The sequence below is a fragment of the Anas acuta genome, chromosome 1 (assembly GCF_963932015.1).
Source record: "Anas acuta chromosome 1, bAnaAcu1.1, whole genome shotgun sequence".
NCBI lineage: Eukaryota > Metazoa > Chordata > Aves > Anseriformes > Anatidae > Anas > Anas acuta.
In genome coordinates, this window is record NC_088979.1 from 11,110,024 (window position 1) to 11,248,912 (window position 138,889).

Here is a 138,889-nt window from a genome sequence, read left to right on the forward strand (position 1 = left end):
CTGTGCCCCCAAGGAGAAATATGACTGGTAGTTGAACCACAGGGGAGCTACGATCTCCAGTTTTATCTATGCCTGGCTAGATGTGCCAACATCACTGCATTGCCCATCACCTTTTATAAAAGGAGCACATCGACTTCATAAGAGGAAGGAATTAATGGAGGCCTGTAATACTGTAATGCAAACAGGTGTATTAAAAAGTGGAAAGTGTCACCATATTAAAATGACTGTTTGCTAAATACCAGTTTTTATGTATGTAAATTAGGTGGCAGCAGAAATAACTCTGCAATATGTTGACTAGGAAACACCCTTGAAATAAAGTTCTTATCCAGCACACGTAGGCTTCATAAGCCTTTTTTCCAATACCATCATTCTAGAGCATATATTTGACCTCTTTCACATCTCCTAAGTAGAGGACTCTAAAATCTATAATCTCAATTACTGTCTTAATAGACTGTCTTCAATTGTTTTTTTACCTGTTGACCTGCAGGATAAAGCTATTTAGAAGAGATGTTATTGTGGAGAGCACTGCCATAATGAAAATGCTGAAGGACAAAAAAATCCAATAAGGAGACTGGAAAACACATTCGGAAGCACACTGCTCAAGTTTAATTTATTCACTGTGCATACTGTGAAACATCTGGGTGTCTTTAATGTACAATCAGGTGTTAACTTTGTAGCAGCTATTACAGTCAGCAGTTTGTGGGAAGTTTGATAGAAAGCAAATTGTCTGCCTAACTGATCCCATAGCACAAAGTCTTTGAATCAGAAGACAGTTTAGCACTAAAATGCAGAAGACAGGGAAGAAAGCACATTTAACTGCTGTGTAACCTTCCTATGCCTGTGTCTTTTGTTTTGCAATCCTGTAATTTTCAGAGTATTTCATGTGCAGCCATGCATCCAAATGCACCACAGCATTTAAGTTTTACCAAGTAATCTCAGCTCGCCTGATTTCAGTCCTGTAGGGCACAGGATAATGGTTTACTATGCTGGTTAGCTTATAGTAAAAAATTACTTCTTCCTTTCTCTAGAGGAAACTGCCACAGAATTTGTGTATTGCACTAACATTTAGAGGACTACTGGAAAGATGGGGAAGGACTCTTTTATGAGGGAGTGTAGAAACTGGACAAGGTGTAATGTCTTTAAACTAAAAGAGGGGAGATTTAGGTTAGAGGTTAGGAGGAAATTCTTCCCTCAGAGGGTGGTGAGGCCCTGTCCCAGGCTGCCCAGAGAAGCTGTGGATGCCCCATCCCTGGAGGTGCTCAAGGCCAGGCTGGATGGGGCTTTGGGCAACCTGGGCTGGTGGGAGGTGTCCCTGCCCATGGCAGGGGGTTGGAAATGTGTGGGATTTCAGGTCCCTTCCAACCCAAACCATTCTGTGGTTCTATGATTTCAGCGTAAGACCATTTATTATCTCCTTTGCAATCAGTTACTCCCCTTCTTGCAGCAGCAGCTCAGACCTTAGGAAAATAAAATATTCTATGCAAGGAACTACTCTCGCACAGCCCCTCTTGCTCCATCCCTTTGCGCTGCAGAATTGTTTCTCTCAGTGTGAATAACAAGTTGTTCCTCATAAATCACAGGTATCAGATGACTTTGCTTTCAAATCCCAACTGCTCTAAGTCTCACGCATATAATAAATGGTCACTCTTATAAAGAAAACTAAAACATAAGGATGAAAGCAAAGAAGCAAACAAGTATTGTATCAGACTTGAAATGCGTGGCCATTAGTTAAAAAGTGTCTTATAAAAGAAAGACCAGCACTAGTTAGGAGGTTGAGGTTGCTGTTACAGACCCACTTAGCCAGCTGTAAGCACACCTGGAAGACAGGAAGAGCAGCACTGCCCAACCAGCTGCACTGTCAGAGCCTAAATTTACTCCTTTTAGTCATACAGCACACCCCAAAGCCATGTTGGAATAATCAAGTTAAATGTTGAAGTTAGTGGGTCAAGAGGCAATGCTGAACTTTGGTTCTCCACCATCTGTGTCATCTCCAGGTGAGCCAACACCTAAACCTTCATGGTTGGAATCATGGAATGACTGAATTATGGGATCACAGAACAGTTTGGGAGAGCAGGGACCTTAAAGAACCACACACTCCCACCCCCGCCATGGGCTGGGGGCTGTGAGGGAACATGGAGCCCTCCCTCCTCCTCCTTGCCCCTCAGGGCTGCCCGCGGCCGGGCGCAACCGCGCCTGCGCGGCCATGCTGCGGCGGGAAGCGGCGGGAAGCAGCGCGCAGGCGCGGAGGGCCAGAGCCGCCGGGGCGCTGCGTTTCCCGCTGCGCCCGCGCTGATTGGCTGGCTGGCGGCGAGCGGCGGCGGCCGGCGGGTAGGTGCGGGGGGCTGCGCACTAATGGCGGCGGCGGGCGGGTGGGCGGTTAGGGGGGGTTATTGTCTCCTCCTCCGCCCTGCTTCTTATGCGGCGTGCTCCAGCTGCCCTGGCTCCAGCTCCCAAGGGCTGGAGAGGGTCCCAAGCAGATTTACGGCGAGAGGGGGGAGGTCTCAAGGTCTCCTGGTCTCCCTGGAGGCGTTGCCGAGAAACCTGGCTGGTTTTAATCGCTGGGTGTGCTCTGGGTGCCCTGTGCGGCCGTTGGGCACAGCCTGTGAGAGAGGGGCCTGCCCATGGCAGGGGTTGGACGAGGTGATCTGTAAAGATCCCTTCCTACCCCAACCACTCTGTGATTCCCGATATTAAATCCTCTTCTGATTTGCACTCGAAATCTTCCTTCCTTATTCCAACAACTCAGTAAGGGATGGCTCACAGGAGCCACAGTCCTCTCTTTACCCTGTAGCAAACTTGGGATTCACAGGCTCAAAAACCCGGTGTTAACAATATCTTATAGGTAATTATTGTGTTTTTCCACCTCACCTGATTGCTTCAGTTATTTATGTTACTAAAAAGTGTATTTATTTCTAAGAATTACTTATTTATGTTACTGAAAAGTTTCCAGGTATAACGCTACCTCATGTTGGTGTTAGTGCTACCTGGATTGTGCACTGTGAAAACATCTTTGATTTCTATAACAAAACTATCTTTTAAAAGGTTTTATTGGTTTATTTCAGGACAGTGTTTTCACGGATGAAAATATCTGAAGATCAAACACAAATGTATTTATTTTTTATTTAGTAGAGTGGCTTTGGGGCAGGCTATGTATCAGGCTGAAAAAAAGCTTTGTTTTTTCTTCTGGCTGCATGGAAAAAAATGGAAGTCGTAATTGTGAGGAAAATGGGAAATAATCTGCAAAACCAGCAGATCCAGGTTCCACAGTAAAATCTACTGGCAAATACGATTTGAACTGGCTGCTTAAGAAAACTCACACAAAAAATTGTCAACAAGATTATAGCAATATTTGTTTTTTTTATAGCTGTCTTTGCTTATATCGCTTACGTTCAATTTTCTGTTTTTCATGTTCTTGTAGAAGTTGATTGTTCTGTGTTCCCAAAGATGAAGAGAAAAGTGGCCAAAGTTGGGAAATTGAGGCTTAGTCCTAATGAAGAAACCATGCTTCTGAAAGAAGAATATGAAAGAAGAAGAAAACTGAGGCTACAGCAAGTATGCCTCTATTTTTTCAAGTTGTCTATTTCATTTAAAGATGTAACAAATAATTTTGGAAAATCAATCCAATTTTACTTCATATAAGTTAACTTTTTGCAGTGTAGTAACGTTGGGTTTATATTTAGCTTGTGGAGTAGTTTCTGTTGTTATGTTCATTTGCTAGTAAATAGATCTTCTTATGATACTGTCTCCATTAGATTCACACCAGCCCTGTTCCAGAACCTCTTCATCCCTGCCAACTTCACTGTATCTATCTTTTTAGTTTGTTTTTGTGTATCAACATAGAGATACCTCTTTTTACTGATGTGTTACACAGCAATAATTGAGAAGAAATAAGCCACTTGTGGCAAATACAAACCTAGTTTTCTACTAGATCAACCAAATTGTGACAGTGTCACAGTTCTTAATGGTTTAAATATTGCTCCTTTTAGAATTAACCTGTCTGTTCCTAATCTCATGTTTCTTTTATTTCTGTTATGCTGTGCTGCTGTTAGGACACAAGGCTATTTTTCCATTTCTTTTTACTTTTTACCCCTTAGCCTTCCGCTGTGCTGTTCTCCAAGGCATTAATTTAGCAGTATAATTGCCATTTCTCTTTAGAGTGTGTTGCATCATAATGAGAGTCTAACAAATTAATGTGTTATATTTTTGGCAAGAAGTCTATTTCAAACAGTTATTACACTTAGTTTATCAGCTGTGTGTTGCTCTCTCACTTTAAGTAAAACTTTTAACTTTGAGATTAAATTTAGTATATGATACTGATTTTGAAAGTGTAATGGCAACTTTAAAGTATTTTCTGAACAGATTTTTTTTTAATGTATCCTTCCATCTAATCTTCAGTTACAAGGAGGGAGTGTGTATTGTGGAAGTAATTGTTGCAAAAAACACTGTGCTTTTACTAAGTTACTGACAAAACATAAATGCTATTTCTACAGGTTAGAGAGCAGCAGAAGTACATTGCCTTACAGATAAGACAGAAAGTAAAGCAAAAGAGGGAAGAACAGCTGCATCAGTTGGAGGAGACATTAAGAGCTGAATGGCAGAAAGAACAAGATGAGAAGATAAAGGCCTTAGAAAAACTGTTTTTATCAAGCTTAAGAGCTGTTGGTGAGGGTCATCGACAAGCCAAGGAGAACGTAAGTACACAGCTTAATGTTGCAACAGATATACCCTGGTATTCTTGAAATAACAAGGTTGCATTTTTTTATATTCCTGGTTCTTAGAGTCCTAATATTTGGAAGGTAGAAATGTTTTAAATGTTTACGTGTGTTTTTTTGCAGATGTTTATCCATGAGACCATGCATGATGAGAAGTAATGAAAACTTTTTATTAGGAAAGATTTATAGCCTCATTGTTGCTGGATGGAAACTCTTAGACATCTAAGCATGAATAGCCTATTTAATTATTTTTAGAAGCTTGTTTAAGAGTCTGCATGATTTTTGTCTGTTTTTTTTAAGTAGTTTTGTACAGTCTTAATACTGCATTAAGTGCTCCAGTAGTCCAATCTGTTGAGGCTTTTGCTGTGCAAAACTCCTAAGTTGTGTGTACAATATCACATTTGCTTATGTGATACTTTGTATTAAGATAATAATTTGTCCAAACTGCACATGGTGAGTTGTCCCAAATATGCCAGTAAACATAGTAACTTTGTTTCTCTACCATCTAATAGTTTCTATGCTTAAGATGAACTCTTTTTTTTTTTTCTTCAGTGGCTTAAAAGGTCTCGGTAAGGACGTCAGAGGTTTTTGCACAGGTGGTGAACTGGCATCAGTTAATTCTGCAACTGCAAACTGTCTTCGCCTCAAAACTGTAATTTGTGTAGGCCTGATCTGAGAGGTTGCTGACGTTGTTCCGTGAAAATCTGTAGATTTGCATTGATAGGCAATTGTTGTAATTAATGGCTGAAAGATAGTAAGGTACTGTCGCTATACAGCTTAATCAGCATTTAAAATGTTGAGGTATCTTTATATTACTGTCTTCATTAAGAGATGCAGAGAGAAGCTAAGGTTTCCACATCAATCTTTGGTTCCATTGGCTGAGGAATATGGCAAACTTACTGCTGTTGGTGGTAGACAAGAAGAGAATAAAGGAGATAGAGAAGAAAATGTGATTATCTGGAGGATTTTTACTCTGATATAATAGAAGGGAATTCAGGCTTTTGATTCTTACCAGCAATAATTTAATTTGAAGTATGACACTGATAGTATGAGGAGTAAATCCTGGATTAATCACGTGCAATATTTTATTAAGGAACCTGATTTAGAAGCTCTGGCAAAGCAAGCAGAAGAAAGGAAGCAAAGAGCAGAGAAGAGACATAGGAAAGCCTTGAGAGAGCAGAAGTTCCAAAAAGAGAAGTTACTTCATGAGCAAACCCGGTATGCAGTAGATATTGGGTATCATTAGGCATAGAGTGTGCTTCATGGTGTTACGTGGTGAAAGGCAAAAATCACAATGTTTGTTTGCAGCTTTTTAATTTTGATTTTTTTTTTTTTGTGTGTGTTAAAGGGTACTAGCTTGTGGACAAACCCATGGATTTTGAGAAAACTTTTTAGTTTTAAAGCCAAGATCCCCATGTCAAGTACACAAATTGATCTGGTCAACTCCAATGGCCAGGGAGCCTGTCACCTCTGTATTACTATTTTCAGTCCAGGTTATTGGCAGCTACTTAGTGACAGGTGAAATGAGATGTTCTTAGTCCAGCTCTTGGTGGAAAGTTACTCCTTTGAAAAAAGGACCTATTGCATTTGACACTGTCTTCCTTATCTCTTTAAGGAAAAAAAAAAAAAGGCACAAATTGGTCCAAACTTGGACTGACATGAAAAATAAATAGTGTACTCGTGGGGATAGCTGAGCTTGAGTAGAGTTGACACCTATTGATTAAATACTTAGCTTTGTGCACACTTCAGTGATTAAAATATGTTGAAGTGATGCAGAGCTTTCTGAAAAGCAGGATTTTGCTTTGATCCAGAGAAGCTCACGTGTTATTAATGTTTTTGCATTACTTCAAAAGTTAATTTTTCAGTGCTGCCTTTCAGTATAAGTTTTGTTGACTCTTAGATGTGCTTCCCCATCCCTGTCTCTCAATAATTAAATGGAGTCAATGATTATATTTTTAGGCTTGCCTTTTATTTTACACAGTTCTGTCATTGTTGCTTGAATTATTTTTCATCCTATCTCTCACTCCCCATTTATTTATTAGACGAATAAATGCACGCAAGCATGCTCTGGATGTGGAAAGAGAAAGAGCAGCAAAAGTTGCAAGCCTACCACCTCCTCCGCCCCATCCTCTTGAGGTATGTATCCACAATGATCAAAAAACACTTTTTTTTTTCAGCAAGATTATGGAAAATGCTCTTTTCTCTGATCATCTAATAAACTGGAAATAATATATTTGGAGTTCCATAAGCGAAGTCTGTACTTGAGAAATGTTATTTTGCTGTTATGCATAATTATATTATGGATCTGTGCTTGCCCTGCTTTGAGATGGATGTGTCAGCTGTTGTAAGTGGGTTTTGTATTTGTACATTAAAGCTCAAGTGCTTTTGTGTTGAGGTAATGCTATTGAAACAGGGAGGCAGAGCTCTGTGCTGAATGTCAATTTGTGCAGAGATGTTCGCTGTAGGCAGCGAGATGCTCTCAGTCATTAAGCCCTCTAGGTATTCCTTGGGCTGCTGTGATTAATTATTAATTGTATGCAAATATTGAAATGACATAATGTTTTCAGGAGAGAATTTAGTGTTTGTTTTTAATTCTTAGCTTTCTTCTGTTACTAATTGAAGTATGGAACTCACTTCTCTTTCATTTAGTTGCTTTGTCAGAGACACCTGTGATACAGCTGCACTTATTTCTACTTTTTCTTTCTAGAATTTTGAAGCAAAAAAGATCCCTGCAGTGAAGGCCTATGGTGCTGGCAACTTCTCCATCACGCGTTACCATATTTCAGAACCTTATGTAGATAGAGAAATGGATGGAGAACAGGTGATTAAGTGTTTGTGACATATGCATCCGTGTATCTTTATATTGCACATTGTGTGTGGCTATCAGATATCAGCAGGTCGGCTTCCTAGAACTTGTTTAACAACGGAAACTTGTATAAAGCAGCCTTTATGAGTTAATAATCAAAATCTTAGCTGATGGGAACTTATGAGGACTGTTTTGTGTTCAGTTGTTGCCAGGATCACTCCTCACACTTTTTGTAATGTGAGTAGGCCTCTGAATGGAGGTGAATTCACAAGACTGGCATGTTAGGGCACTGCAGTCTTCTGCTTTGTGGCTTATGCTAAATGAATAGTTGCAGTTGCCCTGCTTTTTTCCTCTTTTAGTTGTGTTCACCCAGTCTTTACCTGATATTCACGTTCGTCTGTTCATGCAGTCAACTGTTCTAGTTTGCCAAAATGGCAAAGGTCTGATTTGAGAAAAAGAACGATGAACAGAGCTTTGCCAGGTGAAAAGGTTTGCTCAGGTTCACAGTGCAAGCAGACAAAGGCTCAAGTCAGATCAGAAGAAGGGGAGGATCTGCACAAGTGAGAGATGGAGTAAGGACTTAGCTTTTAGAGGTGATCCGTTGTTTGGTTTGTCTGTGAGGTGAGATCACGGTCTAAATTCTTGTTTGGGATCAGCCTCTTTTAGACTAGACTCTCTACAGTCAATAAGCTTCTCTTTGTGACTGTTCTCTCTAGTGGCTTTGTTTTCATTCATGAAGTTTAAGGTTTTCTTGACCTTTAAAAGACTAGGTCTAAACAATAAGAGCAGATTCTGTGGTTTGAGCTTTATATCATAAAATTCCTAAATGTCAATCTTCTGCCTAGCTTATGTGCAACTTTTTAACTTGAGTATTTATTGAAGTGTTTGTTTTTAATTAAACATTGCAGATTATTTTTTTTTGTCGTTGTTCCCAAATGAAAATGAAAAAAAAACTTCTGGCCTTCTTGTTTAAAACAAAACCATGACCACAGAAGTAGTGAATCAGTAATATTGATTACATTATTCATTTTAGCTTGTATTGTAGGAAAAACAACTGCTCTGCTATAATGAATAAATCATACAAACGATTGTCCCTAGTGGAGTTAGGAACTCGAATGCTTTGACACCTAACACTTAGCAAATGTGTAAATATGCATTTTTTTTTCTCCAAATGTATAAATACAACTTGGTTTTGTTTGCAGCTGAGTACTATAAAACTTCTGAGAGTGTTTGTATGGTGTTGTATGCCTTTTTAAAGTGGATTTGGTACAGAATTATTTATTGTTACATTTACTTTAAACTACCACAAGAACTTGGTGGACTAAACTATTAATTGACTGCCAGCCAGATGCTCGGTTAGCTGCTGAAGAGGAAGTGAAGCGCTTGGAGGAGCTGCACAGAGATGCAGAGAGGGAGAAAAGAGAGCAGGTTGCAAAGGCCCATCTCAGAGGAAGTCATGCCTTGAAGAAGGTCCATTTGGCTCAGGTAGGCAAAGTAAACGTGCCTGTTTTTCACGTTGAAATGACCAGTGTTACCTAAACTATAGGTTTTCTAAGGGGCTGTGGTTTCAGGAGGTGAATTAAATAGGGTTTTCAGAATGCTTCCAAAAATCATCAAGCTTGTCTTCTTAATTTTGGCTCTCTGTAAGTTTATAAGACAAGAAACCTTTTTGACAAAGATAAACTAGAAATGTTTGGAAGGAGAATAGAGACTGCAGATAATCTGTTCTTTTTTCCTTATTCAATGCCATAGCTCTTACAGGGACTATTTTTACAGTGCCTTTGTTTGAAATAAGTCTTCTTTCATTTGTTTTCATCGGCAGAGGTCAGGGTAGTCCCCTGTGTCAGTTCAATGAGAAGTAGAAATGGAATTTTTGTTTTTTAAATACATGATAGCGTGGAAAAAAATTTCAACTTGACAAAGTTGTGAGTCCTATACTTCAGGAACTTGTGTTGCTTGTTTTTTTTGTTATACTATAAAGGTGTTCTTGAGCTGAAGTAATACCTTGTGAGTTAACTGATGGAAGTATTTAGATAATTAATGGTAGAATTAATGATAGAACTTTTCTGCCTGGAAGATCAACAAATTCAAAGTTTTAATTTCATCAACTGTTCCTACAGCCATTGTTTTTATAAACTTGTTTACTTAACAGCTGTGTGAGATCAAGGAAAAAGCATATAATGGTTTTAAATTATGACCAGAACGATGGGTACCATTTTGCAAAGCACCTGTAAGAGTGTCAGTCACCCTAAATCTGACTAATGTGCTTTTGAGAAAATTGAAATCTATAGACTCAAAATCTATAGACTCATTATCAGTCCTTCTCCCTCTCTTATGTTCAGCTTACTTTACATAAATGTTTTAAATTAGTATTCAGAGCAGTCAGTTGTGGGTTGGTGCTCCTCCCAGGCTATTTCCTCTACCTTTGTATCCTGCTTTTTACAAAAGGCGTAAGGACCTTTTACTACCAAAAGACAGCAAGAGATGCCAGTAAGCCTGAACTTACTCTGCCTCAACTCCAAGGACTTCTGCAGAATCTGTTAATGGAACAGTTTAGAGTCGTCTTCAAATAATACACTGCTTACACTTACCTAAGTGTATATGCAGTGAAAGCATATGCTTAGATATGTACCCTTCTTCCAGTGTCCTTGTTAATTTTTGAGCTGCCTCCATCTTTTTTTTTTTTGTTAGTTATCTGAGGTTCTATAAAGTTGCAAGAACTTCTTTTTCCACAGCTTTTTTTTAACACCTTTGTTTCTAGTGTGTCTGTATATATGCTTCAAATTTCTGGTATTACTACATCTTGTCATTCATGCATGTTTTTTTTTCTGTGTCTGAAAAACTTTAAGACAGAAGTCAGATGAAATAACAGCATGCGGAATGTGTAAGAATGCACCATGTGTATTTATATCTAAGAGGAAAGAAAATTCAGTCACTTGTCTGAAGTGCAGAGATCATGTTTGTCCTGACATGAGCTGGTACAAATGCTGATAGTCTGTCTTCAAATCCATACTTGGATTCAAATTGGGTGTCTTTGCAGTTATGCTCAATCTGTTGTTGGTGTAAAATTTGTTCTATTAAATGTGTGTACAGGAGAGGAAACTGTTCAATACTGTTTTATATTGATTGTGGGCATACCACTTCGTTATCATATTGTACCCAAGGCTTGTGCTGAATAAAATTGAGCTTCATCATGACTTTATCATGGCACGTCTCAAAGTATCTATGAGATTCTCAGAAATTATTAGTATTTCTTATGAAAAGCCAACAGATTTTCTTTTAATTTTTGGGAAAAAAAATCAGCATAATTACTTTAAATTAAGGTTCTGCTAGTGTAGAAATCTGGAAATATTGATGTTATTTTCCTTAAGAAGTAAAAGCAATTGCTGGGAAGGGATTTTCTGCATAGAAGCTTGTGACAGTGACAGACAACACAAATCTCTCAAACACAGCTTCCTGTGTTTAATTGAGATATGATTGGCCCTAAATGAGTAATTTAACTAATTTGGGGAACTGAGAAAGTTATATTACTGATGTTTGTTGTTTAAAAAAAAAAAAAAACACCTTCAAATAAGGCTTTTTAAAAATAGCTTTAATGTATCACTGTGCTGCACCAAGAGTATTAGCTTACTTTAGCAACTCTTATTTTTAAGTACCATATACTAACAAAAATAGTTTATTGAAGGAAGTTCTCCTTTACTTCAGAAAACAGATTTAATTCTGTTTAGGAAAGTTGGCCTACAGTGTACAACTCAGCTCTTCTTTTAACATTAGATCTTTTAGGTAGTGTTTGGCTGTGTTTAAAATGTCTTCCCCTGAGGAAATGAACCTGCTCCCTAGAACAAAATCAGCTAAATGTTTAGAATTAAACTTTGCGGTAACCAAATTGGAAGTATTTTATCAGTCCTGACATACAGCTGTCCGAAGGTTAACACAAAATGTTTCTCACCCCTTTCCTTGAAGGACAGGGAAAGGCTACTGAAAGAACTTGAACAAATGCAGAATGTGGATCGGATGCGCAGGAGGCAGAGGGTGGCGCAGATGCCACCGCAGCTTTTTGTACCCGCATACAAACGGATGGAAATAAAAGACGACTGGCAGAGAGAACTGGAGTTTGCCTTTGAAGATATGTACAGTGAGGACAGGCGTGAGTAATTTGTGGGAGGCTACTGCAGCTACCTGTTCTGGGTGCAGCAAGTAGCGGGGCTCTGTGTTTATTCCTGGTGGATGCACGCTTTCAAACCAGGATTACGTACTGTACACAGCAGTACGTAGAACACAGCACTGGGCATTACACACAAACAGCACGAATTGGCTCATTCTGTTCCCTGCTCTGGCTGAGCAGGCTGAAGGCTGCTTCATGGGAAAATGTCTGCACACACAGCAGAGATCTCTGTAGCGATTGGTCTCAGACACTCACTGAACCCAGCAGCTGGTCCCTGTACCCCAGCTCTCCTCAGACATACACACCCCTGAGGTTTCCAGCCCTACGTGTACATACACCACCTATCTCCCCCCTAATTCTCCAAAAATGGGTCTTAATTACCCAGTCTGTCCAGAACTGATCAAAGACCCTGTAGCCCTCCAGTTACCTTGCATGTGCACATGTGCCCTGTTATCCTCAATCTGTGCTATGGATCCCTCACAAAGATGGTTTTAGAAGCTCATCGTACCCAGCAGCTGGCCCTGGATCCTCAGCCTGCCCACTTGCTGGCTCCTGGGCATGCAAACAGCTGAGGCTTTCTGCTCTGCTCTAATTAGTGATACACAGACCCCCTGTAGGTGCAAATATAGGCACCCACTATGGATGCCTGCAGTAACTGTAAATACCTAGGCTATCCAGTAGATACCCTCAGTTGTCTGTCAAATAAATGTATGTGCGCGTGCCAGCAGGTTTCTAAGTTGAGCTTGAGCTTCCTGCAATCTCCCCTGTAGGTGGCTTGGATCTTCTGATCCTACAATAGCCAAGTTGTAAACCCTCTGTCCTTCCCAGGCTTTCCAAGCCTCTTGCTGTTCTCCCTGGCTAGTCTGGCTTGCTGTTTGCTAGTTATTGCACACTGGTACATATACCCATGTAGTATGCATACGTTCTTGTTTACACTCCACTTTCTGTCTGTTACACACCCATACATGTGCACACATGCAAAGTAGAGAGTTCCTCACATGGGAAAACAGATAAAAATGGAATTTAGCAAGAAGACAGGGCAGGCTGCCAGAAACCAGGCTGTGCAACATCAGACCAGTGTACTCACTGGCCCCTTTTATGCTCTTATTCCTCTGTTTTCTCCTAAGACTTGTTAATCCTTCCCTTTCCCTGTTTTATTTTTTTTTTCCCCTAACTGTCCATAGTAAGTCTAGTACAATATTAAGGTGCTCTTCACATGTGTCCCACACCCCTTGTAGGCAGTAACCCCTCAGTCAATAAGGAGATCCTGAATCCTCTCCCCTGGATTCATCTTCCAGGATTTTGCACCTGGACCATGGGGTTGATGGCTCCCATGTGACAGCCCCGTGAACAGCCAGGTCAGGGTGCTCCTTTTTTCTGATGAGTTTGCTGGGATTCTCCTGCAATGCTTTTTGCACGGAGATGAGCCTTTTATTTTAAAACCTTTTATATTGAAATACTTAAAATATTCTACTGGAAAACACTGTAGAAGTTCTGAATTAAAAAAAACTAATGATCTAAATGGTATTAAATTTAAAAGTCTTCTATTTTGGGGGGTAAAAGTAGTTGAATTAAACATGTTGTGAAACAAATTGATGTTGGAATTTCTCAGTGTCTTGCAGTGTTTGCTTTTTATTCTGATTGGTCGTTTTTTGTGGTTGTGTTCCTTAATTAGAAATGAAAGGAGACCTGATTTTGCAGTTTGAGCCACAACCTTTGCCAACCCCTTCTGATAGATCTCAAGATAATGATCTCGATCTCTCTTTGGAGCAAGAATCTGCTTGTGACAATCGACAAGAATCAGAACAGATGACAGAAGGGGAGGTCCCTGATGAATCAGAAAGTAAGGCTTTCAAATGTTAACTTAGTCTTTTTGATTTTATAGTAGAAGAAAAGAGATTGCGATTTGATATATTAAATGAATTAACTTCAGTATTAGCTAAAATGTATAAGTACTAAAATGCTTTAACAACTATGAAATATTTCAGAATTAAGTGAATTATGATGTTTGTCATGGATGATAATATTCTAACAAACGCTCCGTGCCTGGAAGTGTTCAAGGCCAGGCAGGAGGGGGTTTTGAGCAACCTGGTCTGGTGGGAGGTGTCCCTGCCCATGGCAGGGGGTTGGAGCTGTGTGGGCTTTGAGGTCCCTTCCAACTCAAACCATTCTGTGACTGCATGATTCTATAAATTCTATAAAATACAAATTTAAAATAGAAATGTGAGTTCTTTTTTCTAATATTCTTCGGTTTGTTAATATACTGAGAATAATTTTAACTGATGTCAGAACTACACTTTTAATAGCTGTGATAGTTCCTCTATAATTACCCCAAATGGTGGGATGGCATTGGTATATGAACTTAAATATGTTTTGTGTGCTTTGAGCTATTAGTCCAGTGAATAGCTGTGTTAAAATTTGACTTTGTGTGAAAGTCCACTTACTGTATGTCCTTTATGCTCAGGTTTGTGATCGAGTTGCTTCATCTTGTGAGTAGGCCCCAATAATTGCATGTAGTGTGTGTGTACTCTTTGCTTGTGGTATCACCAGGATAATGCAATGTGAACAAGGTGTGTTAGTGAACATCGCTGTGTGCCCAAGCATTTTTTCCATGTCCCTTTGTTGGCATTATCCATATTTTGGTCTGTGATGCATTATGGTGCCAGTGGTAATGCACAGGAGGGGGTAGAAGCATACAGACGAGGGGAATAATGCTGCTGGCTTCTGCAGCAGTGGAATTTGGGATTAATTTTACTCTGAAGTACTGCAACTGGCTGAGCCCTCCTTTCATAGCATCCTGAGACAAATTGCTGCTTCTTTCTTTCAAGTAAGAGAAAATACTTGTTAAGCCTTGACACCTTGACAGTATAGCTGAGCTATTTGTCCAGTTGTGTGAGCAATTTAAAAAAATAAAGATTTTTTTGCTTTCTATGACATGAGGAGTCCTTACCCCAAACTTAAAGGTGTATGTTCCTTACAGAACACGAAGAGGCAAAAACTCACCAATCTCAATCAAAACTTGCCTTAAAGAAGTTGCTGAACAAGATTAGAAGCCAAAAAGAGGAATGGACATCAAAAAATGAGAAAGAGATTCCAAGTGAAGCTGAGACTATTGAATCGGGCACAATTCCTAGTGAGGAGAGACAGCTCTGTGATGTAGAACTTGACTGTGAGCAACACAAAAATTCAGTATGTGAAGCCGAAGGTATGTAGTATGTACTTAAATCTAAACATGTTGTGTAGGAACAACAAGATCTATGAGGGTGGACTGTAATAAAGTTGTTTAATGAATTTTTCAGTAGTGGTATTTTATCATGTTCCTAGAGAGTAAAGTTCTTTCGTCTCTGCCCTTGTCTTCTAGATTCATTGAAAACACAAAATGGGATAGGTTTTTGCTCATTTATTCACCTTGCCAAAAAAGGTCTTTTGGAAGAAAGATGTCTAAATACCTTTATCTTGTAAATCTTGCCCAAATTTTTGTCACACTTGGTGTTGCCATGTTTTAAAAGGCAACCAAGAGGAGAATTCTCAGTGCAAAATTGTTCGCTGAAATTCCATACCCGTTAAATCGCAAGAACTGAATGCTTCAGAGATTCACAGCTAGAAGTGCTTCAGACAAGCATGAAGCGATGTGTCTGTAGTGATGTATTTTTCCTGGTCTCAAGGCACCACCCCAGAAGGCCCCAGGGTAAAACAGGAATTTACAGCAGTCCAATGTTCTATTTTGTTTGGTAGCCCAAGCAGTTTGGGTTCCTCTTTGTTCTGGGCCTGTGCTCTTTTGTTGGTGAATTTGTATGCTAAGTGTGATTTTTTTTGAAGTCTATTAAAATGATTTTTTCTTTTTCTACTTTGATAAGGTGCTTGCTGTGGTTTTGTTTTAAATAAGCTTAAGTGTTTCAGTTCAGTCATTTACATGGATACACCAGCGTAATTCCAGGGGACTGGAGAGTGTAGCAAGAGTTAAAACGTGCCTTTACTGAAGACATGCTGCTATTTGAAGTACAGAATGAAAATCTGCTTTTTGTGCAGTAGCTAAATATTAGATCACTTTCCCAGAGACTGCCGGTTTTAGATCCTCTTTTTTTTTTTTTTTTCCTCTAAGTTACTGCTTTTTTTCCCTCGGGATGATCTTGCTATTAGGCTACCAAGTTACCTGGTTAGAAACCATCTTCAATCCTGTTGGAGCCGGGCCATTATTTATATTCAACAAAGGCACATGATAAAGGGCCATTAATGGCTTAAATAGTACAAAACCTGATTTTTCCAGCTTATGGAGGTGGGCAGAGTGGGATGAAGATGGTCATCTTGTCAAGACCTGCTTGTGCATTTTTGTTTAGAGAGTTTGGGAAACTGTAAAGCAAGATGTAAACATGATCCAAAACTCTTTCTGACTGCATTTACAGTTAAATAACGTATATATTTTAGACTCTGTGGAAACATTGGAACATACAGCTGCAGCTGAAAGTTCAATTCTGATCCATCCTCAAGAACAAGCAGCTAAAATTCGAATGGAAAATGAGAGAAAGAAGTTGGTAAGTGTATGTATATGTACTTTTCTTGTCTTAGTTATGATGTAAAAAGTGATTTACAGAAGATGTTTCAGCTTATAATGCTGTGATAGGCCCTTTTAACATGCTGTGAACATTTAAATGAACTTTTAATGAGAATTCCAATTGTAGATTAATCCTTTTTGGCGTAGGGAAAATGTAGCCAACAATACACAACTTCGAAACTCTGTGTAATAATACTGGAAAGTCTCTGGGATTGGTTATAGTGACAGGAAAATTTTACAGATTATTTTAATTCCTAGTTAATTAAAAAAAAATCGAATGCAAGAAGTCATTTATATCTGTGAATGCTATATTTAGAAAATAATAGCTTTGTTCATTATATGCAACATATACATAGTGTATATATTGCATTATATTTTCATTGTATCATAGATATTTAGAAACCTGCTAGCTGTTATGTGGTGGTTTATCAATTTAAAACAAAAAGTAGGAATTAAGGTCCCAGTTGAAGTTCAGAGATTCGGGAAACATTTGTCAACATAGTGTTTTGCTAGAGGTGTGTGTGTGGGGGAGTAACCAAACTTTCACCAAGGATCTGCTGCTTTGAAAACATTTGTTTTCTCCCACTTTGGATCTGTGCAGGTGTATTTATTTCCATGTCTGCATTAACTGTTCTCAGGTCTAGCTTTTCCTCAGGTTGCTCTTCCTCACATCCCCATTCAGACCCTGCCACTATAAATTGTTGTCCACCTCATCTTCGTCAGTGCTTTGAAATTTTTCTTCACTTCCATTCTAAAATGATATGTGCTGTTGCTCCCTGTGGATAGAAGTGATTTGTAGATGAAAGATACTCGGAAAGAGAATAAAAATAAACAAAACACTTCAGAGATCTATGGAGTGCTCTTAAACTGGTTATACATTAGCAATTTTAAAAATTTGGTTAGACTCAAATTAACATTTAAATGCACTGAAATCTTGATGAAAAGCTCTATAAAATGCAAAATAGGCTTCTGAATACAGTTTAAAAGAAGGACTTCCTTTGCAACCTCTGGAGAATTATAATTTATCTTGAATGATTACATTTTGATTTTTATCCATTCTGTTAATGGGTAGATGAAAATAGCACAATAACTAACAGTCCCTGAAACTGTTTGAAATACCTAGTCAGGCAACTAAAAGTATTCTAATAAACTGGAATTATTTTTGAAGGCCTCTTACAATTTGGAAAAGCCTGTCATATGTAAGCAATAAAATTTCTGGTACAAGTTGCAAGTTGGAGCAAAGCTTTGTGTGTGGGGGTGTTTTTTTTCCTCAAGTCGTGTACATTTTTTTCAATAGATTGAGCAAATAGAGCAACAGAAACAGGAACAGCTGGCCTTGCTAAAGCAAATCGAAGAAAAGAAAGCACGTTTGGAGGCTGATCTTCTGAAGATCCAAATGCAAACCTGTTTGGAGGAGGCGAAGAACAAAGAGGAGGAGGAAGAGAAAGGTCAGCCAGTACAAAGCTGCAGCATTCCTTCTCCAGATCAACCAAAGGAAGTGGAACAGGAGGTGAAGAATTGTAGAAAGTTGTGTGTGTGTGAATTATTTCATTTTTATTTTACAAGAATCAAGAGCACCAATAGCTAGTTTTAAATTCTGTCGGTCAAGATCTTGTTTTTATTCCTTAGGCCATGAATCAGAAGGAGCTCTTATACATAAAGACCACAACTTTCTTTGTCTAATCTAGAGCTTCTGCTTCCCATGATACCAGATAAACACTTTGAATATTTGCTTATCTTTGCATAGTTCTGGGGACAGCAAGTGTGTATAGAATACGTGCTAGGAAAATCTGATTAGAGTTGTATAATGATGATACATGTACAAATATCCTTCTTTTTGAAGGAAAAAAAAATCTTAAGGAAAAAGTAAAGAAAAAAAGCACCTACACCTTTTCCTCTTTGTCTAAATCCTAAACATCTACTTAAATGAAAGGATATTTATTGTCAATATTGAAGGAAAATAGCTTTTATTTTTATTTTTTTAATTTTATTTTTTAATTTTGAACCATTTGCACAACGTTTGTTCTCCAAAAAATTTGTTTGCCTTGTAAAATCAAACATTAGATTGTTACTCCCTCACTTTGCTACTGGGTACAGTTACTTCCCTGAGCTAAGCACGCTGACTTTGGTATATGCTCCACTTGCCAAGAGAGACTAGCTGTAGGCCACGTGTTCCAAAAACTGCTTTAGCTTCAGTGCATGAGGCTGAAATCTCGCAGACTTCAAGTGGTGGTACAGATAGGTTTCTGTAGACCTGGGAAAACAAAGATTCAGTTTAAGATTGTTGCCTTAACAGTTTTCTGTGAGTTATTTGTATACTTCTACTTAAAATTATTCAATTTCAATTAGTCTGGAAGTACTGCTGTGTCAGAAACTAGAAGCCCTAGAGAAGACAGCCACTTACAGATGATCCGTAATTATCAACAGCGTCTTCTACAGCAAAATAGGTAAATTACTTTATGAAATGAAAGTTCTGACTTGTCTGCTTCAAAATAATTTAAATTGCTTTGATTATTGAAAATGCTGGTCTTTGCAGCAGTCTGGAAATATTCATGTCTTCTGTATGTTTAGGCTGCATGAACGGACAATTGAAGAAGCCAGAAAGCGTCTACAGGAGTATCAGAACAAACTGAAGGAAAGATACTCGGCTGCTTCTGTAACACCTTCAAGCTCTGTGGAAACAAAATCAGTGCTAAAGCCTGTCTTAGAGCCAGTTCTACAGAGGCAAAGAGTGCAACGGACACAGCACCAGTCTCCTGAACAAGTTTGTGCAGAAGACCATGCACGGTCACCACCTGTTTTTTCCAGCCTATCTAATGTTCCTGAAGGCACGTCATCACAAAACCACGAGGAGCAAACGCATCATGTTTGTCCTGGTAGACATACACAGCCTCTAGAAATGTCAAAATTGCGGTATGGAGAGTTTAACTTGCCGTGGAGCTGTCCTTCACAGGAACCAGTGAGCCTGTTGGAAACCTCCCCTGATCAGGCCAGAGAGCCATCTCCATTCCAGTTACCGTCAGCCTCTGTCACACAAGATGTTGCTGCAGTCAGAACACGAACAGAAGCACACGTACAGCACGTTAGGTTTGCTTTGCCTGCAGAGGATTCCTCCGAGCCTTCAGAAGCAGAGCACTTTCAGGAATCATCTCAGGTGATGTCTGACTGCCAAACAGAAACAGAAGCTGTAGAAGAGCCTCCCCTCACAGCAGCCTTTACGCCAGCCACAGGATCTCATGTGGTGCAGGCAGCCACAGCTGAGTTTTTGGAAGGTCAGCACGGGTCTGTAGGGAGCACCACCAGAACAAGCCTCGAGCCCACCACTCGTACTGAACCTGTGACTTCATCTCATGAAGAAGGCGTTGAGGAATTCTTGACATCCAAAAGTGGACAGGCATCTTTGTTAAATTATTCTGGAATACTGAATTTAAGGGATAGGATGTTGGCCTCATCAGAAAGCATCCGGGCTCAGCAACGGTATTTGAAAGAATTGCAGGAGCAGCTAGATGCACAAAGGGAAGCTCTTCTTTCTCGACAGAAAATACAAGAGCAACTACTTCTACAGAAGCACAATAAATTGAAGGAACAGATGCAGATGCAGGAACAAGAGGCTTTGAAAGAATTTCTGAACAAGCAGGTAAGCTTTATAAATGCTTTGCATGGTGAGTCGTCTAGTAGATTATAAAGCTTTAGGGTGAATGGTAGGATCCTGTAATGAAAATTTTAATAAGGACTTGTGATTTGTGAACTGTAGTTCTTTCCCATAACTTCTTATTGCGAGAAGTTTCTTTTTATGTGTACGTATTCAGGAAATGTTTTCATAGTTGCACTCCTGACTTGTAATTCTGCTCATTTCTGGGTAATGGCAGAAAAAAGCAAGTTTATTTTTGAGCTAATGAAGCTCCTTTTGCCCTTTCTTAACCTGAAGCCATCTTAGAAAAATAACTGTTTCCTTGAGCCTTGCTATTGCAGTCTTCATACAGTTAAAATTCCTGAACTCAGGAGTGGAAAAGTACAAACAGACTTATTTAAAAGTACAAACAGAGGAATTATTCCTCTTAAAAATGCTGATTATTCTAATAAAATCTAATGAATGCCTTGAAAATGTACTCAATTGTTTTATCACACTAGGGTTGTAGAGCTAAATATGTTATCTGTGTGCCCAAATGTTTCAGCAAGATATACAAGGCACTTGAATTTCTTTCTCAAAGGAGAAGCTTAGTATTGTAAAATACACACAAAAGAAAATACTGGCTTAATAAATGAGTATAAATATAATCTTAAGTACTGCTGCTTTTTTTTCTATTTAAGGTAAGACGTATCAGCACAAATGAAGAAATGACGGAGGCACTAATGCCTGACTGGATTAACAGGAGTGATATTTTCCAAGATTCAGAAAACTACCAGCAAGAGGACTGTGGCATGAATAAACTCCACAGAAATGAAATGATTTCGCAGTGCATCGATCTAGCTGGGCAAACTGGTAAGGCTGTTACAGCATTTTTTATTACAATATTTTTTTTTCCCTTTTTGCTGCTGAGATGCAGTTCTCTTCCATTTGCTCAAGCTGATCTGATAGATTGGTTGTAACACGCTAGGGGATTTTAATCCACAAAACTTTATCTTGCAGAACAGCCTGAGAAAGTCCTACATAGAGAACAGAAATGGAGATCTTCCAAACCACCCGTGACAAAAGTCAAGTTAGGGCTTGACTTGGAACAGCATGAACTTAGTGTTATTCCAGAGGTAGACACACCGAGGAGTTGCAACATTTCTTTTGCAGGTAAAATATATCTTTGATAAAATATATTGTATTTACACACATACACATGTATATATGACAAATGATTATAAAAAATACAGATTAGAGGAAATGAATCTTTTCTGAAGCCTTTGAGCTGATTGATTGTAAAATACTAGTTGATACTGTTCTAAGGTGTAATTTATACACGGTCCTAGGCAGCTATTGCTGAGAAAAACTTATCCTGTTAGGGTCTGACTAAAAAAAATATATACAAAATAAAAATCCAGTGAGAAAAGAAAATTTACTGTGATTCTGGGACTGAAGTTTCCTGTTGATTTTTCTTTTGGGCATATGATAAAATTTGCAGGGTCTGTGTTAAAAATTCCTTTCATATCAAAGATACAAGATTGAGTGCAGAATAAAGTCTTAGGTATTCATACCTTGTTTCCTCTGAGGGTTTAATCTGATGTGAATATATCAGTTAACTGCAAAAGGAACCATCAGAGCTGATGGAAGGGTGTTTAAAAGTTCAGTTTGGGAGCATAGCCAGAATGAGTGAAATCTTTAAAATAAAGAGCTAGTATCTTGTGTCTACAGAAAATTTTATGAGCTCTTTTGTTTTTTCAATTACACAACACTGTAACAATTCCAGAACAAGCACACAAAGCAGTTACTGGTTTCTGTTACCATTTGTATGCAGTAGTTAGTAATTCTTTGTAAAGAACATTAAGTAACAGGTACAACAAACTGATGTTTTCTTTCCCCCCCACACCTCAATTCACCCAAGTCTCTTTGCAGCTAAAATCTAATGAATATTTTACAAGGCTTTAATATTGTTCTAGTGTTTCTAAAAGAGTGAAGCAGAACAATCCAAGTAATTACAGACCTGTCAGACTGGCACTGATCATGAGCAAAATAATGAAACAGCTGATACGGGACATTTTTTAATTAAAGAAAAGTAATTAATGTTAGCATCAGTTTATGCAGAATAATTCTTGTTGGGCCAACTTGGTGTCTTGATTAGATAACAAGTTCCTGTTGAAGGGTTTGATTGAAGAATATATTTATATTCTTAAAAACACTTGACTTAGTTTTACACATTTTCATTAAAAAAAAAAATCAAAATACATACCTAAAAATACTTTCAAAATATTATCCAGTAAAATATTAGAGTAGGGATTTACACATGCTGTGTAAATCCCCTTCTGATCCACAGGTGATTTATTCCATTATTATTTTACTGTTAGTTGTGTCAGATAATAACAAATTGAATTTGAGTTTTTTAATTGGATTGGGTGGCCAAAAGGGGCTGTTGGTGGGGTGAAAGTGCTGGGGAGAAAGGAGATCTTAATCCAGAGCAGAGAATTTGTGTTGCATAACTATATCTAAACTGATTCAATGCTTTAAATTCAGGTAAAACAGATTCTGTTGGTGGAGAATCTTCTACCATGTCAACGGTCAGGGAGTTTGCCTATGTGAAATGTTACAGTCCTGCTCTTTGGAAGGATGGCAGGTCACCTGGGAGCATAACAAGCTGTGAGGAACAAATCTCTGGTGAAAGTCCAAGGCAAAGGAAACAGTCTGGGTTATTACAAGAGCTGTTGCTGATGAGTGCTGAAAATTCCTGTGATTCAGGTGAGGAAATGCTCTTCCTTTGGGGAACTGTGTGAGTAGCATTCTGCACTGCTAATCTTACTGCTATTTCTCTGCAGCATGTATCCTGACTTGTTAAAGCATATTCAGTGTTATTTAAATACTCTTTAATTTCAACTGTAAAGAATGGAATTTCAATAACTGTCTGTTCTAGAAGGACTGAATTTTGGGGTTTGATTTTTTTTTTTTCCTGGTGATCCACTGCCATTCTAGTAACCTGTGTTCGTGCTATAGTGACCTGCACTGCTAGTCAAGAGTTTTTCATCCAAGGCGTGTACTACAAATCTGTAACCTGTGGAGCTGGCTGTAAAGAAGCCTCTTGTATCACCTGATTGCTCTGCCTTTTCCATCAGAATCTCATGCGTGCATAGGGAGCCAACTGCTAGAGAAAGCTGCAGAAGCAGTGGTTTCTCTCCTGAGAGAGGTACCTTCTGCCCAGATTGCTTGTAGGGTGCCCAGGTGGGCAGCTTCACCAGCTGGGAACCTATTTTGAGCAGCCCAGTGGTGGGCCTGAGTCAGTACCCAGTGATTCCTTTAGAGACACAAAGGAAATTAATGTTTAAAGAGAACTCTGAAGTGTTCAGATACTGATGTAGACATCCACAGAAAGTGCTCTTTCTGTAAGGAATTGCTTCAAAGTTTGGTTGAGACAAACTACAGAAGGCTGAGTGTAACCATTAGCTTAAAGAAGCAACCTTGAAAGAAACAGCTGGTAACAATGATAGAAAAATAATGCAATAATGTAAGGATTGCCTTAATTCTGCTATTTTCTGTTAATCTCTGAAGGACTTTTATTAGAAATTACACTTTTGAGGCTGGTCTGTGTCCATGGATAACAAAGTTACCATGATTCCATAAATAAATAGCAGTTGTTTTGGCTATCACAAATAAAGCAAGCTGTGGATGTTCAAAATAATTTAATTACAGAGTTGTTGAAACCTACTAAGCACGTTATGGGTAGCTTAGCTGAACAAAGGTGAACAAAGTCTTAGGTAAGCAAGTAAAGCAGGTTACTATCATGTTTTTAAAGCACTTGGACTAACAAGTGGATGTCAAGGGGTTTAAATCCTACAGTTTTTCCTTGACCATAAGAAATTCAGCTCGTCTCTTTAGTCTTGGAATAGGTAACTCAAAGGCTCCAGTATTTCCAGCTGCATTGCATTGCTCTTGAGATTTCTGTGGATTGAAATGCAGTTTGTTGTAGTTCCAGTTGAAAAATGGCACGCTTGACTTGCTGTGAACTCTTACTCAAAGTTTGTGAAACACTTGCTTGAGCAATGTGAAGTTTAATACAAGATGACAGCACCTCATTGTCCGTTAATTTTCAGCATCCATCCAAAATAAATACATTACAGCCTCTCATGGGTTGTTTTCAGCGACTTCACTGCCATATGTATGTCTTTATGAGCAACACAGCTATGTGGTATGCACCTCTTTTTGCTAAAATTTTCACTGCTACCCCAAATCTTAAGGAAACTTTTAATTTAGTTTGTGCTGAGACATCCTATTCAACTCCAGATTTAATAGGAATTGAACTTGCTTTAAATCAGTACACCGAAGTACGTTAGCTCTCTTTCTTTCAATTGCTTCCTTTAATTCTCCGAATAGTCCTTTTGAAATGTAGGTGTATTTAAATTATCACCAAAGAATTTTGTTTTTTTTAACAATATTCAGAGAAGATTTTCTGAGTAAGTTTTAGAAGTGCTGCTAGATCACCAGTTTCCAAATGAACATAAAATACCATGCTGTAGTCTCTTTTTACATAGCATTATATATGAACAGTGGATTGGTTTATGTAAGATTAGGATTCAGAACCACCGTATTTATGTAGAAATCAAAGCTGTATGTGATTGGGTATTTAGGAGCATTGTCCTCTTGAGCAGTCCAACAAACAACCCAAACTATCCACAATATCTTCTTTGTAATTTGAAGGATGTAAAGCACTTAACAGCACTTTAAGTAACCAGTACAGTATTTTCAGCAAGAAAATCTAGTTTTTCTTAAAGGTTTTAAAGATGGAAAGTTAGGGTGCTCTTGAAGTTGCAACTTATGATGGTAGCTGCGAATTCATTTTTCTACTTGATTCTAACTAAGTCATGTTTGCAGTTTTCCCATGTTTTCATAGAATCATAGAATATCCCGAGTTGGAAGGGACCCACAAGGATCACTGAGTCCAACTCCTGGCACCACAGAGGTCTACCCAAAAGTTCAGACCATTTTCAAGAGACATAATTGTCTCTCCAAAGATAAGAGCAAGCGAGTGCTTTCTGTGTATGATCTTGACCTTACCCTTTAAAGAGAGATTCGTGGTGGATTCTAGCTTTAATGTATAGCTTTAAAACTTGCAAGTTGTACTGCTTTGTAGTTATAGGACTACCAGATGTGCACAGATCCTATTTATCACTATTGACTTGCTTTTTCAAAGTAAAGCATTAGAGACAGAAAGGTCAAAGTCATACAGGTTCTGAAAAAGATGAACTTTGTAAAATTATTTAGATACTTTATTGATAAAGGTGTTTCATTTGATATGAGGTTTGTCATTGGGTGACAGGCATATTCTTTTTTTTGGGATTTCCCTAACTATCTGTATTTCTTTCCTCCCATTGTTACAAGAAGGGAAAAAATAACCCTCTCCAATTTAGATGCAGACGCATCTGGATGTAAAGGCGGTCTCAAGGACTGCATTTGGTTAAGGAAGGATGAATCCCTAAATCCCTGCCCTCCATGCTGAGTGGTCACAAGTGCTACACAAACTGCTCAGCCTGCTGGGAGGCAGAGGGAACAGGTCTCTGTCACAGCGATGTTGCAGGATTTGCCTCGCTGGTGGCACTGAGTCAGATTGCTCTCTTACCATGCCACTGGTGTCTCCCAAGATGAGTTAGAAACTCAACGTATTTGAGATTTCTTCTTTTAAATCCAGTTTGGTTAAAATGGGCTAATAGAACATAAATTGTTAATAGGGAATTGCAGAGTAATGCTACAGATGAGGCAGTTTGATTGCATAAACCTTATTTCCATAGGGAAATCATCTTGGAAATAGTGCCTAGACTTGATGCACACAGCTTTCTCACAGTTCTCCTTCCCTGCCTATCAACAAACCTTTCTATTTATTCATCTTGGGCTTTGAGTCTGCTTGAGCAGCCTTCCAGATGTGATTACTTTCACGTAATGCCACCCTAAACAGAGATGTTATTCCATGATTATTTCTTCTGTAACCTAAGATTTCAGTTTATTTTTAATAATCCCAATTATTTGTCCGTAATTCAGTATTGCAACAGGCTGTTTTATCCATCAGCAATTCAGCAAACTAGTGTGGAGTACAACTTTTTCCCCCCTATGGTTGGGTTTGGACTGCTCCCTGTTTTTCATTGTCTTCACAAATGATTTGTTGCTCAGTCTGATGCCTTTCAATTGCAGCATGAAATTATTGCTGTTACTGTTCTACTGCAATTTCAGTTGAATAAATTGCATTCTGGGTATTACAGCCTCAATTTTTAAACCTATTTTAACCACTGTGGTGGCCAGGAGATTAAAACGTGAAAGTCCCATGTAGATGTCAGGAAACTGTGAGGAACAAGAACCTTGCACTATTATTTTGGAGGGAGGAGAAAAGAATTAAAAAAAAAAAAAAGCCCCTCTTTGTGAGTCACCAAGTAGAGTTTTTAAGGATATTACTGTAATAAAGACATGAGATATGAGCATGTTGTATTTTTAGCTCTGAAATGAGTAATTAATTTGGTTTATAGCATGGAATTGCTGCTGTGTGTCCCTGGTATTTATATCACAGAACAATGCAGGTTATTGCAGCATAGGAATAAAATGTTTGCAGAATAGCTTTTAATAGAATTTATATACGAGAGTATCAGATACTTGAATCTCCTCTCATATGTATCCTAAATTACTGCCTGTCACTGATAGGCTTTATAAAATAAAGCATTTATTTCAGAGAACTATCAAATCTTGATGTAAATATACCAGGAAAAAGAATTCAGTGCTCTCCACGGCAGCTTGTTTCAGCAGTTAATTATTCTAAAATAAGCTGTCTATTTCCACTTCCCATATGTCTTACAGCCATTTCTTGCCCCTGCTTCTTGTTACAACGTTCTTTGAGGTTTAGATTACAGGAAATTTTTTTTCAAGGCCTTGCTTATTCTCACAGTCATCCGCCTCCTGTGTTATGCTCCCAAGCAGAACAGCAGACTTGTGCAGTTTATTTGGACTGGATTACACTACCGACAGCCAAGGAGCTCGCTGCCACCTCATCCTACTCAAATTTTAATCTATCTTTCCCATGAACCTGAAGACTTTTGTCGTATACTTGACTTACAGTTTTACATGTACTGCAGCAGCATTGTTTAACAGACCCAGATTTGCATAAAGCCAGGGCAATTTTTACAGCTGCATTGCTACTGAGCTTATCGTTCTTCCACTCTCTGTTACTTGAAAATCCTTCTGCCAGTGGCTTTGTTCAATTACTGATCAAAATGCCATAAATGATCAGGATCAAGCTTACTAGAAACTTCGGAGAACTGAGGAGGGAGGTCCTTCTGAGGACTGTTTTCCCCTTTATTTTGAGATCTGTCATCTAGCATTTAAAATAGTAACATAGTAAATGGATAAAGAATAGGTTAACTTCTCTTTTAATCCAAATAAGTATATTTTAGCCGTTATTTCCTTTCATTTCTTGTACTTCCTCCTAGAAGAGTTCTGGGTGATAACAACTAGAGGAAACCTTGGTTTATTATTTTTTCTTTCTTTCCTAAAAGGAGTTTCAAAGTGTTTCGTACTGACTTAGATACTTCAGTATTACACCGTACAGGTGTTCCACTGATGTTGCCTTGCAGAGGAAACTTCTCCCACTTTGTATAGTAGGAAAACCAGAACAGCTGGGCTCCGTCTTCTAGTAAGAAATGGAGTTTCAGGTCATACAAGGGACGCCTTAATGTTAGAAGTCACAGAGTGTTATGAGATCTACCTAAGGATAGAGCATTACAGGTGCTGTAGATTTGAAATGACACTGTCATTAGCAGCCCTAGTAGAGTTGAAAAAAATGTGTGTACTTAACTTCCACAGTTTGACTTAAATTTCTGTTGGATATTTAACACTTTTCCTTGAAAAAGTGAGAGCAGCCCTGAGGAGAAGGAGCTGGGGGTGTTGGTGGATGAGAAGCTCAACACGAGCCAGCAAGGTGTGCTTGCAGCCCAGAAAGCCAACCATGTCCTGGGCTGCACCAAAAGTTAGGTAATTTTTAAAAAGTAATACAAAGGTAGTTAGGTAATTCATAGTTTCTGATTTCTGTGGTCTGCCTTTCTTGGTAATCGTTGTACTGGTAGAGGGCAGAAGGATTCCTCCACCCCAGTGAAATGGTTGTAGGAACACTACCAAAGATGTATTTCATTCTGCAAAGCCAAAGCATGAATTTCTAGCTCTTAATGCATGGTCTACAGAGACCAGTCATGCTAATCATAAATTATGGTACGCTGGAACAGAAAGTATAATGTAACTGAGAAGAAAGAGGCAAAAATCAGTGCCTAACAGTGAGGACAGCAGTAGTAGAGTATTACTGCCATCTGGTGTTTAAAAAAAAACAAAAACAAAACAACACTAACAACTGCTTTCTATTTCTTCTTGCTTCTGTTACACTTTGTTAGCTCAGTCCCAAGATTCTCTCACGGCTCGAGATTCACCATTTCCTGCTGCTGAAGTTGGAGAGGAAACACCACGTTCTGGACCAACCTTCAGAAGCATTCATGCGGTTAGTCATAGCAAAGCAACCGTGGAACATAATTTACTCTTTGTGGTGTGTTTAGCTGGAATGCTAAGATGATGTGCAGAAAGGAAAAATATTAGGACAAAATATTGTCATGTTTTTGTTGCCTTGAATCAGGCGTTTGAGAATTTTATCTTGTATTTCCAGAATGCTCAGGAACAAGTAGGATCTAGTACAATTATATGATCATTAGGATTAGAAGGGATCTTGGAAGGCCCCTGTTTCAGCCTCCTGCTTGCAGCAGGGTAAGCTGTGTCAGTGATACCCACTGGCTTTCTTCATCCAAAGATCCTGCCATTTTGTCAGTGAGTAGAAATAGTATTTAAAAATTACTGTTTGTTTATAGATGTATGGAAACACTTATGCAAACAGTATGTATGTTTGTGTACATATATATATACACACTGCCTTAAAATATACTTAATAAAAGAGAAACCAATGGAGGGAAGAGGTTTCTTAGTTTTCTATTTTTTCTTAATGTGTATTTTAATTCAAAGTTTGAGAGAAATAAAATGTTAACATCTCGTCCTTCAAAATTTGGAAGTGTGAGTACCCTCATTCTCTATTCCTTGCTGTACAGCTTTCTTCAAAATTCAGGAAGAAAATATTTTAGAATACTTTGTATATTTAGCTGTAAAACTAGAATTAAACTGTTAAGTCACTCTCCTGTATTCAGAAGGCACAGACTTGAAGGTACCTGTAAAATTCCAGACTTTTGCATGTATTGTGTTTGCGTTCCTCTGAGACCTACAATTCCCCTGAAGTAGGTCTGTGATGAGAAATAGCCAAATCTGACCACCAGGAGATAAAATAATCTTCCAGGTGTAATGATTTGTACAGTTCTGAGAGGCTTGGTGTGTGTGTGTGTGTCTGTGTGTGTGTTGGGGGGAGGGGGCTGTTGGGGGGCATTTGGGTCTGAGAGGTGGGCTGTGAATGTTCTGTGCTGAGCAATGATGAGTTCCTGTTTGCCTGACCGCCAAAATGAAGGCTTCTACACTTGAACTGAGCTCAGAATAAAAGCTGTGGTTTTAAAGTTTCAATTACAGTGTCTGAATCCAAGGTAACAGATGTTACTTCCTCCTAGGAAGTGCTTTCTAAGGTAGTGTCCCCGGATTTGTGTTCAGAGGCTTTCATGCAAGCAATACCCTGTGATTTATCTTCAACAATTTCCACGGGAAGCTTTTTGACTAGCGAGACGTTGGATGCCAGCCCTATTGACACTGGTAAGTGTTGGGGTTTTGTGATTTTTGTAAATGAAATACTCTGTTCTCAACCTTATTTTTATAGCAGAATGGATCCGGCTGACTGGACATAAATCTGTCTGAAAAAGGTTAATATGGAACTTCACTTAGGAATTGTCAATACATGTTTTAGAGTGTAACTGGAATATCCACGTTCTGTGCTCGTGAGGTTTTTTAGCTTATAATTTAGCCTTACAACATGTCAGGTTTGGCAGAGGTTATTTTAATAAGCAACTGTAACACTAGCAATTTTCAGGTGGCACAATTTTTTAGAAAATATGATCCCCAAACAACACACTGAGGAAAGTTTTCCAATTAGTGTATACCATAAATTTTTAGAGTGCCGATAGTTGTCCTGCTGTTAGGAGAATTGCATCAATATCTTGTTGCACCGAAGTGTCACTGTAGTAATTTCTAGTAACTTGTAAAAATGCCACTTTTAGTGCCACGTTGACTTGGAAGTGTGTTTGTATCCTTTTTCGCTTGCAGGCTGCCTCTTGATCTTAAGTTAGCTTTGTATAAAATTAAAAATGATGTCTTTATAATGTATAGTCGTTCCTCTATATACTGGCTTTATCACCTCTGAGCATGGAAGGTGGGTTTGAAAGTGATTATGTAGTGACCTGTAGATTTATTTACTTTAAGGCTAAATATTGTCTTAATCTGAACTGTATCTGATCTCATTCATACCCATGTATGTTTGAGTTATTTTGTATTCATCAACCAATTCTTGAAGATTATTTCTTGAGCCACAAAAGTCTCAGGCAGGCTCTGTTTTAACTACGATGTTCTGAATGTGTAAGTGGCATTTTGAGTAATGAACTTTGTAACTTGCATCGAATTGTGTTTTACTTAGGTAAAGCTCAAACTCTAAGATCGTTTGCTTGCAGCCTTTCTTTCCTACTGCTCTTAGTTGTTTAAAAAAAAAAAATAAGGTGTCAGTATTGACAGGAAACACCTTATATATAAAAAAAAAAAAGCACAACACTTAAAAAACAAAAAAACAAGAATCAAGATATTAAGGGTATTTTAGGATACTAGGCTGTGTGTTTTCAGGTGAGTTTATGTGAGTGATTTCTATGAAAAACTGAGTGAACATCTAGCTTCTTATTTCAGGATTGTCTTCTGACAGTACAGAAGACCGAATTTTGAAAAAAACAGGAAGCTGCCCTTGGAGCTCCTTACTGCCTTTTACCTCACGGCTGAGGCAAGAGAATCTGTCAAGAGCACCTGAAACCTGGTTGCCAGAAGGAGCAACGTTCCTTTATAAGGGCAGTGAGACTCAGCAGATCTTGGAGAAATGTGGTGGAGATTTGAACTCTTCATCAGAGAACAATGTGCATTTCCAAGGTACCTGCTATCTTGAAGCATTTGTGTGCTACACTGTCATACAGAAAGAGGAATTTAATTGGGATTATGCATTTCTGCATTATTTTCAGCCTATATTTTATTGTCAGTGTGTTCTATATATGAGAACTCCTGCTTTGATGATCATCATCCTTTGCTTTATGGTATATGTCTGCACAGTATAGTGCAACAAAAAGATAATCTGATCAGACATCCGATCATATTCTGTGCAGCTTCCTGCTACTATGGCTAGATTGTTTCTGTTGTTTGTGCTTATTGCTTGTGTCTCTATAACTCTGTATTAAGGGATTCAGAGCAGATAACAATATATAATTCTTATCAACTATCAACCCTATCTGAATGAATCGCCGATTAACAGGCTGCCAGAAGGCCGGTGCTCTCCAGTGTGCACAGTTCTGTGCTCTCTAAATGTGCACATTTAATGATTCATGAAAATAAAAACATCATTATTAGCTGTCGTGCAGATAACTCCAGTGTTTTAATTTGAATTACTTCCTTCCGCAATGTGTTTGGAAACAGAAACACAGAACTTCAGATTCATCTAAAGAAGGACGTTCTCCTTGTGATCCAAATTGTCCTTCCTGCTCAGAGCAGAGCCAGTTTACACCAGGTTGCTGAAGGCCTTGTTGGGCCGAGTTCTGAGTATCTCCAGTGGCAGAGATTCCATACCACCCAGGCAGCTTGCTTAACAACCTTCACTGGGACTTTTTTTTATATATAACCAGAATTTCTTGTGTTCCATCTTCTGTCAATTATCTTTCATTCTGTTACTGGGCATGTTCAAGAAGAGCATGACTGCATCTTCTCTCTGCTTTGTTTTAGGATGTTGCAGGTACCAGAGATTTGTTCTTCACCTTTTCTCCCACGCTCAAGCTTTTTAGCAAAACTGAACAAACCCTGTTTTTAAGCTTCTCTTTGAAAATCATGTGCTTCATCTTTCCACTAATCATTGTTGTCTCCTCATTGGACTTGCTCCATTGTGTCAGTGTGTACTTTTCATACCGGGAAGCCCTAAATAGGACACAGTGCTTCTTATGCAGTCTTGCAAGTACTTAACAGAGAGCTTCTTGACCGTAGCTTTTCATTTAAAAACAAAATAAATTCAGCACTTTCTTGCTGCTGTTTGTTCCTGCATTGTAAGAATTGGATATTGTAATTTTTTTTATTTTTTTACAAACTAGTATTTGTATACCTGCAGAATTCTATGTGCTCTACCTATTCCATCTGAAAAGTAATCTCTTTTCTTGCAGCTCTAGCAGCTGAGCTTGATTTGCCTGAAATGGAGAGGCGTTTTCCTAACTCCCGTCATCAGCTCTTTCAGCCTTTGGAACCAAGTTTTGACTTGGATATCTCATCATCCATTTCTCAATACAAGATTTCCCAAGACAACAGAGAATTTAGGAAGGTACTACAGAAAAACTCATGCTTGAAATTTATGTAAGATTGAAATGTGTAATCCTTCTACTGTGTTGTGTTTATATGAAACACGGTAATAGTTTTTGACATACGTAGAACTGGAGGCATTTTTGCTGTTAGCAAGGAGAAATGTGATACAAAAAGCAAAAATTGCCATTAACCTTTTATCCTTCATATTCCTGAGAAAATGAAATCTTAATCGGGATTTTTTCTGCCACTAGACTTCCACATTTTCAACAGAAAGTCAAGACACATCTGCATTTCTAGATGGGAGAAACTCCAGCCTGAATATACAAAGAGGCAGTCTGCCTTCTGGTCTTGAAACAAACAAGCCCGACACCATTACATCGGAAGAAGAATCTCTTAAAGAAAATGGTATTCTGGGTATGTGCAATGTAGTCTGATCTACGCTTACAAAATCAAACCATCGCTAATATGGAACTACCAACCTTTAAAATGGGTTTGCTGGGTTGAAACTGGAAAGAAGCTATTCCCTTCTAAATCAACAGGGACTACTTTAAAACAAAAAAGCGGACTGTTACATTCAAGCTGCTGTAATGGATATTAGGTTACTTTGGTGTTGTGGTCTAACCCCAGCAGGCAGCTCAGCACCATGCAGCTGTTTGCTTGTTCTCCTCAGGAGGAGTGGGGGAGAGAATCAGAAACATAAAAGTTTGAGAGCTCATGGGTTGAGATAAAGGCAGGTGGGTGTTCAGCCACCTCCAGGCAAGCAGGGCTCATCATGCCTAACAATTTCTTGAGAACACAAGTGCCATCACTCCAAACTTCCCCCCCACCTTTCTCCTTCTTTACCCCAGCTGTTATTGCTGAGCATGACACCACATGGTATGGGACATCCCTTTGGCCAGCCTGGGGCAGCTCCTGGCTGTGTCCCCTCCCAGCTCCTTGTGCATCCCCAGGTACCTTGCTGGCAGGACAGCACCAGGAGCTGAACGGTCCTTGGCTCTGTCTGAGTGCTGCTCTGCAACATCCATCAATGTGTGACCACTGCTATTGTCATCAAAAATCCAAAACAGCACTGTAGTAGCAAAAAAAAATTAACTCTATCCCAGCCAAAACCATGATGTGTGGTAATTATGATGTTAGTGAACAAACTTCAGTGCTGGCTGGGACTAACATTTTAATTAGTATTTTGAAAAAAAAAAAGCATGAATACATCCCTCATTTTGTATATTTGAGGAAATCAATCAATTTATGAAACTTTGTTCTTTGAAGCATGCATTAGAATTTCTGTACTCTTCTTTCTCTATTATGCATTGTGTTCCTCAAGAAACCATCGGACTTTCCTCTTACACTGTCAAGGTGCACCAACAGCCACTGTGTACTGCGTGCTGTGAAATTTCTTCTGATTATAAACTGCCTTATCTACCTTCAGAATAAAGGAAGAGGAAGAGAGAAAGGAATAAACTTTGAGATTACAGAGTAATAAATAGTAGATTAAAAGCTTAGGATTCTACAGCAGCACTAAGCTAACAGCAGCTCATAACTGGAAAAGTTTTTTGTTAATGTTCTGCAGTTAAATTATTAAAATTATAAACTTAATTTATAATGCTAGCAATTTATTATTATAAACTTAATCTGTGGCACATTCTAAAGAAAGAACTGATCTGACATTCCAAATGCAGTGAGCAGTAACCTAAGTATTTGTGAAGCTCTAAGTTACCAAGAACCAGGTGTTTCAGCACAATGGTGCTCCAACCAGTAACAGTAAAAGTAACACAGTATTTACGTAGTGGATGGATTAATAATAGAAATGTTCCTGGTTATTTGCATGCATGTCCACAGTATTTTGGGAAATACATACTGGTCATCTTTGAAGCTGCAAGCAACTGTGCTATGTTTATTATGCAGCTTTCACTTCAGATTGCAGGTACTAGTACTAAAACAAAATGCCAGAAAATGCTTACACTGTGAGACTACCTGGGGTGACAGCAAAGGGGATTTAGGGAACTCCTGCTAGCTGTAACATTCACTTTCTAAATTGCTCACAGAAACAATCCCTGTGCTTTAAACTTCTCTATTATATTTCCCCATCGCTTTTAAGTTTTCTTTTTATGAGCCCAAACCAATTATTTAAAAAAAAAAAAAAAAAAAAAAGATAAGAAATCAAAAGCTAACTCAGGTTGTCAGTTTGAGGTAGGTTGATATTTTTGTTTCATCATCTGGAGAATTTTCTAGCGATGGCTGATCCTGCAGGGTAATTCCTCCCTCCCTGTAGTCTCTTTTGATATTTTAATAACTGCTATTTATCTGGAGATAATATTCCTCATGCATATAATACCAGATATCTTGTTAAACAATACAGAAATTTCTCAAAACAGAAATACTTAAAGGTTTATACGGTATATTGCTATCAATATACAAAATGAACCAAAAAAACACTACCACCAAAAAAAAAACAAACTAATAATGTGATGCTGGAGTCCGTGTAACCAGTTTTATCAATCTTATGTCAGAGACATATTAAACACACACACGCGCACACACATTTAAAGAAACCTTGTTTGGTAGATGCTATAGTACTGAAATGCCTCCCCAGTAATTAAAATATTAACACCCTATTTTTCTCCTTTCTAGCTTCTTCTGGAAAAAAAAAAAAATCTTGATTTGTATGCTTAGAATCAAAGGGAAAGATAATTTAGGGTACAATACTGTAACTTTTAGGACTCATAGAATGGGTTGGGCTGGAAGGGACCTTAAAACCCACCCAGCTCCACCCCCTGCCATGGGCAGGGACACCTCCCACCAGCCCAGGTTGCCCAAAGCCCCATCCAGCCTGGCCTTGAGCACCTCCAGGGATGGGGCATCCACAGCTTCTCTGGGCAGCCTGGGCCAGGGCCTCACCACCCTCTGAGGAGGTTTCTTCCAACTGGCTGACCTAAATGAACAGCTGTCAATGTTCCAGTTTGGAAGTTGTCTTCTACTATGAATTGTTTCTGCCCCAGTAATGATGTTCCTGATTGCTTTCTTCCTGTTTTTGAGGTTTTGCTGGGGGTTCACAAGAAACTCAGAGGACTGCGATTTGCAGTGTATAAATGGATACAAATACAAATCTAGTGATGTACAATGCAGTTATGTTAGCAGCATTATGAAGGTTATCCCTAAACGTATTGTAATAAACAACAACAAAAAAATCTATTTGTGTACAAAATTAATTAAATATTAAAAAAATCGAACTGAATCAAAGTTGGATGAATCAGGTATTGTTAATGGTATTCCATTTGACTAAACTTCAGCAGACTTGCTTATTCCTCACCAGTCCTGTTATGGAGGGATTTTTTAAAGCTGAAATTGTGTTAAGATAGAACTCTGACTCTAACTTTCTGAAACAGGTTCAGATGAATCCTTCCACCCCCTGCGAGCAGAATCTTCTCTGAGTGATCTCAGCCAGAATGCTGATCAGCCAGAGGACCGTAACGTAATGTTAGAGACATCTTCTGGACAAAACCCTGGGATTAGAGTAAGAGACAATGAGAACGGTATTTCATCGGCCAGAGAGTATGAAGAACTGACAAGAAGCATGGAGTGTGTTAGTCTGCAGTGTTCAATGGAAGAGACACGAAACGAAAGTCTGAGCTCACTGGAGGAACAAAAATCATTTTATCAGCTAAATACCACACCTGTTCCATTGGATGAAACTTCCCCTCAACACCTGTTCAATGAGAGTGTAACATTCAGGCAAGAGGCTCTGTCTTCTGAAGAAAAACTACCTGTCAAGGTATTTGATAGGAAGTACGTGAAGCTTCCTGAAAAATTTCTTCATGTACATGAAGCAAACAAAGCTGTGGCAGTAGACTCTCAGTGCAATAGCCATGTAAAGGAGCCAGATCAAGGATTTCCAGAAGTACAGAAATCCTCCTGGATTACCAGGGAAACCAGCTTGGAAGTCCCAGGCATTCGTTTACAGGCTGTACAACAGAATGTTTCTTTCCTGGGAAGACGTGAAAAACATTCCAGTTCTGTGCCTGGAAGCTCATGTCGTATTCCAGTCTGGGTATGTGAAACAGATTTTTCTTTTAATTTGTGCAGGTATTTTGTTTGTTTACCTTTTTTTTTTTTTTAACCAAGCTATTTTATGCCTTCAACATCAGAAAACTTGGCAAATGTTCACTTTATGGCTCCAGTTTGACTTGCCTGTTTCCTGCACTTCTGCTCTCCTGTTTGCTCTTTCATCGAAGCACTGAAGTAATCAGCAGTAGCTAAATTGAGCGCTATCTTACTTAAATGAACAGCCCCTACCCCAGTTAAAAAGGGGGCTAAATAGTTTAACCAAAGCATAAGTAAACTTAAAATAGGTTTGACAAAGTGGTGGGTTTTTATAAATTTATTTATTTATTTTTAAAAGGCGTGGCCTGAATGAAAGTAGATTTCAGACATAACTTAAACTTGAGGGGTGGAAGAGGTGATTTTGTTGTTTGGTTGCTTTGAGTTATTTGTTTTTATTTAGCAGTGTTTAGGGGAAAACAAACAAAAAAACATTGGATTTAGGTTGCAGGGTTTGCATACAGCAATTAACAAACATCTCAGGCAAGGTGCTCTATTTCCTTAGTGCTTGGGGCAGATTTTTTTTTCTACATTTTGAATGAGCCTCATCTTTAGGACAAGCTACTACCTGTTGCTATTTCTGCAAAGAGTGGTGTTTTTTAAAAAATATATTTTAATACTAAGTATATATACATATTTTTAAATGTATACAATATGTATATATATTAATATCTTTTACACTGAGGTCTTGTGTAATCTGTTTGGTAGGAAACTGAGTCGGGGCATGGTATTATGGAGGAACCTGAACTCACTCTGATAAGCTCAAATGACATCAGCGTTGTGGAATCAGATGTTGAGCATATGAACCAAGAAAAAAGTGAAGAGGATAAAATCAGTAACCCAGCAAGTGCGGATAAGTCTGACCTTAATGATTTTACTGAGGTGAGTCTTAATTAGTGTAATTCTGAAGTTGAGATCTAGTGGGTGAAGGGATTTATTTTAAAAAGGAATTTATTTTAAAAGTTTTGGAATGCTTTTAGAAACATGCTTTCTAATTCTTACTGTCAAGATTCATTTCTGATGTGTCTTTTTTGTATCTAAATGCAAAAAAATGTCTTGTTTCTGTCTCATGTGTGTCAATGGTGCAGTACTACTGCTTGACTTAAACTTGTGGTGGATTTTAGGCATTTTTAACTAATGTTTCTTTTTGAGACAGGAAAGAGAATTTTTACCACTGGTTCCAGATGCAGATTATTCCATGTTTGTAAGGCCTGACAGTTCTTCCAGAGCCCAGAGTCCCAATGACAGACAGCATCCATCACATCAGACCGCAGGTAATTAACTAGGAGCTTCTCAGGTCTTCGGTATGTTTTGAGGCTTTAAGATGCTTTTGATGCAGTAATTATTACAGCATTTGTCTTGGCAGTACTGCTTACAGGTACTAGATTTTCTAGCTCTGAATTGCTGCTTATTTTGCAACATTCATTATTTACAATGTCATCTCCTAGGACTATTTCTTAAAGCAGTCAAGGTCAGTATTTTATGAGAAATGGATTGGAATGTTTGAGTTATTAGAGGTGACAATGTTCTTTGCTGAAAGTGAGAAATCTCCTTTTCTTTCTCAGTGATGCGCCTGGAGTTTCCTTCTGCATCAGGGAGTTTGCAAGAATCTTTTTTGAAAAGAAAAAAGAGCTTTATTCAGAAATCTCTGGAAAGAGTAGAAGAAATCAAAAACAGAGAGAGGAAAAATGAAAAGCCAGAAGCCAAACCGTTTCAAAGAAGGAAGTCTGAGAAGTTAAGCAGGCAAAAGGAGTCTTTTCTTCTCCCTGGTATGTTTATCTGATGTAGGAGTAGATATGCTTTTAGTTGCTTTTTAATATCAAAGAACAGCTTTCCCATTTCTTTCATTGTTGCTTTTGCAGGCATCTCAGGAATGTGAGAAATCTCAGGATGTGAGGAATTTTTTTCCCCATTTAGCTACCTCTTCAGTGGTGTAAAGGCCCTTAATAATCTGTTTCATACATGTATGGCCATAAGGTGTCTTATCTCTGTATTTAGAGACCTCATTCATCTCTGATGTCTGTTAATAGAGGGTTTGGAAGTCAGCTGTTGAAAAGCAGTCGCCTAAGGAGTCAGAGACTTAATTTCAACAGAAAACTTCATCTCCATTGTGTCCATTCTTCTTGCTTTTCTTTGTTGTAGTTTCATCTTTCAGTCTTTGAAACCTCTTGTGTTTTTGAGTACTCTTGTGCTGAAATACCCTGTCATTGACATTCCTTGATGTTTTACAACCAGTGCCTTGTGTTAACTCAATTTGAGTCTTTATTGGGGCACAGTGCAGCTTTGTATGAACATATGTGTAGTAGCTAGATTAATTAAAATACATTTTCCGTGTCTTTTGAAGGGAAAAAAGGTGCAGTTGTCAACCAGTTGAAGAAAGTAGGAGAAGTGAAAGTATCTTCTCCAGAAGACAGGAAAGCTGGAAAAGTAGAAATGCATCAGCGTACTTCAAGGTACTGCATTAATACAAAGAAATTTGGATTAAACAGAAGTAGTTTGTGCCTTGTGACAGCACTTTGTGGTCTTCCAGTTGCATCTTAAGGGACACTGACAGCTCCAGAAGGGGGGTTTTGTGAGGGCCAGGAGCAGGAGAGGAATTATAAGTGACCCTTGATTATTTGATAGCAAAGTCAAAATTGTTTTTTTCTTAATTTCTAGTAATTGAGACTCCCTTAATGTTAATGTACTGCTTTGCCATTTTGCTTCCTGACAGTATGTTCCCATTGTTTTGACAGGCTTTATAATCAACTAGAAGAAGTAAAAACCAGAAAGGAGGAAAAGAAAAGGCAAGAAACTTCTGCTAAAAACAGAGAAAAGGCTAAGGAGTTTCAGAAGGTAAAATCATGTTAGGATCTTGTGCTGGTCAGTTCTCATTTCACTGAGCTTCCAATCAGAGATGGTTCTGCAAGGTGTGACTGAACAGACCATGGACTGAATCAGAATGTTTCAGCTTAGCTTCTAGGGAGCTGTTACCTAACGTTTGGTAACTCAGGGGAGCTTTTAAGGATTTCATAGGTGTTGCTATGGGCGTATCACGTGCTTCAGACAGCCCGAGTGGACATGGTCACTGTGTTTGTAAGTTCAGAGCACCTCTTAGGGCTGAAATCTTTCTCTAAAGGAAATTAGTTGGCTTTGGCTGTTCCAAGGAACTTCTGTTTCTACTGAGCTGAGCATACCTGTGCTCAAGGTGGCAAGGATCCTGCTTGGATGTGCCTATGACCAGGAGCTGCTATATATAGAAGCTATACAGTTGCTGTTAAAATGTTCAGGCTATACCCAAGTAGTACCTGTTTTCTGCTTTACTACATTTTTAGTATGACTGTTTTCTCATGATTTTCTTATTTGCAGAAAATGCTAGAAAAATTACGAGCCAAGAAGACAGGGAAAACACCTTGACTGGCAGAAGCCTTTGAGTGCTCTCCATTACTGGACAGGTACACTTCAAAAGAGCAAGTACTTGTAAGATCTTCTTTCAATACAGTGTCTATGTAATACCTCATGTAACAGTTCAGCAGTAATTCTGCAGACCTTAATTACTTTTAACCTGTGGCAAACTGTTTACTAGAATGACAATGCTCAAAGACTTCTGTGATGTGCATTTTTGGTTCTAAGAACTTGTAATACACATTGTGTAAAAATAAAGGTTCTTTTTTAAAAAAACCCTTCATCTATGGGTTCCTTCTGAAAAGCTGCATCTTTGTGCTTTATGTAGTTCATGTTTACTTAGATGCATCTTAGAGCTGAGGGCAGGTATAAGCTGAACTGCTACTGCAAGGCTGAATTTTGTTAATTTGGTAGAGTACCTGTGTAGCTGTATGAAATTTGGGCCTTGTTAAGCTAGGGAAATACCTGGCCCTGGATAAGCAAAGTCTCAAAGGTAGAAGCTGAAGGAGCTTCTCTTTAAACAATTAAAGCTGCTTTTTTTTTGTTCCAGAAAGCACTATCAATGCTGTTGTAGCTGAAGACTTTCAAAGTGCTCCCTCCACCCTAAATAAAGCACATAAGCCAAAGGCAGTTTGTCATTCCTGGCATTAAGTGACATGGAGGGTTGCTGCAATGTGGGGGGAGCAGAGGGAGTAATTATGCAGCTGAAGGGGGGGAAGATCTCCTCTCATCTTCACTCAACCCAGTGGTTTTAAAGGGCTGCTCTATCTTACGCTTGAATATTCTTGTTTCTTTCTCATGAAGGGAAAAAGGAACCAACTTCACCATGTTTTTTAGTATAGGGTTAAGAAATAATCCACAGCTGCAGCTGCTCCTCTCAGACATTACTTTTATTTAAATGTTGTGACATGTACGGAATAAACACCCCCCAAGCCTGAATAAAGTTGAGTTCAAATAACAGAAGTGGGGGAAAAGCAGTTAGTAACACACTTATTTCAGTTTCCAGAGCAGTAAGGAAAGTTAGTGTTAATTGCAGTAATTAATGTCACTCTAGCATCCTTTCTGCATTTAAGAGCTGTTCTGTTCTTCCTTGCAACAAACTTGCAGCAACATCACAGCAGGACCTGAAGGAGAAGAGCACACATTAGCACTGTAATTCCAGAGAAAAGCCCTCTGAACTGTTGTCTTCATCTTTTCCTACTGTTCAAAGCAACTAATTTGGTATTATGGTGCCCATGGAAAAGCAGTAGTGCAGGAACATGTTTATATATCCCTTAATGAAGATGTTTATGGGCAAAAAAAACATTTTCCAATGCCAGTTCTTACTATAATAATTTTATTCCAACCAGTGTCTCTAGCATTTCAGTCCTGCACTTCCATCCCCTCCCCCACCTATTTTGGATCTACTCAAAGACTTCCATGCAGCTCTAGGCACACCACACCCCCAAGGCAGAAAGCAGCAGCATCCTCTCTCCATCAGCACCTCAGAAAGGTGACAGGGCAGTAGATCAACTTTTTTCACTGTGTCAGGTTTTATCTCCTCAGAAATAGACCACAGCACACACAATGTGTCCACAGCATCCTGCAGAGGATTTCAGTGTACGGTCACCGCGTTAAGAGCTGCTGGTGTTTCAGCCACGCAAACCCTCTTTGAAGTGACCCTGAGCATCCTTTTAGTACCAGCAATTCTGGCAAGCATCTCACCTTTGGACGTGTTCTGGCAGCACTCAGGTGTTGTTTTTCACCCCTCTGAAGTTCAGTAACTGACACTACAAGCTAAGAAGTCAGATGGTTAGTGCAGGAAGCTGCAGTTGGATGCAGACTGCATGGAGCAGACATTTGTTTTCCCCAGTCTGTATGCACAACTCTCTCCACAGCAGCTTCTGGAGCCTGAATTAAGAGGTGGAGATTCTAACTAGAACTCTTGAGTCCGTGGTAGCCGAAGTGTCAGAACTGCCCAACACCTCAGCAGGAACCTGCTCGGTTAACTTTACCAGCAAAAGGCAGGGAGCATGTGTCTGACCTACGTTCAAGCTGTATTCCCAGCAGATCTAGTGCCACGCAAGGTGGCAGTTCAAGAGTCTGATGGACTTGCTTTATGGTCATGTCCACAGCCTACCAGAAACATAACATCCTAGCAGCTTTGGTAATGACCAGATTGTCACTGCTACTACCACAAACTTAAATCAGTATTTAAGTCCCACATTTAAGTTTCCCATCCTTTTTCTTAAGGACCAACCAAAATCGTGCCAATGCATTAAGCCAAGCTGCGTATCAACAAGCCTAATACGTTAAATGTTCCAAAAAAGAATTAATCATGACCAGCAACAGCCCTTGCTTCAGGAGCTACAAAATCACTGTCTAACTCTGTGGCATCCACTCAATTTACACAAATGCCCAGGTTTGACTTGAGAATGAAGCAGCTTGCCCAGGTACTGCCAACACCCAGGGTCATCCACTACTGGACAAGGATTTCTGTCTTTCACCAGACAGTTTACTTCAAGCCCTATCAAGTTAACAACCACAGTTCTGTAAAGTTGCCTGAAACCTTCCGTACTAACACGTAACTCAGTGCTTACCAGTCAAAGCGGTCGTTATCCTCTTCCACAGCTAATCCTTTTAAAATACAAAATTCCCTTCGTTCTGTATTCCAAATCACCTGTTAAAAAAAATAAAAACTGAATACACCTGGGAGAACCAGCTCTCCCACTGGAACGTTGTGCATGGAATAAGGAATGCACTCAGATCCTTGAAGAGGACAAGGTTTGTATCAGCAGAAATACCAGGTTTAACACACACAGCAGAATGAAAACCAACGATGCCAAATGCCGAACTGCTGTAGCACTGTTTTTTGAACACCCCATCAGAGGAATGCTGCTGGGTGCAGATACCATACAGTGCAACAGGTGCAATAGCTCAATCCACCACTGCACACGTTAAGGTTCAAGCTCTTTCTATACCCACTTCAAAAAAGCTGTCATGCATTTAAGAGAAAAGAGATTCCATGAATTTCAGCAGCTTCAGAACTTCTAAGTATCTACTTTTTACAAAGCATTTTGCATGTTTTACTTTAAGCTATGCTCTGTAGAACAGAATCCAGGAATTTCAACAGTATAGTAGTAAACTGGCTGAGAAGCTCAGAATTTAACTCAAACATTTGAAGAATTTGAAGCTTACAGATAGAAAAGCAGTATTTATTGCTCAAATTACACAAACCCAGCATGCTATGAAGTTATTTCAAGACCAGGCAGACACTGGACTGCTGGCTTTTTTTCTTTTTAAAAAGCTATAGCAACCAAACCAAGAACTAGTAAATAACTGCTTTAGGATTAAAGCTGGAATAGACTCTCCCAAGACAAGAAAACTTAACCCACAATCAACAATGGAATAATTTTGATACCCACACACAAAAAAATGGCTGAAATTCAAGCCATGTAATTAACCATGTTAGTTACACTTGAAATCTCAGAACACATCTTTTGACTCTTACCAAGCTTCTCCATTTGCACCACTTTTCATTTGTGTGAAATGCAGAAGCCAGTACCTGAAGGAGAACATAATGCATTATATTTATCCCTCTAACAGTAAATGAAGATTTGTCTTGTAGTTTTATCCCACAGAGCTAACAGGTAGTTCAATGGGTAAAACCAAACCACAAGTTTGTTCTGTGAGGCGTTTCCAACGACATGAACCTACAGCAGAGATCCCATCGGGATAGACCTCACCACTGCCGTTATCACCAACTAATACAGCAGATAAAAATCCAACAGACCGGAGAAGCATAGAACAGTAGTTGCTCCTCAAGTACCTTTTTACTTTTTTCAAGAAATTAGGGGAAGAGGGAAGGGAAACAATGCACTAAGACGCAGTGCATCCTTCTTATCAGCAACAGTTTTAATATTAAAAAGCTAGCAGTACCTTAATTGGAATTAACAGAGGAAATTAACTACAGCATTTATTTAAACACTTGCAACACACATAACATATGTACTTCCACAACCTCAGCTGGCATACTAACCTGCTGCAGGTTCATATTCCTGGGAAATGGCTTCTTGTTCTTCTCATTTTCTCTATATGCCTCCTGAAAAAGCAAAATCATTACGAGGTTACGAAGTGACACGTATGTGCACACAAACAAGTAGAGCCTACAGCATTAAGTGATTTCTGATCACCAGAAGCATTTCTTATAACCTCGCTCACTGGAATCACACTTAAAGCTATGACATCCGAATATTAAATGCAACAATGTAATTTGACAGGTTTTTTAATTAATAAAAAGTCAACCTTTATCTTTACTTACTGACAGAACACTGCTTGTTAATTCAGAATGGCCACCCAGAATAAAGTGAGATGAAAAACACAGAACTGGTTTGTTCAGAAAGGCTATTCTCACTCACTCTCTTCAGAGCAGTTGAACATTTTGCCAATCATCACAACAATTATCTTACAATACTCTCACGTTTGGAGGAAGGCGAGTATCTGATGCAGCAACAATGCATCTCCCCAGTAAGAAAAAACTGCAATGTACCAGCTCAGTGGACTGAAGTAAGACAGCTAATTTGCACTCATCAACGGACATTAAGAATTTGGTATCAAACCAACTTACCAAGACTTTCCTTCAGACTGGACTGGTCGGTGGGCTTCCTGAAAAAACAGCAAGTTACAGGATCTGAGAAACAGTTCTACGTTCAGCTCAGGTATTCTTATATTTGATATCAGACATTTCTTTTGAGATCAGAGAGGTGGCCCAGTCTGTCATGAAACTACCAACGAAATCTACCTGCAATTTAAGAAATTTGAATGCCACAGCACATGAGATGCAAGTAAAGGAGTTACCTACATCAACTGGTATTGGGATGTCAAGAAAACACGTATGAGATTCCACTCTAAGACAGCTTACAAGTATGCTTTCGTGAACCAGTTACAGGACTGGAGCACTTCATGCCTTTCTTGTAGCTGCCAACCTTCCTCTGTAGGCAGGAGGCCAAATTTAAAAGGAAAACAAGCCAACCCTTGGGGTTTTGTTTTATTGTAGCTACATTTTAGACCATGCTTGCATAAACATTTCACTAATTAAGCCTGTTACAGGCCTCATTGTCACCACTGCAATGAGCTTTACAGTGAGGAAAGCACAACCTGTTGCTGTTCTAGCCACGTTGTTCAATTCAGACACATGGTGAGTTGTGTCTATTTGCTGAAAAACGAGGCATAACAACGTTTTAAAACTCAGCCAGTTAGCTTTCTGATCCTTTTATTTGTGTTTCAAAAACACAACTACTTCCTCAGATACCTCCCACTGCAAGAAATGTTTTGGAACCAAAAATATTATCACGTAACAGTTCCAAGAAATTTTTCATCTACTTGTTTCAACAGAAACACCAAGTTCAATCAGCATGTCCACATTAAAACCATGATGCCAGCAGCTGAAACACTGTAGTGCTGCTTTTTGAACACATCAGGAAGACACTGCTGGGCACATATGCCATACAGCGTGCAGGCTGATTACTTATTGCAGTATTCAACATACTTCTCTGGAAAAAAATGAATTCTTAGAAACACAAAGCTTACCTCTTTCCCTAACGCGTTCCACAGGAGTGTGCTGAAGTAAAAGATCTGTCATCAGAAGGTCAGCAAACAGCTGTCAAGAATTCAAGCAGTCCAAAAACAAGTTACAACTGCTCAGTGCTGCCAAGCCGGTGAATTCATCCACAAAGTCTGGGAAGGAAAAAATGCAACGAGACTGTACTTCTGCAAAGGCTATATAAAATTCCCACCCCAAATTCAGGATTTAGATTAAATGCTGCTTGAATAAATGCAAAGATTGTTCCTTCATATAAGTAACACAACCAATACATGCATCAGCTGTGGGTTGCGAAGAAGGGTTTTTTTTAAGCACTAGGTTCCAGGTTTTTTGTCTACAGCACCAGACAAAAACTGAACACGTGCTGAAACGAACTGAAGGCATCAGCTTTCACCTTATTTTTCACTATTTTTAGACTATCCTCAACAAGCACACAGAAATGAAGCTCAATTTCTCAGTCTCCTGTATACTTACCCCATTAACAACTGTCACCTTTCATACTATGCCTTCTGCTTTTAGACAGGTGTAATTTGGACTACAGTAACTGGGGCAACAAGTTCAGTATCAGATATGATGTTGTAGAAATCAATTTGGCACAGCACAAGTTCTCTAGTCTAGTACCCTTCCTACAGCAAAGGCCAGAAGATGATGCTGTGCTCCTACCCTCTTTACAGGGAAGAATGCTCTCAGAAGGCTTCACTACTTGCTCAGCTACATCTCTTACCTTCCTATCTTGCAGATTTTTTCCTGTCCATCTACCCTACCTAAAGTGTTCTTCCATGCTATTTCCTGGGCCCTCCAGAAGACACAAGAACTTGACACATGGAAGAAGCTTCTTGAAGGAAGCTTCACAGCTTTAGAGATCTATGTCTGGGACTAGCTCCCTTCTGATGTTCCCAAGACACAGGGCATGCATTAAGATGGGATTTTACCAGAGGGAAGCAATCAGAAGCTGCAGCTGCATGACACCCGCCAGTACAGCAATTGTTGGCGGGGCACCACCAGGACACTAAGTGCACAGTAGCTCTCCAACCTCCTCAGCACAGAAGGCTCCTGGTAATATCCAAAACAAATCACATTTGTCCTTGGTTGAGAGGCCCTGTGGCATTCAACACCAGGTTAAACAGAAGTATTTCCATATATGCCTTCTAAAAAAACTGCCTTTAATATGCAGGTACTCCAGAATTATTTTACCTTCCATTCAAGCAGAAGCTACAGGCTCTAAGTTTGGTTAGATTGATAAAAGGAGTGTTACTCTGAACTTTCTCTCTGGAGGCTTCACACATAGCAGTGAAATGTGATTTATTCACCTGAAACATATTAGATTGTTTTTCAAAAACATTTTGTTTTGGTAGCAAAAGCTACCTGAAGAAAATAGCCACTGCAAACCAAGTTAACAGCTCACCCAGCTCACCTCTTGCATCAGTTGACTGGTATTTCATTATCCAAAAGCAACAGAAACTGGAAAAAAAGGAAAGGGATAAGAACTATTAGATATGATGAAGTAAAGTGAGATTCCTAAAGCCAAAAGCTACATTTCAGCAATCAATTTAACAGCTGTAACAAGCTGGCTTTTCATGTGTACAAATCCAGTTCTAATCAGAATTGAAATTTAGTTCATTTCTGAGTCACTCAGCAGTTGAACAGAAAAATTCATCACGTGAACTGCAGAATGAGCAGCACTCCCTCCACACACCACCTCGCTATGCCTTACCCAGCAAGAACCCCACTCCTAGGTCCTGGATGAGTCTGTGAAGCCACGGAGTACTTCTCAGGTAGATGCCTAGAAGAGTTACATTCAGCCATTAATTTTGGACCATGATTAAGTATCATCTTCAATTACTGAAGAGTAGGTTTCTGTAGTCTTATTCCTCCCTACAGCTACTAAGTTGCAACAGGGAAACCTCAAGGGAAATCTTCAAAGATTTGAAACCTTAATTCAAGCAAATAAGGAATGCAAGTTGACCAATCCTCTTTGTACTGAGCACCCGCAGTGAATCTCCCCAGCCTCTAAGATAAGCAGATGCTTGCTTTTTTTTTTTTGGATCCCCATTCAGCATCAACATCTTTTACCTGCTGAACAGCTGTTAGTTTGTTGCCGACAGCAATTTGGCTATTACAGAATATTTGGGGCTGAACCCATTGCTCATTTACATCTCCTTGATTTACAGGTAAGCTTTTTAAACATAACTTTAAAAAAAATATTTCTACCACTATCAAGACAGCCTTGTGATCTAGGAGTTATCACTTAATGCTCATTAGTCATGTTTCCAACTGTCTCAAACACCCTTCAGGAAGGAAATTTGGATTTGAGGCAGCACTTGTTAAGTACCATCATCCTAGAGAGCTTCCCACTTCTGCTTAGTTACATTCATGAGACCCCATTAAAAGAATGTGCATGCACACACACTATACTAGATTCTGCTACTGCTAAATCACAAGATTTTGAACACTTCTTAATTCTGCAATTCTGTGATCCATTGATTACACAAGTTAAGCTGCAGAAGCTAACATTTTAACAGTATTACCAGCCACTGCATCAACGGTATTAGGTATCTGACAGATAAATGCTTAGCAAAACAATTATACACTCACCTTAAGCCCAATCTGACTAGGTTGCTGAGTTGATAGCTTATCGTCGTCTTCAGACAAACACTTTAACCCACGTAGGCCTTAACAAGGTATCTGCAGTGACCGCTGCCACCTCCCTTAGCAGTTTGCTGTTCACTGGAGTGAACCTCGCTGAAGCCCAGACTTCGCAGCAGCACGGTCTCTCTTTTTTACTTCCACCGCTCTTGTTGATTTTGCACGTTTTGTTTCTGTCTTGGATTTCTTCTTACTGGGAAGTGTGCTGCTTAAAATGAAACAGCTGTTGTCCTGAATCAATGAAAGACAGCATATTCACAAGTCTAATTTTGAGACACTTCACTTTGGTAAGGACATTACCTACAACTTCCTTAACCTCAGAAGGTTATGGAGTTTCTGAAGTTAAGGAATATTTACTCACCACTACTCTGACATCAAAGTCATCTTCATTATCAGCACCCATGCTGCTGTCATCACTGAAATAGACAAAATTTAAATCGAACTCGATACTCTTATAGTAGCTTAACATACTTATGTTGTCTTCCTACCACAATCCCTGGCTTCTCGTAATGAGTATGGAAGCGCTACAGCTTGTGGGTGTAAGACTACTGCTTTTACAGGAGGCTGTTCTCAGGGAAGTTTCTGGTAACAGAATTACATCCCAGCTACCAACACAGGCAGGACAAACTGATTTCCACTATGGTCCATGAGTTTTTACAGCAAGACAACTTCCCAGAAAGCTGGGACAATTTTAGTCCTATTACTGTTACCCACTTTAGTGGCTCACCCGAATACTTCAACACACAAGAGCTACCAGTTTGAGTCGCAAGTGAATAATACCTGAACAGGCTTGTACCTTTACATCATCTTCTAGCTTCCCCATTTTAAGGTGCTAGGTATATTTACAACACCAAGTCGCCTTCCTGACTTTTTGATCCACTTATTGTATGTAAATAAACTGTTTTGATCATGCAGACCTTCCCCAAAATGAAGATTTCAGTCAATCACATTTCAATTGCATGATGTGGATATAGGTTAACAAAAAGGGTAGATTAGAGCTCAATACACCTACAGCTGGGTCACAAAAATCACACACTATTACAGCCAACTGTTCTTCCTCCTAAATTGTTCAGCTCTAGGTGTAGCAGACTGCACTGGATCTGGCTGGGGTAGCTTGCTTTGTAGCAGCCCGTAAGGTGCTCTGCTTTGGATTTGCGATTGCAAGATTTGTGTCTGTTGCTGAACAGTGCCTGGACAGCTTCACAACTTGCCTTTTCCTCGTTCTGTTCCACCCAGCCCACCCCCAAGCAAGCAGGCTACAGGTGAGCAAGAAATAGGAGGTGGAGACAGCAAGAGCGCCCACCTGAACTGACCAAAGGCTGATTTCATACTGTGTAGCATCAGGTTCAGCACCAAATACCAGGGGCTTGCTCTTGCCCCCATTCCCTGCTCCCCTGTGCTGCTCAGGGGGAGGAGGTGGAGGAGGGTGGATAGGGGGAAGGTGTTTTTAACTCATTTCTTCCATTTCTCACTCCTCTAGCTTGTCAGCAATAGGTCATAAATTACATTAATCTCCCATGCTGAGTTTTGCCTGTGACAGTAACTGGTGAGTGATCTCCCTGTCCTTGTTTTAACACAGGAGCTTTCTGTTACCATGCCATAGTGGTGGCTCAGCTGTTCATCAGTGCTAAACCACCACATGTGTTACTGACTTACAGGAGTACATTGTCATTTAACCAATCAAAGTCATGCATCTACCTGTTGATAAAGGCATTGACGCTGTATACTCAAATTTGTGTTTTAGTTTAGAACAAGACAGCAAGCTTTTTACTCCCTAAAAATATTAGAGGAACTTACTTCATCTCCTGGATAGGGGAAATGGGACCTTCATCATCTAAATACTTGTGTTTCCGTACTGCCAGACATTCTCTTTCTAAGTCTTCACTAGCTTGAAGTGCTTTCAAAGCCTTTTTGAGATGTTCTTCGTATTTGAGCATTTCAATGTACTGCAAATATCCCCTTGTAGCTGCTTGCTAAAGAAAAAAAAACATCAGGCAAGATTTTAAAAATACCACTATGATAAAGCAAAGAAATCAAGTCTTTGTACTATCAACCAAATTGCAGTATTAAATTGACACCCTTATTTCAGCTGTGCTTTTCTTTAAGGTATCAAACAGAAAACAGCAAGTGTCCTGCCTAACAAAAATACAGCCAGCTTTGCTTCACTGTATGTAGCACGTCAGGTAGAAGCAGAAAACAGCCAAATTACATTCCCTGTTTTTAAAATAAATTCAAAATTAAAACATTTCTGCAGTAAAACAGGACTCACCTCATAGTTAAGAACCATCTTTAAGGGAATATGTTTTGTCCCATAATGTTTTTCAACAAAAGGAAACTGAACACCCCGATGTAGAAGCCTTTCCCTCTTCTCTTGTGGCGAGGCTGTCAGTGGAGGCCTCCTAGTCGGCATGTATGTGTGCTTATGCCTTGTCCTTGTCTTTGTCTTTGTCTCAGTCTCCGTCTTCGTCTTCCTCCTCCTCCTTTTACTCCGAAAATTGTTGTGTGCAGCAGTTTTAAACTTCCTTCCCCTGAAGTGATAGGCAAAAATGGCTTTCAAATTAAGCTTGGATTTCTTCTCTTTGGAGGGTTCAGGTAGCTTCACTGGACTCAGAGGAGATGGAGAAGAATCTGAACTTTCATCATCATGCACTGTTATAACGTCTTCCACTTGTTGCCTTGAAGGTTGTGATCTCCTTTTTTGCTTTGAAGATTCAGCGGTGTTGTACTCACTGCCACTAGAAGCAAAAAGGTCACCCAAGAAACATTTACTTTCAACAGAATATGTAAATTCATGAGGTATCATGCAGGTTTTGTGCATGAAAAGTTCTCAAACTAGCAATAAAAACTCACATTTCTGAATCACTGCTGTCCAGGATGACCTGAACTGAAGACTCCTCAGGAGTGGCACCCTTCTGCCTTGAGCGCGAGCATTTCCTTTGGTTATTTGTTGTGTGTTCATGTAACATGTACGTGTCTTCCTGTTGAGTGCATATTAGATCTTGGGCATCAGGGTAATCGGAACCAGAAGCCTGGGATTCATCCATATCAGTCATGTTTCAGTCTGTCCTAAAAACAATGAGCATTCAAGAAATTAAAGAAAATCCTATGTTAGCCAGGCATACCTCCCCTGCTCCATTTCAAAGGGTTCACTTAAAACAATTTGTGTGCAAACTTTTACATGAAGTTCTCCTGTATATGGACACATGCATGTAAGCCAGCAGCTTAACTTTAAAGGATGCTGCAGTTCTAAGTCACACTCAAGCCTTCACTTCGCTGTAGTTTATAGTAATTTTGAATTTATCCAGGCCTGTTGGCATGAGAAACAACGCCATTTCCCTGTTCTTTAAGGTTTCCTGCTGTAAAAATCTATTAACATTTTGTTTACTGCTTAGTAACAAAAACTGAGACTAGCCCCAAAAGAGAAAAGTAATTTTCAGCTCAATCTGCAATGCAATCCACCCCTTGAACTACATAAATCTATACAAAACAGACTGGAACACACAGCAGAGGAACCTGCCCTCACTGTGTAATAGCCTAGAGTCATTTAATCCGCATGCCAGTCATTTACTAACCTCTAGTTCTCTATCTTGGGAATTTTAACATGCTTTTTACATATATAAACCAGCTGTAATAGATAAGATTAACATGCCAAAACAAATGGTTACAAGACTGTGACTACTCACAGGACTAAGTTCCATTTCCTACCCAACCCATACAGCTACAAGCTATGATCAGAAAAAAGGTGACAAATACCACAGGACTATATTGCAGCTGCTGTTACCGTAAAAGCAGCAAATAAAACACTCTAAGACCTATTTGAAAATCTTAGCAAGTGGGCATTCTTTACAATCAAAGCTGAAGCACTGGAGACACGCGTGGATTGCTCCGCCAAAGCGCATCTGCCTTCTCAAGGCTGACAAAAAAAATACATTTATATATAGTCACAAGGTTTACATATTCATTATATTTCTTGAAAAATACATACATATTACTATTGATTTACTGAAATTATGTATATATGTTCCTCCCATCCGCACAGATTGAAGCGGTGGCCAAAGCAGTTGTTGCAGTCTCTTTGCCTGCTGATTAACTCTGAACCCCTTTACACTATTTTTTCCTTAAATAGCGTTGTTTTGCTGACGTGCCAGCAAAGTTACACATGCTCTTTAATTTCTTTCTTATGTTGCAACACTTCCTCCACTTTGATTTATTAGTGCTTAACTAAGCGGAACATGTAATACAAAATTCCTCACGAGGCAGGACATATAGTAGAAGGTTCCTTCTATGCTAATATCGGTGAAATTCAGGCCAAGAGACCTATCAGTATCACTGCACATCAGCAGTTAAGTTATGAACAGCCTACATTTGGGAATGAGTTTTTGCATCATATAACTGTTCAAGGTAGAACTTTTTTTTTTTCAAAATTAAAGTAACTTATTTATCAACCTGCACTAAACGCAGATATGGGAGTACAGCAGAACTGAAAATTGACCTAATGGAGTTTCAGAAGCAGCAGAGGGGCCAAACGTGCCCTTCTTTGGTGCCAAATGAAATGCAGAAAGGTACTGTAACTTTCTAAGACTCATTCTGGAGAGTAAGAAAGCAGGTATGCTTTATTAACAGCAATGGATACATGGGGGATAATTCCACCAACACACGCACCCAAGCACAACAATGAGTACTGATTTATAGTTTGGAGATATATATATTCACTCCATTTCCAAGAAAGGTAAGTATTTAATGTTAATGGTTTCTCAGAACTAATCATCATATTGTCCCTCCTACTCTCACATGTGCAGTATCCTCTAGTAGATGCATTTTGGGATCTTTTTGATTAAGGCTCAGTCTTCACTGTGTACTTTTCCATCTTTGTGCATGCTCATTCACTATTTAACTGTTTCAGCAGTTTTACTCTTTACAAGCTCAGCTGTTTTCATTAAGATCTGCTTTAGGGCACTGTGTTCCCTCTTCAGGTAAGTTCTTCCTCACTCTTGTGATCAGAGCCAAGTCTCCCTATCAGCGAGGCTGATACAACTCAGCAACCCCTTTTCGCTTTCAAGTTTTATGTCTTACATTCTGTGTTTCAATTTGGAAATAAGTTTTTGTATCATGTAACCTACTCCCTTCCACGTTTTTTCAAAACTGAAGTTATTTGTTTACAAACCCACGCTAAATGCAGGTGTAGGGGGATGAAGCTCATCCTAACGTGGTTCCAGAAGGGGCAAAGGGGCCTCACTTGTTGCCAGAGCAGCCGCATAGCTGCTCTGCTGTTTGTGGCCATCCACACAAGGCCTGAGCAATGCAAACAAAAGCACCTGCAACAACACCAGCTTTCCCCACTCAACTGCAGATAACACTTACAGTTAGGGGCTAAGCACCAGCTTCTACTTCGTCTCTCTCACCACGCGGCATGCCAAGCAGCTCCCTGAAAAAGAAAGCCAACCCACTCGTTATACACTGACGGATCTTTTCCCTCGGGAGAGCCAGAAGGCTGCCCAAAGGCGCCCAGCCCCAGGGCGGACATTTTGTGCGCGGCCACCCGCCCTTACCACAGGCCGGGAGCGCCCCGGCAGCCGTGAGGGGAAACTGGCCGCCGCCCTGCCCGCTCCCTAAGGCGATCCCCGGCCCATTCCACAGGCTCTTCCATTCCCCTGGCTCGCTCCTCAAGCAGGCTCCCGGCTACAAGCGCTGGGCGAGCGGGAGGGAGCGGCCATCGCCTCAGCATCGCCTCAGCCTCCCCTCAGCCGGGCGCCTCGCCCGCCAAATGGCGGCGGGCACCGCGCTCCCCCCCTGCCCCTCTCACCTCACGCTCCGGCGCCGCAAAGGGCTCGAAATGGCCGCCCCGGGGACTAAATAGCGGCCGGCTCTCGCGAGAGGAGCTGGGGAGGAGGCAGGGAAAGGAGGAGGGATGGCTGCAGGCTGGGAGGGTCGGGCTGGAGGCGTCGTGGAGGGGGTGGCGGTGCCGCCTCCAGGCAGCCCACTCGGGGGAGGGACTCCCCGGGAGGTGGTGGAAGGGGCTCGGTGCCCTCCCTGTCTCAAAGGGAGTCAGCCCGCTCCCGTCTCGTAGCCCAGCCTGACAGGGGCGCAGCTGCCGGGCTTTCCCCGCTCGCTGTGGGACTGTGGAGAGGAGGCGGTCGCGCAGGTTTGGCTCTGCGGCTCCTGGCGGTAACCGGGGGCTCGCTGTGTGCCGGGCGGGCAGGGAGCGAAGCCGTGCTGCTGCTGCTTCCCCGCCTCCCTCCCTCAGCTGCCCGGCCTCAATAACCCCTTCTTTCTCCCTCTGCTGGCTTCAGCGGCAGCTTTGCTGTTTCCTCTCTCTGCCCTGTTTCCTCGCCTCTGCCTGATGGTCCCTCAGGGATCCCGGTCTGGTCCCTCCTGACCCGCTCCTCTCCCGGTCCCGTCCCTCGAGCTGTCCCCGCGGCCCCCTGCATCCCCTCATCTTCAGAGTTTCTCTGAGACTTGAACTTTTCCTTTCACGTTTCTGCCTTCCAAATTAGTTTTACTCCAGGTTTTGATACCAGGCACTCCCCACGCCATGAACGTGCTTCCTATTTATCTGCGTTCTCCTGGCCCTCACCAAATCTCAGATTTTGTCTTCCTGCTTGGAAAAGAAAAACTAAGAAGTCTTTTCGCATGCTTGTCTCAGTTCTTACTGCACCATTCCAGATCTCTTCCTAATAATCTCACTTATTTTGATACTTCTGTCCATGACACACCAACGCTACTTTGAAAGATTGCCCGCTGTCTCCTTCCCTGTTCTCCCTCATCCACACCACACACACTCCCTACAAATGCTGTCCGTAGGCTGGTGACTAACTGATCTACCTCTTTTTTTGCTTGCTTCCAGGTCAACTACTACATAGCAATCGGATGGTGTTTTTTATGGGACACTGAGCTTTACCCAGTTTTTCTGTTTCGTGATTGTGGTGAGCTGACTACTGTCCTTTAACCAGCAGGTGATGGGCTAGGTGTTACATTTGAACCTACTTGTTTGAACTGTGTCCAAGTCTTGCCTCAGTCCTTTGCACAATACCAGGTCTAGCCTCAATCTATTTCATGGTTTTTCCAACTGGTGTCTTGAATTCTGGCACAGCTTCCTTCTGGACGTGACAAAAGGTTCTTGAGGGGATGAGGATGACTTAAAACAATGCTGCCAAAGCCATCTTCACTCTTTGATTGAATAACTCCCTTTCTTGTGTTCAGTGCACACTTAAAGTCCTGGAGTCTGATTTAATCTATCTAAAGGTAGAAGGGTAGGTTTTTACCAGAGGCACCACATCCAGCCTGTTACCTTCTCTTCCACAAGCCAAGGAAGGGAGAGAGTCTCTCATGGAGATGGGTAAGACCAACTAAGATGAAAATTAGCACAGATAGCTTTCTTTCTTCCTTTCTCTACTGTTTGCAACAGCAGTGCAGACTCAAGAGGACGATTGTATAAGGACAGTTGTGTGTTTTTTTGTTTATTTTTTTTCAAAAAAATTTTTTTTTCAATCGTAAAAGCTAGGAATTTATTTTTAATGGAAGCTAACAGTATACATTAGCAGGTAGCTCATGTCATAGTCCTTTCTAACAAAAGCTCTGTGAGATCTGGGAATGCAACTTAATTTTTTGGCTTTTTCCCACAAAGCCTGAGATCTGAATGTGTGGGGCACATTTTCTTTTTTTGTTGTTTGCAGTAGACATGTGTCTAAGGAGTTAATGATTGCTGTGGCTGAATTATAGATAGCATATAATCAGATGTTTGTGCCCAGAGCTGATGGTTTGCCCTAGTAGCTGACTTTGTTGTTGAAAGGCTAACTGAAATAGAGCTCACTTCAAAATGGACTATTACACTTATGTTCCAAACAGAACTTTTTGTTATGGGCTTTGTACCCATACAGGGCCCAATATGGTAGAACTTGCTGCTGTTGTTTCCTCTTTTGAGAAGTGCTGCTAGCCTGTTTCCCTCTGGAAAGGGAAGCACTTGCCCATAAGCAAGTGGAGACCATGTTACAAACAGAGTTGAAAGTCCGCGTTACCTAATGCTTGAAAGAGTAAACATTAACGTAGGGAAGACCTGGGGAGGCAACTAGCATGCTTTAGAAAAGCCCAGTTTTCTTTCAAAACAATTTATGGCTTCTTCCAAAGCACATAAGCAAACCTCAAAGCTGTTAGTCTTTCCCTTGAAGACATAATTGCAATTCTACTGTTGTCTATGTATTCTTGCATGAATTTGAAAAACAAGTTACATATCGAAAACAGACTGTTTTAATCACTGAACCATTACTCTTGCTGACAGATCAGTCACTTCTACAGCGTGTGATAATATATTTCTTACCTGAAGAAATCAGTAACAATTAGGAAATGGCCAAAGTTGAAAGGTTTGCTTTTCATGTTCCAAGCCTGGAGGAGCTTGCTGGAGGTAAGTCATGCAGAGAGTGTAACTTTTTACAAACTTAAAATGTGCCCTTCAAACTTACTTTTAAGCTTTTATCATATCCTCTCTACAGCTAATACATGCAGAATGTTCTTGCTGTTAGCACGCTAGGATGTAAAGAAAAATACTGTTTTTTTATACACTGTTCTTTAAAACAAATGACACCTCCCCTTCCCCCAAAAAAATCTTGCCAGATAATCTTCACGTGAATGGAAACATGACAGGCAATATCCTGTAAGAGCAGACACTTCCAGACGATGTCTGAAGATTATAATCAAGCAATTGCAAACAGTCTAGTTCATGTATTTCAAAAAGTCATTGCCTTGTCAGCTAAAACTTACTTCCTTCTTTGCTCTCATATCATACTTGACCGTGATCATAATTTCCTGCCCTTGTGAAGCAAAAACATTGCTGAATGTAGTTTAAAGTTATCCATGTTACTTCACAGCTACGGTATGTCAATTAAAAGCTTTGTAAAATTCATAATTAATGTGGTAACTAATAATTCTCTGAACAAGCTCTTTATCTTATGCAAAGTTCTGGCTTGAGAAACAATGCATATATAGGCACTAACATTCGAATTAATAGATTTAAGATAGATTTACTTAGAGTAAGTGTATGTTTTTTAAAGTGTATTTTGCTGAAATAAAGTCTAAAAATATTTTGTGCTGTTAGTTAACTTGTCTACCCCTTGATAATGTTTCATTGCCAATAACTTTGCCATTACTTTTTTATTACAGTTTTGCAGAAAGGGCTTAAAGAAAACTTTGCTGATGCTCAAGTCTCTGTTATAGACTGTCCTGATCTGACTAAGGAGCCTTTCAACTTTCCTGTTAAAGGTAACCTAGTGTTCCTGTCTTCCACAGAGACTTCTGCAGTTCTTGCTACCTGACTGTACTTGGTTTTGATCTTCTAGAGATGTTAGGAAAGCTTAGGTCATTTTTTAGGTACAGAATATGTGTGAGAGGGAAGCCACATTTTACTCTTGGATTTGCTTCCTAGTTGATGTACGAACAAGGACAATTCATTCAAGTGCTTGTCGTCATTTTCTTTCTTAACCTATGATTGCAATACACACTTAGGAAATAAGCTTTATTTATTAAACTCTAAAGGTTTTGAAATGAAGTTATCTTCCAGCTGGATAAATGTTTTTGATCCATGCCAATCACTACCTGAACCTAAGGAGCTGTGCTTCCACTTGGTGTAAATTCCTTCCTTCCATGTATGTGAAATGAAAGAAACTGTCTTATTTTGAGTGGGATTCATTGTCTTTGACATTAGCTGTTTAGAAGACAGATGCCTCGTGTCATTTGTGCTACTCATCTGAGTTCACTGTCATCAACGTAGGTAAAGAAGCACCTTGAGAAGGTGATGCATCCCTTCTAAAATTTGAGTCTGACTTTCTAAAGAAATTTTAGGAACCAGTTCTTTGGTGCATTAGACTGCATGCTTACTTGAGAATTTCACAGAAAATATTTTACCAAGCTAACTCTCTGTATTCTTCCAGGAATCTGTGGAAAGCCTAGAATAGCAGATGTGGGAGGTGTTCCTTACCTCATACCCGTTGTGCAGAAAGAAAAAGTGAGTTTTTCTCTGTAGTAGCTGTGGGTTTTAAATACATTTTTAATAGAAAAGGGATATTGTGTTGAAATAAAAACAAAACCAAGGACTAATGGCCACTATAAGATTCCACTTGTGAAAGAGTGTTAGTTTTCAGTGTTCTGTTAGATTGATTCCTATGCACAGACCGCATCAGGAAATCTTACAGATCTTAGCAAAAATTTCATATGCTGTCTGGTATCTGGCAGTCCATCTTCTCCTGCCTTCAAATACCAGATAGTATTGAAAGCAAACAATTTGTGACAGGAGCCATGGAAACAAATACTAAACAAGGGGCTTGTCTGTGTGCTTATATATGGCTTGTTGAAGTTGGTGATTCCAAGTCACAGTCGTGCTTCTTTGTAAAAACTGTCTGTATTTGCATTTTCAAGCCAAGACTAGATTCACATTACTGTTCTTTTCCAAGAATATCATGCTTCCTTTCTGATACCTGGCCCTATCTGTCTCTATATGATATTCTCTTTCATGTGATTTCTTTTTTATCTTATACAAATACAGTTTTGAATAGAAACAATCATTCAGCTTTTGGTAAAATGGCAGGGGAACATACAGGCAGACTCTCTCTTCCACAAAATGGTCAGGGCTGTACCCAACCCATTACTACTAAATGTTCTGTTGTTCAGACTTGAGAACTGTATTCATCCTAATTATACCAAATACCAATGAGCTGTTGTGAATGAAATGCATCCAGAGGTTACAGTGAACAGAATGGTAACTCCAGATCACAGCAGAACACCACAATCAAAAGTTTGTGTCTCTTGCAGGTTTATGATCTCAATACAGTTGCAAAAGACATAGAGCTACCTGGAGCCTTCATTCTTGGAGCTGGAGCTGCTTCATCGAGGATTCTTGGTGTAAATGCTGAGGTCAGTAACAAAAAGCATGACAGTTCTCAATGAATTCATGGAAGTATCAAAACAGTAGAGCACTGTCATGCTCGGTGTTTCCCCATTTACAACAAAATGATCATTTAACATACACCTTTCATGCCAAAAGCACATAAACAACACGAGAAGGAATTAGATGGGAGCCATCTAATGAGGTGCATAGTATCGATATAATGCAAATTGATTTTTACTTGTAATTTTTCAGAAAGCGTGTGATTGATTTGAAGCACACAGGAAACGTGATTTTCTTGAAACTGATTGACAAAAGCCTGACCAGTGGTTTTAATGACAAGATTTAGACATGCCTGTCCAAGTCACCTGTAAATGAAATGCCTTTCATTTGAATCAAAATGAAAAGGCTTTCATCAAATGAAACACCTTTAAAATGTCTCCTGTCTTTTGCCCTCTTGCGTGACTTTGTTTTACCATTCTACATTGTAAAGTTTCTGCATACAAAATGTTTACCTGCAATCGAGGTAGGAGACAAAAACTGCTGCCTGTGGGGGCTTTCAGGTAGTCAGAGTCCTTTCAAGCATAGATCCCTGGCCTTACCACCCTGTTTTGATTAATTGGCAGATGAGATAGTTCATCTCAGCATTAAATTTGGGACACTCTAATAGTGCTTGTTAAGGTACAACTTGAGAAAGTATTATGTAGAATTCCAATACATGCATGGCAGGGCTCAGACCTCAAAGGCTAGTCTTTTTTAACACTAATATTCATCTTCACAGAACATTCCATTTAACTCTTCAGAGAAGTAAAACCGATTTCTGGGGGTTCTATTGCGTTACAATATTACCACATTTTCCTCATCCTGAGAAATGAAGGGCATGTGATGAAGGGGATTATTTCTTGAGATCATGGTTCAACGCTTAAATTTACATTTGACTGACTCTTACATGTTCTTATTAACTTATTTTGACTTATTACATGTTCTTTCTCTCAGTTTATCCCTGTTGTTCAAACTCAAAGCGATAAAAAGCCTGCTGTAAATGGGAGCTACATCGCTCAGATAAATCCTGCAGATAAAGGGTGCCTGCTCGAGAAGTACAGCAGTAAATACACCGACTGTGAGTTTGGGCTGTTGGCCAACCTCTATGCCAGCGAGGGCCAACCTGGTAAGGTGCGTACCTGGAGCAAAGGTGACTTTGCTTGCAGAGCTTTGTGGCTGAAGGGAAATCCACGTTTCAACATTCTTAAATCAGTTTTCTGTAACAGTAAAGAAGCAATTCTATGAAAGAAATATCCAAACAGAAGAAACAGCTGTTGGTGAACAAGGAGAAAAAATGGTGGAGACAGAGAAGTGTTTGAATTTTTGAGGAATAAGTATTAGTTTAGTAAAACTTTTCCCTTACAAATCATCCATTCACATCCAGTCCAAACATGCAGTGACTTAAGGTTATTCTTGTACAATGACTGACTTGCGTAAATCATTTCTGTGCACTTATTTTTTGTAGGTGTATTGCCCCCAGCACAGCTAGCACAAAGCAGTGTTGGCAGAGCAGCCAAAAAAGCTGTTTACTGCATGGAAACTGAGCAGTCTCTCCAATTTCCAAGGGTTTCTAAGAGGTGAAGCCAGCTGGTGGATAGAAGGGGGTTGCTTATTCCATTGTTTCATGTGTGAGTAAATGACTTGTGGCTCAGTACCTTTACAGGCAAAGCTAGTGTTGACCAAAGTTAAGCAGGTACTGAAAGGACATGGAGCAACAGCTGGGGGGAAAGTCATGCTGTGACACAGAAATCTGGGGTTATGAGTGTGGGAGAGTTTCAGAGCAGCTTTCACAGACCGTTGCAGGCTGTTGCTGGAAGACAGCAGTGATGAAATAACTTTATTCTCCAGGTCATAGAAGTGAAAGCCAATGGAAGAACTGGGGAACTTAATTTTGTCTCTTGTCTGAGACAAATTTTAGAGAAGCATTATGGAGAAAAGCCAGTTGGGATGGGTGGTACATTTGTCATTCAGAAGGGGAAAGCAAAGATTCATATTATGGTAAGTTGTTGTCAATTCATATCACTTTCTTCATTCTTCTGAAAACAGAAGTATAAATCAAGGCGTGACCTCTCATTGCCCTGACTTTTCCTTTGTATTATTAAATTTATGTGTAAACTGTTAGGATAAGCAGTGTATTAAACTAAGAAGCTGATATTACAAAACTGACATCCCATAACTAATGATGCTGTATTGCTTGGCCTTAATAGTGTGATCTTTTCTTTTGAAATCCACGGGCAACTAGAGAAGGAACTGTAGAACTGTTGTGAAGTGAAATAAAATGACATACAGGCACTAAGATGATACTTACAGAAAGCAATAAACATTGGAAAACAAAACAAAACAAAAACTAGTTGAGCTTCTAAAATATCCTAGGAGGAGAATCCTCACTTTAGCAGCTTTCCCACTAAGCGTCTACAATGAAAGAAGTAATATTCTGATCACTTCTGTTTCTGGCAGAAATGCAGTAATGGGTGAGCTTCTGCAAGGCAAGAAGTAACTTGAACAGAACAGTGGGGTGGGGAAAGGTGAAGGAAAGTTTCTAGAGGAAAAAGTGTCTTGGTGTAAGTAACTTCATCTCACTTAAATTTTTTGTTTTTGCTGTAGCCTCCAGAATTTTCTGCCTGTCCTCTGAACACTGATGAGGATGTGAATAACTGGCTCAAATTCTTTGAAATGAAGGCTCCGCTGGTTTGTCAGCCAGTAATCGTTTCCAGGGATCCAGTGAGTCTCTTCCTCATTTCTAAGTGTAAACTAAGGCTTGTGATGGATTTTGTCCTGGATATGATTTTCACTTTAAGAACAGGAGTGTGTATGTATTGTGTGAAATGCTTTCAGGGGGTATGTGATGAAATACAAGCTTCTCATTTCTGTCATTGGTTTGAATTTTAGACACAGTCAATCAATTTGGGAATGTAGTGGGCGTTCATAGAGGATTGAGGTTAATGCTTCTGTTCCAATTGCAAGTGTGCAAGTGTTTGCATCCCAAACCTAACAGCAGGGTTTGCACTTACAGCTAGACACAACAGGAGGAATGTCGAGAGCACGGAAGCTTGATCAGCCATGTGTTCTTGTAGCTCACTTATAGAAGTCTCTTGCCAATGCTGTGTCAAAATGTGTACAACGTGTCTCAATTGCTGATGCAAATTAAAGCCTGCAGTTCCTCAAGTTAGAAGGACACCTTGCACAAGCACTAAAATCAGCAACAAAGAATTCAGGATAAAAAGTAACCAGGCTTCAAAAGCCATTAAGATGTTAAGAAGACTGTGTTCAGAAGTAACTAGGAAGCCATAGGTGAAATTGATTTTTTTAAAATAACAATGCACTAATAAATAATGTAAGTAAAAATTTCCAGAGTGAAAGGAGACAAGCTGTAGGCTTGAATACACTCAGTGGTGTGACTTCATTGTGTCTTTATTTAGCAGCTTTTGGCTTAAGACTAAATTGTGTGCATCTTCCCAGAATCTAATGCTAAGTACTTGGAAAACAGCTGCCAACAGCTGCGCTGTTCTGAATCAGTACAACTTGTGTAGTGGATGCAGCTGGAGCATTCTTATCAGTATCCATTGGAAGCATAACAGCACTCAGCTGGGGCAGTGTTTTTGGAAATGCGTGAATGCCATCACAGAGATAACAGAGGAAGACAGCTTTAATCCTGTGTTAATGAACTGTTCTGTTTCTTGCATTCTAATGCCATAGCATTACTCACCAGTGTCCTCTGGATATATAAAACTGATAGGGGTGATGTCACTGGCGAGGATGCTGGTTATTTTATTTGCTGTTCTTCCTGTTTTCATCCAAGCTGGCCCTCAGAATTGGAGAAGAGATTGTCCCTTTATTGCATGTTTCTATGGCATTCAGTGCGGAGTGGTTCTGATTTCCAGTAGGGCTTCCTTGATAAGTCTGATTTAATCCCAAATTAGAAAAAAAAAAAAAAAAAGAAAAGGAAATCTCTGGGATATTAACAGTAAAATCTGGGGGCTCTCAGGGTTTCTAAATTCTTTAAAAAACTAAGCTCCTCTTTGTTTTTCTTACTATTAGTTTCACAAGCACCTTGCAAGTTTTCATTGCTTCGTGGCTGTAGCCTCCTTTTGAGATCTGTGGAAAGACAGAAGCGAGATTATCCAAGTACTTTAAAATACCGATTCCAGGAAAGCGTGCTCACAGGCCTTTCTTTACTCGCAGGGTTTCGACCTACGCACAGAGCACACGCACTGCTTCAGCGCCCACGGGGAAGGAGGGCACTACCACAACGACACCACGCCAGACAGCGTGCAGTACTGCGGGTACTTCTTGCCTGCAGAGTTTCTCTTCCGTATCGACAGGCCCAAGGAGACGCACATGGTTGGCAGAGACTAAGCTGGCCTGTCCTGGCTTTAATGAAGGCGTAGCAATTTAATTTTGTTAAGTAAAAATGCTGATTTTTGTAATGCTTTTAATTACGCACATATTTATCAAAGTCAAGAACAAATACAACAGCAATAAACTGCCACCCTTTTAGATTTGTTAAGGGGAGAAAATCAGAGTTTATTTGTAATTGAAGTGGTTATGGTGGAATTCAAGCTGTAATTTCCCTGGAGTATTATTAATAACATATTTTTTGCTGTTTGGTTCCTCTTCCTGCATGGTTCTTGCTGATGATCGATGATATTTTGTTGTAGACAACACCAAGCTGGGGGGAAGTGTTGATCTGCTGGAGGGACCTGGGCATGTTGGGTCAATGGGCAGAGGCCACTGGGTTGAGGTTCATCATGGCTAAGTGCTGGTCCTGCACTTAATGCACAACAACCCCATGCAGCGCTACAGGTTTGGGGCAGAGTCACTTGAAAGCTCTGTGCAGAGGAAAAGGATGTGGAGATGCTGATTGATGCTCACCTGAACATGAGCTGGCAGTGTGCCCAGGTGGCCAAGAAGGCTGATGGCATCCTGATTTTTATCAGGAACAGTGTAGCCAGCAGGACCAGGGAGGTGATGGTTCCCCTGTACTCTGCTCTGGTGAGGCTGCATCTTGAGGGCTGTGTTCACTGTGCTCAGCTTTGGGCCCCTCAGTACAAGGACGTCGAGGCCCTGGAGTGTGTCCAGAGCAGGGCTACGAAGCTGGTGAAGGGCCTGGAGCACAAGTCCTGTGAGGAGCTGAGGGAACTGGGGGTGTTTGGGCTGGAGAAGAGGAGGCTCAGGGGAGACCTCATTGCTCTCTGCAGGCACCTGAAAGGAGGTGTGGGGAGCTGGGGGTCGGCCTCTTCTCACAGGTAACCAGTGATAGGACCAGAGGGAATGGCCTCAAGTTGTGCCAGGGGAGGTTCAGGTTGGCAATGAGGAGACATTTCTCCTCACGAAGAGCAGTCAGGCACTGGGACGGGTTGCCCAGGGAGGTGGTGGAGTCACCGTCCCTGGGGGTGTTGAAGGAGAGGTTGGACGTGGTGCCTGGGGACACGGTTCAGAGGAGGACGATTGGACCAGAGGATTTTGGAAGCCTTTCCCAACCCCTCCGCCTTTCCGAGGGACACCAGCGCCTCCCTCCCCTCACCAAGGGCCGTCCCTCCCGCTCCTCCCCGCCCTTCCCGAGCGCGTTTTCGGCTCCGCCCGGCGGCGGCGGAGCGGGAGGAGCAGCGGGGGGGGGATCTGCAAGATGGCGGGCGTGCCGGCCGTGCGCATCAGCATCGAGTCGGCGTGCGAGAAGCAGGTGCAGGAGGTGGGGCTGGATGGCAGCGAGACCTACCTGCAGCCCCTCTCCATGTCGCAGAACCTGGCCCGCCTGGCGCAGCGCATCGACTTCAGCCAGGGCTCCGGCTCCGAGGAGGACGAGCCGGGCTCCGCGGGCCGCGCCTGGGCCGAGCCGGGCGAGGCGGAGGATGAGGAAGGTGAGGGGCGGCCGGGCCGGGGGGCCGCCGCCACAGTGAGGTGGGGAGATCCGAAAAAGACGCGGGTCCCGCCTTGTTTTGGTGTAATTCGTGAAATGTGCTTGACGGGGAGGCTCGCGCCTTTGTGTCTTAGGAGCCTGGCTCTCGTTTTTAGGGTTGGTGAAGTTCCAGCCGTCCCTCTGGCCGTGGGACTCGGTGAGGAACAACCTGAGGAGCGCCCTGACAGAGATGTGTGTGCTGTACGACGTGCTCAGCATCGTCAAGGACAAGAAGTTCATGACCCTAGACCCAGTCGTGCAGGATCCCCCTCCTCCCAAACAGGTACAGCACAGCTCCTGTCGCAGCTCGTGTGAGGCCACACCGAAGATTTGGTTTCATTGAGGCTTTTTGCCTCAAAGTGTTCAAATTGTGCTAGATCAAAATGTGCTAGAGCATTCTAGATCGCAAAATGTCCCAGAGCATTCCACATCATCTCCTGGTTCAGTGCTCTGTGAGTGAGTGGGAAGGCTAGGAACAGGAGGCGAGGCTGAGCTCAAAGGCCTCTTTGTCAGGGCTGTAAGTCCCAGTGCTTCTTGTGTACGTTTAATACCGATGTGAAAACGATTCTAAATCAGCTACTGATACAGCAAAACCCGCTGTCAGTTGCTTTTACAATTACTAATAACAATATCACGTGACTTAAAACTCAACTCTTTTTTTTTCCCTTCTAGAATCCTCAGTTCCTGCAGTTGATTTCCAAAAAGAAGTCATTAGCTGGAGCAGCTCAAATCCTGCTGAAAGGAGCAGAAAGATTGTCCAAATCAGTGGCAGAAAACCAGGAAAATAAGCGACAGAGAGACTTCAACTCCGAACTGTTGAGACTGAGACAGCACTGGAAGCTGAGAAAAGTGGGCGACAAAATTCTTGGGGATCTGAGCTACAGAAGTGCAGGTATATGGTAGACTTTTCTATTTTATTACTAGCAAAAATGGAAAATTATACTCTACAAAGAATTTTTAAACTGGAAAAGCACAGGGGATATCTTTAATAATGAATAATACTTAATAACAGGTAATTGCATGACAAAATTTCAAAAGGAGGAAACTTGACTTATTATCAGGGGATAATATCCTGATATTATCGGGGAAAACAGGTAAGTGACCTTAAAGGCTGGCTGTATAGACTTTTAGTAAAGATTGCTATACAGAACAATTCTGTATTGGCAGTAGCGCTGATCAGTTGACAGGTAGATGCTGTAACTCTTTGGCTTTTGTCTACGTTTTGTTTGCAAAGCATTTTAAAACATTGAGGAGTATCTTGTGTTTTGCTCTGAACACTGATTCGTTATTTCTGTTGTAACTTCTGAGAACTGAAGCTGAGAATATGCATTATTACATGACTTAAAGTAAGAGGAGTTAATGAACCGAGAGTCTAGAGCCAAACACGGAATGAAGGAGTGAATGCAGAATACAATTTGTAAATACAAAGCAGGCCTCTAAGCTGGTTATATTGGGCACCTGATGTGTAGTCAGTGAAGGAGAGGAAAGAGAAACTTCAGGCTGATCGTCTTGCGTTAATTAAGAAGCTGTATGTGTGACTCTTCTTGATGATTTATCTTAAAGAAGATGAAACGTGCCCAGGATGTGACAGGGTTGCAGATGTGGGCATCTGCCTCTGTCAGTCTCACCCGAATGGCTGGCTGTATGATTGCTTTTTTATGGACCAAACCCTGTCATAGCTGATAAACTTCAGGACAAACATAAGCAACATTGCTTTGTAGAAGATGTTGCACCTTTACTTGTGACCTTACTGTAGAATATTACATATCACACACTTGAGGACTGAGATGCTGCTGTGCTGAAATGAACTTTCTAAATTAGCTATATTTATAAAGATTTCATTAAGAAATTGGAGTTGAGCATAAACTATGGAGCCCTGGAGTTTTAGATGTATTGTGAAACAGAGGTTTGGGCTTCCTTGTTTGCAGGAGATGCTGTATAGTCTCAGGGCTGTGACACTGTTGGCCTCAGAGAGATGTGGTGGGACAACTTGTGGGCAGTGAGAGATGGTTACAGGCTCTGCAGGAGAGGGAGGCAGGGAAGAAGAAGTGGGTTAGCCCTACACATTAGGGAGTGCCTAGACTGCGTGGAGCTGGGCAATGGAGATCTGTCAGCGTGAAGGGAAAGGCCAGTAAGGCAGATATCATGGTGGGAGTCTGTAGTAGACCACCCAACCAGGATGAAGGGGTAGAGAAAATACTCTACAAGCAACTAGGAGAGGTCTCACAATCACTAGCCCTTGCAGGAGATTTCAACTTCCCAGGAGTTTGCTGCAAATACAGTGCGGCAGGAAAGAAACAGTCTAGGAAATTCCTGGAGCACATGGAGGATAACTTCTTGATGCAGAAGGTGAGGGAGCTGGCTAGGGAAGGTGCCCCACTTGACCTGCTGTTTGCAAACTGGGAAGGACTTGAGGGTGATGTGATGGCTGGAGGCTGTCTTGGGCACAGCAATCAGAAAATGAAGAGTTTTTAATTCTTGGTGAAGGAAAGAAGGTGGTTAGCCCTAGAGCTGTTGTCAGGTTGTGCAGGGAGAAAAACAGGAAGGCCAAAGCCCAACCGGAACTCGAAAGACAATTAAAAATACTTATTTATAAGCACATCAACAGCAAAAGGAGGATTAAGGAGCATCTCCATCCTTTATTGGATATGAGGGGAAATACAGTGGTGAAAGGGTAAAAGGCTGGGAGGCTTAAAGCCTTTTCTGCCTCTGTCTTTGTTGGTAAAGCCAATTGTTGTCAGGGTGCCCAGCTCCCTGAGCTGGGAGATGGTGACAGGGAGCGAGGGGAAGCCTCTGTAACCCAGCGGGAAACTGCAAGGGACCTCCTCCGTGTTGTGATTGTTCACAGGTTGATGGTCCAGCTGGGATTCATCCAAGGAGGAGCTGGCAGAAGTGCTCACCAAGCAGCTTTCAATAACTTTCCAGCAGTCCTGGCTAACCAGGGAGGGCCCAGATTGAATGGAGTTCAGCAAAAATGACTTGATAAGGGCAGGAAGGAGCATCCAGGGAATGACAGGCCTGTCGGTCTGACCTTGGACACAGGGAAGGCTGTGGGGCTGAATCATCTGTGATGATTCACGTCACAGTGAATCTGAATCACATCAAGATCACATTCAAACGAAATTCAAGATCATATCACTGCAATCTTATCTGGAATGTCATTTTGCAGGACATAAGGGACAACTGAGGGATCACAGGCAGCCAGCATGGGTTTATGAAGGGCACATGTGGCCTGACTAACCTGATCTCTTTCTATGCAAGATGACCTGCTTAGTAGATGAGGGAAAGGCTGTGGATGTCCTTTACCTCGTTTTTAGTAAAGTGTTTGACACTTTCCCATGGTATTTCCCTGTCTGCTCATGGTTTGGACAGGTGTATGGTTTGTTGGGGAAAGAACTGAGTCATAATGAATGGAGTTTGGTCCTGTTGGTGGCTGGTCACCAGCAGCATTCCCCAGGGCTCAGTGTTGGAGCCAAGCTTTGTTTAACATTTTAACATAGATCTGCATGAGGGGATCAAATACTCCCTCAGGAAATTTGCAAATGATGCTGATTAAAGTGGGAATGTCGATCTGCTTGAGGATAGGAAGGCTCTGCAGGGGGATTGGGATAGGTGGATCAATGGGCTGAGGCCAGCTGTGTGACATCCAACAAGGGGAAGTGCTGGGTGCTGCTCCTGGGGCACAACCACCCCGTGCAGCTGCATGGGCTTGGGGAAGAGAGGCTGGAAAGCTGCCTGGTAGAAAAGAGCTTGGCAGTGCTGGTCAACAGCCAGCTGAACATGATCCGGTGTTGTGTCAGGTGTGCAAGAAAGCCAACAGCATCCTGGCTTGTATCGCAACTAGTGTGGCCAGCAGGACAGGGAGGTGATCGTCCTCCTGTACATGGCACTGGTGAGGCCACACCTCCAGTACTTTGTTCAGGTTTGGGGCCCTCATTACAAGAAGGATGTTGAGTTGCTCCTGTGTGTGCAGAGAAAAGCAACAAAGCTGGTGAAGGGCCAAGAAAAAAAGGGTTCTGAGGGGCGGCTGAGGGAACTGGGGGTGTTTGGTCTGGGCAAGAGGAGGCTCAGGGGAGACCTCGTTGCTCTCTACAACAATCTGGAAGGAGGTTGCAGTGAGGAGAAATGTCGGTCCCTTCACATTGGAACAGGCTGCCCAGGGAAGTGGAGTTCCTGTCCCTGGAGGTATTTAAAGCACATATGGACGTGGCACTAAGGGACATGGTTTAGCGGTGGCACTCAGAAGGTCAGGTTGATGGTTCGACTTGGTGATCCTGAAGGTCTTTTCCAACCTGGATGATTCTGTGTTTCTAACATGCACATCTTTGTTCCTTCTTGATCAGGTTCCCTTTTTCTTCATCATGGCACATTTGAGGTGATCAAGAACACTGATATTGACCTGGATAAAAAGATACCTGAGGATTACTGTCCTTTGGATGTTCAAATTCCAAGTGACTTAGAGGGATCAGCCTATATAAAGGTTTGTCAGTAATAATATAGCATGGGCTTTATGTTACATGTTATGTACATTTGCAACAAAAAACAAACATCATAAACTTTTTTTTTTTTTTCTCCCACATAGGTTTCAATTCAGAAACAAGCTCCAGACATTGGTGACCTTGGGACAGTCAATCTCTTTAAAAGACCCATGCCAAAATCAAAACCAGGTATGGTTAGATATATGCTGTTTTCTGAACACATGCTCAAAACACAGTAAAATTCTTGCACAGAGCTTGAAAGAAGAGTGATCAAGAATATTCTAACTTAAACTGAAGTTCTGTGTTTGGGCTTTGGAAACAGGACATCTTCAAAGTGTACTCCTTCCAGGTTTTATACGTGTTTACACAGTTTCTGAAATAAAATCCCTAAACTTGCATTTAAGTGTACTGGAATGCCTTGAGCATGTAACTGAAAGTACATCAAGATACCGTGGTTCAGCCAGTTCCAGCGTATTTTTAGCTCAACTGAATCGAAAGACTGTTCACTCTCTTAATTTTGCCCCAAATGCATCATTTGTTGCTGTGGCTCGCATATCTTCTCTGAATCTGAAACGTGTTGGGCAGTGTGTCTTAACTACTGACAGCTAATCTGGCAGTAGTTTGGTTAATTTGATACACGCCAGTATCTGTAGCTGTAAACCTTTGGGATTAAAAATTCATTTTTAACTGCTGAGGATTAAAAAGAACTTGTTGGCAGGGTTTTACTTCACAGCAGACTATGTGCTTCTTTGAACACAGGCTTGATGCTATATTTAGCTGTTTCATAGAGCATTCAGGCTACAGTATAGACCAGAATCTTTTAGGCCTGTAAATCCTGTAGAAGTACATAAAATTATTTTGTTGGCTTGTTGCAGAGTGAATTAAATAAAGCCAGAAGTTTCTTTAGAAGTGAATAGCAACTTAAGAAGCTCAAGCTCATGAGCAGAATTCATGAAAGATCTGGGAATATAATTACAGTTACAGAAGGGAGTAGCAGTTTAGAATATCTGTATATATGTATACATACAATATACGTATAAAGCAAAGTGAAATTCACTAGTGTTATCTAAAAGTGCTTGCTTAACAGGTAAAACTTTGGAAAATATTCTGTTTGAATAGAATATACTGTCTTGCTGCTATAGCAATTGCATTCAGGCCACGTCTCACAACTACTGCAGAATATCTGATACCCAGAGGGGAAAAAATAAGGTAACTTTTCTTTACTCTTCTGAAAATGTTAATTCATATTTTTAAGGTTCTCCCCACTGGCAGACAAAATTGGAGACTGCACAGAATGTTCTGTTATGTAAAGAAATCTTTGCCCAGCTATCACGAGAAGCTGTTCAAATTAAATCACAAATTCCTCACATTGTTGTGAAAAACCAGATCATCTCCCAGCCTTTCCCAGGTAGGATTATTTGCTTAAGTACAAGCTGAAATTCTGTTTGACGTGACTTAAAAAAGAAGAAGCAAATGAACAGTGTGTTAATCTTGTTCCTCAAAGAATTGGAAAACCAGAGTTTCCCAGAATTTTGCTAATTGTAGTAAGATTGAACTAATACATTTTAGTTTCTAATTTACTAGTATTTCATTGTATAGATTTTGATTTGTTTCTGATTTGTTATTTTGTCAGTAGCAGTTAATACTGTCAACTGTGATGATATGTGCACATAGCAGTTTGACACGCACAGCTTCATTGCTCCTGGATTTCACGGAGATGAAACTTAAGACCTTAGCTAATGGGTTTTCAGAAGAACTAAGACTAAAAAGGGGTATACAACTAATTATGTCTTAGGGAGAACGTTTCTGTATGGCTTGAGTCTTTTTTTTTTTTAGAAAAAGATGCTGAATGTTTGTTGGTGAAGAATAAGTTCTTAGCAACAGGCCTGAGAACTTTTAGTATCCTTAATTTTTTAATCTGCTTGCTCAGGTTTGCAGTTGTCTATTTCTCTGTGTCACTCTTCCAATGACAAAAAATCACAGAAGTCAGCTGCTGAAAAACAGAATCCAGAGGATCATCTCTACGTTCTGGAGCATAATTTGCATCAGCTTATCAGAGAGGTAATGTGCAATATATTCTGGCTTTTGTTCAGACTCACACGTAGTACAACAGAAAGCCACTAGAGGCCTGCAAACTCCTTTCCATTTGTGCGAGGCAGCCTGCCGATCAGTTCTGGTATGCGTGGGTGATCAGGGAGTTGACGTTATGCTTTCTTGGAACAGTAGTTCTGGACTTAACCTTAGGCCTTGCTGCTTGCTTCAGAAAAGGCGTGCGAGGTCTTTTCAGTACAGCTCCTCAGCCTCCCTTTTTCCTTTGTGTCTGATGAGTGTTTGTCAAGTGCTTAAACTGAGCATTGGTTCAGACCGTACTCCCACAAGGAAAGAAGAATCAATTACTATAATAACTTTGCTTTGTTTGAGGTCCACTGCTTGCTTCAGTGTTTTAGATTCTCATGTTATCAGGTAGAAGGACCCGGGATAGGAGGTTGAGCTGTGCTCCCCTCCTGAACAAATTAGACAAACTGCAGATATCTAAGTAGTTGTGAAACCGTGTTCCTGAGAGTGTTCATATCCTTAGAGCATGGCTCCACAAGAGATGAAGTCATGTGGAACAGTCCAGTGTTTTTAAACACTCAGCTAAGAGAGGTGTGCCCAGCTTTGTTGTGAATTTTGTTTCATGACTTTGAACTTTCTGTACCTCAGTTTTCATCTTTGAAATGCTTCCTTTAGTTTTAGTCCTTTAGTTTTAGATAGCAGACTTAGTAGTAGGAGCTACTGCTGTACTACCAAACTTTTGTTAGCTGGTAACCTTTCATCAAGGTTTGAAAGACAGGGAGGCAAAGTGTAATTATAAAGCTGTTTTTATATAAACCACTGTCAAGCTTACGAAGTCGAAAAAGATACACTTCCTGAAAGTTTTTACACTTCTAAGACTCAATGTGAAACAGAATGTTGTAATATACGTACTGCTTCTTGCAGGTGCACTTTCTCTTACAACAGCTGTTGTTTGTTTGCAGTGTCACAAGCAAACCCTGAGCTCCACAGTGATGCCACATCCAGCTAGTGCACCTTTCGGCCATAAGAGAATGAGACTAGCAGGACCCCAGGCTTTTGATAAAAACGAAATCAGTGCTTTACAGTCAAACGAAGGACTTTTGGAAAAGATCATAAAGCAGGCAAAACACATCTTTCTGAGACGCAGGTAGGTCACAGGCTAGTCTTGTTACAGTTGCAATAAGGTATATCCATGTAAAACACAATTGATTTTTTTTTAAGTGTTCTTAAAACTAGCTGCTTCTTGACTATTTATTTATTTTGAAGTACTAAAAACAGATAACAAAGTATGAGTAAACACTTTCCTAGTAAAAAAAAAAAAAAAATTTCTGAGATCTGTGGCAGCTGTAATGTAGGCTGCTGATTGTTGTCTCTACTTTCCTTATATTGCATAAATCCTTTTTAGTATTCTTTGCTGTGCATTAGCTGATGCTGAGTAATAGCACTTCAATATTTCTGCAGAATACACATGAAATGGAATAAACAAGTGTGCTTTATTTGCACCTGAATGGTGCTGAAATAGAACTTTGATCTGCATGGTTCTGTAGGACTGGCAAGCTTTTTGCATGGCACAAAGAAAATCAAACTCGTAACGTACTCATTTCCCTTTTAAAAAAAAAAAAAAAAAAGGAAGTAACAGCACAAACTGGTGAGGTTATTTTGGGTGGAATGTGTCTTTCTCTTCTAGAACCGCTCGAACCATTGACAGTCTGGCGAGCCGTATTGAGGATCCTCAGATTCAAGCCCACTGGTCAAACATAAATGATGTTTATGAATCCAGTGTTAAAGTTCTAATAACGTCTCAAGGATATGAACAGATCTGCAAGTAAGTATGAAAATGCCTGAATCTTTCTAGTTGCAAATTGATGCTGCAATGGCAGAGAGTATTCAAGTTTTCTTTACAGGTTTAAGACAGAAAACTAGGAAACTGTTTTTTGTGCACAAGTATTTTATTTTTCTGAGTGGGAAGGAGCAACTACCGTAAGAAAGCTCTTGCCCATTTTACAGTACATTTAATGAAGAAACTTAGTAAGTAGTTAACTTATTAAGCAGAGTTTCCTTCAAGGGAGGAATTGAAACAGAAAGTGGTCATTGAGGAGGAGGATTTAGTTCAGATGGAGATAGCTGAGTATAAAGTTTTTCTTTATGTACTGGATTCTGAACTTCCAATTTGGTCATGGAGAGCTTGTTGCTGCTCAGTCCTAGCTTGGTTATGTAGGAACTGAAATGTGAAGCTCATGCAATTTATGCTATTATTACATTGACGTTGAAATATGAGACATCATGTTCCAGAAATGAACATCTACATGCTGACCAGCAGCAAATTAACTATATGGACAAGTGGATGAACTAGTTACTTTAACACCATTTTCCTATTTTGAGCTGTCCTTTCTGGCTGCTTCCACACTGCGGAGCAGCTTGTGGTCGCTGGTACAATTTGCAGTCTTGGTTCCAGAAACACCTCCTGCTCAAGACTTAGGTAGAACAGTAACCAGCATTTTCCCATGCGCCTCTGGAAAGAAGCTTGGGAGGGAGCTGTGAGGCACGTCGGGAGGTTCCTTGACCTGAACAAGCAGTGGACTGGCTCTGGGAGCATGCCATGTCCTGCAATATGGAGAGAGGTGTTGAGGTGAATGATGAAATCGAGATATTTTGAGTTCCTTTGTATTCTATGGGCTTTGCACCATCCTCATGTTAGAGTTCTTATAAATTAATGGGAGGGATTCTGTGTTCCAGAGCAGGCTTCCTGTTTTCAGAAGTTTTGTAACATTTTGAATAAATGTGCATCTTGTCTTCAAAGATCCATCCAACTACAACTGAACATTGGAGTTGAACAAATCAGAGTAGTGCATAGAGATGGAAGAGTCATTACCTTGTCCCATCAGGAGCAAGAACTGCAGGATTTCCTGTTATCTCAGGTAGACTTGTCTATGTTATTCTTCTGTTTCTAATAGTGTGTTGGGGAAGAGCTGAAGCAAAAATCTCACCTTTCATATTTGTAAAAAAAAAAAAAAAAAAAGTATTAGAAAACTTGAAATAAAGGTATTGCAAATAGGAAGGTGTATGACTTTTTTCTTAGTATATTTGTGTAGTGACTTTAGTAACTGATACTAAATAGGATGCCAGTTTTTACAAAGGTCACTATCAGTAATCAATTTTTACTCTCCCAATGAAGTGCATTTGTTTATGCTACTCATTATCAGAGCGCTAAGATTTTTTGCTGACTTCAGAACAAGCAAGCAAGAGTCATAGCAGACTATAAGGTGTTCAATATATGAAGCTTGCTCAAACCAAATCCAATTTAGAGTAGAGATTTTAATGAGTCCACAATTACTGGCATTTCAGCACTGTCTTGTTAGTGTTTGCTTTGCACCAGGCATTACTAAATCAGCTGATATTTGAACCGTGGTTTCTTAATTGTATGGAGCAAGCTGCTGGTTTTGTTCAGAAGTGACAGTCTCGCTACTATGCATTATAAATAGCCGAAATACAGGCCTTTAATAACAATGGTTGGCCTGTTGCAGTTACATGAAACTCCACGACACAAAGAAAACAAGTTGAAACAGGTTCTGCTGACAGTATCTCTTTTTGATCAAGTGTTTTTAGGCTTTTTCAGAGAACTACTAACAGTGCTAGGCTCTTCCTTGTAACGAGCATTAAATTTAATACAGAAAAACTTAAGTTTCTAATTTTTGAAGTTGTTAAAGCTCAGTGCTTAAAGTACTTGAAGGGTGATGGAGATAATCATGTGCTCAAGAACCTCAGCTTTTATTTATTTATTTGAGTTTGCCATAACACTTACACGCACAGATATTTTAGGTATTCTAGAGCTGAATTCTAATCTCCTGACCAAGAAAAAAGAATTCAATATCCTGTTCGTAACACTTCAGTTTGGTGTTAATTGAAAGCAACACTTTTTATTTTTTATTTTTAAAGAAGCATATAAGCCCATGTATCTATGAAAAATTCATCTAAATTGTGTACTTAATACAGCGGTCTTCTCTGTGTGCAAAGGAGGTGTCTAACTCGAAGAAAGCACTACTGACATACATAGCATATTAAAAAAAGTTCCTGCAAAACTTGAGAACGTAAGATAAAGTTGCTTTTATAAATAACTACTGTCCAGCAGCAGAAGAAAAAGCGTGGTAAAACGCTTCAATTAATTCTGTGGTGTGCAAATATTGATAAGATGAACTTTTTGTTCTCTCTCAGATGTCACAGCACCAGGTACATGCGGTTCAGCAGCTTGCAAAAGTTATGGGATGGCACGTGCTGAGCTTCAGTAACCATGTTGGGCTGGGGCCAGTGGAGAGTATTGGCAATGCATCAGCGATAACTGTAGCATCACCAAATGGAGACTATGCCATTTCAGGTAATAATTTCCTATTCCAAATGTATACAAAATTATTAAAGTTCTTAAATGCATTCTAAGGGATTTTTTAATATATATTCGTTAAGTCTTTTTCTAAAGCCAGTCTCTGGGATTTATGGAATAATGCCCACTTATAGCAAAATATTTTAGAGACAGTCTCTTGTGTATGGAATTGACACCTAAACAGAATTAGTGTATTATTAGTGTATAATAAATTTATTTTTTTTACTGTGAGGGTGGTCAGGCCCTAAAACAAGTTGCCCAGATATGTTGTGGAGTCCTCGTCCATGGAAATCCTCAAAACCTGACTGGAAATTGTCAAAAATCCCTTAACCACACAAAGAGAACACCACTGATGTTGCAGAGTTCTGTGATAAAAGCAACAGAAATCATTACTTTTATAGATGAATTTCAAGAGATTTAGAATATACTTTTTTGAATGGAGTGGCGAGGAATACATCAAAAATAAGAAGGGGGGGGGCGGGGGAACCTGTTCTTGATACTGTTATGGAAAAATAAATGCATGTGTGAGGGGATTTTTTTTGTTGTTTTGTTCTGGTCAGATGTTTTTCTGATTTGGTGTAGCCAAGAGCATGCTGTGCTAACATAACAGAAGTAATAGAAGAGAGGTGGGAAACCAGAGAAAGCAAATCCAAAGAGGAAAAACTCTTTATTAAAAAAAAAAAAAAGTACAGTAGTTTTTTTTACAGTATGTTTGGAATTGTCTAGGTAGTAATGTATAGCATGCGTGAGGAAGGGTATTTAACATGAGGAATTTCAAAAGTGTAAAAACACTCATAAAATCTCTGTCCTTCACAGTCCGTAATGGTCCTGAAAGTGGCAGCAAAGTTATGGTTCAGTTTCCACGGAGTCAGTGCAAGGATCTCCCCAAAGGCGATGTGCTGCAAGATAACAAGTGGAATCATCTTCGAGGGCCCTTCAAGGAAGTTCAGTGGAATAAAATGGAAGGGCGTAACTTTGTGTACAAAATGGAGCTCCTCATGGCAGCCCTAACTCCATGCTAATAACCCATCCGTCTGTCCGGGGGGGCTTGGAATCAGCGCTGTGCTGCCAAAGTTTGCTGCCCACACAGCAAAGGGAAACGGAGCCTGTGGGGCAATACAAGAAAACAAAAATTTATTTCCTGTACAGATCTGTCTAGTGTAGCGTTTATAATAAAGTGTTTTCAATGACATAGAGAATATGACTTTTTGAAGAAGTTCTTTTCAGCTGTACCTTTGCATATTGCTCTACCTAGATTAACATGTCTAATGTTTTTTCTTTTAAAAATATGAAATTGAGTAGTCCTGTGCTGTATGAAAAGTGTCTGCTCAAAGTGATACCCTTTTCTTCCCTGCCTTTATTTCTTCTGAATAGATTTTTGCAAATGTTTCTGAAAGAGTACAATTCAGAATAAACTGTGCAATCAATAAGCCTTTTAGTGACCTAGATCACAAAGAAATTTAAAATTATTTAAAATTTAAGTAGCCATTCTTCACTGTGTGATGTTTTTGGGTTGGGGGCTGATGCTGTACATCAGTGGTACAGTGGTGTGGCCTCTGGGTTGCCTGTTTCATTTCTTCTTGAGAGACGCATCAATGCTTCAGGTTGAGAACACTGCAAAGCCACGGCTCCTGCTGAGTGTATGCAGTGGATGGTACTTTGCAATCAGCAGAAGTTGCAAGCAGACATGTAGAGGAACAAGTCTATCTGCATGCAAAAAGCTCCTGACAGTGAATTTGTGTGTATTGTTTTGGGGAGGGGGTGTAAATTATTTCTGAGAAGAACAGAGCAGGAACAGAGAGGAAGAGCAGGTAACTCACATGCTGTAGACCTTGGATCTCCGCAGTTGTGTTTTTTTTTTTCTTTTTTTTTTTTTTTTCCCTCTCTGCCCTGGCATCAACTGCAATCTAGGAAAACAATATTATTCTTATGGAGATCAGCTCTTTTGAGGTCCTAAAACAAAGGGGTAATATGTTTGTTTTTTTTCTTTTCTTTTTGGCTGTAATTGTAGCCTTCTTGAAGCTCCTACTAAGGTGTTGCACGGAGCTCTTCTGTTGTGTGATGATTAATTGCTAAAGGTCTTTTTGAAAGCTGTCTGTATAAGCTGGTTTAGACTTAAATCCATCTTGTGTTCCGAGGTGTCTGTATATATATGAGAACTGCACATAGACTGTGCTTGAATTAAACCATCTTACTTCTGTAGTGACAGCTGTTATTTTGGTAATGTTCTTGAGCAATATGGAATAGCTGTTTAGAAATGGGTACTAAGCAACTGCTTGTGGCAAGCTGCTCTTCAGTGTGTATCCACAGCAGCCACTGTACTCATTGTACCTGTGCTGGAATTTTACACCATGGAACAGACTGTTACTGCAGCTCATTGAAATATCTGCCTCATTTCAACTGAACTGTGGGAGAGAAAAGGGTTTTCTCACGTTCTTTGATAACTCATGGAAAAAAAATAGTTGAAAATAGCACGTCTTTATCTTCTTGAGATGGGCGAGTCTTAAAGAACCTGAGGTAGCAGTTGCTATATTGCTTGGCGGGCAGAAGCTGTAGGATTACAGACAGAGAGGGGTTTTGTCCCCTTCAGCTCACAGCTGGATGCATTTGTCACACATCTGGTTGCAATGAGGCTGTTTTAGCAATGCAACACATCTCTCAATCAAACTCTCAATCAAAATTAGAAGTTGAGTGTATGAAACTTAAAGACAGTGAAGTATATGGATAAATTTAACTCAAGCTGACAAGTCTGCATGTAGCAGTAGTCTTTTTTTGTCAAATAAGCACTTAATTACCAAATAATCAATGTTGAACTATTAGGTTCGTATGGTTGCAGGATATGCTTCCTTCTGGGAGGGGAAAAAAGACAAAACAACACATGCAAGGCGATCATTTCTATTCCAGGAGTGTAAGCGCTACACATCAGATGAGTATCTTCACCTACAGCCTTTCAGGCTTAGCTGTTATTAAACAACAACCCGCAAGATGATTTGAAACCTTCAAAGAGTCTTTTAAAATTAGGAATCCCTGTGTATTCAACAGCAATGAAAAAACACTGATATGACTTCTAACAACAGAGACAGTCTTGAAATTTTTGGTAGTATGTCTTTAAGCATGAGATGGAGACTTTAATGGATGATTAAGACCTTTACACTTGATTGTCAAAGCAATCTTATGAACTTGGACATCTCTTTAATTAAAAAGTTTAAATATAAAATGGTTTAATCCCTTTGATCACTTGGAATGTTCTAAGTATTAGCTTTTGCTGCAGCTTTGCATGCAGTTTATGAATGGAATAAGAGTTGCTATTTAATTTGTAAACTTCCGTTTTTAAAAGCTTGCAGTAAAACTAAATTCTTCAGCCACCCCACACAGCAAGGGACTGCTCCAAACAGCCTCATGTTTTGTATATAAAATATTATTGACGTGGATAATGAATATTGACAAACACCAGTTTCACAGAATGTGGATTATTTTATGTTGCACTACCTTTAATTATGCTGTATTTTGGATAAAATTTTCCTGCAAGGAATTGTCTAGGAGCAAAGCAGTGTGTAAGCTAACTGCTGTATGGAATCACTGAATATTCTTTGAATCCCTCTTGTCCATCAAGGATATTACTACTTAAAAGTGAGATTGGCAGCAGCATCAATAACCAAGGATGGGTGCCCAAAACTTCTGTATCTTTAGCCAAGCTGAGGTAGAACTACGCTAGTCAGAAACTTCATACTGCAGTTACAGAGCATCTGAACTGTAAGGACTTTGAATAGTCATTTACTACTTTTATCCCAGCTTCAAGTATTGTATTCTGAAAGTGAAAACAATCCCCACAATTACAACGATGAATTCAAAAGGTCATTTATGCCTGCATATGTTTGCTGACTTTGACAATAACATTATTCTAGTAAACGTTAGTAGATAATAATGGTTTGACATGTAAGCTGCACTTAACTGTACTTTCTAAGCAAGTCTGGCAATGCACCTGCTATATGCTCAGCATAGCGAATAACTTCAAGTTCTAAGATTTACAGATTGAAAAACAATAATCTGAAATAGATAAACTGAAAAAAAATGCATATATTCTGTATGCAATACGGATACCTTACTGAGTCCTGCAAGCTTGGTAGTGAAAACAGACACTTTGAAGCTTCTGTGAAATCAAGGCTTCACTCAAAGATACAGAAGGCTGTTATAAATACATAATGTGAAGAATTGGAGCAAATTGTTCCTTTACAAAGCTGTGCTATAGCTGGGATTTTAGTTTAATTTTATTTTTAGTTTCTTTCCTCCTTGATGAAGGAAAGAGCAGCCAGCTGAATCTAGCATGTGAATTTACGAGTGGACGTCAGGCCTCTCGTACTACAAATGGCCTGTTCAATCCAGGCCTGATTCTTTAAAAGAATTATGTTCGGGATGCTTTGGAAAAAGCTTTTTAGCACCTACCTGCTTTATTATGTACTTGGCAAGAAATTCGTTGTTTTTACAGGTCTAACCTCTGCACCTGAGCACAGCAGTCCTTGAGCAGAGGGAGGGGACGCTGTCGGCCTGGCTCGTAAAACTATGAGAATGAGCTGCAGTGTGAGAGGCAGTAGCAGCAGTTAAACTCAAAAAGCCATGTGGCATCTGTAGACAGATTAACCTGCAGTCTCGTACGTTTTCAATGCTTATTGCACGCTGGTTTACAAAAGCAAAATGGGGTAATTTGAAGATTCATTGGTTTAGTGCTTTCTTTCTCAAAAAGCCAATGTTATTCCACCCAGAGGATCTGCAGGTGGAGAATTCAAGTACAGCACATGGATTCATGCAAACACTAGCTAGCTTACTCCTTGTTTTCTACAGAATAGGCAAGCAAAGGTGTCTTCTCTTAACTAGAGTGATTTCAGAACTGTAATTGTAAACACTAAATTTCGAAGTAATGCTGTTTTATTTTTTCTTCCTGGATAGGCTGTTCATCAGTGGGCTCAGTTTGCAAAGGGCTCGACATCTTTCACAAATAAACTGTTCGGTATTTCTGCCGTGCCACAGGTGTGATGTGTATTTTATCTGCCCACTCTAATCGTTACAGACAGCATCAGCTTCGGTGCCTGTGTGCAGTTCCCCATTTAACAACCTTTCCTAGTAATGTAATAAAATGTGTGTTAATATCCCTGAGCAATGTAAACAATTGGAAATGTAAGTGGTGGAACTTTGACCAGCTTGGCGTTATTTCAAAGTCAGTTTTGTCTCCAGAAGAATTACAGTTTGTGTTCAGACCTTCAGGAAATTCCTTATGACTGAAAGTAGCAGCATAGGCACAATAAACAGGATTCAATCCTTGCAGTTAATTTTTTTTAATGTAATACTGTAATTAGACATAATAAATTTACGTTGAATGATCCTAATGGCTGGTTGGTCTGTAGCAGGATACTTGCCGTGGCCAAAATGCAGGCGTCCTTCAAGAGCACGATCATTTCCTTTATGGGTTGATACTAGTTGGGTGGTTGTTCTTAAGAGTGGTGGAGGCTGTAGATTTTATTAGTTAGCCACAAAAATGTGTTTGTGCTCAGCCATGAAAGCGTACTCTTTTACTTTGACAATGACTAGCAGAGCTGAAATTGTAACAGGTCAAAACAGCTCCATCAGACGCAGCTCGTTTCATGTCCTATTACCTTTGCACGCCAAACAGCTTCTACAGTAGTCACAGACTTTACCTTATAAGTTTCTTCTTGCTTTCCGTGCCAATGCTTTCTCCTGAGGTAGAATTGTTATTTTTGTTATGAGACAGTCCTTGGCTAACATTCAATGGTTTCCAGTTCAATCTCTTCAGTTGTACTTGCTGCAAATGAAAGGATATTATTATTGATTGGCAAATGGATGGGAAGGTCCCCTTTCCAAAATTAACAACTCGGTGTTAATAGCTGAGACATTCTGAACTTTTTAATATTAGCTCAAGCTTACTCATCTACAATTGGGTTTTAAATACAAGACATCTTTTCCAAATATTTGCATAAAGAGTCCCTCACCGTGCTGAATGTGACTCTGGTTTTGTTAAGTCCAAGACTAAATGCACAATGAAAAATAAAACAAAGTCTATAAGGCCATTATTCTTTTCTTTACAATTGCCAAAAGGAGGGCTGTCCTAAGGTGGGATCAGGGCAGAAATTATGTCCCTGTTTGGATCCTGTTCTGGATGAGGACAGAGCAGGTGTCCAGTACTGCAGTATTCCTAAAGCCTGCCAAATAAAGTATGGGATTCAGACTTTGTAAGACTCTGGCTCTATAGAAACATTGGCTTTAACTGGAGGAAATGAGAGGTTTTATCCAAGTAAGACTGTGTATTCTGGCATGATATGAAAATATGCAGTAGCTACAGAAGCTCGTGAGCTGTGTGTGTGCTGAAAAAACATTAGCAGCCCGTGGAGTCATAGGTGAGCAGCAGAAAGGACGAGACAGCACAAGACAAATTGACCTCTTTTCACATCAAGTTTTGCAGAGTTGACATGAAGTCTGGGTGCGGAGGATTGGGATTTCTGAGCATCTGAGTTGACCTGGTGAAATATTGACACTTTGGCTGCTTGAAATGTAACAGCTTAAGCAGCACTTCAAGAAGAAACAGACGTTTTGCCTGCAGGGCAAGAGACCACAAATGGATCTGCACTTACAAAAAATGGAGGTGAATGGCTGAAATGTTTTGAAGTGGTAAAAGAAACCACCCATCCAAGGATTTGCCTAGAGCTTGAGCCCGTGCCCGTAGCATGGCCTCTTCTCTTGCTACCTAGGCAGTATATCCCAGGCTGTGGCTGGAAAGTTTCTTCTCTAATATGTGGATGCTCCTGTCAGTGCATCTCCTGTGTTCTCTTGATCTGTCAGCTCTGCTTTCCATGGCTGGTGCCTTCGGCTCATATTAGGAGCCAGATTTTAATATTAGTCAATGTTCACTGAAGTTTGCAACTGGGTCAGCCATGAGAATGGATTAAAGGAGGGTGTTGGGAGGTGAGGAAGTGGTGCAGTCCTCCATGAAGTGAGGAGGAGACCACTCCAGGGGCCATTTGAGTATTTTCCCCTTGGAGACAGCAGATTCTTCTGCAGTAGAACCTGGAGGTGTTGCTGGTGCTCTCTGGCTCATGTCCTGTGGTGGGGGGTGGTTATTGCGGCTCCAGCCTTTTCTCCCAAAGTTTTGTAGTTTTTAATTGCTAAGTTTTTAATGAGGTTGGGAAGTATTTTATGGTTTCTGATGTAAAATGTATAAGATAAATGTCCTTCATATCTCTCTGAACTAATAATCTATTATTCTGTTGCCTGTGTTAGTAGGGAGTTGAACAGGATAACTTAGCTGAGCCCGTCCAATTTTGTTTCTCTGTCACTGCTCAGCACCTTTAGAGCTCAAACTGTGAGTGAATTTTTGGCTCAAAACTCAGATTTGAGAACCCTGTACCTTGACTGCACTCTTAGATACCTGATAGCTTATGTGTCGTCTTCTGGAACAGGTGCAGGGATTTATTACACAGCCACATGAAGCAGATCAAAATGGCAGACACTGCAGCGAGAAACGCAAAGAGAACTGCTACAAAATGTATATCTTCGTAGATAATCTCTGCAGGGAAGACAGAAATATATCATTAGAAAATTGTTTATGAGCAGATCAATGTTTAAACACGGGGTAAAGCTGAGAACTCCCGTCAAGTTCATACCATAAACATTGACTACGATGGCGCCGTAGGTGTTGGTTCCATACTCCTCTGTGACAGTGACCAAATAGTAGCCAGCATCTCTCATGCCCACATTCTGAAGCTGTATAGAGCCATTTTCAAAAACAGTCACTCTGTCCTTGTAGACAGCGGATATGTTGACGTAATTCCCGCTTTTCCACTCCACAATTCTGGTGGTGCCCCAGCTCGACACATGCTTCCACTCAACGGTGGCGATGCCTCTGCAAGAGTATTCAACAGAGAGGAGGAGATTTTGTGCCACCGTTGCGTTGATGTTGGGCTGTGGGACAGTCAGTGATACTCCTCCAGGGGCTGAAAGAGAAAGGAGGCAGTGAGTGTGGAGGTGATGCAGCAGTGAGTGTCCCCGGCAGGATGGGACCTCTTGCAGGGCAAATCTTCCTGTCCCTGTGACCTGTTTTAGAAGAGGAGGGATTATCCTCTGCCGTTTCTCTCTCTGCTGACTGTGGAAGGCACATACATGTCTAACTTAAGCCTAAATACATGTTTTAATTGGTTATAGCCAGGAGAAATTTGTCTATCTTACAGGACAAGTAAGGACAATTGCTTGTGTTTTGATACCCAAGAGGAGACAGTTTGGAAGAGTTTTTCTGGGGAAGAGAGCATAACATTTTCTGAAAAGTCTGGTATTTCAATATACCTCAAATGGAAGAATGGAAATCATATCCTGCTTTCATAAATCTCATCTTTAATACATTTTAACAATCATAACAATCAATGTGAGTAAACGCATGGGAAAAATAGGTGCTGCATTTGCTTGGTAAGTTAAAGATCCCTGCGGTGGGCACCCCCTATCACTGTGCTGCTGTATTTTCTCAAGTCCCTGCAATCTGCCACCTTCCTCAGAGGTAAAATGAACTGTGTTTTTTTTGTGAGCAGTCCTCACCTCCCATCTCCCTTATGTCCCGGCTTCACAGTAATGTAGTTACAACTTAAATGCTGAGTATTTAACCAAAAAAAGAAAAAAAAAAGAAAAAAGATGGCATTTATGATTTCAATCACAATGTTCCAGTTTATGGGGACCTTACACGAGCCAAGCCAGCCTAATGCCCCCCCAAAAATGGCAAGGAACAGTTTGAAGAAATAAGATTGTATAAAATCCGGCTTATTTACCTCATGCCATGGAGCAAGAGTAAAGCTTTTGTATTCATCAGTAACTGGTTTGCCTTTAAAATCCTGCATTTAAATGGAAAGCTTAACTTCCATGGTCAAGGTAACCTATTATATCAGTTAATTATCATCCCCAAAAAGCAAGAACAGACTTAAACATGTGAAGACTCGGCAAGGACTTCATTATGTTTGCAGGATGAGATGGACACAGCAAGCTGCTGGAGAAGTCTAGTAAACTTTAAATCAGAAATAAAGTGTTAGCAATGTTTGAGACAACAGCTCCATCAAGGCAGCCAGCTGTCGGTCGGTGCAGATAAATTGCTTACAGTCAGAGGTACCTTGTTTCAAGGGAAACACTGATTTCTTGGCAAAAATGGATACAAAAGAATATTGAATTCTAACACAATACACACTGATGTGATCGTGGAGCTGTTCAGAACTGCTAAACTGAACTGATTATTCAGTTTAATGCGTAACTGCAATAGCTCTGCTTGCGTGGGGGTTTTCTGCCTGAAGATTTGGATGAACACCAAACATCCCAATTTCAATCAGTGTACATAGTTCTTGAATTAGTGGCCCATTTCAGACACTTGGCTAGAGGCTGAAAGCCTGTTACCCAAAGCAATCAGAGCAGACAGATGGCAGATAAAGCACAGAGTAAGCCCTACCATCAGATGCCTTTTCCTAGTTCAGCTTGGAGGAGCTCATCAGCCTGCTCTCATGATGTGGGCACATCCCGAGTGCTACTGCTGAGCTGAAGAGCAGTGGTGATCTGCAAATGTTGAACGCAGCGGGGCCAGAGGGTGAGTCCCTCAGCCGTGCTGAGGGTGTGAGCAAAGCAGGACCATGGGGAAATGCCTCCTGGAGGCAGTGTGGGGTCTTTGGGAGAAAGAACGCTTAAAAAAGGCAAAGAAGAACATCTCCAAGGGAAATAAAATTTAAAAAATAATAACAACCCTCTGGGACAGTGATACCCCTAAGCAAGCACAAATGGGGAAGAGTGGGGTAAGTGAATTTCAAGCTGACTCCACTCTGTTTAGGATCCCTCTAACAGGATTCAGAAGCTACTGGCTAAAGTGAAAAAGGGGAAAGTGGAAAAGCTGCTTTGATTCCTAGATCTTCATCTGTGGCACCAGCACAGGAGAAAGCCCCAGCCTCTCTGCTTTTTGACCAGACGGGCTGTAGGCTTTTTCCAGGATAAGACCCTTGGGGTTCTCACTCCATGGTACTGTGTCGTGCTCGTGCTGCCGCTGCAGGGACACCGTGCTTTCCTTTCCACCTCCAGCTCAGCTGTGCTCTCAGTTTCACCCTGCCTGCACGAGAGACGACACAGACCTGTGAAAAAGGGATTTGTGACAGCTAAATAAACAGAACAGACGGAACTTCTGGTAATCGCTGCAAATTGTTCCAATTGTTTTCTGTTCCGTGTGTTCAGTTAAAGGCCTTTTCCTCTGTTTCTGTCCACACAGGAGCTGAGTGTCTCCCCACAGCCACTCTTTCATGCTTTGATAAACTCAGGACTTTGTTTTCAGCATAAGACTGCAAGGTAAAGGTAAAAATAAATAAATTTCCTCCACTGAATTATTTGCACGTGCTGTCTCCATCCAGCACGCTGAGCCAAGTATGACAACGCAGTAGCTGAACACCGAAACCCATTTTTAACACGCAGCCTGCCTGGGTCACCTGAACCGGTCTGAGCTAAGCAGAGCCACATCAGCCCCGAGAGCAAACATCGCACCCACGGGCAGCACCCTGAGCAGCGCGGCCGCGTGCTGCGGGCTGCACCCACCGACCCTTACGGCCCCATGCGAGGTGGGATGAGGGGAAGGGGGCACCGATGCCGCCTGTTTGCTGGCACAATGCTGCGCTACAAACCCTTTGACCGTCCAGGAGCTCGAGCTGGTGCTGTTTTGTGTCCCAGACCTTGCGATGGCCACACTGGCCGGGTTTTTTGGGTGGAAGCGTGCTGGTAGCGATGAGGCTGGTGCTGCTTGCAAGGAGCTCTGGGGTTGAGCGCTGTTGGTCCCCAGAGAAGGGTCTCCATGGGGACATCCAGCCGGGGGTGTCCCCGTCGTGTGCTGCCTTGGTGAGGAAGGAGGCAGCGCACAGCGGCCAAACCCAGAGCCACCTGCAGCACTGCCCACCCTAATTCCTCTGTGTGGGTGCTGGGGGGCTCGTCCTGGCCCCAAAATATCCTCTGAGCACTCAGAGTGGAGGCCACAAAGGGGGAGAGGAGGAGGAGGATGAAAGGAGAAAGAGGAGGAGGAGGAGAGGAGGATGATGAGAAGGAGAGGAGGATGATGAGGAGGAGAAGAGGATGAAGAGGAGGAAGAGAGGAGGAGGAGAAGGAAGAGGAGGAGGAAAGGAGGATGAGGAAGAGGAGAGGAGAAGGAGGAGAAGGAGGAGGAGGAGAAGGAGAGGAGGTTGAAGTGGAGGAAGAGAGGAGGAAGAGGAGGAGAGGAGGATGAGGAGGGTGAGGAGAGGAGCATGAGGAAGAGGAGAGGAGGAGGAGGAGGTTCAGAGGGGGACGAGAGGAAGATGAAAGGAGGACGATAATGAGGAGAAGGACGAGAGGAGGAGGAGGAGGAGGGTGAAGGAGGGGGCCGGCAGCCCGGGGCCGGGCACTTACTCTGCAGCGCCCAGCCGGCGGCCAGGCAGAGGGTGACGGTGCCCACGACGACTCCGCGCCTCCGGCAGCCCCGCGGGGGTCTCATCGGCCCCCAGCCCGGGGGCTCGCATCGACCCGGGCTGGCCCGGGGGAAGAAGCCGCGGGGCCTCTCCCTCCCTCCCTCCCCTTTCTTCCTCCCCAGGCACCGGGGACGCCCCTCGGCTCCCACCCCGAGGCGGCTTTGGGGACACGAAGCCGCTCCGGGGCCCGGCCGCCGCCGCCGCCAGGAAATGAGCGCTGAGGGGCGGCCCCGGGCTCACAGCGGGGCCGGGCCCCGGGCAGGGCGGCGGGGCCGGGCCGAGGAGCTCGGCTGGTCCCTGGGGAACACGGGGGAGCCCTTGTGGGGTCCTCAGAGGGGGCTGCATGTGGGGTCAGGCCCGCTCTGAGCAGCTGTGGTGCCCCCCTGCTGAGGGCACGGCGGCGGGGTGCTGAGGGGCACTGCGGGGGGCTCCGTGGGCACCCCTGGGCTCCGTGATCCCAAAGCTTTAGGGAAGGAGACAGCACTTCAGGTGGCTCCAGGAAGGGTTTTGAGGAGAAAGCCTCGTTATACACTGGTTTTGCAGGAGCTGGAGGGCAGTTTGGCCGGCCAGCTGGACTCCCAGCCCCGCACCACCAGTGGTTTCTCCTCATGGTGACTGGAGCATCCCTCTGATGCTGCCTCCACAGCATCCCCACGGGCACACTGATGGGATTTGGGGTTAGAGAAGTGCAGAGCGAGGTGCAGAGAGCTGGCTGCACAGCCAGGCACCTGGACAAGGGGAGAAATGGGGAGAGGTGGACATGCTGAAACCAGCCTGGTAAAGGACTACAAGGGAGATGGAGGGTTTGGGCTACCTGTCGTGCAAAGAGAGGCTGCAGGAGCAGGGAGCCTTCATCCTGGAGAAGGGATGGCTCAGGGCAATCTTTTTAACATGTACTAATAGCTGATGGCATGGGGAAGAAAGGAAGACGGGGCCAGACTCTTCTCAGTGGTGCCCAGTGAGAGGACAAGAGCTGACAGTCCTGTTCCCATCCTACTGTATTCAGACAGGCACTGGGTGTTCTCTCCTTTTGATCATCTTCCAGAAGCCTCCCCAAATGCATGTTGTTCTTTCAGAAAAGCTGGGATAACACAAGATAGGCAGAAACATGATTTGAAAACATGTAAATGCCCCAATCCTGAAAGATGGATGCTGCCAGGAGAGCCACCAGATGACTAATGAAAGGGTCGTACAGAGTGGTGGCACTTCTGTAATTATTCCATGCTTCTCCTCATGTTTCCCTCTCCTGAATATTTCCATAGTGTGGTGTGTGGAAGAGATAGACACCTTGGTCTGTGCATTATCTCTCTTCATGGGTGAGAGGAAAAGGAGATTCCCTACCTTGTAGGGTAGGGTACATTGCTGGGACACCAGGGTCTGCCCAAGTCCCTCAGCCAAGGAGTGAGCTAAGACCCATAGAGGGTATGCAACCTGCATGGACTCCAGGGCCCATCTTTCGTTCAGGATGCAATAAAATCTCCAGTTCCCTTGATATTTGGTGCATCCCTTAAAGCTCAAGCAATGAGAGTCAGGTGAAGGTACAGGGGAAGGAGAGGTCAGTGAGAACTCACTGCCAGAATATTGGCTCTGGCACGGGTTTTGCAGCCTGCCCTGGTCTGGGCATGCCCTGGTGCTGGGGTGTCTGAGGGTGCAGAGGCACCTTACCTGTAAAAACAGCCTGTGAACTGCTGCCCCTCCACCCCACCTGTGTGAGCTGCTCCTGTGGTTCACCAGATCCCCTTCCTCCATCAGGCCAGTATCATGCCTGTGCTGAAAATGAGACCAGAGCAAAAAGTCCTGCAGTCCTTCTCCTAGGAGAGAACCCCAGTGGCAAAGTTTCTTCCTGACCCCATCTCTTCATGGTGGTTTTATTTCTCAGAGCATTAAAGAAGGTCTCATGGTGACGTGACTTTACGTCATTACCCTTATTCATTTATTTAAACCTTCATAAAATTATTTTGGGGCTTTTGGCCCAGTGACCTGTTTTGGTAGCACAACATATGGGGCATAGGCTTGAATAAAATTAATTGCACTTTGACTAATTTAAAATGTATCCCGCTGGTTGCATCGATTTAATCTGCTCCATTGGAAAGACAGCTGGTAGTCATGAAATTGAAATCCAGGTCTCAAGCTCTTCCCAGATACTGTGAGTTTTGGCTTTGCAGTACAGGGCAAAAATCCAGTCCTGGGACAAGAAGCGAGTGTCTGTTTTCTGCATCAGTAATTAACAGCAACGAGATTTTGGATTCCACCTTTTTAAAGGGAAAAATATAAAACTAGTAGATTAAAAACAAAACCAACCAACTAAACAAACAAAATTGAGCAAACAAACAAACAAACAAACAAACCCCAAGCCTGTGTCTCAAGAAACACACTGCGACACATAACAAAATGCTCAGTATTAAGGAAGTATTTAATCCAATTCAGAGGCATAGGGCTGCCGTTGGGGACATGGGGATAGGAGGGGACCCCAGTCTGGTGGCTCCTGCCTCATATCTCTGTAGAGTTTCTCATTACTCAGCTTTGCAGCTTGCACAGAAAGGGTCTGCTGCCTTAAAAACCATCACCATCAACTTCTGCAACAAACCTTGGGCACGGAGGAGTTTGCTGCTCCTGGTCTGATTTCTCCCACCCTCGTGGGCTGGATGGTTTGAGGAGCCCTACCAGTGGCTGGTGAGAGGGGCCAGCTTGGATATATTTGCCCCTCAAAAGGCTGAATCCTTCTCTGCCTTTCCAAAAAGCAGAGGATTTTACTGCTTTGCATGAGAAGCATCACTTTAGGGCTCTAAGGGCTTTAGAAGGACCATCCATGTCCTAACCAGTGTTTGAACCCAGAGCTTCCTGCCCCACAGCGCAAACCACTTGACTCCGAGGAGGACCTATAATGGCCATGTGGTTCATTAGCAGCTAATCTAACCTAATTTGACCTCCGTGCTTGAGTTCTGGTGAGCCCCAGGGGGTCAGCACCCCAATTCCCCCCAGCATGTGGCTGCCTCCCAGCACCCCAAATGCCAAGGGGGGGGCTCCAGCAGACCTCTCCTGCTGCTGGGGCAGCTAAACCAGAGAAACTTCGCCAGAAAGCCAGGTTGGGGCGTTAATGCTGAGATTATTTACCTCGCCGTATTCTTGACTCATTTTCCTAACGAAGCTTTTTATCGAAATCCTGTCCGACCACATTCAGACGGAGGTAATGATACGCCGCTCCGGGTTACAGAGGTTTCGTCCATTAGTCTTGCCCTTCTGGTTTTATTTTAATCAGTTTGCCAAACAGCAGCTCTAGAAGCACGGGCATATCAAACAATAAGGCACAGGCTGTGAGGAATTAGTTTCTCCTGGTTTAATTATAAAGTGCCCTTAAAGTAGCATGCTTTGGGAATGATTTACAGGCATTGTGAAAGGTTCATTTCACCACCCATACGGTGCTATTGACACCTGGAGATTTTTACTGCTCCATGCTTAGTTCCAGCATTTTAATTTTATTTTCCCCCTTCCCCCTCAGGTATTTCCCCCATTTTAAGGGTCCCCCATTGCTCTCCTTCCCTCTTTGCTCCTTGAGAACCTCTCAAGTTTGTCTGAGAGGTCTGATTTCTTTTGCTGGTGTCATTAATAATGGAACAAAACCACATTAATGACTGCAACAGCAGCCAGATAGGAGCCAGAAAGCTCCTTTCAGTCTCTAATATGCTGCATGAGTGCTCTGAAATGCTTTAGACAGAGCTTTGGTGTTTTTTGATTTTTTTCTCTCACCCTTTTCCTTCTGAACCAGCGACAGGAACATGCAGCAGAGGTACTGAAGGAAAAGAGGCAGCATCCTGCTGCACCCTCCTCTTCCACATGGAGTCAGCAGCCCAGGCTTGCCTTATCCCAGCCTTTTGGAAGTGGAAGGGATGTTCGTTGGGAGGACGAGGAGGTTTCGGTCTGTAAAAACATTCCTTCCTTCCACATGAGATGAAAAAAGCCCTTTGAAGTAGAACCCGGCCAAATCTTCGCTCCGTGTGTCAGTGGTTTCTTTCTACCTTTAATTTTTTTTGGCAGAGGTACGGCACAAAAAGCCCTTCTCTTACCCGAGATGAATCAATAGCTGTAACAGGAGAGACCCCGGCAGTCCTGGTCTGTCAGCATTCCTCCGCTTTTTAAGCTATCTGAACTGATTCTCTCTGTGGTTTGAGGTCTGTGGTTTGGGAAGGGGGGAGGGAGTAGAGGAAAAAATAAAATGAAGTGAAATGCAACCTTGAAAGATACAGAGATGTACACGTAAGGACGCACAGATGCTTCCCCCTTTGGAAATAGCATTTATCAGATCAGGGATGCTCAGAGCCCACATTCAGATGGGACTGTCTGGGTGACTGCACTGCCCACCAGGCACTGCTCAGGGTCAGTGATGAAGCACACAATCACTACGTGGCATTAAAACTTTACTACCAGGAATATCCTCACCCCTCCACACCTTTCTGAAATACAGAGATCACGATGCCCCCATGGGAAGCCAAGCCATGGAGTTGCTGGTTTCTGGGAAGCTTGTGGCAGAAGCCCCAGCTTTCCTGAGTCTCTGGGGTCACCTCCAGAAGGTGTGGCACGGCACAGCCAGCACTGCGACAGTGGCTGTGGGCTCGTGCTGTGGTAGGAGGGCATGCTAAATCATTGCTGCAATTCACTGAGCTCCTCATTAATCATTTTTTCTCTTTCTGTCTTCCTTCCCTCTTTTTGGTCCAGTTTATCTCGCACAGTGCGAGCACCTGCGGATGGTGTCTAAGACATTGGGACAGAAATCATTGAAGTGAGACATGGTTCAAGCACTACAAATCACACCAGGAGAAACGGCTTCATCCAGGGAAGCAGCTGCTGCACCAGTTGGGGCAGGTGTGGTGACCATGATAACCTACCCAAATCCTGCAAAATGAGAAGTGAATCGTGCTTGTCTGGTGTGGATCTGCCGTCAAGATGCTCCCAGAGGCAATGGCTACATCCGCGCGTCACTTTTACCAAAGCGACTGAGGTGGGATTTCCAGCCTGGCGTGGCTGGTGTGCATCTCCTGGGAGCTTGGGGGTGCTGTGCCTGCAGACACGAGCATGCCATCTCTCCCAGACAGCTGTACATGTGCCACCTGAAGGCTTGTTCCTCAGATTTTATATATACTCTAGAAATAGAGCAGCCTAAAGAATCCCAGGCATCACACAGGTTAATAGTTGGTAAATCTATTCTGTGTCAAAATCTAGTTTTGGTTCATCTAAAGCTATTAAAGAATTTGAATCCTATATGCTGAATATTTTCAGGATTCTTTTCCCAGGGCTAGGTTCCACAATCCTTACTCTCCTTCCTCTCTTGGTTTTTATTCAACAGCGAGGCTCTCAACCAATAACTGGGAGATGCAGGTCAAATGTGGACATTTCTGGGATAAACGATGAAGGAGAATAACTGGATGCCCAGTTCTTTTGCCCTGAAATGTTAACCCCACAAAACCAAGTAGGTTTTAATTAAAAAAAAATAAAAATAAAAATAATAATAATACCAGGAAAACAGGAAAATAACAGTGCATTTCTAATTAAATAATAATGTTTATGCTCCAGTTTGGCCATGACACCAGAAGGTCAGCAATCACATAACCCTTCACTTGACATCTGTACCTGAAGTAATTTTCTATTGTATAAATAAAAGAGTCTAGCTAGTTTTACACCACACAAACACACACACAAAGATATAAAAGCATCTTTTATCACAATCATCTAACCATTCCCAAAGCTGCTCCAGTTCTACTTTGCTGATCCATGGTGCTTTGCATTATTCATTAGTAGCAGTGTAAATATTTTCAGATGCAGAAATGCCACATCTATCCAATGTGTGCAGAATGAAAAAAAAAAAAAAATCACAAATACAAAAAGAGACTCTCATATCTTCCTTTTCCCCTGTGAGTTTTGTTTTTCCTCTCCATTTTTGTTTTTCCTCTCCATTACCAGACCAGTGCAAGGTTTTGACATCCTGAATCCTGGGATGTCCCAGGAGCTCGAGCCCCTGTCTCCCTTCTCTAATTCAGCCGCTGTCCTAAGATGCAGGGGTAGTGATATGCACAGATTGGGTGAGGAGTTAAAAAGAATTTATCCTGAGTTATAACTAAGCAAGGCAATAATTAAGCATGATTAAACTAGTCTAGCTTAAATGGACCATTTAAATATCTCAATAGCTTTTTTTATGTGGATCACCTGAGCACCTCTCCATTCCATTTGGGGTAAATTTGGGGCAAAGAATTTCCTTTGACCTGTCCTCACGGCTCCCCTGTCTGGACATGGCACCTGTGGGGGGAAGCTGGGAATGGGCAGCCCCAAACCCAATCGAGTCAAACCCATCCAGCCTTGCAGAATGACCGCTGAAGCATTTTAGGCATGTGGCCTTTTGAATAATGGCTGTGATTGAGCAACACATGTAATTATGGTGTCTCCTGTGGCAGCAAGTGTGGGTAACTCGGGGCACTCACAGCTCAGCCCCTTGCACATGCACCGGGGGTGGTTTCCTCCTGGAGCACCACAGATGTCCCCAAATCAATTAGAGCTTGGCTCCAGCTCCCCACCTCAGCCCGTGTGTGGGGAGAACTAGGGAACTGCCCCGAACATACCAGAGGTGGAAACTTCATTTATTTTTTAGCTTCTAATTTGTAGGAGTGTGGTGTGGGCAGGTGGCTGCTGGAGGAGGTCATGCAGCACCCTCACAGGCAGCAGCAGACCTTCCAATAACGCACGTGGTGACCTGGGATGGGCTGTGGGCACCTTGTCCCAAAGTCCTCCTTTGGGTGGGCTCCCCAGCAAGACCCTTGGGAGGTACACTTCTGTCCAGTGAGTGGCAGGTGATGGTGTCTGGTGGCAGCCTGTGTCTCCAGGTGAGGACAGTTCTGGGGATGCTGCACTTAGGGTGCAGGGAACGTCATGCTCCTCAAAGCAAGCACCAGCTTGTGTTACTTGGGGCTGCTCTTAGGTGGTGCTAGAGAGTAAATAATTAACACCTCTCCGCAATTTGGGTGTCCAAAGAAATCTGTCCCTAAAACATTTTGTGAAGGGTGGTGAGAGGGTTGGCTCAACACTATACAGCACGGCACATCTCACAGGACATGCCAGGGCTGCAGGGACTGAGGGAAAGAATCTTAAATGATCCAAACTTTTTTGTACTTTTGTACTTTCTCAAAACCTGATTTTAAGAATAAGAGCCCTCATGTCCACCTGTTGAAAGTAAGCATCCTTTCCTACTGGGGTGTTTCATTGTCCTGGCACACGCTGCATTTGGATAAGGGCTCTCAGACATGGTGCTTGCTTCACAAAAAATAAAAAATAAAATAAAAAAATCCACTGCAAAGATAGAAGCAGGGTCTAATGTGGCCAAAACTATGATCCACATTGTGAGCTGTTGCCTTTTATACACTCTTCCCCATTTTTCTGTAGGTTTTCTTTTGTATTTCAAACATCTAAACAATTCTCTGAACCTGGAGGGGCTTTGGAAAGGTGGTCTTGATGAATTGATGTGGAAAGTGCAATGCAGCTACAGAGAAAAAAGGATTGTTATTCACTGCGCTGAGCTCTGAGCCTCTTAAATGTTTGATGTTTGATTCCTGCTTTGGGAAAACCTGTTGTAGGGCTGTGGAGGACCCCTGTTTTAGTTGGACGAACCGAAGGAGCCCCAGGGCAGAGATTGCAGGTTTGATTTCAGCTTCATTTCCACTTTCTATCACGGTCTTGTTCCCAGACTGGTGTGCGCAAAGGTGAGTTTCCTCCTGATGAGGGAGTTATATAGCCCGGGCAGCTTCAGCCAAGTTGAGCTAGATCTATCTTGATGGGATTGAACTGTAATCTTTCATAGACTGCATGCAAAACAGCATGAATTCATGCTAAGGGGGCATTAATTACCTTAAATTATGTCAGGGCACAATTTCTGTGTGGCCTTTAGGGACTGCAGTGCTGCCAAGGCTGTCTTGAGAGCTTGTCTCGAACCAGCCACATCCATCCAAGAAGAAGCTACACATCACCTTAATTCTGGAAACCAAATACCTCTGTTTAATGTCCTGTGTATAGATCCTTGTCCATAAAATGCTTCCTATACTTAGACTTAGTAACCAGGTGGTGAGGCCAAGAAATTAAAAAAATCAAAAAAAGCCATTTCAGTACTTAAATGGGCTCTTTTTTCTTTATCTCTGTTTTGCTACTCAAATACATGATTACAAGTGCGTAATATTCCAGGTCCATTGTGCGTGATATTTGTCAATCCTGTTTCTTTGTGTTCCTTTCTGTTTCATCTTTGTGGCTCTTCTGTTTTTCTGGTTTCCTTCCCTGTTCCCTGAACTCTCAAACTGGCAGGGTTTCCTACCTGTTCCTTCCTAATTCCATCTAATACGATAATCATCAACTACATAGTTAATCTTTGCAATTCATTATCATAGTTAGGCTTGGAAACTTAGTATGATTAAGGGGCGTGCAGGAGAATCAATCTCTGCTAGGCAGCGTTTCAAAGCGTCCTACTCAGAACTGCTCCATATCAATCATCGGGCTGTGCTCATCCTGTTCTCGATTGAACCCTGTCCAGTGGTGCATTATGTGATGTACAACACAACAGTGCACAGTTCATCAAAAAATGTAGAAATGTGGAAAAGTTGGAAGTTTTTCAGTTTGCTTTTGCTTCATAGGGTAATTTTTTTCTCCCATTCCGTGATTAGGTCAAGGTCTGTTATTTCTGAATTAAAAGCACAGCTGAACTTGTGAAATAAATCTCACATGTCTATTGAAGAAAACCCTGTCGTGCCCTTTCTGCCATACAGTGCAAGTATCACAGTCTGTAGGTTCACAGCAAGAATCCCAGAGTTGAAATATGCTTCGATTTTTAATCCCACTTTCTTATTTTTTAATAATGACACCCTCTTTGTTATCATTTGCAGAGATAACGTGGGATCAGCAGAGTTTCTGCTGATGTAGGGCCAGCTTATATAGGCATCCAAGTCTCATTATGGTCTTGACTTCATCTCCATGGCTGGGGGTCAGGTGTGATAGCAACGCTCTGAGCATTCAGTGGTATTAAGATAGAAATGCCAGTGGTTGCCTGGATGGTTGCCCATCTCCAGCCTTGAGTTCAGGGTCGGGAGAAGGAGCAGAAGGCATTACTGGGGTTTTCTAATCTGAATGTTGGGCTGGACACCACATTCAGAGCTCCCCAGATGAAAGTTATCCTCATTAAAACAGAGGATAACTTTCAGAAAAGCTTCCAGTTTCACTGTAGCATTTTCAGTGATGAAGAATCCACCTCAGTCCTCGGCAAATTGCTCTAACATTTAATGGACCCTATAGTTTAAAAAGCTGAGCCTTGTTTGTAGTCCAAATTTTTTTAGTTTTGACTTCCAGCTATGGTCCCTTCCAACCTCAACCATTCTGTAATCTTGCCAAAGGCTCTGTGAGAGAAAAGAGCCATTATCAAAGTAGCAGGAACGTGCTTTGTGAGTGATTCATCTCATCTATCTTTCAACATTACAATGCATAACACCATTCGGGGCTTCTTTTCAGGTGGTGTCTGAACTCAATATTACACCGTGATTCACCTGATCTGTCCCTAGACCCCAGTGTTAGACTGTCCATTAGCCCATACTGAAGTGCATCTCATTTGTTTGGCCAGCTGAGGACACAAAGTGGACTGCTTTTCATTGCTTCCCCAGTCACCAAGAAATGCAGTACAATAGCATAGTGCCAAGAATCAGCCTCACTACAGATTCGGATACTGGATGACAATTTTGTACGTGTAATTACATTTCAGGACCTCTCAGTTAGCCAGTTAATCTACCTAATGTACACAGCATTGATTTTTTTACTCTTCCTGTTTCTTAATCAAATTGCCATCTGATATCAACTCAGATGGTCTGCAGAAGATGAAGTCTAAAAATGTCAAGGAAACCCAAGATGCTGGAAGCCTCAGGGCATCGCAGTGGATCCTACTATCCCAAGAGATGGTGGCATGCTGCCCAGGTGCTGGTATTTGCTGCTTCAAATAGGTCTACTGTAAGTATTTCATCTTTTCTGTTCACTCCCAGGTCCTGGGCCGCTGCTTATCAACTTTGCTTGAGTGCTAGTGCATTCTCAGGATCTTGTTTGGAGTGAACCAGCTGGTTGCTTCCAACCCAAAACTCATCTGCCATTCTGGAGAGAGTTCACTCTGAAGAGCTGAAACTGAGCTAGGGGCCCAGGACTGCTCCACCATGCAGCATTGAGTCCTGTAGACACAGCCTTTGAGCCCCCTGGGTCCTCTCCCTGCCCCATGGGACCAGCACAAGCAATGTTCTTTGGGTGACCTGTTCCACTGCCTCACCCTCACAGTGAAAAAAACCTTCTTATGGATTATGGATTATCTTGTAGTTCAGTTTGTGCCTGTTGGCTCTTGTCCTCTCACTGGGCACCACTGAGAAGAGTCTGGCCCTGACTTCTTTTCTCCACCTGTCATCAGCTATTAATACACGTTAACAAGATTGCCCTGAGCCAAGGATGAAGACTCTTTGCTCCTGCAGCCTCTCTTTGCACAACAGGTAGCCCAAACCCTCAATCTTCCTCATAGTTCTTCACCAGACTCATTCCAACGTGTCCATCTCTCCCCTTTTCTCCCTTTTTCTCCCCTTGTCCAGGTGCCTGGCCATGCAGACAGCTCTGCATACATCTCACTCTCTGTTTCTCTAACCCCAAATCCCATCAGTGTGCCTGTGGGGATGCTGTGGAGGCAGCATCAAAGGGATGCTCCAGTCACCATGAGAAGGAACCACCAGTGGTGCAGGGCTGGGAGTCCAGCTGGCCGGCCAAACTGCCCTCCAGCTCTGCCCAGCAGCTCTTGCAAAACCAGTGCTCTCCAGGTATAACGGGGCTTTCTCCTCAAAATCCTTCCTGGAGTCACCTGAAGCTGTCCCTCCCTGAGGGGTTGGGAATGTGGAGCCCAGGGGAATCCAATGAGTGGCCTAAGGCATATTGTCCATAAATAGGAAATACATTTTAGGCACATACACCATACAGACTTGCCATATCTACTGATTCTTCTTAAGCTTTGGTGTTGAAGACATTTGTTCACAGTTCTCTGTCTGGCACACAGAACCTCACTCTGGTTCACATTTTTCTCCTTCATTTTATTATTCCAGGCTGCCCAGATTCCAGTTGCAAAGGTACACTAGCACCTACCTGAGGGTCAAAGAAAGCCACCTACTGCCGCAGCAGTGTTGCCATCCCTGGGGAGGAAGGCTTGCATGGAAGCTTTAAGAATCAGCAAAATGAGATTTTTTGTTTTATTTACTTTTCAGTGTGCCCGTGGGGATGGTGTGGGAGGCAGCATCAAAGGCCTTACTAGAGTCATAAGAAGGAACCCTAAAGCATGAGAACTGCGAGGGAAGATTGAAGTACAGCGTGTGTGGATAAAGTCAGAGAGCATGGCATTTCTGTGGAAATGATGGAAAGTTCATCCTGGCCCCACACAGCCCACAGCTCATGTGGAATTATCTTTTTTTTTTTTATCATGTTGGGAATGTCTGACAAACCTGTGAGTGTTTCTTGGCTCTCTGGCTGGTCCCCATCTGATACTCTAGGGAGGACACATTTAGGAAATCCTAAAATGGAGCATAAGAGAGAAGGGGAAGAGGTACGGATTTCCCTTGTGATGTCTCATATTCCTATTTTTCTCATTTATAGAAATCAGGCATCCATGAATGCCTGGTGAGGAACTATGGATAGTTCCTATTGGTATGGGAAGTTATTTATACATGTATATCAGGGATATGTCAGGGATAAATATGTGTATATATATCTATACATACACATCAGGGATATGCACTGGAAGCCAAACACTTCCCATATTGTATATTTTTTTTCAAAAAGATAGGATACGATTAACCTTAAAAATGTCAGAAAAAGGCAGTAGCTTTTTTTTTTTTTTTTTTTTTTTTTTTTTTTTTTTTTTCCCAGTAGGCTGGGAAAAGTTAATGAAAACTGGAACTGTACAGAGATCGTGTCATGGGCATATTTAGGATGCAAAGGAGGCAAACCCACAAATGGAGAGGCAGATTGGGGCCCTACAGTGTCCAAGCAAATTATTATTATTATTATTTTTATGAAAAGGGGGCAAAGAAACAAAGGGTACAGTGAACTGGAAGCAGAAACCTGCGAGATGAAAGATTTCACTGGGTCATTATCCCCTGTGCTGGCAGCACCTCAAGGACATTGGGTGTGCTGGACTGGAACAACTAGGCATTTTGTCATAAAGTATAGGCTAGAATTGCTTTTATATTTATTTTACTTGCAGCTAATTTCTTTCAAAACTTTGCCTGACCTTGATGAATGTTTTCCTTTTAAGCTTGCTGGGGGATGTTCTGAGGAGGGAGTCATATAAGGGCGGAAAATGGTAAACATTCGGGAGAGTTACAGTCATTGTGTCCTTCCCATTTCGGTCCCTCCACGCGAAGCAGTGTGTTTCAGCGGTATGAAATTCAGAGGAGCTTTGTAAGGGCAAAGTGTCCCTGCTGAGTGTGCCAGATACCCCCCACAGCATTAAAGATGTTCCTATTTGAACACGCTGAGAGTCTTCTGCGGTGATGCTGGGTGGTGACGTGACCATGGTGCTCGCCAGCAATGTTCTGCCTCACAGTGCTGGACTTTGGTGCTGCCTTGGGAAGCTGGGGATCTACTGCCTGCCAGGAAAAATGCCTGATTTAATGTCAAGCTTGGGGACTCTGCAGTGGAACAGCTGGAGAAGTTGGGCTCAGTGGTGAAGAGAAAAGATATCTCCAGATCATAGAATCACAGAATCATTAAGGTTAGAAAAGACCTCCAAGATCATCTGGTCCAACCATCCCCCTACCACCAATGTCATCACCAAACCATGTCCCCAAGCACCACGTCCAACCTTTCCTTGAACACCCCCAGGGATGGTGACACCACAATTTCCCTGGGCAACCCGTCCCAGTGCCTGACTGCTCTTCTGAGGAGAAAGATCAAGTCATTTACCCTTCAGAGCTGCTGGGTAGGGTGGTCTGTGAATGGGATGCTGGCCTTGACATAAGTAATTTGGAGTTTCATTCTTGTTAGGGATGTGCAGCAGGCCCTTATGCAAAGTGCATTGGGAAAGTTTTGGTCTGCTCCACACAGGGAGATGTTCAGCACCCAAACTAGGTCATCCCTAAATCGGGGGAGTATTCCTGAATGAGCTATAGCAACTGTGATTTAACAGGAGCCTGGTTCTTCTGGCACTGAGGTAATGATAGCTTTGGTGTCTCCCTTAGCTAAGCACGACCTCACATGCTCCCTCTCAAATCACAGGTGTGAAAGATTTCAGTGGGTGACTGCCTAGGGCTTTTAATTTTCAAAACATTTGTTTTTGTGCTTTCTAAACACACATTTCAATTAATGACAGCCTCTAGATATACAGGAAGGAATTTCTGGACTTGATTTAACACAGCATGTCAACAGGACTGCTGTACACAGGTGTCTACCAACACTAGGGTGGAGAATAATGTAATGTGATAATCTTTCTGATGAGGAGCAGAATTTCCATCTTGCTGAGGATGATGCCGGAGAAGGTATTTTAAAGGATGCTCTCCATGAAGGGCAGAGTGATCAAGGCTTTATCTAGAGCCCAGGGCTGTCAATCCTTGTCCCAGGTCACTGCACCTTGCCTTGGCACAGTTCAGAGCAGCATGTGGCTCCTCACTGAGTTTGCTGCAGGAGTGCACGGTGGCAGCAGCATCACTTCTCACTATGTGTGTGCACAGTGTGTGCTGGACACAACTCACCAAGCAGCGTGTTGCTTTCATGCCCTGTAGCTTGGCAGGCTGTCCATTGCTCTGGTATTGTGGATACGCTGATATGTGTCTTGTGGATATGCTGTTATGTGTTGTCCCTCCAGTGCCAGGTGTTTCCATGCACAGCATCTCCCACTGCTGCTTTGTGGTGAGGGGCTGCCCAGTTCCTGCTGGCCATGGTGGGTGGGTTGTGACTGACTCCTGGTGAGCCACTGTACTTAAAATGACAGCCATCGTTGCAGGACCTTTCTGAATATTTATCTCAGCTCCTATCTTAACAGCCCAAGCCTGAGGGATGCTTTCAGTCCATCAGACTTCAGGCAATGGACCAAACCCAATAGTTAGCTGGGCCATATTTTTTTTCTGACCCATTAAGAATTTATACAAATGTGGTACCAGGGGCTTTTCCATAAAGACTTGGTGGCTTGAATCTTTTGGGATTGCGCCTTCAGGGTTTCATGTCCTTTTCCCAGCACTGTTCTGTCATCACAGCCCTCTGAGGTCCTGTACAACAATTTGTGAAGGTGTCTCACAGCATTCCCCTATTCAGCTTGGGTAACACCTCGGCACAAGTGATTTAACCAGGAGTGTTAGAGAGCTCACTTGTTCATGAATTTCCCAGCCACCTCCAGTTTTCCAGCTGGTTGCGTTTTTGTGAATAGTGGCTACCTAACACTTTTTTAAAACCCAGTAATTAAAGGCTTCTGCTTTGTCTTCCAGTACCTGAAGGGGGCCTACAAGAAAGTTGGGGAGGGACTGTTAATCAGGGAGTACAGTGACAGGACAAGGGCCAATGGTTTTAAACTAAAAGAGGGGAGATTTAGATTAGATATAAGGAAGAAATTCTTTACTTAGAAGGTAGTGAGGCCCTGTCCCAGGCTGCCCAGAGAAGCTGGGATGCCCCATCCCTGGAGGTGCTCAAGGCCAGGCTGGATGGGGCTTTGGGCAACCTGGTGTGGTGGGAGGTGTCCCTGCCCATGGCAGGGGGTTGGAGCTGGGTGGGCTTTAAGGTCCCTTCCAACCCAAACCATGCCGTGGTTCTGTGATCTTGCTCCTCTGCTCTGTCAGACCAAGTCCTGGTTGGGGGGATGTCCTCTCCTCAGCCACGTTACAGCAGACTGCCTACGTGACCTGAAAACACAGCTAGGGAGAAGCATATGCAAAAGATATTGTGATCTCAGGGAAAGCTTTCTAAAGCATATAAAGAACAGTGTAGAACTGATATTGCTGATTGACTGCTGTGGAGATTGCATGGCATTCAGCAATCAGTGTTTTATACCTAATGCCCTCCCTGGGGAAGTTTACACTAAAACTCTAGCTGTTTGAATGGGAACAGGTTTACTCACTTTTTTTCCCCCCCTTTAAATCAAGAATGCCTAATCTATTAAACATCAACGTGTTTCCTTTGTGGCGAGAAAAGTATGTGACTTGAGCATGCCATAAATGTTGGGGCTTTGCCTTCGGGTGGGGAATCAGGGACACCCTGGAGCAGCTTGGGCCCGTGGTGCCCTGTGGTCACCGCCACAGGATCATGCTCCACCACTGCGTGCCTTTAATCACGTCAGACTTTGAGCTCACTCACTCTCCTTGCATGAATGGATTGCATCTTTATTACTCCGCGAGGACTTTAAATAATTCATTGCTGGAGAAAGCAAAAGGAAGAGCAGCTCCAGACGCTAATTGCAGAGTGCAGTGGGTCCTTTCAAACGAGGCCCCACAATTAATCCCGATTCTCTTGCAGTGCGGCTGTTTGTGTACCTGTCCATTTGTCCACCCAGCGCAGGGGGACGAGGGTGCGGGTTTCCCCCAGCACGTTGCAGACGTCCCATCTGCGGGGAAGGAGGTTTCTCTGAAACAAAACCACAGCCAGGTACGAAACAGCAACGATAGTCCCCAGGGTGAGAAGCACGGTGAATGTTTTATAGGGGAAGAGCTGCGTGTAGGTCCCGTTCATGAGGGTGCAGCCTGGGTAGTGGATGACAGGGGGGATTTTCAGGGTAGGCTCCCCCGCCAGCAGCCTCAGGAGGAGCCCAACCAAGAAGCCAGCAGCCGAGCCGTAGGTGTTGGTGCTGGGAACGAAGAGGGCACAGCACAGCTGGGGGAAGAGCAGGGCATACACCAGCTCCCCGCTGAGGAACCAGAGGTCGTAGACAGAGCTGGAGTAAAAAGCCAGGCCAGCAGCCCCGGCCCCAAACACCAGCATGGAGATCCTCATGGCCCATAAGACCTCCCCTTCTGTAGCCTGAAAAACAGGAGATTGTAACATTACAACAGCATTGCCCTGCCCCAGGCTGGTTCCCACCAAGCCTTCACTGCATCCACATGGCCAACCGTGTCCTGGGCTGCATCAAATGCAGCATGGCCAGCAGGGTGAGGGGGATTGTCCCCCTCTGCTCTGCTCTTGTGAGGCCCCACCTAGAGCCCTGCATTCAGCTCTGGGGCCCCCAGCACAAGGAGGGCATGGAAGTATTAGAACAAGTCCAGAGAAGGACCACAAGGATGATCAGAGGGCTGGAGCACCTCTCCTGTGAAGACAGGCTGAGGGAGTTGGGGTTGTTCAGCCTGGAGAAGGGAAGGCCCCAGGGAGACCTTACAGCGACCTGCCAGTACCTAAAGGGGGCTACAGGAAAGCTGGGGAGGGACTCTTTGTCAGGGGGTGCAGTGACAGGACAAGGGGGAATGGCTTTAAACTACAAGAGGGTAGATTTAGGTTAGATATACATAAGAAATTCTTCACTCAGAGGGTGGTGAGGCCCTGTCCCAGGCTGCCCAGTCCCAGGCTGCCCAGAGAAGCTGTGGATGCCCCATCCCTGGAGTCCCAGGCTGCCCAGAGAAGCTGTGGATGCCCCATCCCTGGAGGTGCTCAAGGCCAGGCTGGATGGGGCTTTGGGCAACCTGGGCTGGTGGGAGGTGTCCCTGCCCATGGCAGGGGGGTGGAGCTGGATGGGCTTTAATGTCCCTTCCAATCCAAACCATTCTTTCTTCTATGATTCTATGAATACCCCTGACTTATGTTTCAAGCTCTGTAGAACTTCAGCAGCTGAAGGACAACACCTCTAATTGTGGGCAATGCAGAAAGGATTTGCACCTGTCCTGAAACTAAAGCATCTAACCTGACACCAAAGCTGCTGAGTGCTGTAACCAAGTACCTGTTTCCTCAGGATTTTTCTGTAGATGTTGTGAGCAAACATGGAGCTGGCAGAAAGAAGTGCTGAGTCCGCAGAAGACATTGCAGCAGCAGCGATGGCTCCTAAGCCAGCAATGGAGACGTATGCTGGGCAGAGATAGTGTAAAACAAACGGCAGTACCATAGCAGTTTCTCCTCTCTCATATGGACTTGGAAGACCATAGCTTGTCTTGTTCCAGTCTTTAAGACAGAAGAAGGAAAAGTCACAGAAAATCCTTCACTGATATTTCAGCTCTCTGAAGGTGGCTTTCCACCAGGACTAGTCACAAGAGGGCTAAGGACTGAAGCCCACTCAGAATTTTAGGACTTTTATTCATTGGTCGGATTATCTTATTATCTCTTCTGTTATCCCTAAGCATGCTGCAACTCTCACCATACAGAAGTTTTCCTTCTCCCCAGTAGCATCTATAGAAATAGTTGAAAAGTTTATAGAAATGTCTATAGACATAGATAAATGTCTATAGAAGAAGCTTTGTGTGTTTCCATGAGTGGGATCCTTAAAGATCAGACTTCTAGACCTGAGGTCTCTCAGAGGAGAAGGGAATTTTCCTCTGATGTCCCTAATGACAGACAAATTTGTAAATTCAAGCCGTTTCTATAAGTGTCTCGTGATCTGGCTGCTCTTTAACCCTTGTTCACAGCCAACACAGGACTGAACTCCTGGCTGTAGGGACTGAAATATCTTGATTCCTCCAGGCAGGTTTTCTCCTGAACGTTAAAACCAATCTGTAGTAATACTACTGGGTCTTACATGCAGAAGACATTAACAGAAGCAAACATAACTTTTCTTGGAAAACAGGTTTATGCAGTGTTTTACATGTTCTGCCTTCCTCTTTCCTCACCACAGGGTGTATGAAAAATCATTTCACCATAAAGATTTAAACATGTTTTGGGGCTGTTGTAAGTCATGCATTGAACCTCAAAGTGTTCCACATTTCTGGTACAAGCTTCTAGCTTGGCAGCCATGTCTCCCATAGAGGGTATTTAGGGTAATTGGTTTGAGGTAATTGGAAATCTAATTTGGGACTTATTTGGATCCTGTTTTAATCACTTTTGACAAAAACACGTTCATTATTCAGAGACAAGCAGTTCAGTTTTACCTGTTGATGCTGCAACTGCACCAATGAGCACGGAGGGGATGGCCATTACAAAGCACCCCAGTCCAGAGAGGTAGGAGATGAACCTGGCCTGGCCTGGCGAGGCAGCTGAGAGCACTCTTTGGAAATAGGTTTGCCATGGGATGCTCCCAAGCACCTGAAACATCCAGATGTTAGCAACAGTCCCCATTGGTCCCTGACTGCCGTAGGGCATCATACATCCTTTCAGATGGATGATATTCTTTCCTGTAATTAAAAACTCACTTCAAATGCATAACCTTTGCCCAGCTTTAGCTATTGAGGCTGAATGTTTCTCATTGAGGATGTCTTTTTCCTTTGTTTTACCTTCAATGGATATGAAATTTTGATCAAAACAGATTAAAGCTTTAGCAGATGGAGAAAGCTGAGAAATGGGTTGTTTGGCATGCTGAGAGAGAAACAGAGGAAAGACAACAGAAGAGAGGCTTTTCAGGAATGTAGCTTCTATAAAAATCTGCCCAAAGTTAGCTAGAAAATAATCTTAAGAAAAATTATTTTTTAAAAAGTCACCGTTTTCAATTGCTTAGCAGACGAATTTCATCAGATAAAATCTGAAGTTTCTATCATCACCAAACTCAAGCTTCTATGTGTCTCAAGTACAACCCTAGTGAGATCTTAACAACCCACTACAGCCTTGGCTATACTGAGAGCTCAAAAGCTGGATTGTGCAATGGAGCCAATGGCACCATGCTTGCTGATGACATGCAGCAGTGCCATTTTAACAGACTTTTTTTTTTTTTTTTTTTCTAAAATAGTGGGAATTTTACAGAATTATGTTAAAAGCACATGACTGGGGCTGCAAGACCTACCTCTCAAAAGGTACAAAGTGCCTCATTTAGTGCCAGGAATTAGTTGCCTGGATGGTGTTACTCAAGGGTAAGACATTGCATACCTTCACATGGGTGCAGGATGGAGTGTACCTACCTCTTCTTTCCTACCCAGAGCTGAGCCCTGGATCTCCCCAGTCCATTCAGTGTGCTGCAAAGTGGCTGAGGAAAGGTTTTACACCTCATCCTGCCCCTGCCACCTGTGCATTGTAGCACTACCAGCTGGAAGAACCCATAAGCTTTCCATACAAAAACTTCTGCACATTTTCTTCTCCCAACCACCCTTCCAAGAAACATTACATACCAGGTAGAAGAAGTCGTCCAGCCACCTTCCAAGATACTGTTTTTCTATTTTTCCAATCCAAGGGTCTTGGTAATATTCATGAGTTGCGGTGTAATAAATACTTTCTGTTGCAGAGTTCACCATGGCAAAGGGGATACAGACCCACTAGGGAAGAAATGGAAATAGTTAACCATTTCCCCAAGATTCTTGTTTTAGGGAAATTTATTCAGACATTGAAATCAAGTTAGGTGTAGAATATAAAATATTATATAGAAAAAATATAAAATATTAGATTAAACCCACACTCAGAGACTTCCTTTTCCCCCTCCCTTACCCTAAATCTACATGTTTCTTGTTCATGGCATCATCAAGAATATGAGTCACTAATTCAGGTCAATTGGTGCCTTCAGTAGACAGGTCTCTCTCCTTTCCAGCCAAGGTTGTTCTGGATAGGCTCTGCTGACCTTACGTGTGAGCAACTTGTCACCCAGAAAGACCAATAGCTCGCGTGGACACTGTCCAAAATGCCTGCCTAAGGACTGTAAGACCTTTCAGGAGACCTGAAGAGGATCTGTAGGGCAAGAAACTGTACTGATGGAATTATTTTTGGCCTGAGACATACTGAAAAGAGCAGGATTTTGTCCCTTGGGTAGGAAACTGGTAAAAAAGAAATGCACAGGACTTGCCAGGCTGAGGGTAATGAAAACCAGCTGGATGACATCCGTGTATGCAACAGAGTAGAGGCCTCCCAGTAGAGTGTAGAGTATGACAGTGGATGCTGAGAGGATGATAGCCAAAGAGCCTCCAATATCCAAGATGACCCTCATTGTTGCTCCTACAGAAGAAGGTAGTGGTCAAGTATTTTAACACAGATTTCATACATGCAGAATACAGAATAAAGGTTACATTATTCCCTGGATGCCAGTACACCATTTTGGTTGAGGAATGCATGGTCTAGAAGAGAGTGTGCAGAGTGAGGACCCAGGGGAGCCCACGTTCCCTTTCTGCTCCTGCCCCTACCTTGCTGCAGACTGCCAAGTCAGTCTGACTTAATGCTTCTTCTCTCCCACAGGCAAATGAAGGTACTAAATCTTATTGCCAGAACTCTCTGTTATAACATCATGCATAGATATGGCACTACCATTGCTTGTTTTACATCTAAAAATATATTTTCCAGAAATTAGAAATGTTTTTGTTCCTCTCAGAAAAGGAGATACGAAGCACAACTTCCCACAACTTTGTCCAACTCAATTACCACGTGTATTGCACTCTGTTTGTGCTGTATGACCTTCAATGAATGTAACAGTGAAGCAGTTATTTACCCAGGGATGCCAGGATAGCTGCAAACCAGAACATCTCTCCTAGCAGTGGAGGAATGAAGAGTAAGCTTCCCATCACATTCCCATATGTTTCCTGGAGGGGATCCATCACTGTCACATAGTTCTTGGATCGCATTGGATTTACAAAGAAGAAACCACCTGTCAGAAGTGATGACATTTTAATAGCATTTTGCATGTGTTATATGGCAGGAAAATGTAAGAATACTATAGCGTATAGTATAGTATAGTATAGTATAGTATAGTATAGTATAGTATAGTATAGTATAGTATAGTATAGTATAGTATAGTATGGGGCGTATTTCAGACCCTTATAGTGAGTTTGAAATTTGTACTACTGGGTTACAGGGAACAATGCAGCCAACCAAGTGCCAGGACCTCAATTCATTTGCTTAAATGGGGGATTTCATCCATCTGATAGGTTCTAGGTTATCAGGGACATCAGCTTGCAGCTGGCAGATATGATCCTCCACTTTTGGCAGACAGATATGATTCTGGAATGGCTACTCTATGCCAGATAGGATCCCCTAGGGCATCCCAAATAGCATAAAATACCTATGATTCAGCAAGTGAAATTTGGTCTTAAATGTCTGCCTAAGACTGAGCTGAAATCTAGTACCACAGAGTGTATGGAGGACATCTCCATTGACCCTAACAGGAACTCATGCATTAGCTCAGGGGACACCTGCGTGTAGTCTCCTCTTCATCGCCAAAGACACACAGTCTTCTGAAATGCTTCCCCTGGAAAATGTCAGTTGGCAGAAAGAGGTATTGAAAATGCCTATTTGGCTAAAAATAGACAAACTTCTGTCCTTGACCATGTGATTCAACATGTTGATATACCTTGCTTTTCTGGTTACATTTTCATTTTGGTGGCTTCACTGTCTCTTCCCAGAATTATGTTGTTTTAATCTGTGCACGGAGCTGGGTTTCACCCACCTTCATCTAAATATTAGTCTTCAGTCATGCAGCTGTCTCATTAAAAGCAAAGAATACGTATTGTGCCTAACCCTGAAGCCAACAGGACTGCTTGTCTGGGCACTACTGACCTGAGTAAAGATTGCAGGATCAGACCTGTACTCCTCAATTTCATTAGTAAGAATTACTCACATAAGAAATGCTGGCACTATATTTCCAAGCCTGATTCATATTCACGTCAGTTGCACTCTTTTCTCTGACTTGAGAAAAAAATAGGTTATTGCTTTTTCTGAAAGCCCTGTGCAAGGTCTACACAGGTCTCCTCACTTTCATCTTCCCGTGTGCCTAGAGAGTTACGGTATAACTTCCAGTGAGATTTAACTGGAAGAAAACTTGGTCTCAGCAAGACAGCTGAACCTCGGCAGGAGCCCAGTGATTCTTGGAGTTAGGAACAGATACAGGATATTGCAAAAGTAGCTGGCCCACGAGGCTGTGGGTCACAGTTTCCACAACAGCTGTTAGGTGAGACACAGCTGGGTGCATCACACGTTCATACTGAGATGAGACTCTTCAGTGGGGAAATCAAAATGGTATCGATTCATCACACCAAAGTTTCAAAGACAAAATGTAAATGATCCTGATGCTCTCAGTAGTCTCTGACTAACAGGCTGTGGTGAAAAAGTGATATCCACATAGCCACATGGTCCCAAAGTTCTCAGATAAGATTTTTGTCCACTAAATTGCTTTAAACAGACAAAGCTGTATGCCAGCTCCAAGCTACCCTGATTTCTTATGTTCCAGTTAAGAAGACATCATTATAAGTGCTTATTTTGGATCTATCAGAGACCGAGCGAACAAAATCACCTTTAAAGTGTACTCTAGACTGTTACACAACTTAATACACTCATGATTTTTTAGAAAGATTTTGTGTCCTGATTGCTGTGTGAGTTATTTACCGATGACAAGGGACAAGGCAAATCCCAGGGGCGCCTGGACCCAGAGCAGTCCTTTTGAAGGCAGGTAGACAATTTCAGCTGTGCCATTGATATATGCTCCTCCAACCCAGGTGGCTGTAAACACGAAAGATGCAGAGGTAAGTCTTATGGTGTGCATCCTCAACTAGTCCTGTAGAACAGTGAGAGGTTGTAATGGTTTCCTCATACAAGCATTTAATCCCACTCCTCTTTTCGTTCATAAGTCTAATAGAGATGTACTGCTAAGCGTGGGTAACAGTGTTAGAATCTTACCCTATGGAATTCCCCATGTTCAAAACAAATATCAGTGTGTGCGTGGAAAAGCTCAGTGTCTAGACATTTAGAGGCAATTTGAATATACTTAATTTGCATTTCATTTTTCTAAGTGAAATGCTTTTGCTGGAGAAAATAGAACTGCTTTTGTTATTCTGCTGAGGCTGATAGACCATCCTTCATGAGTATTGCTTACACAGGCTGACAAAGTAGACATTAGGAAAACAAATGTAAGAAGACATTGCAGTCAGAATAGCAAACCTACAGCATGGGCTTAAATATCTTACCCAGACAAGTATCTCTTGGATAGTCTTTGACAAAAAAGAGTCAGGAAAGGAAATTCCGGATAATGCCAGGCAGCAAGGAGAGAAAAGGGAAGAAGAGATCAGCAGTCAGTGGGGAAACTTCTCTTTGTATTTCCCACTAGGTGAGACCCCAGTGCTCAACACCAGGAGCAATTTATTCCACACAAAACTGGATTGTTACAGGTGTAAAATGCCGGATAACAGAAACTGGTTCAAGATTAAGACCACACTCCTCCTTAATGAAAACTGTCACATTCTTCAGGCACTCCTAAATTAAACTCTTCAACTCTTAACTAAACTCTTAATTTAAGCTCTTTAATTTAAAAGAATCTACATAAACATTAGGTTCTGCTTAGTGTGAAGAGGTTTAGAAGAATCCATCCCAAAATGATTCATGAAACCATACTCCTTTAAAGCCACACTCAAGTAAAATCTGCCCTGACATTAAAGGAGGTAACCTGCTTTGAAAGGAAGAAGTCCCCCAAATCTGTGTAATGCATGTGTTTTAAGAAGAATTAAAGAAGTCCTTTAAGAAAACTTACCAGTTGCAGTAAACAATCCAATGCAAACATTTATATTCCTCCCTCCAACAAGGGCCATTTCAGTCGGGTTTCTGTTCTGCTGATCCTTTTTGCTTTTCCATGAAGCCCAGATTCCCGTAGCCAAAGTGAATGTAAAAAACACACTCAGAGATACCAATCCTGGTATATTTAGAGCCATTTTCTGTTGCTGAATTTAGGTCATAGAGATGGATAGTGGATTGATGACAATATTATTTGATAGAGTTCACAATCAGAAAAAAGAAAAATAGTGCTGCCTCCTAAAGAAACTGCTAAGTATTAGTTTACTGTACTTTGCAAGAGATTATGCAGTGTGAAACAGTGCTATAAAGCCAAAAATCTTGAGAATAGGATGCAGAGTCTCTGTCTTGGAGGACTGCTGGCAATTCAGTCTTTCCCCTTCTTCAGGAAATACCCAACTTTTGCAGGGAGAAAGGAACAAGAGAGCAGGAATTGGTGCTGCTGAGAGTCAGTGAGCACTGAAGTGAGGGGTAAAGACAGCTTGGCTTAAATGGGGGAAATGTTATATTTTGTCTGATATGCAGTGGTATGAAAATAATCTGTATTTCTCTAGGTTCTAGGTACAAGGCTAACACAGCAGATAAAGCTAAGAATTTGAAGTTAACTGAAGTAAATCCACTATAATAACCAAAATAAAGCTAGGGAGCAGGGAAAGAAGATTTAGCACTGATCCACTGAAGGAGCTGTGTTCTGATATCCGAAGGCAGCACATCACTGTTTCACTGCTGAAAACAGGCAGCAGAGCACGGTGCTGATAGACCATAAAATAAAGCAGCAGGAAAGGTGCAGGGTTTCCCTCCCTCCCATTAAGGAATTAAGTTGGTTTCATTTATAGAGTTGTCATGTACATTTGACATGTGTTGCCCTTTATTCTGTCCAGATGTGGTTCTAAAAAAACTGACTGTATATAAAACCAGCACTATTTAGTGCACTTGCTTGGCTTTCATTCATCAATCGAGTGAGTAGCTCCTTTCAATGGGGAAATCAAGAATTTCTTCTCCACGGATGGGCTTTGAGCAGGAATTTGAAAGCCCAAATGTTTAGGAAGTTTCTGCATTGTGCCATCTGCTACTGACATCTAGGAGCAGCTCTTCTTGGAAGTGACAGCTAAATTGCCATGAAAGGAAATCTTCCTTTATATTCATAATCATTTTTGGCTGAGTGATGGGTTTTAACTTTGACCCAATTATTTACGTACAAAAAGGGACACTGCAGTTTAAAGGCACATCTTCTGGGTGATAGCTGGAAGCATTCTTTTTCACCTTAAAAGTAGCTGCTAAAAAGTGGTAGCACCTGCAGCTGTGGGTGGCAATGGAGCAATGGAGACATTGGTTTCTGTGAGCTGTCTTTGCTCAAAGTGGATTTTAAACATTTTTTCTTTTCTTAAAAAATTAATAAATCATATTTTAAAACACTATCTGCAGTCAGAGACACCTGGAGGGAAATAACTGGCATGGCATCAATCATGTCCAGGTCTACCAATATCAAATTTCTTCTTTGACATCTGCAGAAAACATCTGGACTGATTCCACTTTTTCTTGGGGAAAAAGAAAAAAGGAAAAAGTAGCAGGCATGGAAATCTGAAAGGAAACTTCTTTTAAAGACCTAGAGGGGTGTAGGGCAAATGTGGTAGGGCAAAACACAAGCAAAAAAAGCAAAAACTACACAGTGGGATGGAGGAGACTAGAGAAAAATTGTGCATAAGGTAATTCTCCTGATGCTGGGGTGGTTTTGCTGGTGGATAGTGCCTGCAAGAAGGATTATACAAGCATCAGATCTTATTAAGACCGATTCCACATTGAGTCTGTCGTTGTGCCCTTTTGCCACTAGGTGACTCTCAGCTCTTGCATCTATTTCAAAAAGAAAAGAAAAAGACAAAATCCCAATTACTGAAGGATGTGGGAGGTGGGGTTCACCTCCTGCTCGCCATGGAGGGCTGCAGCTCAGGGTGCCAGCCGCTGTGCCAGCCACTCCGAGCTCCCTGCCTAACCCAGGGGGAGAAATATGCAATTTTGGGATGTGATTCAGTGACCTATTTTAGGTCACCCTACGAGGCAGGACAGGGTGAAGGCAGATCTCTATACTCAGGTCTGCTTATAAGAGCAGTGTTGAGGTAGCCAGAAGTGTTTCGCGGCTGGATTTGGCTGGTAATATCGAGATGTCTGGTGCTACCTGAGATGCTCTCAAGCCTCTGAGATGTCCCCATGGTCAGGCAGACATTGCAGAGCTCCTGTGGGAGGCACAAGCCCTTCTAGACCTGCAGCAAGGATATCCAATGGCCCTAAGGACAAACCAGTGGGATACTCAACTGGGCTTTTACTGTCCCCCTATCACTTGCCCTTGATGGCACAAACTCTGAAGTAAGGAATTTAAACAGATAAAAATGAACGAGTGTCTGGAAGATATTGAGGAGTGCTGGGTGCCATGGAAGTTTTCTGTCTATGCTGGAAATGATCTGCACTGTAGAGAGCACTTACATCTACCCAGCTTTGCAGCAAACCAACTGGAAGAAAAGAAGATGAACAAAATGTCTTTGTGCCTTCAAAAAAGCTTCTGTCTTCTGTGTTAAATGTGCTAACTATTGATGATGAGCTTCAGACACCCCTCTGAGGCCCATGGGGACAAGAGGAGAGGGTGGCTGAGGGGGTGAGAGATGTCCACTGGGGAAGGGGCATTTCAGAAGGGTGGCTGTCCCCTGTGGCTGCTCTGGAAAAGGACAAGCCCACTGAGCTCGTGCTCTGTGGGAAACGTAATAAGGTATTCTGAAAATGGCTTTTTTTTTTTTTAATTTTATTTGATTTATCATTTCTTTCAGGAATTTTTTTTAAAGCTTGTTTGCAAAGGAGTGTTTGCCCACAAGCAGCTCCACTGAGGGAGAGAAACAAGACTGGGCAAGGACAGCAGAGCAGAAGCCATGGCACAAGGACATGTGCAGGGGCCAACCTTTCTACTGGCTTGCTTTCCTCTGTGTGTCAAGAGAAACAGAGCACAGGGGCCTGAGGCATCTGAGCCATTTGCATTGAAATGTTCAGACGGTTTCTCCTGCAATGAGACCCTGTGAACCAGCCTGTGGTTTCCAGCCCCAGTACTGAATCATGTCCTTGACCCTGGCAACTAAAACATCAGAGCATTGGTCTCTAAACACAGCTTTTCAAATAGCATGCTTGGTCTCAAGTTTTATTCCTATTCCAAATCAATCCCAGAAACACATTTTTTCTCACTTGTTTTAAGTATTTTCCAACCTACACAGCTCCACAGGGGGCTGATCTGCACAAGTTAAAATTGCAGAAGGAAGAGAAGTAATTCAGTTAGAAAGTAACACATTTTTGCTCCTTGTGTGAATCTGTGTGGTGAGACCCAATGGTGAGTCACAAATAGAAAAATTAAATGAATATGTGGTCATTATGTTTGTGTGAGTTTTTGACCATTATATTTTGGGGTGAAGACACAGATATAGGTAGGTAGGTAGGTAGATAGATAGATAAAAGGTAGATGTAGAATAATATTGAATTCTCTGTCTTTTTTCCTACTGGAGCTAGTTTGAAGTCAAGAGCCGCTTAGATCACACAAATGAAACCAGAAAATAACTTCAGAATAACAATATTTAATATTTACACGTATCAGTGAAGCCAGTGATTACAGAGCGGTCAGGACAGATGGCATCCTCACTAGTACACAGACGTGGCACCAAACATCCCCAGTGCACAGACCATGGCACCAAACACCCCCAGGGCAGGGCAGCTTGGTACAAGCAGATGGCGGCAGCACATTTACCCCTCTGTGGTGGAGGTGATACATACCAGTGAGTATCTCCTTATCCTGGTGCTAGCACAGCCCAAACTGGCTGTCTCATTGAGATAAAAGTCATGGAGACAAACGATGAGGGCAGGGCTGATGGTTAAGGACCACGAAGAGCTCATAATAGCCTTTCTGCTGCAGGTGGAGTATCTCTCAGTCTGACTGCACTCTGGACATTACTTCTAGCTGCCTCCTTGGCTTTTTTTCCTGGCTGAATCAGTAAGCTTTAGTTTGATGTCTGCTTTGGGTGGTACATTGCCCAGGCTTTGCTGCTTACAATGCACGTCAGCTTTTTAAGCCACCTGGCAAGTTTGGATGCACCTAGGCATGTTCACAACCCTCCACAGGTCTTACACTTGTTTCACAAAAGGTGCTTCTAAACTTTATAACACAGGTTTCCTACTTCTAGGACTGAAGCTGTGCTCCAAGGAAGCGTCTGTGTGCTCCTCAGCTTAGCACAACTGACATTTCCTTCACCAGTTTGTGTGAGGGGTTTTGTGTGCTGCACTGGGGGATGGCACAGACAGCTGTGTGTGTCTGGAAACTCTGGGTCTGTTCAGATGATTTGCAAAAATGCAGAAATATGAACAACATTTGTTGGAGAAAACATAAATACCTCTCTTTGAAAAATGGATTCCACGTACTTTAAATATATTCAAGTTTTCATAACTGTGTGCATGCATTCAGGATGGAAAACGATTATCTTACAGTTTGCCTGACTCAGGGAAATAAGGGCATACAATTGAGCTTGGAGGAAGTCGCTGAGCTGATGGGGTTCCTGAAATTTGCCAGTCATGGACTTCAGCATCAAGGGCTTGATCTTGGTTGATGATGGAGAATTACGCAGATCCTTGTTGGGATCCTTGTTGCTGTAACACCACCACTGATGCAATTTGTTGCCTTGCAGATTGTATCTCTTATTTGTTACTAAGCTGCATGTAATTACTACCAGTATTGATTTAATGTTTATCTTCACCAGTTAATTGCTTGTGCACGTGATCTATTCTAGAACAGCCCTGTGTGGAAATTCAGGAGACTCCTACGCTGTCTCGTGAGGGCAAAATTGATGCTGAGGTTCTCCTTCTTTTTGTTAAACCAGACATAGTTAAACTCTTGTTCCAAAACCTACCATCTAAATTGATCCAAATGGTACTCTAGGGCCACCATGTCTATCAGGTTCTGAAGAACTGATTTAGGATTGCACTGGATTTTGCCAGACGTGACAGCAAGATACCAAAGGAGAAGGGGACTTGGCTCCAGGGAGGCTGAAAAGTATGTGCTTCATTTGCCCTCATGCTGCTCAACATCATATCTGCAGGTCCTAATGTAAACCTGGGTCCTGGGTAGCAAGTTAACAGGAACAGACAGGTGAGCTTAAGGCAGGTTTGGGGGGAAAGGGAAGCTCTTTACATCCAGCCAGAGCTATTTACAGTCTGCTTTGTGCAGCTGATAAAATGTGTACATTGTCAGAGGTTGTTTCCCATATACACAAGAGGGCAAGAGGTGAGCTTTTATCTGGGGACATCTACATTTTAAGCACAAGCACAGCAGTTGGGACCAGACAGATTTGTGTCATTGCAGTACCTGAGATTTAGAAGGAGTATTTAGAGAGATGAAAATTTGGAGTCTCAGATTTAAACGATCTAGCCATTTTCCATCTTGACATCTTGACTTCTTTATTAAAAAAGAAAAAAGAAAAAAAAAAAAAGCAATGTACCCTCCTGAAACTCCTGAATATTTGGGGGTTTCTTTCTTCCCCCCATAAATACAGCACAATGCACTATCCTTATTAAACTTGAATTTGCAGTTCGGGGCATGTCCTGGCATCCCCTGCAGGTTGTTCACATTCCCAAAATATTTGTCTGAAAGGCAATGAATGAAAAATGATTGATTAATATTCCACAGGGATATCAGATGTAGTGCAAACATCTTGTACAATGAAAATAAACAGTGGCAAGGAAGCAGTGGTGATAAATGAAGCTGTTAAGAGGTTTTCTACTGTTTTGTGAAACAACATTTTTACTACCAATTAAAACCCCCTCTAATCCTCATCTTTCTCACTTATACATACTGGACAGTCATTACATTTTATCATATAGGAAGTATGATAAATAAATAGGAAAAACAACTATGCTGGCTATGCCAATAGATCACACTTCTCAGCTGTTTTGCAGTATCCAAGAGCTGAGCTGTCCCAGACTATAACGTGATGGAGAGACTGACAATGTGCAAATGCATCTGAACAGCCTCCGCTCTCCAGAGGTTCTCGTTCATGGGCTTTGCATATCTCTCTGATCATGTACCATTATCAGAGCCTAAAATATGGAAATGGTAAGAATGCAAAGCACTCTGATACCTTTTACTCCATACCAACCTTTTTCCTCATACACGTGCCACATATGCAGCCAATAAGTCCATTGACGACTTGAATAAAACAAAGAACAGCCTCAATTGCACCGATGGCCAGGAGAATAGAGAAAAGGACAATATTCCAAAGGATGATGTTTTCAGGTTCTTTGCAAATGCTCCATGTTGTCTGGTTGAACAAATAATTGTATCTGTGATAAAGAAGAATAATTGGCAATGTATTAGAAAATTACACTCTGAGAATGCTTTCAGTTGTACGCCATTACAAAAAGGCTTGGCATTTTCTGGTTTACATTTTCTGAACTTGTCTGCACAGTGGGAATTGAGTCTCCATTTCTCCTACAGTTGGTAAAAGGTGGTGATTCTTTTTACGATTCCCTTTGCAGGGTTGTAATTGATGACTGGGGAAGAGAGCTACACCTGTACTTTGCTGCTCAAGAATCTCCCTTCTGTTTCACAGCTAATAACTAAAGGGAAAGATCCCTAATGGTTTTAAAATGGGTGTCCATAATCTCCATTTCTGCTGTGCTACCTCAGCCCAGCCCATCCATCATCTCTAGCTCTGGCTTGAACATCGTGGTTGCCACTGTTAACCTTAAAGAATCAAAGGAGATCTTTGCTTTGCTTTTCAAAATTAAGCAATTAAGCAGAGTAGACACAATTCATGATGATTTAACAGATTAACGTGGCATGGTTATCAAATACTTCCTTTTGACTGATGAGAGTCACAGCTCATTGCTCAGCAGCCTTTTGAAAGCGTGGTGCATCTTGCACAAAGGGCTGCTGACAAGCACGATGGAAGAAACTCAGGCACCTTGCCCACATGGAAGCCCTTGGTCAAGGAAATGACCAGCTGGAACATGCTGGCTCAAATGAGTGTGAATTCAGGTGTAGACAAAGTGGACCACCAGTCCATTTTAGAGAAATTCAGATTTCCTCTAAGAAGGTGTATTTGTGGATCAGGGAAAGCAAGGCTGGAGGAGCCTGCAAGTCATACTCACTCCAGAGTGTTGTTCCTGAAAGGGTAGATGTATTCTCCATCACCTGTGTCACACAGAGGGCCCCCAGTCAGAGCCATTGAGGAGAAGACTACACAATACACTCCTCCTGCAAGTCCCAGCAGAGACAGAAACACTGACAGCAGCATCTGAAAGGGAAAAGACCTTCAGCATTAAATGAACAGAAAGCTTACAGTTAATGGGAAGGAAACTACTTGTTTCTTACTATATGCTAAAAGTCATATCATGATATTTGTGGGAAAAATAGTTGACTCCTGACTAGTGCAGGTGTCCTAGATGTTAAAGGATTTCAGATTGTACTAGTTCTGCTTTTAAAAGTGGCTAAGACCAGAGTTGTAATAATTTCTTTTTATTATTATAAATCTTATGTCTTCCTTCAAAAAGCCAGTATGAAGGCAATATGAAGGCAATATTGGCTTGATGTTGTCCTGTGCACCCAACGAAGCTGTGGATGCCCCATCCTTGGAGGTGCTCAAGGCCAGGCTGGATGGGATTTGGAGCAACCTGGTCTGGTGGGAAGTGTCCCTGCCCATGGACATGGGCATGTTCCTGCCCATGGAACTGGGTAGTCCTTAATGTCCCTTCCAGCCCAAACCATTCCATGATGATATCACATTCCTTAGCATTTCCAGCTCTTCTCCAAGAACACCCTTCTCAGCCCTTGAACCAACAGAAGCCAAAGAGCAAGCAATTATTGAACCAGGTATGAAAGCAGCAGAAGATATAATAGTTATTTTTGCCAGTTGATGAGGAATGCAACAGAGCCTTTCTTATTGTTCCTTTCCTTCACTTTGTAACAGCATGAAGTGTGGTTTCCACTGCTCATGTTGAAGAATCTAACTATGCTGTGTGTGGCAACAAACCAGTGGTGACTTCAAATGCCATGTCATGCACTACTCCCATGGAAGTGCTCCTTTTGTTCTGTGTTGGGGTAGTTTTCCTTAATGGATGGGATGTATTTGGTTGCAGTTTGCATACAGGAGCAAGAAGCTCAGGCAGGTGCTACTAATGTTGTATCTATGGCAGACTTTCCACAAGTCTAGTCAAGAATCCTTAACAAGGACTTGTGGTTGTTTGCAATTCTGCCAAGAAGGAGAAGAGAGCAGAAACTCTGTGGAGCAGGCCGACAGAGCCAGGAGAAGACCTGGTCAAGAGGCAAGGCAGCAGGACTTCCTTCAAGTCTGAGGAAGCACATAGGAAACAGTCACATCCATGGCTTGGGTTTGAAGCCAGGCACCTCAGGCCTCCCATTTCCCTGTTGACAGCAAATACTGGTGAGATCTAACAGTCCAAAAAGAAGGTCTAATGTCAGCTGCTCTGCAGAGCTCTGCACTGCAGACCCAGATGGAAATATCCACTGTCCACCTTGGAGATTTGTGACAAAGTCTCCAAAACTCCTCGCTATCCAGACATGTTTAAGCTGGTGAATACAATTTCCAACTTGCCAGCCGATGACATTACTGCTTTCTGTGCCTTCTTGCCCGTTGCCAGTGTGTGAATTGACTCATTTTGTGTGCTCTTTGCTTCTAAAGCAATCCTTGAGCTACAAGTTGCTGGGATTTCATCATACTGATTAATAATACTGTCTTATTTTTTTTTTTGCCAAGCTGGACACTCTTTCTGTCTTTATCTGTGTGTGCTGTCTGAGTTGCATCTTAACAGAGCGTCGTGGTCAGCAAAATGTGGATAATGTGGAATACTATCCTGGACCAAGGCAGAGTGTGTGTTGTAGCCGATGCCCTGCTTCTCATAATAAGATCACCAGCTATGCCTCGCTGTGAAGGTGAGTGACTGATACCGTGTCTGAAGCTCCTGCCTAGCTGAACCATTTCTCCTGATCTGTTTGCTGTTTACTTCATCTGTGTATCTACATCTTGGTTAAATGATCTTAATTATGATAATAATTAGTTTCATCACAACACAGCAGTATGGGGAGTCCCAGTGACAATCATGATAGAAAAAGTCAAATGGTCTCTTGCTGTTACTATGTTTGATAGTGGTTAGTACGGGTACCAGTAGTACTTGTCAGTGCTGTCTTTCATGACTGGTCTTTGACACACGATTTTCTCGTTTGGAATCTCTTGGCTGCATGGTTGGCTTCATTTCACGTATTTCCTTTACTGTACCTATGATCACATAGTCAAAGATTTATTTTACTTGCTGCTGAAAGGGGACTCTGAAATAGATGCGGCTGTTAAATTGGCTCTTCTCAGCATTTTCTAGACACAGGGTGTCTTTTACCCATTATATTTACTGTTCTGGAGATTGTCTAGAGATTTTGTCCCATATTGTATGGCAATCTAACAATTTTATTAACTGTTGGATCAATTAATAAAACTATCTCATCATCTCAACCATTCAACATTTTCCCTATTTATACCATTTTCACTTATCACTTTTTTATTTTGTATTTTTATTTCCTCATTTGGATCTTCAGTTGCAACATGAAGTCTAAGCTGAGATGCTTGAGTTTGTTGAAATATTTAGTTTTGAGTAGTGTTGGTCAGTTCTCTACCTCTTGCAGAGGTTTTGCTGATCATTTTTCCTAACTTTCTTTTACCATTATCATGCTTTATCCTTCACAAAATTGATTTGTCTTTGTGGAGCTAATGAAAGTTCTTTGCAGTCATTCCTTGAGCATTTGCATCAGCTGATTTGGTAAAGTTACCAAGTTCCTCCTGTCCCAAATGATAGTGCTCTCTACTGCTCTTTTTTCCTTTGGCTTTTTTTCTCATACAGATTTTCTTTCTTCTCTGTGTGTTATTTATTTGTTTATGTTTATTTATTTATTAATTATTATTGTTATTTTATTTTAAGAATTAATATCCTGCCTGGTTATCCATATATCTCACTTATCTAGGTTTGTTGGTCTGGAAAGATGCTATGGCTATTCTTGTTCTACTAGTAACTCTTCAGAAAGGTGTAGAGTGAAATACCAAGTACGCCTGCAGATGCAATGACGTGTTGTATTTTAGGGCCTTTTTTCCTCATTGTGCCAGCGCAGAAAGTGTTTTCAGTTGTGTACATGCTAAGCTGCAGGACACTGAAGCTTTCTAAATCTGTTACTTTCCAAAGTCATTACTTCATAAAGCAAGAACAACAAGCCATCTAGGTGTTTTTGCAGGCAACAACTTAAAATGGATTAATGAAAAAAAAATTACTCAATGCAGAACATAATCACTGTGAACTGGACAACTTAATATGATGAATAAAAGGATGAGAAATACGGTAATTATTCTTACTGTTGTTGTTGATATTCCAGCTGCATGTAAAGACTGTGATGAAGTCTGGATCTATTAAACCAGGAATTGCACAAATTATCATAGGATGGGGTCCCAACCCCGAGAAAAATGGTTACATTCTGATTGAATAGTCATTCCAATTACTATTTTTTTAGCTTCTTTTTTTTTTTTTTTCCAAAAAATAGCTAAAGCTATTTTTAAAAATAAAAAAAATAGCTAAAGCTATTTTTAAGCTTTATTTTAGCTATTTAGTTTTTTTAGCTTAAAAAAGGAAAAAGGTGGCTGAGTTATCCTTCAGACCACAGTGGCTCTTGAGTAGCTCCAGCAAGGGCTATTTTCCTGCCAGTGGATGGATGTTGGTGGACAAGACACCAAAGCTGGGGACCCAGCTCATCCCAGAGCCACCTTGCAGGGAGCTCTGGCACCTTGAGAAGCGGCTTCCATGGTGCATGTTGGAACCAGCCCCAGAGCTCCTCTACTCTCCAGTGCCTGGTGACTCACACCATCCAGCCCTGGGTGCAGCCCGTATGGTCAGGGTGTCTGAGCCACCCTGCCGTGGGGCTCTGTGCATGTCCTCCCACTATTCCCAAGGCAATGTTTCTGTAAGGCTTCTTCTGAAGAAACACATCACTGGTCTTCAGATCTCCCTACGGAAGTTACATCTTCTATAGAATCAGAGAATATCCTGAGTTGGAAGAGATCCACCAGGAACATTGAGTCCAAATCCCATGTTCCTCCATGCTTGGAAATCACTATTCCCCAAGGACTGTGCAGGGGAAACATTTTAATGCCATTCATAGCAACTCACGTTGGGCTGCTGGGCAGCACTGTGCTGCCACCTTAGTCAGTAGGCAGAAGGAGCAAACCCAGCCTGTCCTGGGACATTCAGCTCTTGTCTGTGTAATATTTAGGGTAGGGATGAAAGGACACCAGAGATACTGTGTGAACAGAGCCCAGACCAGATAAATTTCCCCACTGACTACGTTCAGAAGGGCATGGGAACACCCACAGCACTGCCGTTTTTCACCACTGCTTTCGATATCACTCATAATCTGGAGAAGCAGCTGGCTGTGGCACTGGGCTCACCGTGCCAAAGCTCACATCCCAGCCCTGCGACTGGCCTACTTGGCCATCGCTAGCAAATCCTGCTTGCTCTGCACAGGACACGTAGTAAAATCAGTGTAATGACATGTCCCTTGTACTCGCTGACATGATGTACTTGCTGACATCCCAACTAAGAATGTTATTTTGGTATTATGAATAATGAACCAAGTAAAGTAAAACAACTTGAAGAGGTAAAGGTCATCTCGCAGATCAAACTAAATAATAATTGAAGAGTACAGAAGAGATGCTTTACTGTATGGAATCTCTTGTTACAGGCTGCTTCTGGGAGGGAAGAAGACTTAAAAAAACCCCAACATTTCTAAGTCAGTTTATTCTTGCTAATAACAATGGCCGCACAGAAGTCTGTGCCCTGGGCTGGAAGATTATTGAAGATGTCTGTATAAAATGCTGTTTCATTCTTAATTATCAAGGGAAAAAATCTCTCTGGCCTTTGTGTGGATGACAGAGAGCCCAAATTACATTTACACCTCTCATGTACATAACCCTTGGGCAAACACATGCTGTGGGTCAAAGCCTTGCCCGGTGACCAGACACTGGGAAGCCGAGCTGGTTCCTCAGTGCCAGCTGCAGCGGCTCAGGCTTTTAGCCTGGACCAGAAAAGCAGGTGAATTATCTGCCCATACACAGGTAAGCAGGGATGAATCTATGGAAAAGCAAATTGCCATGGAGGGGTATGGAGGAAAGAGGACCAGAAAGAAGAAAGCAGAAGAAATGGGCAACTCTCTCAATTTTTAGGATCACCTCAAGCAGGAGGAAGCTGGAGCCATGCTTTACTTTATGTAGGGTGAGGTGGAGTGTCTTTGTCTCCCTCTACCCTCAGCACTGTGGCTAAATGCTCCTGTACCTCCCTGGCTGGGTATGATTTCCCTCATATCAGTGGCTGTAACATCATAACATTCCTGTTGGCTAACTGAGATCTCAGCCCCAGCCCAGGGACGCTGCAGATCAAGCTCTTCTTCTGCATTTCCCTGACTTGGCTGCTGATGGTGGTGTGACGGTTTGTCATTGTACGTTTCCGTCTGCTGAGCAGCCATTTAAGAGCTATTGTGCAAACCCTGTAGTGCCATTTCAACACATCTACTTACCCCACATCTGTTAGCGCAACATCCTGCTCCGCCTGCTCCCAGCATCATGAACGCCGGCAGAATAGCCTGTGAGAAAAGCACAAGCTTAATTCATAGAAATCATAGAATCACAGAATTGGCGTGCAGTACTTCTGCTTGGATGGTTTTTAAAGTCTAGGAGCTGAGGTATCATGTTCCTCAAATGCAAACCACCTTCTAGCACTTCTCCATGAGTTGCACCAGCTGCGATGGTGCTTCTTGCTGAAGAGTTTGTTCTCCCTCCTCTGTCTCAGTTCAGTGTTTTAAGCACTGGGATATTGCCTGTTCTGGGATGGGAATTTTGAACGTTTATGAAAAAAAAAATAAAAAAAATAAAAACTTTTTCTTGAGGGAGTATAAATTTCCATGAGGCAGAAGAAAACCTTTCCCTCTTGACTTTCACTTCATCAGAATCTAACTAAATTTATTCATCCCTGCAGCAAGAGTTATGACAGTCTAAATCTTCTGAGCACCCTGCTCTAAATTATAATTGGGAAGTCAGTCTTAAACTTCCTGAAACACATCTAACTTCTGTTCTTTGTACTAAGCTTCTGGCAAACCTACATGATGGACTTCACTCAGCAGGAAAATCCCAATTCACATCAGCTTTCTCCATGGTAATGAGCAGGTGGAGCTGGACAGATAGAGCGGAGTCAGCAACCATCCATGTCTCAGGACATAACGCCACCTTACACAGGTGCTCTGGAGATAGGAAAGGCTGCATTTGGTTTGGTAGCTAGAGGGCAAGAAAGCTTTTGTGGGTCTAACTGTGCAGCCAAAGCACTCCTGCTGCCTGGCCTCTGCCCACCACTGTCTGTGTAGGCATCTCACAGAGCAATGTAAGGAGATAAGTATTAGACAAACTAGGAAATGGTCTCTGTAAAGTTAATGAAAGGAGAAAAAAAAAGGAAAAGAAAAATGCTGTAAAAACCAGCCTGATTAAATGCTGGAAAGATGTTGCCCCATGTAGGAGAGGAAGAGCAGAATGTCCAAGGTTAATGAGGCTCAGGGAATTTATGTTTATAGTGCGGATATCCATGTAGGACAGTGCTATGTAGGACAGTGCTATGAAACCTACTTAGTCTTGCAGCCCATAAATATTTTGCAGTGGATTTCCTTTTAGTTGTATTTTATGCACCCCTCAGAGGCAGCCTCCAGCATGAGCAGCGGTCATTGGACCACAGTTGGAGGCCTGCAGATGGAGAGAGTTGTTTAAAAGACTTTCCTCTTCCTGAAAAAAGCCAGTTCTTAAATAATCACAGGCAATCCCCATGGCATCCCCAGCTCTGGCATGTTATCTGGCTCTCAGGAGAGCTAACAGTGCCCTTTCCTCCAGGGCCATCTTTCTTCTTCAGAGGTTTCCCGTCTAAGCTGTGGGCACTATTCTTTTATTAGCCTGGCTAAGGATGAAGGGTTTGCCTGGAAGCTTTTTTTTGACTCTTTTTTTTTCTTTTCTTTTTTTTTCTTTTCTTTTTTTTTTCTTTGCTTTGCTTTTCTTTGCTTTGCTTTGCTTTGCTTTTCCTTTCTCTCTTTTTTTTCTCCCTCTTTCTCTCTCTCCTTCTCTCCTTCTTTTTTTCCTATTTTTTTTTTCCTTTTTTTTTTTTTTTCCAGTGCCTGATTATAAACTGCTGCCATTCGATTGGAAACAGGAATTTGCTACATTTAGCTGCTGTCACTAAAATGAGGGCTGTGTGTGAGCCATGTCTCAGACAGGCATTTCCCTCCACTTAGGCTTTCCATCAGGAAGGATGTTACTGTGACACATGGAGATAGCCTTCCTCTTTACACCCTCAATGTTGGAAATAAGAAAATGGAGAGGTTTTCATGTCATATAAATTTCCATTAGAGAAGCAGTGGATGAGGAGGGGCTGTCTGCTCAGCCAAGGGGTGTGCTGATGATCTGGGTATCAGCCGATGGATTAAGACCCCAGGTGGAGGCAGGTTTCCTGGCATGGGGGAATGCCATGCAGCCTGGTCTGTTCTCGCTGGGGAGCTAGGATAGAGCCCAGGCTCTGGTCATGGGAAACTCCTGCCCCTTGTGTTATTTTTCTGCATGGCCCAGAAGCCAGTCTCCATTTCCATGCTTCCATCACTTAGAATAAGGAGCTGATGATCATGCTCTCTTTCCTTATTCTTCACCTGCGGGCATTTGTCACGCTGCTTTTTGGAAAATGCGTACACCCAATGCCGTTGTTAGTGGATCAATAATTAGTCCTAGTGCTGCCATCTGAGTTTTCGAGGTCAGCGCAATTTTTTCCTCCCCTCTCACTTTCTGTTCTCATTTTTGATGTATGCAGTGCTGGCCACAGGCAATCCTCTGTAGAGGCCTTAAAAGAAGGCACATTTTGAATGAGCCTGTGATGCTCTCATGCTTAACATCTGCCTTTCCTTTCATTGAACGCCAATGACTCCTGGGCTTGCAGTGATACGAATTTTCCACAGGTCTCTCATGTAGTTCCATTTCTTCCTTTAGGCTGCCTTCCACACACTCATGCTTACGTTCGAGCTCAGGTGAGTAATGTGCCCTAGTGGCAGCTGGAAGTAGAAGGAGGCAAGCTGCTGGTGGAGAACAATTTATTGAATGATCCTACACCACATTTCTGCTGGGGGAAATATGAGTCTGAACCACATCCATCGTAGTTTTTCCATAGACTTAAGTGGAAGCTGCATCATGGGCTGACTGAAAGATTTGCTTCTTTCTAAGTTAATTATTCTTAAATATTCTTTTTTTTTTTTTTTTTTTTTTTTTTTTTTTTGATGTGCAGGTACCAGCTCTGTGCCAATTTACCATCTGCCTAGGCTGCATAGCAGCCAGTACTTGTCATATGTATGCCACTCGCTTGGCTTTTTATCTGCACTTGGGCGTATAACAAAGAAGGTACAAGGAGCAGCTTTCTGATGAACCGGAAAGATCAGTGTTCCCAAACATGTTCCCTTCTGGTTATGGATATTCAGATGGAAACAATTTTTCCTGAGTGGTGGAATGGAGAACTGGTCACAGAGCATCACACACAAGCCAGACTGAATCCAGAAGGAGGTGGCTGTGGAGGAACACAGGAGGCATTTGGGATTTAAGCCATTTGCAGCTCCACGTTCACACAGTGTTGGCTGGGTCTCTAATGGGCACCTTCTGAAACATACTTCAGTGTTGCCCTTAATATTTTTTTTGGTGAGAATAAAATCAATTAGAGGAATAAGGAAAGTGTGAAAGCTCACCATCTCCAGATGAACTTAGGAGCTCAGCATTATTTTAACTTACTGAGACATGAACACCCACATCACCCTTCTCCCAGTGGAAGGACAGTCCTCTTGCTTCGTCCTGACCCGGAGTTCCCAATTTCAGGAATATGTTTTATTCCCGTGACAGGGGGCTTTGCCAGTCTTGAATGCACTTTCTCAGTCTTGTACCCCACCTTCCCAGTTAAGCTGCTCAGATATTTGTGCACAAGATATTGCTATGTTTTTTTTTTTTTTTTTTTTTAATTAAGAGGTCCAACAAAACATAAAAAGCAGAAGCAACACCTCTCTCTTACCAGTATCCCAGCTCCCAGAATGCCATGGAAGAACCAGACCAGATCGGTTATCTCGCTGAGCTGCAGGACTTGCCCGTTGGGGAAGTAGAGGAGGATGTTGGAGACTATTGCACACAGAGCCAGTGGGAACAGGATGATGCCAATGCACCTTGAACACTTCCCTGTGCACATGGTAGCTTGCTGCTGAGGAAAGACACAGATAGGTTTGTGTTACTGTGGTGTTACAGGCATGGGATTTCAGCAGTTTTCTTCTCTAATGAAAGAAGAATCAGATGTGAGGCAAGAAATGTTCCAGCTCAGACCTACACAGGTAATATTGTTATACAGTGTCTGTTCCCTTCAGAGTCTTCATTTAAACTGGAATTATTCCAGACTGGATTGCTTTAACAGGATTTATTTAAAATTGTCAGGAGTAAACGAGCTGGCATTAAATGAATGGAGATGTACACTTTAGTTGTTAATGGATGACTGTCTGTCCACTGGGAACACCACTGTGACCACACAAATTGATACCCTATTGGCAGACTCATGGTGGGGCTAAGGCCATGTGTAGGAGCTTCAGGTTGCCTGGGATGGCAGTCCTAGGAAGCTGATTTAAAAAAACATAAGTACATCAAGTTTGGGGGCTATTTGCCAAGGGCAGGTCACAGAGCCATCTCACCATAACGTGTAAAACTGCAGCTTAGCACTCCACAGTGGTCAGATTTTTTTCTAAGATCAACGAATCGTCTATTAAAATCAAAGAATCAACACAAATACGGCTCTGGTTGGAAGAGGTCTCTGCAGGTCTGCGGTCCAACCTCTTGCTGAGAGCAGAGTGCCACCAGCACTACAGCTCTGCATCGGCCATGGCTTTGTGTGGCTGAGCCTTGAAACCCCCATAGCTAAAATGATGCCCTTTGAGGACCTTTTGCAGGGCTGCCACAGCATCTGGGTGAAAACATCTTTCCTCCTGTCCTGTCTGAACCTCACAAGCAGCAAATGCTGCATTTGCTTCTCATTTTATCCTCTTTTCTCTCCATCACCTTCATTATTCCCCTCCAAGCCTGCTGCAGGCTGCTATTAGATCTCCCTTCACCAAAGTAAACAACCCCAGCTCATACTACACCTGTGCTGCAATCTATAGCCAACAAGAGAAGGCTGATCAATACAAAGCTGGATCCACAAATATTTCTCCATGGAAGGTTGGAAATTTCAGACTATTGGAACTGAGGTTATTGAACTTTCACACTGCCATTAACTTTACGGGACAAACTGGTCATGACTTCTTCACAATCTGGGGTTGTTCAGCCTGGAGAAGAGAAGGGGAGACCTTCCAGTGCCTAAAAGGAGCTTATAAGAAAGACAGAGAAAGGCTTTTTACCAGGAATTGCAGTGAAAAGAAAAGGGAAATGGTTTTAAACTAAAGAAAAAAAAAAAAAAAGAGTAGATTCAAATTAGATATGAGGAAGAAATTCTTCACTGTGAGAGTGGTGAGGCCCTGGCACAGGCTACCCAGAGAAACTGTGGATGCCCCATCCCTGGAGGTGTTCAAGGCCAGGTTTTGGGCAACCTGGTGTGGTGGGAGGTGTCCCTGCCCATGGCGGGGGGGTGGAACTGGGTGGGCTTTAAGGTCCTTTCCAAACCAAACCATGCTGTGGTTCTTAGAACTTCACTCCAGCTCAAGGTTTCCAAATGCATAAAAAGTAATGTGCAGGTTTCTGTCCTCAGAGAAAGCTGGTAATTTATGACAAAAGAGGTTTTGCTTTACGATCAGCAAGTAAAATATAAAAGGGGGATCTGGATACGCACCATTTTGTTACACACACCTGTGTTATACACACGCACCCATACACGCACACAAGCCTACGCTTGCTACGTGCAAATAGTTTTTGTAATAGCCAAGGCAGTAAACAGTGAAACCTGCCTCAATTTAGTCATGTGCATTGGCTAATCCTGAAAGTTTTGTGTCAAAAGTTGGTGTTGGGGAGATATTAAGCAGAGTAGGAGTACAGAAATCAATCCAGGTTGGGTTCCCAAACAAAAAAGCCCAGGCAGAAGGCAGTATGAAGATATTTGAGACAACCAGAGACAGACTGAGCCCGGCTTTGATGACAGAAGGAAGACAGCAAAAAGGTGAGGTAAGGCATGAAGACAGACCAGTGTCCTCAGACCTCTGGTTTGAAGGGATTCAGCATATTGCTGCGAGGGCTCTGCAATTGCCAGAGACTTCTGAGTTTGCATTTCTACAGCAAAAAATTGCATTGTTCTCTGTTGCTATGAATTTAATAAGAGCACTCTGCTTATATGCATTATCTTCTGAGTACTTTATAATCACATTATGCATTCTAATCCAGCTTTAAAACAAGTTATCTGGCACTAAACTATTTCAGAAAGGAACGTTTAACTTGGTTTATGGTCATTACCTATTGTTTATATAATGCTCAAAATTGGGCAGGGCATTTTGCAAGCATCTGGAAGAAAGCCCTGACTTAAAAAGATAAAAATCTGACCAGACTGGCAATGTGCAAAGGAAGGATGAAGCAGGGAGGGGATGGAAGTGGAAAAAAGAAAAGGGTAAAGGGTATTTTAACTGCCTTTCTCCAAATGCCAAATGCATCTGGTATTTTTTATTATGCTGACCTTTGCCTGCTCTCCCCTTTCATTCCCACTTTTGCTTTTCCACTCATTTGCCCAGCTTCACCTGCTCCCCCCGCGGAGAGGAGCAAACAAGCATGGGCACAGCCTTTCCTCCTCCCGTACAGCTCGGTCTTGTCGGGGAGCTGCATGCTCTCCTCCGCATCTCTCGCACGTAGCCGCAGGGCCAAATTCTCACCTGGAGCTCAGGAGCAGGACGCCGCTTTGGCTGGGAGAGCTCAGGTTTGCGCCGGGAAGGATCCGGCCCTTGACCTATCTCAACACCAATTCACACTGCAAGGAGAACTCAGGCAACCATCAATCGCCAGCTCTAACGAGAGCCTCCACCGCCCAAATCAATGCAGCTCGTTGACCTGTGCACATCACAGAGAGCATCTGGCCGTGTTACTACAGCTTAGGAAAACACTCGGGATTGCCAGAAGCGCTCAAAATGCTTTATTAATTCAGCAAACAAAAGCACTCTTTGCAGCTTCGTTAGGCCAGGCGGTGAGAGCGAGCTTCTAATTTCAAGCTAGGGTTTTAAAACATTTTGTTTTGTAATGCTGAGAGAAGAAATACCACTGCTTACCTTTTATATGGGCCTAGGATGGCCTCCAGGCCCCAGAGCTTCTGCGGCCTGCGTCCAGCTTCCCAGCTCCCCTGTCCTGGAGCGTGACAGCCTGAGAGAGGCACAGCGATGTTTTCGGGCGATGGCCTCTGCTAAGCAAATAGTGGTTCCTTTCCAGAGAATGAGGAAATACCCCAACTTGTTGCTGGTTGGCCAGCGCGAGGTTTGCGTGCCACCCTGCCTGATCGATTACTTGAGGGCAGCGTTCCAGCGGTCAATGCCTCGGCCCCCCAGGACACGAATTTGGGATCGGTGGAGCCCTCTTCACTGCCAAAACCATTTCAGCTGTGTGCAGTTGCAGAGGGGAGGAGAGGCACATGATAAGGAGCACCCTGTGCTGGGCAGAAAGCATGGCCAAAGCACGAGGCAGTGGTACAGCAAACTCCATCAGCCGGTGCAGTGTCGTCTGCTGCACAGCAGGCTTTTGTTGGTTCAAGTTTGGCTTTGGCTTTGCTCCAAAGCATGCTGCTTTCAGCCCAAAAGGGAGAGTAGGAGTGATAGCTCAAGGGGTGAGAGACACGGGCAGATAACAATCTTGCAGGGGAGTAAGGTGTGGTTTGGGGTTTATTCCCACTCTTCACCTCACTGGCTTCCTTCTTTCAGTAACCTCCTCTTGTCTTTGGAGAAAAATTCTCACTGGGAAAGTTTGGTCATGTAGGGTGGAATCCATCTCACATGACAGTAAATGTCTGTGAGGCACATGTCACACCAGGATGCCTCTATTCCTGGTAAAACATGCACTTTCAAGGGAAAATTCACCCAACATATTTTAGGAGTTGCTGTAGGGTTACAACAAATGCAGGTGTTACAAAGGTGCAGCAATCTCAATGCTTATTTAAGCATAGATGTTGGTATCTGTGGTCAGATGAATCCCACCCATGAGGACTTACAGGTGTGGCAGGGTGGCTGCAAAAGCACATGGGCAAAGCCTGAGACTCCAGACCCCAGGCTGCACATTTAATACCACCAGAATCAGAGGATGCAGGGAAAGTTGTCTTCAGACTGACTCATGGTGGCGAAAACCTTTAAAAAGTCCATTGAGTGATCTCAGGCAAATAAATTTCATTACAGTAAAAAAGGCAAAAGTGAGGGAAGCAGCTGAACTACTGAATCCATGCCCCAAATTTCAGCCGGTGTCAGTGGCAACGGCATTTCACCCTGTTTCATGTGGTGGCGCTTACTCCATGGAAAAGAAACAAAGAATTAATCAAAAAGGTGAGGTTTGCAAGTCTCCGATAATCCTTGAAAGGGCAAAGGCACAGAACCTAATGGCATTTAAAGTCCTAAATTTAAAACAATTTAAAGACCATCATCAGTTTGCACTGACAGCTGGGGCACCTGGGGTGAGACTGCCAGATTTCGTAAAGAGTTAAGAAGCAAATAAAGAAATTTCATAATGATATTTAAGATGAACCTCCCCTTGAGTCTCATATGCTGGTTGGTAGGAGTTTTGAGAGACTCCAGTTTTACACATAACATCTCTAAGATGCAATGTTTGCCATCTTCATGTAGCCAAAAGTCTCCTTTGGGGTCATAATCCATGATCTTGATTCAGTTTTTCTCTTATTTTCCCTGGCTCAAACCTCAGACCTCTGGGGTAGTGTACAAAGTTCATGTTTGCACTTTCTCATCCAAGCTGTGTCCCTATCTCTGTATATTTCTTTACTGACCGTTTTTTAATCTCTTCCCTACACCTTCCAAAGCCTATCCCATCCGACCATACTTCATCATTTAGTGTGTAGAGTTGATTCCTAGACTTAACTGTGTCTCAGCCTCTGATACCTCTCAGTGCCATTTGCCACTGAACACTTAATAGTTTTTCAAGCAAGTGCATAATGAGCAGAACCAATATTGTGCCAGTTTTGTGCCTTTTAATTAATCTACAGCAACCTGTTGTCTTTTGTACTACTACAAAGATTTTAAACTGTTAGGACGAGTTCAGTGCTTTCATCTATGTTTGTGCAACAATTTTCACTCCAGGGCTTAACCGATGACTAGAGCTTCTAGTCATTAAAGAAAAATAAAAATGCTGGTAAGCTGTACTAAACACAATTCTATCTTCAGGAATATTTTTAGATTTGCAGATTACTGAGTAGGATCTGTATTCAGTCTTTGATGAGAACTGAACCAAATTCTTTCTCAGTCCAGCTTGAAATACAGAAATAAAGTTCCTGTTCTGCCCTTCTCTGTGATCTCCAAGAGAAAGGAGTTCAAACATGGGATCTGGCCCATTTTATGCCTGCTGAAGATCCTTCCACTGGAATGAGAATAGCAATGCAGAATGAAGCAGAGCACAGGAATGTTGTTTTAATCCCCAAACCAAAAGTTTGTGTTCTCTGCAGAGAGCTTGGCTCTTACCTGGGTTTCTGAAGTGATAGACTGACCCTGGAGAAATGGAAACAAACAAACAAACAGAAACCATAAAATACTTAGAAGAGCAGGATTTTGTCTGTGAAGTGTTTTGCAGCTAAGCTGAGTGTATACAATTGTGTACATCTATTTTTCCCCCTGCAGTATTGACTTTGAAGGCAATGAAAGCATTTTGTGTTCCACTGATCAATGCCTCCTGATTATATCGACTTGCTGTGCACGAGCTCTGGTCCTCCTTTTATTTCTATCTTTTTAGCCACAAACTCTTTATTAATTTTCCAGTTATGTGTAGTAGTCTGGGTACTGGGAGAGGAGATATAAATATGCAAAACCTTCTGTTCATAACGCTGGGAATGAAAACAGTTCCAGCCCTGCAATTTCCCTGGGTGGTGCACGGCGTGAGTTAGAAGCTGAAGAATTACAGCCCCGTGCAGGTTTCTGAAGGGCATATCTGACTGCCCACTTAGTCTATTAATAGATGTGTCCCATTTGCAGCACACTAAACAGAAAATGCCCTATTTGCTGTTGATACTCTGCGTCAAAAAGGATGCAGGCAGTTCTGCTGTCGTTTATTTGAGTATAAATCTGGAGTATAAATCTCAGAGGTGCACAGTGATGCTCTGCTCTGTTCAATTTATCCCAGTTTGGCACCAGGGCAAAAGCAATCTCTTGTTGCTGTTTCCTATGACATTTTGTTGGTAATGTTTTCTTCCACTGCAGGAAAGGGAGGTTGATTTACTCAAGGAAGAATCACTGTTTATGCTGAAGCAAACTGCTAAGAGGCTTTTTCAGAGCCAGGTTTATCAGCTGGGTTTTACAGATAGCCAGTCCTGAGCCCCAGCTGGCCCTCCTGCTCTGGCAGCTGGTACCCTGTCAGCAGGCCTGCCTGTGTCCAGGAGTGTCAGGGTGCCCTGTAAAGGTACAAACAGCAAGGTGAAATTGGCAGGATGGGCATTATCCAGGTTTTCCTTTACTCCGTGTATCCCAGAGCTGCACAGCCCCAGCTAACAAAGAATCCAACCTAACATGAGCGCAGATGAAGACGAGCAGGAGCTCCATGACAAAAGTCTTATGTCTTCAATCAGACTAGAGACAGCCATAATAAATAACATCAGATAATTGCCTGGTGCAGGTTATGGTGCTTATGATAAGAACATATGAGAGGCTGAAGAGGTGGGATGGTAGTTGATCCAGACCAAGGCTGCACTCATGGAGTATATTCACTGCAGGGTACCATCACACACACATGGTCCTAATATACAGCATGTTCTGGTCATATATTTTATGGGGACTACAGCTTATGTCACATGGGTGAATCTTTCCTTTTCTTCTATTTTACCCATTTTCCCATTTTTTTCCTTCTTTCTCTCTCCTCTATATACATAGCCCCCTTTCCTACATCCTTATGCTCTCTCCCCTCCCAGAAACAACACCCAGAGTCTGCTGAGTACAGCTTTCCCCCGTTGACACATCATTTCCTCTGGGGACAATTGTGCCACCACCAAGAGGCAATCCTTTGGGAAGGAACCCCGTGATTCAGTAACTCTCACCCAGGTTTGCACAGCCAACGCTCTGCACAAGCTCTGCTGTGTGCCAGGGTGGGGGGCACAGTGCCAAAATGACACCTGGAAAATACCAACCATCACAGCATTTATCCACTGCTTGCTTGCGTGGGTCAGTGTTCATTAGATTTAACCCAAAACTCATTTTATTTCATTACTCAGCTGCTTTGACCAGGGATGGCACGGTGCCAGTGCCCCTGTTTTCTGAAATGGCAATGAACCGTGACCTGTGGCCAAGGGTTGTTTGTGCGCCTCACACCGAGCAGCACTGTTGCTCTCCAATATTAAAATAATTAGAGGTTTCTGCTTTCATTTTGCTGGTTTCGTGCAACACTTCTTTCTGGTTTTGGCTGAGAGGCATTTCTCAGCCTCACGCTTTGTCACTGGGGTTTGTCCCAGTCTGTGCTCAGCGTGCAGGTGAATTTGGGGCTAAAAGCAGGACCCACTGGAAATACCTCTAGTTACCTGGAAGAAGGGGAGACACAATACTTCTGCTGCTGATTTGTCTCCTTTCTTCCTAACTTGACCTTTCTCCCAGGAAACCTTCAATAATGATGAGCAAACATTGGGAATGTACCACAGAAATGTGTGTTTTGTTAAAAACTGCTGATTGGGCTTGAAAGAGCTGTTTGACACTGTCGGGACGGAAGGTGCCTGCAGCCCAGGGTGGTGTTTCTGGTCAAACAGAGAAACCCTTTCCTGGCCAGGGAGATTTTAAAAGAAAACCCTGGTGTGAGGCACCTGGAGAGCAGAGACTAGAGCATAGAGAAGAGGGCAGCAGCCCAAAGGCTGACAGCCATCGTTGGGTGTTTTGTTACTCTGAGGGGGACTGTCCTGGCTTTCAGTGTCCCCGTTGGGTTTGGTGCCAAAAAAATAAAGAATAGTAATAAAAAAAAAATCAATATGAGTTGTGCTGGCATAGCTGTGATGTTTCAAACAGAAGTGAGGTCAGGTTTCTAGCCAGAATTACTGCTTGCCAGCATATCTGCTTACTGCTTCAGCTGTATCGGGAACATAGATATATGTGGAAAAATTGGGTAAGCCTTTGGAAATGCAGCTCCTTCAGCTCCTGAAATTTGTCAGATTTCTCCAGCTGGTGCTGGCTGTTTGGAGAGGGGACAGTGCATCCCCTCCGACCCAAAGTTGTTCATGTGGGCTCATGGTGGGGCAGGAGGATATTTTACACCTCCGCATTGTCACCTGTAGCAGAAGGACCCAAGGCAATTACAGCAATATTTCCCAAAGTGGGAAGTGTGTTTGGGCATTTCTTAGCACTGCCTGGGTTTCTGAAAGCGATTCACTGCTTGCATAGACAGGAACATTACAGACTTTTCCCCCCAAAAGAAGAAACCTCCACCTTCAAATCAGTTATACTTTGCTGCTCTTGTGCCTACTGGAAGGCCGCTTCAGGGATTTTTAGGGGGAAGGGTGTTGAGGAAGGTGAACTATAAGCACTTTTTTTGTTGTTTAAAATTAGGTACCGAAAGTAGACACCATTATAGGTGCCTTCTGAAAATGTGTGGCCTGTCTGTCTCCACTTACCACTATCTCTTTGTATCCTCCGGGACATATCATCTCCATCGCCCAAAGCCACCTGGGCATCAGGGCAGCCTTTTCTAGGTGGCCCCACTGGAGCAGGGGGTTGAACCAGATGACTCCAGAGGCTCTGTGATTGTGTGGTTCAGGGAGGGGCTGTGATATGCCCAAGAGGGATGACAGCAGAGCGTTGTGTGGCTCAGGAGCTGCCCTTTGTGCCAAGCACTGTGGTCACGTTAGCAGGGGTGGCACTGTGCTGCCATGGGTTTTGGAACACAGTCCCCGTAGCAAAGCTGGCTCTACCACAGCCACTATGAAGAAGACTTCAAAAAGCTGGACTTAAAGGAGAACAAAGTGTCTGGCATACACTGCTTTTGTTCCTGAGTGGTGTCACCCGTTGCTTACATTGGGTGTGGGCCCGAGTTGAGCTGAGGGCAGGATGTGCGATGACGGCAGGTCTGCGGAGGCCGGGGAAGGATCCTGGGAAGCGCTGAGAGGGAAGACATTGGGTGGAGACGGGATCATAAAAGAGCTCGGTGAGAGATGAACACACACACATTTAGAAAATAAAAACCTGGAGGGCCTTCTCCGGCAGGCACAGCTCACCTCGTGCTCCCCCCGGCTTTTGTGCCCGCAGCTCGCCCAGCCAAGAGGTGCACACACTGCGTCCATGAGGGAGCTTGGTGTGACCCCAGGACGAAATGCAGACCTGGAAAGCTGAGGCAGAGCATGGCAGACAGCTGGCACAGCTTTTAAAATCTATTTTCAACCTCCTTATGATGCTTGCATTATTGCATATGGCTGTTACGAGACAGGGATGCACCTCCCTGTGACCTGCCTCTTCCTTGCAAGAATTGCTTTTTGAAAGAGGCTGGGATCCTTTTAAGAGTCGTTTAATACTTTTATAGCAGCTCATATCTGGTGATAGCTTCACTCATCTTCCTCCCACTATAAGTTCACCAAAAATGTATCTGATGTTGTCCCAAGCCTCTTCACCAACTGGCATTAAATGCACTGGATACCTTTTCCTGGGAAAAAGCAAATGGGAATACCACCTGGATTCACACGGCAGTCAGAGGAAGCCATTTTAGTGACATTTAGCTAAGGGTTCGGTGGTTGCTGGCCTCATCTGGTGCATGGTGAATCATGTCCTGAACACCTTCATGCTCTGAAGGAAAGGTAGTATATCTCACATCAGCACATCTCACCCCAGAGCTCCCCATGCCTTTGTACCCAAATGTGAAAGGTTCCAGGTTCAGGCTGGAGACATTGTGATTTTTTGTTTTGCTTTGTTTTGTTTTTCTGTTCTCCTCTATCCATCCATCTGTCCAGTCAGGCGTTAGATAAAGAACTGCAGAGCATCTTATCACAGCAGGGAGCTAATTGGGACAGCCTCCCTGTTCATCCAAGAGAGGTGAGGGATTCACCGCGCACATGGGAGGAGGAGAAGCGGCCACCCAGTGCCCACGCATCTCCTTCCTGCTCAGCAGCCGACTGACAGCGACCTGGTACCACTGGTAATGACGTTTCCAAACACGTAAAGTTGCACATTGGGCAGGTCAGCTTTTATTCATCGGTTAAGTATTTTCAGCCCTCCTGGCTGCAGAGAAGATCTTGAAAACGTGATCTGCTCAAAAATCAGAGACCAAATAAGGAGAAATAGCATTTACTATATTCTCTGAAAAAAACACAAAACCAACCAACCTAACAAAACAACAAACACCTTTTATTTTTGAGAGCCTGACTTATGATTCCCAAAGAGCCCAGAATGGCGATATTGTCCTTTTTGGCTAACAGCACATTTTATAAGCAGCAGCTGCCAAAAACACGTGTGCGGTAAGTCACCACATGCACTGCCTTTCCCTGGGTTTGTGCTTCTTTCCTTGCCCTTTGTCTGGTTTATCTGGCTGGTAAGATTAGGAGCACTGCAGGGCAGGGAGGGTCCCTGTCTGTGTATTTGCACTGTGCCTTGCCACTTGTAAAGGAAGCAAGTAATCACCACCCTTGCTGCTTTCATGTCTACTTGCACAATAGAAATAATTAATAGTAATAGTAGTGCTTTGCCTATCTGCGGCTCCTTTCATCTGAAGACCTTAAAGTGCTTGACAAGCATTAGCTAAATTAGCTTCCAAATACCTGGAGAGGGAGTCAGATATAATGATCCCCACTTTGTAGATGAGCACACATGGAGAAGCGAGGGCTAACTGAGTGCTTACAGTTAGTCAGCTGAACCCATGCTTCCTCCACGGGGGGAGGTTGCTCAGCACTTCTGAGGCTCAGGCTGTTTTCTCAGGCACCCAAATGTGGGGTTTGCTGTCTGCTCTTTATTTCCAAAGCACACCGCCTGCGGACCTGCGCCATCTGCCCCAAGTCCTGCGGGAGCTGGAGGAGGCGTTTTGGGCACTGTGATTCACGAGGATGCCCAGTCGAACTCCTGACCTGGCTGGGGAGAGGAAGAAGCTCTGCTCACGCCATGTCACATCAGTGGGAACAGGCACAGAAGTGTCTCCGTCTGAGTTGTTCCTGGTTTCAGAAGCAGAAGTGGACTCCAGTGCAGAATTGCTCCAAGCAGCCTGGGGCAGCCAGCTTGGTCTCAGAGGTGGTATGGCCACAACTGCAAAGGCACGTTTGCCTTTCACTTCATAACACTTTCGGAGAGAGATCTGCAACAAAGCTGCCAGATTTGCTCCATCCTGTGTGCATGGTGAGGGCTTACCAGGCTGTCTCCCTGCCATGGGGTGCACAAGCCCTTGCTTGCAAAGGAAGATGCCAAGAGCCCCTACCCAACACCAAGGTCTTAACCCATGGTTGTGTTGTCTGCTGCATGTCTCACTCATACCAAGTGTGCCCCGCACTTCCTGGGATCACACCCAGCAGCAGAAAGGAAAGACTGAGTAAGAGCTGGGCCAGGAGAAATCCTCAGAAGGGTCTATGTAAGATTTAGTACTAGCTTTGGGTGCCAAAACATTGGTAAATGGGAGACCACAGAAAGCTCTTCAGGGGGATCTCTCAAGTGCTGTTGGGTTACCAAGGGGAAAAAATGGGTTGGTGGAAGGGAGAGG

General features: G+C 42.3%; 8 protein-coding genes and 9 non-coding genes across 27 annotated transcripts in view; 5 read left to right on the forward strand and 12 right to left on the reverse strand.

Moving 5' to 3' along the window:
• Positions 1–2,132: 2,132 nt before the first annotated feature.
• Positions 2,133–40,152, forward strand: CEP295 (centrosomal protein 295). Of its 2 annotated transcripts, none has more exons than XM_068669236.1 (29): positions 2,133–2,328; positions 3,419–3,552; positions 4,491–4,691; positions 5,806–5,930; positions 6,755–6,848; positions 7,420–7,533; positions 8,863–9,003; positions 11,482–11,665; positions 13,359–13,526; positions 14,664–14,888; positions 16,109–16,215; positions 17,533–17,745; positions 18,585–18,682; positions 18,807–19,872; positions 20,547–20,718; positions 20,866–21,018; positions 22,393–22,614; positions 28,284–28,387; positions 29,487–29,625; positions 30,760–30,993; positions 32,262–32,416; positions 32,649–32,811; positions 35,781–36,442; positions 37,201–37,374; positions 37,649–37,766; positions 38,058–38,261; positions 38,837–38,945; positions 39,228–39,327; positions 39,841–40,152. In XM_068669236.1, the coding sequence occupies exons 1-29, from the start codon at positions 2,133–2,135 to the stop codon at positions 39,886–39,888; spliced, it is 5,823 nt and encodes a 1,940-aa protein (XP_068525337.1). In that variant the 3' UTR covers positions 39,889–40,152. The 2 variants fall into 2 exon arrangements, with proteins under 2 accessions (XP_068525337.1, XP_068525347.1); XM_068669246.1 differs by lacking the exon at positions 2,133–2,328 and adding an exon at positions 2,410–2,842.
• LOC137850381 (small nucleolar RNA U2-19) lies at positions 29,169–29,250 on the forward strand. The gene has a single exon (XR_011092524.1). It is a non-coding gene; the product is annotated as a small nucleolar RNA U2-19 (small nucleolar RNA).
• Positions 40,153–40,748: 596 nt separating the features above from the next.
• On the reverse strand, positions 40,749–53,987 carry TAF1D (TATA-box binding protein associated factor, RNA polymerase I subunit D). Of its 5 annotated transcripts, none has more exons than XM_068669285.1 (17): positions 53,907–53,987; positions 53,465–53,528; positions 50,954–51,169; positions 50,373–50,838; positions 49,901–50,076; positions 48,465–48,519; positions 48,053–48,334; positions 47,172–47,240; positions 46,872–46,918; positions 46,431–46,510; positions 45,445–45,591; positions 44,483–44,520; positions 43,895–43,957; positions 43,367–43,420; positions 42,456–42,535; positions 41,581–41,652; positions 40,749–41,000 (listed from the first exon to the last, which is right to left on the reverse strand). In XM_068669285.1, exons 3-7 carry the CDS (start codon positions 51,154–51,156, stop codon positions 48,182–48,184), a joined length of 1,053 nt encoding a protein of 350 aa, XP_068525386.1. In that variant the 5' UTR covers positions 51,157–51,169; positions 53,465–53,528; positions 53,907–53,987; the 3' UTR covers positions 40,749–41,000; positions 41,581–41,652; positions 42,456–42,535; positions 43,367–43,420; positions 43,895–43,957; positions 44,483–44,520; positions 45,445–45,591; positions 46,431–46,510; positions 46,872–46,918; positions 47,172–47,240; positions 48,053–48,181. The 5 variants fall into 5 exon arrangements, with proteins under 5 accessions (XP_068525386.1, XP_068525392.1, XP_068525398.1 ...); XM_068669291.1 differs by having other exon boundaries at positions 46,431–46,556; XM_068669297.1 differs by lacking the exon at positions 46,431–46,510 and having other exon boundaries at positions 48,053–48,308.
• Positions 41,406–41,538, reverse strand: LOC137850375 (small nucleolar RNA SNORA25). The gene has a single exon (XR_011092519.1). It is a non-coding gene; the product is annotated as a small nucleolar RNA SNORA25 (small nucleolar RNA).
• On the reverse strand, positions 42,640–42,778 carry LOC137850373 (small nucleolar RNA SNORA8). The gene has a single exon (XR_011092517.1). It is a non-coding gene; the product is annotated as a small nucleolar RNA SNORA8 (small nucleolar RNA).
• On the reverse strand, positions 43,471–43,602 carry LOC137850379 (small nucleolar RNA SNORA18). The gene has a single exon (XR_011092522.1). It is a non-coding gene; the product is annotated as a small nucleolar RNA SNORA18 (small nucleolar RNA).
• On the reverse strand, positions 44,245–44,317 carry LOC137850372 (small nucleolar RNA Z40). Its single transcript, XR_011092516.1, has one exon. It is a non-coding gene; the product is annotated as a small nucleolar RNA Z40 (small nucleolar RNA).
• LOC137850377 (small nucleolar RNA SNORA1) lies at positions 44,954–45,085 on the reverse strand. Its single transcript, XR_011092520.1, has one exon. It is a non-coding gene; the product is annotated as a small nucleolar RNA SNORA1 (small nucleolar RNA).
• LOC137850374 (small nucleolar RNA SNORA8) lies at positions 45,236–45,370 on the reverse strand. The gene has a single exon (XR_011092518.1). It is a non-coding gene; the product is annotated as a small nucleolar RNA SNORA8 (small nucleolar RNA).
• Positions 45,697–45,823, reverse strand: LOC137850382 (small nucleolar RNA SNORA40). The gene has a single exon (XR_011092525.1). It is a non-coding gene; the product is annotated as a small nucleolar RNA SNORA40 (small nucleolar RNA).
• LOC137850389 (small nucleolar RNA SNORD5) lies at positions 47,052–47,123 on the reverse strand. The gene has a single exon (XR_011092531.1). It is a non-coding gene; the product is annotated as a small nucleolar RNA SNORD5 (small nucleolar RNA).
• A 76-nt stretch (positions 53,988–54,063) lies between the features above and the next one.
• On the forward strand, positions 54,064–63,628 carry C1H11orf54 (chromosome 1 C11orf54 homolog). Of its 2 annotated transcripts, none has more exons than XM_068669319.1 (10): positions 54,064–54,245; positions 54,948–55,026; positions 56,379–56,501; positions 57,257–57,355; positions 58,024–58,097; positions 58,901–59,002; positions 59,970–60,146; positions 60,864–61,013; positions 61,620–61,736; positions 63,198–63,628. In XM_068669319.1, exons 3-10 carry the CDS (start codon positions 56,444–56,446, stop codon positions 63,369–63,371), a joined length of 951 nt encoding a protein of 316 aa, XP_068525420.1. In that variant the 5' UTR covers positions 54,064–54,245; positions 54,948–55,026; positions 56,379–56,443; the 3' UTR covers positions 63,372–63,628. The 2 variants fall into 2 exon arrangements, with proteins under 2 accessions (XP_068525420.1, XP_068525411.1); XM_068669310.1 differs by having other exon boundaries at positions 54,065–54,245; positions 54,948–55,056.
• A 970-nt stretch (positions 63,629–64,598) lies between these two features.
• MED17 (mediator complex subunit 17) lies at positions 64,599–77,249 on the forward strand. Its single transcript, XM_068669259.1, has 12 exons — positions 64,599–64,873; positions 65,028–65,194; positions 65,584–65,803; positions 69,255–69,391; positions 69,494–69,578; positions 70,645–70,797; positions 71,320–71,450; positions 72,407–72,591; positions 73,132–73,269; positions 74,245–74,362; positions 75,657–75,816; positions 76,636–77,249. Exons 1-12 carry the CDS (start codon positions 64,642–64,644, stop codon positions 76,839–76,841), a joined length of 1,932 nt encoding a protein of 643 aa, XP_068525360.1. The 5' UTR covers positions 64,599–64,641; the 3' UTR covers positions 76,842–77,249.
• On the reverse strand, positions 76,804–87,519 carry VSTM5 (V-set and transmembrane domain containing 5). 2 transcript variants are annotated; one of them, XM_068669331.1, is made up of 5 exons: positions 87,265–87,518; positions 83,490–83,819; positions 83,255–83,392; positions 81,510–81,634; positions 76,804–76,925 (listed from the first exon to the last, which is right to left on the reverse strand). In XM_068669331.1, exons 1-4 carry the CDS (start codon positions 87,347–87,349, stop codon positions 81,591–81,593), a joined length of 597 nt encoding a protein of 198 aa, XP_068525432.1. In that variant the 5' UTR covers positions 87,350–87,518; the 3' UTR covers positions 76,804–76,925; positions 81,510–81,590. The 2 variants fall into 2 exon arrangements, with proteins under 2 accessions (XP_068525432.1, XP_068525437.1); XM_068669336.1 differs by lacking the exon at positions 76,804–76,925 and adding an exon at positions 81,134–81,407 and having other exon boundaries at positions 87,265–87,519.
• Positions 87,520–102,694: 15,175 nt separating this feature from the next.
• Positions 102,695–138,889, reverse strand: part of LOC137849633 (high affinity choline transporter 1-like) — a 143,465-nt gene continuing 107,270 nt past the window's right edge. The window contains exons 2-9 of the mRNA XM_068669449.1: positions 110,890–111,076; positions 109,752–109,865; positions 107,863–108,018; positions 107,227–107,375; positions 106,562–106,705; positions 105,395–105,548; positions 104,257–104,474; positions 102,695–103,349 (exon numbers count right to left, since the gene is read on the reverse strand). Coding sequence (XP_068525550.1) covers positions 102,828–103,349; positions 104,257–104,474; positions 105,395–105,548; positions 106,562–106,705; positions 107,227–107,375; positions 107,863–108,018; positions 109,752–109,865; positions 110,890–111,067 — 1,635 coding nt within the window. The 5' untranslated portion in view covers positions 111,068–111,076 and the 3' untranslated portion in view covers positions 102,695–102,827. The remainder of the gene's footprint in view (positions 103,350–104,256; positions 104,475–105,394; positions 105,549–106,561; positions 106,706–107,226; positions 107,376–107,862; positions 108,019–109,751; positions 109,866–110,889; positions 111,077–138,889) is intronic.
• Positions 114,513–130,533, reverse strand: LOC137849586 (transmembrane 4 L6 family member 1-like). 4 transcript variants are annotated; one of them, XM_068669348.1, is made up of 7 exons: positions 130,321–130,533; positions 129,931–130,105; positions 127,116–127,298; positions 123,565–123,630; positions 118,095–118,240; positions 117,101–117,284; positions 114,513–116,588 (listed from the first exon to the last, which is right to left on the reverse strand). In XM_068669348.1, the coding sequence occupies exons 3-7, from the start codon at positions 127,284–127,286 to the stop codon at positions 116,568–116,570; spliced, it is 588 nt and encodes a 195-aa protein (XP_068525449.1). In that variant the 5' UTR covers positions 127,287–127,298; positions 129,931–130,105; positions 130,321–130,533; the 3' UTR covers positions 114,513–116,567. The 4 variants fall into 4 exon arrangements, with proteins under 4 accessions (XP_068525449.1, XP_068525451.1, XP_068525448.1 ...); XM_068669350.1 differs by having other exon boundaries at positions 127,116–127,295; positions 130,321–130,532; XM_068669347.1 differs by lacking the exon at positions 129,931–130,105 and having other exon boundaries at positions 127,116–127,295; positions 130,321–130,525.
• HEPHL1 (hephaestin like 1) overlaps positions 137,596–138,889 on the forward strand; it is a 39,797-nt gene continuing 38,503 nt past the window's right edge. The window contains exon 1 of the mRNA XM_068670309.1: positions 137,596–137,663. Within this exon, the coding sequence (XP_068526410.1) occupies positions 137,596–137,663 (68 nt within the window). The remainder of the gene's footprint in view (positions 137,664–138,889) is intronic.

Bases quoted from the DNA above. Each gene is read 5' to 3' on its own strand.
- MED17 (XM_068669259.1), top strand. From the start codon at position 64,642: ATGGCGGGCGTGCCGGCCGTGCGCATCAGCATCGAGTCGGCGTGCGAG. The intron at 69,579-70,644 runs GTATGGTTAGAT...CATATTTTTAAG, and splicing joins CATGCCAAAATCAAAACCAG to GTTCTCCCCACTGGCAGACA. The intron at 74,363-75,656 runs GTAGACTTGTCT...GTTCTCTCTCAG, and splicing joins AGGATTTCCTGTTATCTCAG to ATGTCACAGCACCAGGTACA.
- CEP295 (XM_068669236.1), top strand. From the start codon at position 2,133: ATGGAGCCCTCCCTCCTCCTCCTTGCCCCTCAGGGCTGCCCGCGGCCG. The intron at 20,719-20,865 runs GTAAGGCTGTTA...TTTATCTTGCAG, and splicing joins CGATCTAGCTGGGCAAACTG to AACAGCCTGAGAAAGTCCTA. The intron at 21,019-22,392 runs GTAAAATATATC...CTTTAAATTCAG, and splicing joins TTGCAACATTTCTTTTGCAG to GTAAAACAGATTCTGTTGGT.
- VSTM5 (XM_068669331.1), bottom strand. From the start codon at position 87,349: ATGAGACCCCCGCGGGGCTGCCGGAGGCGCGGAGTCGTCGTGGGCACC. The intron at 83,393-83,489 runs GTATGAACTTGA...TCTTCCCTGCAG, and splicing joins CATCGTAGTCAATGTTTATG to AGATTATCTACGAAGATATA. The intron at 81,635-83,254 runs GTATCTAAGAGT...TTTCATTTGCAG, and splicing joins GACGACACATAAGCTATCAG to CAAGTACAACTGAAGAGATT.
- LOC137849586 (XM_068669348.1), bottom strand. From the start codon at position 127,286: ATGTGCACAGGGAAGTGTTCAAGGTGCATTGGCATCATCCTGTTCCCA. The intron at 123,631-127,115 runs GTAAGAGAGAGG...CTTTTCTCACAG, and splicing joins TTCTGGGAGCTGGGATACTG to GCTATTCTGCCGGCGTTCAT. The intron at 118,241-123,564 runs GTAAGTAGATGT...TTTCCCTTTCAG, and splicing joins GTTGCGCTAACAGATGTGGG to ATGCTGCTGTCAGTGTTTCT.
- TAF1D (XM_068669264.1), bottom strand. From the start codon at position 51,156: ATGACTGATATGGATGAATCCCAGGCTTCTGGTTCCGATTACCCTGAT. The intron at 50,839-50,953 runs GTGAGTTTTTAT...TTTTGCTTCTAG, and splicing joins GACAGCAGTGATTCAGAAAT to TGGCAGTGAGTACAACACCG. The intron at 48,520-49,900 runs GTAAGTTCCTCT...TGTCTATTTCAG, and splicing joins TCCCCTATCCAGGAGATGAA to TGATGACAGCAGCATGGGTG.
- C1H11orf54 (XM_068669319.1), top strand. From the start codon at position 56,444: ATGGCCAAAGTTGAAAGGTTTGCTTTTCATGTTCCAAGCCTGGAGGAG. The intron at 57,356-58,023 runs GTAACCTAGTGT...GTATTCTTCCAG, and splicing joins TTTCAACTTTCCTGTTAAAG to GAATCTGTGGAAAGCCTAGA. The intron at 58,098-58,900 runs GTGAGTTTTTCT...TGTCTCTTGCAG, and splicing joins CCGTTGTGCAGAAAGAAAAA to GTTTATGATCTCAATACAGT.